This window comes from Capricornis sumatraensis, chromosome 5, assembly GCF_032405125.1.
Source record: "Capricornis sumatraensis isolate serow.1 chromosome 5, serow.2, whole genome shotgun sequence".
Classification (NCBI taxonomy): Eukaryota; Metazoa; Chordata; class Mammalia; order Artiodactyla; family Bovidae; genus Capricornis; species Capricornis sumatraensis.
This window is the reverse complement of record NC_091073.1, coordinates 116,685,301-116,792,454: the sequence shown is the minus strand read 5'-3', so window position 1 is coordinate 116,792,454 and position 107,154 is coordinate 116,685,301. Positions and strand designations below refer to the sequence as shown.

Here is a 107,154-nt window from a genome sequence, read left to right as displayed (position 1 = left end):
AAACAATATGAACAAATTAGAGAAGTCGAAATCCAAACGGTCAACACACAGATGAAGAGAGTCAGGCTCATCAGGCATTATTAGTGAAATGTAAGTTAAAACAAGATACCATTTTACACACATTATCTGGTTGAAAAAATAAAAAAGGCTGACTAACACATGAAGCCCAGGAGTTCCTGTAAGTGTTGTCAGAGCGTAAATAATTGCTTTGGAGGACAATTTGGTAATATCTTGTAACACTGAAAGTAAACAGCACCCACAGCTCTGCTCTTTACATGGAGACATACATCCTAGCGAAGTCCCAGCACATGTGCACAAAGACCTATGAAGGGATGCTCACTGTAACAGGAGAACCTGGAGTAATGCAAGTATCATCAACAAGGGAGTAGAAACAACAGGTATGTCACCCTGCGCTAGACCTGTCATTACGCTGCGTCAGTCAGCTGTGCCACCATGATGCTGCATATCAACACCTGAAAACCCTGACTTAGAACAATAAGCATTTCCATTTCACTCACGTGACTGCTTCTGCTGAGGTTTGGCAACACTTGGCTCCAGGTCATCTTGTGGTTGGTCTGTTTGCCATGTTTCTTCTATGGCGTTGGTAGGCGGCCCAGGGAACACACCTCTTAATGAAAACAAAAGCACAAACCACCCGCTCAGGGGGCCACCAGAGCTGGGGAAACCCCAGGAGCATGTACATGCAAGCCCTAGCAACCACTGGTAGAAGAGTACGCCGATGGCAATAACTTCCTGACAGCACTTCCAGCCTGCAGCACAGGGCAGGAAGACAGCGCTGACAGCCTGAAGTCAGCCAGTGTGCGTGAAGTATTCAGGCAAGGGGAGCTGCGGGCGACACTGACTGTGACTATTAGGAGACATGTCTGTTATAGTTTGTCAGCAGTTTTGACCTCTGTTAACAGAGCAGGTAATGATGGGGCTACATGGTTGTTTCCATCTCCTTTCCTTGCTTATAAATGATGGGAAGCGTCTTTTCATGCTGAAAAGTCACTTCTACCACTTCTTTTGTGAATTGCCGGCTTGTCTCCTTTCCCATTAACCTGCTGTGCCTTATTGATGACCTCTGTATATGTGTTTGTTGTTCACTCACTGGTGTCTGACTCTTTGCAACTTCATGGACTGCAGCATAGCAGGCTTCCCTGTCCATCACCAAGTCCTGGAGCTTGCTCAAATTCATGTCCATCGAGTCAGTGATGCCATCCAACCATCCCATCCCTCTGCTGGCCCCTTCTCCTTCTGCCTTCAATCTTTCCCAGCATCACGGTCTTTTCCAAACAGCCAGCTCTTCCCATCAGGTGGCCAAAGTACTGGAGCTTCAGCTTCAGCATCAGTCCTTCCAATGAATATTCAGGGTTGATTTCCTTTAGGATTGACTCATTTGAGTTCAAGGGACTCTCAAGAATCTTCTCCAACACCACAGTTCAAAAGTATCAATTCTTTGGCACTCAGCCTTCTTTATGGTCCAACTATCACATCTGTACATGACTACTGGAAAAACCATAGCTTTAACTATATGGATCTTTGTTGGCAAAGTAATTTCAATACACTTTTCAGTACACTGTCAGAGCTTTTCTTCCAAGGAGCAAGTGTCTTTTAATTTCATGGCTGCAGTCACCATCTGCAGTGATTCTGGAACCCAGGAAAATAGTCTGTCACTGTTTCCAGTGTTTCCCCATCCATTTGCCATGAAGTGATAATCTTCGTTTTTTGAATGTTGAGTTTTAAGCCAGCTTTTTCACTCTCCTCTTTCACCTTCTTCAAGAGGCTCTTTAGTTCCTCTTCACTTTCTGCAAGTGGTGTCATCTTCACATTTGAGGTTATAGCTATTTCTCCCAGCAACCTTGATTCCAGCTTGTGCTTCATCCAGCCTGGCATTTCACATGATGTACTCTGCATAGAAGTTAAAGGGTGACAATATACAGCCTTGACATACTCCTTTCCCAATTTGGAACCAGTTCATTTTTCCCTTGTCGGTTCTAACTGTTGCTTCTTGATCTGCATACAGGTTTCACAGGAGGCAAGTAAGGTGATCTGGTATTCCCATCTCTTTAAGAGTTTTCCACAGTTTGTTGTGATCCGCACAGTCAAAGGCTTTAGCATAGTCAGTGAAGCAGAAGTAGATGTTTTTCTGGAATTCCCTTGCTTTTCCTATGATCCAATGCATGTTGGCAATTTGATCTCTGGTTCCTCTGCCTTTTCTAAATCCAGCTTCAACATCTGGAAGTTATTAGTTCACATACTGTTGAAGCCTAGCTTGAAGGATTTTGAGTATTGCTTTGCTAGCGTGTGAAATGAGTGCAATTATGTGGTAGTTTGAACTGTCTTTGACATTGCCCTTCTTTGGGTTTGGAGTGAAAACTGACCTTTCCATTCCTATGGCCACTGCTGAGGTTTCCAAATTTGCTGGCATATTGAGTGCAGCACTTTTAACAGCATCAACTTCTAGGATTTGAAATAGCTCAGCTGGAATCCCATCTCCTCCCCTGGCTTTGTTCGTAGGGATGCTTCCTGAGGCCCCCTTGACTTCACACTCCAGGATGTCTGGCTCTAGGTGAGTGATCACACCATCGAGGTTGTCCAGGTCATTATGACCTTTTTCTGCAGTTGTTCTGTGTGTGTCATGGGTTGCAAACCATTTCCTTGTCTGTCATTCACATTTTTTGCTTTGCAGAAAATCTAAATTTTAATTAAAGTTTATCCACTTTATCTTCATCACTGCTGGATTTCTTTGTTTCCCCTCTTACTTAGACCTTTCCCATCATTAGGTAGTTTTTTAAAATTCCCCTATGTTTTCTTCTGGTACATTTATAGTTTCATTTACATTTGTTAAATCTCTGATCCAGCCGGTAGTAATTTTGTCACCAGGAGGGAGAGAGTCCCCACACTCCTCATTGCCTTTACTCATCTTCCCCGACAGATTTGCTTTGCATGTTTATCAGTTTGAGTTTATTTTTAGACTTTTCTTCTATTGACTTGTCTTTTCATGTGCTAACACCATTGTTTTCATTTCTGTAGCCTCTCATGTTGTGACTTCACAATACTTTTAAATATCTGGGAGGGCTAGTGTTCTTGTCAATATTCTGCTTTTTATGAAATCTCCTGGTTGTTTCTTAAACATTTATTTTCCCCAAGAACTTTAGATTCAGCAGATCTAGTCTAGTACCCATTCCCTCTTCATCCCCACACCCCCAAAGCATGAGTGTTTTATCAAGAGGACAGTACATTTATAGACTACGTTAAGGACATTTAACACAAAGCACAGAAATACAGCTGCATAAACAAGCTCTGGGTACTTTTTGTGGCACGTATTTCCCAGGTTCTATCTCACACATCAAAGCACTCAGGGTGCTTGCCACTTTCTGCTCCACAAGGTGGATCGGTGTAGAGTCCGTGATGGGAATAAGAAAAGGTGAAGGAAGCTGAGATCCTGGCAGAATGAAGGGAACTATGAAGGTAGAGTTACTATGTAAAAGTCACGTGATTTGTTGATGGCATTTATTGAGGAGGCAGGCACTATTAACCCATTTATCACACAGTCACAACCTCTACAGGTCTTCCCTGGTGGCTCAGACGTGAAAGCGTCTGACTGCAATGCAGGAGACCCAGGTTCGATCCCTGGGTAGAGAAGATCCCCTGGAGAAGGAAATGGCAGCCCACTCCAGTATTCTTGCCTGGAAAATCCCATGGACGGCGGAGCCTGGTAGTCTGCTGTCCGTGGGGTCGCAAAGAGTCAGACACAAGTGAGCGACTTCACTCTTCACTCAGAACCTCTACAAGGCAGGCACTAGTAGTATCATACCAACTGGGTGATAAAACCGAAGCTCAGAAAGATTAAATAACTTTCACTCAACTAATTACTGGAGAAGCTGGACTTTGAACTCAGGCAGCCCAGTTCCTGCGGCTCAGTCTAAGTGAAAGGCCTCTGGGAGGCTGATCAGACAGAAAAAAAGAGAAAAATTTGTTTGCTGAATCAATTGCTGCAGACCAAGAGCACAGCTGTTGCCCCTGGTATCAGCACGGGTGAAGGCTGCAGGCTATGCCATGATCCTGTTGCAGCAAAACCAGAAATGAGTGAACAGCCTTTGGCACACACCGGCCAAACAGGCCTCCAAAAGGTAAACAACCTTGGGTATGCTTTAGCTGTTACCACTAACAGACACTTGTAGCTGGACTTGTTCTTCACCAAGCTAATTACTCTCTGACTCCATATAGATTACACCCTGCACCTGGCATTCTTCTTCCCCCATATATTCTCTTGTGGCATCCTGCATTTCAGAAAGGTCACAGGCCAATAACTTCAGGGACACCAGACCCAGCTATTGAGTTGCCTGATGCCAGCTGTAGTCACTCTGAAACTTTGCAAGAGGAAAAAAAAAAAAAAGCAAGACCTTCAAGAGTATATAAATCCTCTCCCTACTCCCAAGAGAAGGGGACACAGCTCTTCAGGCTCTAGCCTGCTATGCATCCCTTTTGCCTGACAAAAAATAATAAAGCTACTCTTTTCAATTTCCTCCAAACTCTGTCTCCATGTTTCTATTAGGCATTGGGGGACAGGGAGCCCAGACTTTGGCAATGGTCCTTGTGGCCCCATGCTCCCATTGTACAAGATGGGGAGTGGTCAGGCACAGAGGATCACTCATTGATGTCTCCTGGGTCTTTGTCAGGGGAGGAAAGGCTGACCTTTACTGCAGAGGGAAAGCCTTGGTGCCATCATAGCCCTTAATACCCAGATCAGGGAGCTGAGGTGGGAGCTGTACGGGTTTCTGAGAATATCCACCCCAACCCTTTTCGGAGCAGATGCCTGCAGGGTGAGCCAAAGTTCAGCTGGGGTTGTGTGACACCCTGTCCCTCACCTGGCCTCTGCTGGGCCACGTGGTACTGGGATTAGAGTCCACTCAGACACCCCGTAATCCCTGAAGACTTTGGTGCTCCCGAAACTGCTAGATGACATTTCCAGAGGCTCCACGGAGCTCTGGCTCTTTATGTCTCAGCACAGAAATACCACTGCATGATTCCAAAATTCGGGTCCTAAGACCTGTGTGGGCCTGCCTAAGAATGACCCAGAGCACTGGGATTAAAAGTCTGGGATCCTCGCTCCAGCCCTGGAGATCCTTTCCTGATGGGCCTGGCTTTAGTCCCAGCATTCTATGGGTCTGTTTGTTCTGGGTGATTCTCACCCAGGTTCATTACATGGAGCGTGCGCTGAGCTAGTGCAGACTTTGGTCACCGGCCCTCACCCTTCTGGCTCCAAGTCAAGCAAAACTGCAGTGGCTGGCAACTGACTCCATTTCTGGAAACCCCAAGGCTTATAAACAAAGATCATGTCCCGCATGCGACCCTGGAGATTCTCAGGAGCGGACAGCAACCACCCCCACTTGATTTCTCTGCTGTTCGCATTCCCAGTGTTATTTACACACTGATTTTTTGTTCAAAGCAACCCAAAGGCCCTCATCACAGGCCTTGGTCTAGGTGTTTCATCAGGGAGGCTGGCCTTGCAGCCTGCAGTAACAGACACCTTCATCCTCTCCACTGGGCCGATGGGTGTCCCTACCGTAGACTGGAACGTGCCAGGTCTCAGGATGTTGAGGTGGGGATAAGTCACGGAAGATCATTGGGAAGCCTGGCCTCACAGGAGCATCCAGTTGCCAAGGTTCCTTAGTTCTCCGCCCTTTGGATTTCCCCAGAAATACCTGGCTGTTGCAGTTACATATCGTTCAGTGACATTTCACCCAGGCTCCAGTACCATCTGGAAAATCTTCCCCATTCCCTATAACTGCCACACCCTCTAACATCAGTGCAGAGCAGTTGCACTCCCAATGACGGCATAATCTGCCCTCTGCTGGCCAGCCTCTGTGAGTGCAGCTGAGCTAAGCTTTCCACTCTGCCACTAGGGGTGGGCAGGGGTGTCCCACCCTTGACCACTGCCCATCTTCAGGGATCGTTTGCTTCATGTAGTGAGTGTCTGTGTCAGAGACAGTCATTTACTGATTTCCATCCCACTTGGCAAGGGAAAGGGGGTGGTAGGGTACTTCCTGCTTGAAACAAACAAGCCCGTCCACACCCAGCACTAGGAGATTCAACCAGCCTGGCTTGGCTTCTGGCTGCCTAAGCCACATCCCTGGCCACGCCGGGTTCCTGTCTGACCAAGCTCTGGGCTGTCAGAAGGACGTACTGTTAGAATATACTGTCTGTTCTAGCCAGTGCCCGACCACGGGCCTCTGACCCCCACCCCTCCGCCCTTTCTCAACCGTGCATTCACGGTTGTGGATCCTCCTCGGTCCCTCTGGGAGAGAGATGTATCTCCTGCAGCCCAGGGGTGGCTCTTAAGAACCCTCCTTCTGAGATGAACTCAGGAAAGCTTGGGCCCGTGTCCCGTTCTCAGTGGCCTAGCCGCACTTGTGCCTACCAACCCTTTGTGACTTTTCACTCCTGGCTCTGCTTGGGCCCTGTCCACACCACCACCACCCCACCCCCACTCCCGGCTTTCACCTTCCTGCCAAAATGCCCAGATCCCGCAGCGTTCTCATTTCCCTGTCAGTTGTTACAGAATAAAACGTGCTTTCACGGCTTTAACTGATGTCTGATTGTGTTTATTTCTGACAAAACCTGCTCGCCTTGTGGTCCCCCCTCCTCCCTGCACTGAGGTGGGCTGAGAGCTTTGAGAGCCGCAGCATCCACACAGAGTGAGCACAGACCCCGGGAGGACGTCCCAAGCTCTCTCTCCTTGAATGGCTGCAAAGGCAGAAAGGGAGGGAGGGGAGGGGAGGCAGCCTGCTGGGAGGGTTCTGCCTGCCCTGGGCTGCAGAGACTCCCCAGAGAGTGGGGGGTGGGGGGTGGGGGCTCCTCGGGACAGAGGCTGCCACCCAGTTGTTCAGTGAGAACTCGGGGACAGACACACACACATCTCAGGTCTTCAGGCCACAGCTTCATCCTGATCTCCAAACCCAAGCATCCAACCACTTGCTGGGCATCTCCACAGGGAGACCGGGCTCACCAGGACACACAGGATGCCCCAGATCATCACTTCTCCTCTGCGGCCTGTTGCTGACAGGTTCCAGCCACCAGGTCCTGGGCACCCCTTTGTCCACAGCTCCCTGCAGGGTGCATCTCCCTCATCCCTCCTCCCACAGCCCTCGCTGGGCCCCCTGATCTCCTAACTAGCCCTTCACCCATTCATGGGGCCCCATCCTCCCCACCACTCTCATCTGGGGCCCATTACGCCCAGAGCAGAGATCATCCTAGAAGCCTAGTGGGGTCACATCTCATGCCCCCCATCCCTTTCATGGCTTCACATTCACTTTGGATGAATCCAGGCTCCTCACTTCTCCCAGTCCCTTCTCCACTCACCCCACCCCTAGCTTCCCAGCTGCTCCTCCCGGAGCTCCTCTCTCTGCTCACTCCATCACCCTCCCCTGTGCAGGGAACCATGGATATTTAGGAACACTTAGGAAGGAGGCAGGCCACGCACCACAAGCTGGGAACAGGCTTTATTGCAGACCCCAGAGGCCGTGTACTCCCTGTAATCACAGCTGGGAGGTGGGCAAAGTTCCACTTGAAAGAGTCCTCCGTCTTCCTCCTCCTGCCAGGCCTGGTTCTGGGCAGAATCCGGGAAGTTGTACTCGCTGTCAGGTCTCAGGAAAACGTAGTCCTTGATGTCCATACTCCAGGGCTGCAGGGCCAAGCAGCTGCCAGGCCCCTCTCCTGCCCCTCAAATCCTCCCACCGAGGAAACGGGAGCTGGGCGGGCAGGGGTGCGACAGGCAGCAAACGGCCTCAGCCAGGACTCGGCTCCCAGACAGGAGTCTCCCCCCCTTTCATTCATGAGTCACTAGACATGGCCACGAGGCTCAGCGCCCCACTCCAAGGGGGCCGCAGAGCTCAGCACAGCAAGGGGGCCAGAAAGGGGGTGGAGGAATGCCAAAGAGAGGCCCCCATCTGAGCAAGAGGCCAAGCCCAGAGGCAAGAAATCCAGGGAAGATGTACCACATTCCACCACTGTGCCAAAAAAGATGCCCGCTGAACAGAATGCCAATCGAACAAAGTCAATAAAGACAAGAGACTGGCGTCCCCCTCCCCAGGGAGGCAGCGTGGCAGAATGGAGTCGGGGACTCGAGTCAGCTCTGGGACTGTCAGGTGTCTGCCCCAACTCTGCTGGGGGAAGTGAGCGCACGGGCTGGAGCCCCAGGCTCCCTCTGGTCCATGCCCGCAAGCTCTGCCTGCGGTCCTCACCAGGCCAGGGGTTCCCAGCCTGCACTGGGGACAGTCCTCAGGGCCCACGGCGCTGCCCACACATCACTCACACCTGTCTGTCTTCGCCCTCCCTCCATCCAGGCGACCTCGAGGGGCTCAGAAATCCTCCTCCCATGGGGAGTCTAGGCCTGAGGTGCAGGGGGAGCTGCTTCAGGCTGAGCCCCCGGGAAGGGAGGTAGCCCGATCCCCAGACAGGGAGGCCCAGGTCAGGGAGGAGGCGGGGAGAGAATATGCAGAGGAGATGCCACTTCCTGGGCAAGCCCCTTTGAGTTACTCGGAGGATAAAGGATGCCGAACATACAGCTTTTCAATCTTGATCCAAATTACTGTGGCGCTTTTTGTGTGTGAGTGTTTGACCTTTATGTCAACGTTTCCAGAAATTTCACATCAAAGCATGTCAGAAAATCAAAGGAGAACTCCCAAGACGGGCCTTCGCCACGGCCCATCTCACGGGTAAGGACCTCATGCGGGCAGATGCTCCGGGATCACAGAGCTGGGCATTGCAGGACCCAGCCTCCTCCCTAGGGCTTCCTCTCCAGCCTCTGAGCATCTTGGCTCCAAGCCCTCCTCCCCAGGATGCCGATGCCCCGGCCGACCTTGGGCTCCCCCTTGTAGTACAAGGCAGCCCCCACCCTAGTCAGCTTCCAGCCAGAACCTACTTGGGGAGGAGCGGGCAGAGGGAACTTGAGGGCTGGCTCTGAGTTCGGCCTTCCTGAGCTGGGGAAGGCGGGACTTTCCAGAACCCGGCAGGCCTTAGGTGGGGGGCGCAGAGGGACCGGACACAGCTAGGGGGACGGAGGTGGGGGGACGGTGACAAAAGGGTCATCAGGGACAGTGGAGCCACGGTCATCTGGACAGCGGGGGCACCTGAAATCACATCACGTGACAGGGTCATGGCCTCGCGGTGGAGACCCTGCCCCCCAGCCCCGCCTTGGGGAGCCGCGGCTCATCACCACCCCTGAACCCACCCTCCCAACAGATTCCGCTGCCTCCTCGGGGGTCTGGGAACCCACGAGTGAGGCTGGGCCCACGTGCTCCCCCCAGGACCCTGATCTTCTGTCTGTGCTGCCCAGCACAGCGTGGGGGTGGGGGGGGGGCCCGGAGCAGGTGCTCAGGGGTTTGTTCTTCATAATAAATGACCACCTGTGTCCACATGCAAAGTCCTGCAACCCTGCCTGACCTCGTCCTCCCCACCCCTGCCTGCCCGCCCGCCCGGCAGTACCTGGGGCCGCAGAGGCGACGGTCACTCCCACAGGAAGCGAACGTACCAGATGGTCTCATTCTTCAGCTGGGGCCCGAACAGGGGGTTCAGCTGAGCCAAGATGGCAATGAGCCAGCTGCCAGGGACAGCACAGTGCAGGTGAGCCCGGGGCACCAGGAACTCCGCCATGCACCACGCCAGTGGTCACAGGATCCACCCAGCACATGGACGGTCTGGGTTTCAGAGGGAAGGGTCCCTCGGAGACATCCGCACTGCAGCCAGCTCGGGGGCTCAGTCTGGGCACGTGGGTTTGGGTTTAGGTTTGGTTTGACTTGTTTTGTAGATTTATAAGATCCCTGTGTTGGGGCTGGACTCAGGGCGTTAGAGAAGAGGTAAGACGGCCCCCAGGGGCACACAGGGAAGCCATTCCGACTTAAGATGGCTTAACTGTCTGGAGAATCCCATGGACAGAGGAGCCTGGTGGGCTAAGTCCATGGGGTCACAAGAGTCGGACACGACTAAGTGACTAAACTGCCACCACCAACTGCTCATGAGAGAGGCCTCCCTCAAAACCAGAGCTTGGACTTATTCCTCAATTTGGCAGCCAGGGAGATTTAAACATGGAGCAGGCTGACATAGAAGAACTGGGGAGCAATGGCGGAGTGTCTCTTTTGCAAAAGGGGAGGGGCTACCATGAAAGGCACTTATAGAAAGAGAACACCTAGACCCTACTGACATGGAAATTGACCCCCTCACATGGTCCAGGCACTCGCATCTCTTGGTATGTGTCCTGTATCCCAGGACTTGGAATATAGGACAGTATTCTATATGTACTTATTTTTCCAAGTTTGAAGACCACTGTTCACCCAGTGGTTCTAAATGGTCTGCATCACAAGCACTAAGGGACATGCATTAAAAATACAGATTCCTGGAGGGACTTCCCCGGTGGTCCAGTGGTTAAGAATCTGCCTTCCAGTGCTAGGGATGTGAGTTCAATCCCTGGTTGGGGAACTAAGATCCCACATGTGGGGCAACTAAGCCCCTCACGCCACAACACAAGACTCTGTGTGCTGCAACTAAGACTTGATGCAGACAAATAAATAAATTTTAAATAAAAACACAGATTCCCACGTGCAGACTGTGAGAACTGTGATGTAGTGAGTCCAAGGTGGAACTCTGAAACCTGTGTTTTACAATCTCTCCAGGGGATTCTGATGCCCATCGGGGACAACAGGCACCGAGCAGGCCCCACTCACTCATGTCACAGATGAGACAACCGCAGCCCGTGGACATGGCAGAGCTTGTCCAGATGATACACTCAGAACCAGAACCCTGAGTTCATAACTCCCAGCCTGTCGCTCTCTTTGCTACTCCAAACCCCTCCTCTTCTATGGTTTACAGACTCAGCCTTTCAAGAGCTGAATACGTTGGTACCAGGACAGAGGTGAGAGCAGGGCTGGGAGAGGAGGAAAGAAGGGAGGAGAAGGGCCCCTGCGGACTAGGAGCTGGGAGAGCAGTACTTACAAGAGGTAACAGCAAACGGCGGTGGCCACCAGCATGGTGATGATCACTCTGCAATGGAAGAGGATGTCAGGTCAGGATGGATTGAAGCAGCGCCCTCAGGAGGCCTCGCCAAGGCCAGAGAAAGAGCTCCTGGTGCCAACCCCTTTCCCTCTGGCCTTCTTGATGCCACCTGAACACAAGGAGGCTGAGATCTTCTTAGGTAAGAATTGCTAGATGGAAAAGAAAAACTCCAAGTGTCACCTCTTGGGCAAGCCAACCTCGACCACATCCAACTTACATTATGAATCTTTCCCTTCACCTATGTCCCTTCTCCATCACCCACTGTTTCTCCGTCGTAGAGGAGTCATGTTGGAGAACGACACTGCACACAGCTGCATTTGCAGCCACCCACCGTGGAGTGGTCTCTGGGATCCAAAATTCACTGGGCAAAGGGAAGGAAGACAGAAGACAGAGCAAGAAGCAAGGAGACCGAGGGTCATCTCTGAGGCAAAGTAAGCAGTTACACTGAGAATAGGGGCTGGTTGCCTTGAGTCCCACTCCAAGACTGGAAGCAGAGGCTTTAAATGCAACAGGAAAGACTTCAGTTACAAGGAAAAAACTCACCAAAGTGTGTAGGAGAGCTGATGCACTAAAACGGTTCACAAGGCGAGGCCATGGGACCCCAGCCCCAAGAATCTTGAAAAACAGAGGAAACACCCATATGCAGCCTCCAGCTGAAGCTAACCCTAACCCAAACCAGGCCCTATGACCTCTGCTTGAGGTTGGCGCCAGAGACATCAGCATCTGATCCATTCTCTCAGCACTACCAAGCACCATAGGCCGGTCCCGAGCTGGGCACTGGGGTCTACAGTGGTGAAAAGACAGTCTTCCACCTTGAGGAACTTGTCATCAAAGGGTGAGGGCCCATCACTGCTGAAGAGACTATGAAGCAGAAACCGGTGAGTGGTGCCACAGGTATAGAAACCTGCTGGGGGCCCCCAAGAAACACTGACACTGGCAAAAAATTATTCCATACAGTATGTGCCATGCACAACTAACACTTTTATATATTTTGTGTAATCCTCAGAGCAGCCTTAAAAGGCAGGAGTCATCATCACCCCCAGTGACCCAAGAAGAAAGTGAGGCTTGAAGAGGTGAGGGACGCTCAAGGTCACAGCTGGGCAGGAGTGGACAAGCTGCATAAGTGGCTCGCCACAGACTACCTTCCCAGGCGCGTGGGCAGGGGGCGGCGCGGGCGTAGCTGTCTCCTCCTTTCGACAGCACGACCTTCTCTGCCCTTTGGCCCCGACAGCCCGCCTGTACCCGGTTGTTCGCGACCCAGCGCGGACCCGGGAGGAGGGCTGGAGCACCGTGCGCCCGGACCAGTGCCCGCTGCACCGCTGCCGCCTCGCGCCGGAGGAGGGGTGGGCCCAGGAGCAGAGAGGTCCCCAGGGAGGCTGGGCCGCGCGCGATCCTTACCCGCGGTTCGGTCCTTTGGGCACGAACCAGGGCCCGGCGATGCCGATGAGGCCCCAGAACGTGGTGAAGATGACGACCGGGAGGGCGAAGGAATGCGCCGTCATGGCCAGGCGCGGGATGCGGGTCAGAGCTGCGGACGCTCCGCTGAGTACTTGTCGCGGCCGGGCAGGGGACGCCGAGCATGCGCAGCAGGACCCCGCCGCCCCGAGAGCGCGAGTTCGGCCGCCCCGAGAGCGCGAGTTCGGCCGCCCCGCTCGCGCATGCGCGGCAGCTCGACACTCGGGGTCGGAGGCGGACTTTGATCCGCCCCAACGGTTTCCTATAGGAGCTACGTACGGGATAGAGGCATATATGGGGAAAAGCTCTGCTTTATTCGGATAGCACACAAGTTGAAAATCGAACATGGTTTTCTTAAACTGTGTTTTGCACATCTTTGAAACCAGAGAAGTGGACCTCGGCAGATGGACCCCTGGATGGAGGGAACAGGCCTATCATCACCTGGTCCTTAGGTACTTAGCACCCTAGGAACTGAACCTGGGTTTGAGGGAAGCAAAAGGTCTGGAGGAGCTGACCTCCTCTGCGTCTGGCTAGGGCGGGGGCCGGCCCCACCTCCTGCCTGGTCTCTATGGCTCTTGAACTCACGTTGTCTGTTATACCGCTGGTCACTGAGCTTGTCGGCCCTCTCGGCATCGCTATGGAGACTACAGGTGGGGAACAAGGGTGGAGGCAGGGCTAGGGCTCTGGCCAAAGGCAGAGAGCTCGCTCCTTCCATACCCAGCGCCCTTGAGCTTGTTTTCTCCAGGCAAAAGTAGGCAGGCTCTCCAACAGTGGGGTCTCCAGGCCCTGGGGTCTGAAAGGCTGCCAGACTCTTGAAACAAAACACAGGGGCCAGCCTGGGCAAGAGGCGAGGGGGCGAGGTCTCTCCATGCTTCGGCCCTGGGATCCTCCGCAAAATGGCCAGCGTCCTCTCTTCCATGAGCTAACAGAGGGGAGCCAGAGCACGGCTGTGCTCCTTGAGGAACTGGGCGGTGTAACCTCCCATGATAAACATTTTCAGTAGTCCCCCCGCCCAAGGGGCCCAAGTTCCTCACAGCTGGCACTGGAGGCTTCCTCAGGGCACAGGTGTGGAGGGGCAGGAGCAGCTCTGGCGGGCCTCCGCCGCACGCGGGGTTTGTGCAGTGGCGCTCACGCACAGTGGTGCTCGCAGGACTAATCTCTTGCTCTGAGAAGTCTTAAAGGACGGCAGCTGCCACGGGGAGGATGCTGCAGGAACTTCCGCAATGGGAATCCCGACAGGTCAGGTGGGAGCTATAAAAGCCCCACTTGAAAGGGCCCTTCTCTCTTCCACCCGGCCATGTCATACCCTAGGCAACTGGCCAAGGACGGATTCCTCAACTCCCTGTAGAGCCCCATGTGAATGGGTCGGGAGGCCTGGGCTCCATCTTGGCTGTGGAGACAGTGGCACAGCCAGAGCTCCAAGGGCCCACGGTACAGCTCAGCCCCCAGGACACAGCGTCACAGGTTAAAAGGCAGGAAGCGAGAACAAAACTCCTGGCTCAAAGCTGAAGAAAACAGGAAAGTGATGGTGTAAGGCAGTCAGGAACACTGGGAACCATGGGTTCTGCCCATGAGGCACTCGGTACCAACATCTCAGGGGCTCTCAGCACCTTTCCAGGGTCTGCTCGAGGTCAGACTGCTTGGGCCTGAAGCACAGAGCAGGGACCCCACTTGGGGCCCGGCAGCAAGTCAGGATGGAGAACTGCTTCTTGCCTGTCTAAAGCCAGAGAAAGGCCGAAGCCTTCCCTCCAAGCTCCCCTGGTTTCCCACCTGTGGAAAGGAAGGCGGGAGGCAGATACCATATCGTCCTCGGGCAGATAAGCAGCCTAGGCCTCCCCAGGGCAGCTGCCCTGGAAGGAAACATGCCTTACTTCCAGGTGGAAAGGGAGACGGGGAGAGGCAAGGGGAACCGAATCGTGTGGGACACCCTCTGTGCCGCCAGGGTGGTCTCCTCAGGCTTCAGTGAGCCCATGAAGTTCCTGGTGGGCCTGTGGGAAACAGGCCCAGGGAGCTGATCAGGTGGGTCTGTGTTGAAACATTTACACCAACACCCCTATTGATTCCCAGGCTGGTCCCCAGAGCACCTCTGGGAAGAATGGACTAGACCATTATGCTGAGGGCACCTCCTCCCACAATAAGGACATCGGTGGCAAGGGACAGGGACAAGAGCTGATGACAGCCAAGTCCACTCTGCCTCCTGAGGCCCGTCTTTGCCCGCAGAGGAGCTGTCAGCCAGCAGTCCCACAAAGGCGGGGCACTGACAGGCACTTGGCTTCTCTGCTGCTGTTTCACAGAGAGGGACGCGAAGGCACAGGAGACAGGGAGGGGGCCATCACAGTTGACCCACTGCCTGAAGCAGAGCTGGGGCTGGATCCCAAGCCCCCCAAGTGCAAACTCGTCCTTACGCTCTGCTCCGCAGAAATCCAGGGCTCAGCATGACACAGGGGCTGGACTGGTGGGAAGCGCTGGGTCCCTCCAGGGAGACACTCCTCCCGTCCAGGAGCTGTCGGCTGCTCAGGGTGCAGGGGTTCTGCCTGCTGCATCGCAGAGGCAGGCCCCGCGACGAGGCAGAGACAGCCTCTGAGGCAGGTCTCCCATGTGAGGTTGAGGCTTCCCTGCTTCTGTGGAGCCAGGGGGACAGCCCGGAGCCAGGCCGGCCCCAGTCCTGCTCACCCTCTGCCCTCACCTCGTGCCTCAGGCTGTGGGCTGCCCCCTGGATGCTCCCCAACTACCCAGGGGCCGGAGTGCTCCTTCAAGCCCCTTCCCCCAGCTGTCATTCCCACTTCGGAAAAGTCTCCTTGCCACCAGAAGCTGGGGATTTCATGATGGGATTACGTGCTGAAGCACCTTGAAAGTGAGCTTGAGATAGAACCTCTGTGCATATATAAGTGCTGTGAGGTCCCCCTGGGCCTGGAGAAGGGCCCCGGGAAACAGGCCGTGCACCTCCTAACCCCCTGCCTCCCAGGGTGTGGCTTTAACTGCCTTGTCACTGCCCACTTCCCGGTGCTTAGAGTCCCACCCAGTGAAGACTCGGGCGGCCTTGAATCCCAGAGCCTGTCACCACGATCACGGGGCCAGGGCAGCAGGGGGCTCCAAGGAGTGAACCCCTCAGATTCCTGTTCCTACTACAGGAGCGCTTTGGCAGGACAGCCTGGGGCCTCCTGGCCAAGGAGGGGACACAGGAGCCTCTCAGGAGGTTCCGGGACGCACGCCGTCAGGACCTCCATCGGTTCCCTGCAGGACAGGCCAGGAGGCTTCTGGGCGGTGGGCTCCTCCCTGCAGAACGCGCCAGTCTTCTTCCTGAGCCCCGCCCCTCGTGTGGGAGGAAAGAGAAGGTACAGTGAGCAGGAGAGAACAGTTCAGGTGATAATCCATCCCCCCCACATCCAGCTGCACCCGAGGGAGGCTGGGGGAGTAGCCCCTGGCAAAACAGACTGGAGGCGGATGAGGACTGCTCTCTGGGGCTCAAGGGAGTCCCACTCTGTGGACTCTTCCACCCAAGGGCAGCGGAGCTCATGGGGCGATTCTGCCCCCAGGGGACCCTAGGCAGAGTCTGGAGGGAGACGTTTCTGATTCCTACAACCGGGAAGGTGCTGCTGGTAACCAGTGGGTGTGTAATGGGCAAGCCAGGGTTGGCCGAGCACAGGACGGGCCCCCACAACGAAGAACTATCTGGCCCCGAATGTCCACAGTGCCGAGGCTGAGAAACTGCCTGGGGAGGAAGGTTTCATTATATAAAAATCTGGCTGGGTTCTCTGTTTGCTTCAGAGGTACAGTCCCATCGCCCTGTGGTTACAACCTGCAGAAGGGCACGGATGAGGGCACCTCCTCCATCCCCGGGGGCCAAGCTCAAAGAGTAACTCGTTCAACAGATGCTGGGTGAAGGACACTATCTCAGAAGCACCCTCTCCTTCTCCCCACTTCCACCTCCCACCTCCCTGCACCCACCGCCTAGCTGCAGGCCCAGGGCCACCCTGCTTCCCACAGAGCCTCTGTCAACCCTGAGGCCAGTCCACTGCTGATGACCACAGACCCCGAGACAGAATGAGAGTGGAAGCAACAGAACAGAGCCCCGTGCACAGCCTGGAGAAGCTCTGGTTTTCTTTGTTCAGTGACTACTTGAAAAGGGAAATTTCTTGCTTAAGACTTTCAGTAACTGGGCCTCTGGGATAATATCACTTCCCCTCTAACCTAGTCCCTGCCCAGCCCTCCAGGCGAGTTGAGAGGCTCTTCTAATGGACCCCTCCCCTGCCTGAAACCCCTAACCTTCTCCTCCACGCAACACGGTCCTCACGGCCCCTCTGACCTGCACTGACCTTTTCCTGCTGCAAACAGGGTCCCCACAGACCATGGCAAGGTGGTGTCCCTGCCAGCACTTGTCCAGTCCTCAAGTTAGTCCTGGTCATAGCTGAACCTTTAACGACCACCATGGGTGTTACCCGCCAGACGCTGTTCTAAGCACCACTGTTGTTGCTGTTCAGTCACCAAGTTGTATACGACTCTTCACAACCCCATGGACTGCAGCACCCTAGGCTTCCCTGTCCCTTCCCATCTCCCAGAGTTATTAATTCACTTTACAGATGAAAAACCAAAGTACAGAGAGATTAAGTTGCCCGAGGTCACGTGCTAGTTAGCGGCATGACTAGAACTTGAACCTGGGCAGCCTGGCTCTGGAACTTCCTGCTCTTAGTGCTGCACCCTGTGGCCTGCAGTGTGGGCGTCCAGCCTGTCTAGCTGAATTATTAAGGTGACCTGTCCTGAGCACCCACTGGTCTAGCAAACAGTTGAGCACGTGACCCCTTAGAGCAAGTCTGTGGTGACGGCTGACTTGAGCGGAATCTACCAGGCTGTCAGCTCAGGGTGGGGCTGGGAAGCTGAGGTTCTCCTCTTTGGCATCCCCGCGTCTAGGAGCTCTGCCATGCATACTTACTTGCGTGAGAGCGGGGCGGCACCGGGGCACAGGTGCAGACGTGGCTGAACCGCCGGCCTGAGGAGGTCAGGTACCAGTGCTGGATGGCCGGCCGGGGGTCATACTCTGTGACCGCCACACCGTTCACGGCCGTCATCATGAGCATGTTGATCACCTCGTTGGAGAGCTTGGTCCTCTCGTCGGTCCTGATCCGGTTCATGGCACTGAATCCGCGCTCACAGCAGGCAGTGGAGATGGGCACACAGACCACCAGGGCCAGGAGCCGGCTGAGCAGGGGGAAGCGGCGGTGCCGGGCCAGTGCGTGCTCGCACAGCATGGAGAACGGCAGGTTCTGGGCCGCAGCCTTCAGGCCCAGCCACTCCTCCAGCAGCGCCTGCTTGCTGTATCCTGGGGGCAGCGAGAGCTCAAAATACCTGGCCAGGGTCAGGATGTCATCATTCCCAAAACTGGCCAGGGCCATCCCGCTTGGCCAGGCCTTGGTGTCAAACACCTCCATGTTCCTGAGCTGCGGGGGACGGTCAGCATCGAACCTCCGCTGGAGGTATTCGATCCCCATCAGGACAACTCTCTCCCTGTCTGCCTGGAACCGCTGTTCTGCCATCTCAGTCCTCTCCAGCACGATGCCGTGGAGCCGCCCGTCCCTGAAGCTGGCATTGAACTCTTCCTCTTTGGGGCCTGCCCGGTGACGGAGGGTCTCTAGTGCCACGTAGGCCTGCCCCAGCATGGCATTCACCTCGGTGATCAGCACGATCTCCTTCTGGCACACCTCGGACAGAGGCCGGTAGAGGCTCAGGAAGTCCAAGAGGAAGTGGCAGAACTTGAGGAAATGGAAGCCCTTCATCAGCTTCAGCATGCCTTGGGCCCTGTGCCCAACCTGCCCACCCGCGTCCGCCACGCTCTGGAGGTGCCTGGCCAGGGCGGGCCAGCTCAGGGTGAGCGCGTTCAGCGTGCGCCTCTCGCTGGCCACCCACCTGACCGCATTCAGGTCCTTCAGGCGGACCATTTCCTGCTCCAGGGGAGCCGCGCTTTCCTGCAGTTCATTCAGCCTCTTGTTGGAGGACTGGTAGAACTTGAAGACGGTTCGGATGTGCCGGTCACACTTCTTGACCAGGCCGATGCCCCCGCAGGCATCGACCACGGCCAGGGGGAGCCGGTGGGCCACACAGTGCACCGGCAGCAGCCGGGGCAGGATCTCCTGCAGCTTCTCCACCAGGCCTCCCCTGCAGCGCAGCGGGGCAGAGCCGTCGGTTCCCAGGCCCACCACCCAGCCCGGCTTCCGGAAGGGGATGTCCAGCTCGTCTAGGGCCGAGATGATGGTCTCGAAGTATCCATCGGCCGTCTCACTGTGGAGGGGGGCCAGCGTGAGGTAAGACTCCTTCACCTCCATCCCCTTCAAGTAGCGCAGGTAGATGCCCACGCAGGACTGGTCGGAGGCGTCCGTGGCGCTGTCCAGCAGCACGCTCAGGCACGGGGAGTTGCGCACGTCCTCCAGGATCTCCTTCTTCAGAGTCTCGGAGATGCACTTGATGAACTGCGTGCAGGCGGTACGGTTTCGGTACTTGCCCAAAATCATGGTCCCCGTGCTCTGGAGGAGCTGCAGGATCTTCTCGAAGTCGTTCAGGGGCCTCGAGTGGTACGCGATCGAGTAGGCAGCGTGGAAAAAGTGCTCCATGTTGGCCATCAGGTCACTGGAGATCTTGGGGACTGCGGCGGTCTGCAGGGCATCCTCCCTGATTTCCACGGTGTTTACACAGAGCTTGTGTGCTTTGCTGACTTCGTGGTACTTTAAAGTCTCCACTTTGAAAGGGCCCGTGTAGCCGCGGACCAGCCGGGATGAACTGTCGTGGAGACTAGGCCTTTCTTTGCAAGCTGAGCAGAAGAGCTTGGTCTCTTTGGGGTCCATCACTAACCATGGGAACTGCCCAAACCATGACCTCTGAATTGATCGGGGTCTGTAAGTCCTCTTGATTTTGGCCTGTCTGTCTGCCTCACAAAGGCGGGGCCTGCAGTAGGAAGTACACATCTCCACAGAAGGAACTGGAAGCCACGTGGACTCTACAGCCGAGGCCTGTGTGTGCACCTCTCTAACGGCCACCATCTTCTTTTTCCCTTTGGGGCAAATCAGACTGTGCTTGATTTTGCTGCCGAGGACTCTGCAGCCTCCTATAAGCTAAGACACCCCAATTCAGTAAGTACCCCTTATGCAAAGCAGAGAAGATGGATGGGCTCCACCTTTCTAGAAATCAGAAAGTGAAAAGTGAAAGTCGCTCAGTCGTGTTGGACTCTTTGTGACCCCATGGACTATACAGTCCATGGAATTCTCCAGGCCAGAATAATGGAGTGGGTAGCTATCCCCTTCTCCAGGGGATCTTCCCAGGAGTGGCTTCTCTTGAAACCCTTTCCCATTATTTTCTCTGAAAGTCAGTCTGGCTCCCCACGGGTTATGTGCTAATCCTCATGGTTGCTTCAGCCAGCCACCCCTTCTCTACCCACAAAGCTACCCTGGGATCACGTGACATCAGACGCTCATAAGCTTAATTAACCACCTTGGCCATAGATGCTGTTGGATGGTCTTAATCCTCTTTTGAGGCACCATAAAGAAATGAGGGTAAACATCCATAAGTCTTCTCATTAGCCTGAGAAACAAAGGGGGCATAGAGGTATACACAGTAGCTAAGGGCCAATAAGTTACTGATGGACATATGCAAAACTGCTGACTCCCACAGACCAGCAGTGTTGTCACTAAACACCAGAGGAGCTGGGGGAGGCTCACAGCCTGTGGGTCACATGGCTCCTCGTGACCAGTGTCCACCACGTATCTCCCCCATCAGCTCTACCACACCATCCTGGTTTCACCTCCACTCATCAAAGCTCCTTCCTTTTCCCAAACAGTCCCAGTTTCTCAGACTATTCTATGCTGTGAAGGCAGGGTTAGTTTCATATTCATGTTTTTCTACCCAGGGCCTAACACAGGGCCCCATGTACAATAGATTCACGCGAGTGTGGCTGAACTAATACTGTGTGGCATGCTGTAGCTGCCTGGCCCCCCGACAGACCCTTCAAGCACTCGGCAGGTCAAGACCCACCTGAAGGAGGATGGCCTTTCCCCCACTTTGGCCTGTGTGGGTCCCTGATCCAGGGTGCAGCTCTCCGCTCCAGTTTTGAGATCAGGTCTGGTTTGGCAGCAGCAGGCCCTGTTGCAGGGACAAAGAGTCATAGTGACATCACGGCCCTGGACTATCAAGTCAAGCAACCCACCCGAAAGACCTGGGAAGGCCTCGGGTGTATTTCCTGATAAAATCTATTCAACTAGGGGTGCGATGAAAGCATACCGGTCTGGGGTTCCAATTGATTCTTAAAACCCAAAAAAGGCAGCCAGATTAGGGGTATCCCTTAGCTCCATGGGCCAGACATGGAAGCCATGAGTCAGCTACATACATCTAGAGGGGAAAGGGTGAAAACAGGAAGAAATACAGAGGCCAAAAGTGAAGACAGGGATGATAAAGTCACACAAGAAGTGGGAGAGGGTCACCAACAACTGTCCCATGTACGTGCTTCTCAGAGACACCCATGGCTGGCCTTGGTGCAGGTGGCTACTACACGGGGCACTTGAAAGGCCCCTAATGCTGTGTCTATACCGGCAGTGGGCCCTGAAATCCACCTCAAAGAGATTCATGTCTTTGGGTTAAGCACTGCCCTTTACCGAAAACATAAATAGTCTTCAGGGGTATGTGAAAATTTTTCTTTCTTGATTTAAAATAAAATCCATCATCTCTACTTACATGCTTTTTATGTATCAATGTGAATGGGTGTATAAACTTCTGGAAAGACATATGCAAGCAACTGGTAACTGTGGGCATTTCTGCTGAGGGACTGAAGAACAAGGTAAAGAGAGATTATTTTCACTATTCATCTTTGGATCATTGGGATATATTTATATGTTCGTGTGTGTGTGTGTGTGTGTGTACCCACATAATTACTACTAATGAAAATATAATAGATTATTAATCTGTGGTAGACTGAACACATATCCTTCTTCAAATTTCTCTTAAATGAGGGCAAAGGAATAATAACAGTAAAAAGAAGCATAAGCCCAAGAGAGACACTGCACTAGAAATGTTTATGCATCTTTAGAAGGAAAGGAGATAAAAGAGAAGAACTAACAGAGCTGAACACCAAACGCCAGCAGAGCGGGTAACAAGGAGAAAGAAGTGAGGCTGACCTCAGAATCCCCATAAGAGCCAGGACCTGGAGGCACCAGGCGCGGCAGAAGGTGGTGGGCAAGAAGAGACCTGTTTAAGTCCAGCTCCTCTCACCTATTCCAGGAAACCGGAAAATACCACCACCCTCCCTCGAGGAGGAGAAGAGAGATTATTCTCCTAAAAAAACTTAACCAGAAAGGTTCTAGGCCCTGGGATGGTGGGCTGAGTGAAAGATGAAGGAGAAGCACTGCAATGCAAATCGATGAAGACAGCCTGCAGACCAGAAGTTGTATTCCTGGGCTCCAGGAACACTAGCTTGGCATACAGCCAAGCGGGAGAGTACACATTTTCTTTAGAGAAACAGAACTGGCCCTCCCCAGCCCCCCTCACCAAAATACCTATGGATCCAGACTTTGGAAGGTGTTTCAGTGAAACATCCACGTTCACAGATGGTCACCCGACAGTGAATGTAACTGAGAGGGTAACAGGCAGGAAGGCCAGGGGTCTCCAAATCGAGGAAATAGGCTGCAAGTGTCAGACATTTCTTGTCTCTCCCTTAGGCGTCAGGAAGAAACAAGCTACAAGGATCAGATTTGTTTCCTTCTCTATACAAAATTAAAAGGAGGTCTCTCTTAAAATTCTGTGTTGCCATGACGACACCTGGTTCCACCTGAACTTAACTTTTCTCAAACCTAGAGCTAACCAATGCATTTTTCTTATGCAAATATTTTTCTTAAGCTATGTTAATGAAACTATGTATTTGCTTTGGAATTTGCCTTTCTTCAAAACAGTTCCAGCTAAGACTAACTTTTTTTCTTTTCTCAAACCTTGGGCTGATGTCATATCAATTGTTTTATGTCTGGGAGCCATCCTATCTCAAAAATGCATATTGTGGGAGAGGCACCTGGTAAAACTCCCTCAGCCTTGGGTGTCTCTCTTATCTCATTAATAGCTTTGTAACAGACATAAAACAACTTGCAAAAGACTAGCAGGTGGGCACTCTTTCTGCTCCCTTCTGATGTCCATGTCAGAAGCTTTCTCTATCTCTTTTATACTTTAATAAAACTTTATTACACAAAAGCTTATCACTGGCCGTGGATTGAATTCCTCTCCTCTGGAGGCCAAGAATCCAGCGTCTTTCGTGGCTTAGCAACAACCTTTCATAACCTACCCCTTGAGTCCCAGCCATGCACACAGAGATTCCAGTCAGTTTTTAAGGCTTTATTCTTAAATATGAATGAACCTAAAGATATTTATCCAAGACAAACTGTGAACATGAAACAAGAAGGAAAAAGAATGGAAGGTACTAGAGATGGAAGCAAAACAAAATTTCAACCCCTCCCCTAAAAAGGAGAATATTCCCACCAAGAAAAGTCATGATAGTTATCCATGAAAAGAGCAATAAAGACTCTGAGATTAAAAATATGATAGAATAAATTTTTAAAAATTAAATAGAATTGTTAGAAAATAAAATGGAGGAAATCTCTAGGAAAGTAGAAGAAAAAATATAGAAGCAGAAAACAGGAGAAAAAGTAAAAAATAAAACAAAACCAGGGACTCGATTTAGAAAGTCTAATATCTAACTAATAGGACTTGGAAGAAAGAAAAAATAGGAAGGAAGAAATAATACAAAAATGTTTGCTCAAACTGGAAAGTGTTTCCACATGGAAGGGAAGCACCAGATACCTAGAACAAAAGATGATGAAAAAACATTTATATCATTAAGCACTAAGTACTTCAAAACACTGGGATAGACCTTAAAACCTTTAAGAGTGGAAAAACAGGCTGTGTTCAAAGATTTAGGAATAAAAATGTAATTAGACTTCTCAACAGGACCTGTAAAACTTAAAAGCAGTGCTTTCAAAATTTTGAAGATAATCATCTCCAACCTGGAACTCTATACCCAAACCAAGTTAGCAATTGTGAGAGCAGAATGAGGGCATTTTTAGGTATACAGACTCTTTTAAAACATTTCCTCCCATGAACCCTTTCTTAGAAAGTTACTGAAGGATGTGCTCCAATAAAATGAAGACGTAAACCTAAAAGAAACAATAGATCTGGGAAATAGGGGAGAGACAAAAGAAAGTCCAAGGCCACGGATATGCAGCAGGCCTAAAGAATAACTAGCTTAGGCAGAGCAGAGGGACGGAAGACTCAGTGATGGAGATCTCCAGAAAAAAAGTGAGATAAGTCACAGGCTGTTCGATCATGTGGAAGAAACTCTTTGAAGAGTTGTCTAATTCCAGGAAGAACTTGAGAAATAGTGGTGATAGCACAGAAAACTCACAAAATAAAAAATAAGAAAAAATTACAGCAGACGAAACATCATCATATGTCACTTTGATTAAAAGTAAATAATACATAATCATTATTAGGCAAATAATTCACATTGAATTAACCAAAAAAGTATGATATACCTGTTCTGAGAGGATGGAAGGAAGACAAGTGGGGGTCTGGGGTGATGTAAGAGGGCCATATCTTCATCCTCCACAGTAGGAATCAATAGATAATATCTAAAATCAATAAATCAGGAATAGCAATAAACATATGCAACAAGATATTAAAGTGTGGTTCTGTCTGCCTGTTTTAAAGTCCCCCTCAAAATAGGAGACAACGCTTTCCCCATTCAAAGCTAGACCACCGAAGCCCTACTTGGAAAGAATGGCTGAAACACTGGGCTGTAACCCAAAGCTTCGCCACCAAGAGGGAGTCAGAACACTGGACCTGAAGAGGTCAGGGAGTTGGATATTGGAGATGTTTCTGGAAAGAGCTGTTAGGTGTACTGAGTCCCCCACACTACCATGGGGAAGGGTAGAGTGGGGTGGGCTTCTTTCCTCTGCCTAATGGGAATGAGGTATGACCTGCATCTCCTGGAGTTGTAGGACTACTCAGGAACCCGGGCCTAGAAAAGACTAAAGACATAAACTGACCCATGGGCCTAGCTGCACCAAGGCAGGTGGAATCTTAAGATCCCTAACCAGAAAAAAAAAAAAAGATCCCTAACCAGGATCCCTGATCAAACCTGCATCACTTCAATTGGAAGGTAGATTCTTAACCATTGGACCACCAGGGAAGTCCCTGTCTCTCTGAATTTGACCATTCTAAGTACTTTTTCAGATTATTTATTGTAAATAGAATAATAGTTTTTATCATTTTGCGACTGGCTTATTTCACCTAGCATAATGTTCTCAAGGTTCATCAATGTTTTGACATGTGTCAGAATTTCCTTCCATTTCAAGGCTGAATAATATTCCATTGTATGTATAGATTACATTTGCTCATCCATTCATCCATCCACGGACATTTGGGTTCCTTCCACATTTTAGCTATTGTGAATAATGCTGCTATTCTGTTTTCAGAATATTCTGAAAATATTCTGAAAATAAACCTTGCTTTCAATTATTTTGGATATATACCCAGAAGTAAAATTGCTGGATCGTAGGAAAATTCTTGGAGAAGGCAATGGCAACCCACTCCAGTACTCTTGCCTGGAGAATCCCTTGGACAGGGGAGCCTGGTGGGCTACAGTCCATGGGGTCGCAGAGTCAGACGCAACTGAGCAACTGACACATACACACATGATAATTCTATCTTTAGCTCTTTGAGGAACTGCCATATTGTTTCCCACAGTGACAGTACCATTTTATATTCCCACCAACAAGGCATAAGGATTCTAATTTCTTCACAACTTCATCAGTGCTTGTTTTCCATTTTTTTGATAGTAGCCATCCTAATGCGTGAGAGGTGGTATCTCATTGTAGCACTGATCTGTTTCCCTAATGATGAGTGGTATTATCTTTTCATGTGTTTACTGGCCATTTGTATCTCTTCTTTGAAGAAATGCCTATTCAAGTCCTATATCCATTTTTAATCAGGTTTATTGCTGTTGAGTTTTAGGAGGTCTCTGTATAGTCTGGTATTAATCCCTTATCTATGGTTTGCTAATATTTTCTCCCATTGTGTGTGCTGACTTTGTATTAGGTTTATGTCTTTTTTTTTTTTTTCTTTTTCTTTTTTCCGGCCATGCCACATGGCTTGTGGGATCTTAGTTCCCCAACTAGGGATTGAACCCAGGCCCTCTAAAGTGAGAGCACAAAGTCTTAACCACTGGACCACTAGACAATCCCCAGGTTATATGTCCTTTGATGCACAAAATTTTACAGTTTTCATAAAGCCCAACTTGTCTATTTTTCTCTCTGTTGCTTGTGCCTTTTAGTCTATGTAGGTAAAGGTTTTTCAATTTTGTTGATCTTTTCAAAGAACCAAGTTTTGTTTCCACTGATTTTTCTCTATTTTTTTTCTATTGTCTATTTCTCTCTGCTCTAACCCTTATCATTTGCTTCCCTCTGTCAGCTTTGGGTCTAGTTTATTCTTCTTTTCCAAGTTCCTTAAGTTGTAAAGTTAGGTTGTTGATTTAAGATCTTTCTTGTTTTTAATGGAAGCATTTATAAATATCCCCCTTAGCACCACTTATTCTGTCCCACATCAAAATGATATGTTGTTTTTGTTTTCACTCATCTTTAAGTATCTTCTAATTTCTCTCATGATTTTCTTCCTTAATCCATTGGTTGTTTAAAATTGCTTAATTTCCACAGTTTTGTGAGTTTTCCAGTTTTCTTTGTTATTGATTTCTAATCTCATCCTATTACATTTGGAGAAGATACTGTTTGCTATCTTTTTTTTTAATCTATTGAGGTTTAATTTGTCACCACACATAATCTAGCCTACAAAATGCCTCGCGTGAACATGAGAATGTGAATACTGCTGCTGTTCGTAGAGTGCTGTATCTAGTAGATATCTATTAGATCTAGTTGGTTTATTGTCTAAGTACTCTATTTCTTTATCTTCTCTCTGGTTTTTCTACTCATTATTGTGACTGGGATATTGAAGTCTATAACTATTACTGTAGAACTGTTTACTTCCTTCAACTCTAGTAATTTTTGCTTCACAAATTTTGAGAGTCTGTCATTAGGTTTATATATATAATTTTATATCTTCTTTCTATACTGATATAAACATATAATGTCTGTGTCTCTTATATGTTTTTTTTTATTTAAAGTCTATTTTTCTGATACTTGTATAGCCAACTCTTGCTCTCTTTTGATTACTATTTGCATGGAATATTGTTTTCCATGCTTTCATTTTTAATCTATTTGTGTCTTTGGGTACAAAATTAGTTTCCTATGGACAGCAAATAGTTGGATCATGTGTTTTTATCTGTTCTGACAATGTTTTTTGATTGCAGTGTTTAACCTATTTACATTTAAAGTAATTACTGATAAGAAGGGACTGTCATCTTGCTATTTGTTTTCCATATGCCTTAAGCTTTTGTCCTTCATTTCCATCATCACTGTCTTCTTTTGTGTTTAGTTTATTTTTGTAATGAAAATGTTTAAATTCCTTTCTAATTCCCTTTTGTGTATATTCTATAGCTATTTTCTTTCTGGTTACATGGGAATTACATTTAGGGATTCCCAGGTGGCTCAGTGGTAAAGAATCAGCCTGCCAATGCAAAAGAAATGGATTCAATTCCTGGGTAGGGACGATCCTCTGGAAGAGAAGATGGTAACCTACTCCAGCAATTCTTGCCGGGAAAATCCCACAGGCAGAGGAGCCTAGCAGGCCACAGTCCATGGGATCACAAAGAGTCGGACATGACTTAGTGACTAAACAACAACAACAAACATGGGGATTACATTTAACATCCTAAAGTACCAACACTCTTAATTTCAATTTAGCTTAACTTCAATAGTACACAAAAACTGCTCCTTTACAACTTTCCCATCTGTCTCTTTCTATCATTGATGTCACAAAATTACATCTTTATATATGTGTCCCAAAACATAAACTAGTAATTCTTTTAAATGTATTAAATTATGTAGAAAATAAGATATGGAGTTTAAAAAGTTAGAAAATACTAGCTTATAGATTAATAATTGTTTTTTTTTTCCTTTAAATGTACCAGTCTCTCAAATCATGCAGGAAACAAAAGGTACAGTTACAAACCATTGTTATGATAACACCAGCTTTTATAACTGCCCATTTATTTACCTTGATTGAGATCTTTATTTCTCCATAAGCCTTCAAGTTACTGTCTAGTGTCCTTTCATTTCACCTTGCAGACCTCCCTTGAGTGTTATTTGCAAGGAACATCTCGTGGTAAGGAGCTCCCTCAATTTTTGTTTAGCTTGGCATCTCTAAATTCCACCCTCACTTCTGAAGGACAGTTTTGCCAGATATAGGACTCAGCTGACTTTTTTTTTTCATTTAGCACTTTGAATATATCTGCCCACTGCCTCTGGCCTCTGGAAGTTAAATCTGTTTATAATCTTATTGAGGTCCCTTGTATGAGATGATTCACTTCTCTCTTGCTGCTTTCAAGGTTCTCTTTGTTTTTGAAAGTTTGACTATACTGTGTGTCTCAGTGTGGATATGAGTTCATCTTACCTGAAGTCTACTGAGCTTCTTGGATATTTGTATTCATGAAGTGAAAGTGTAGGTCACTCAGTCCTGTACAACTTTTTGCAACCCCACGGACAGTAGCCCACTACGCCTCTGTCCATGGGATTCTCCAGGCAAGGATACTGGAGTGGGTTGCCATTCTCTTCTTCAGGGGATCTTCCTGACCCAAGGATCGAACCCAGTCTCCTGCCCTGCGGGCAGATTCTTTACAGTGTGAGCCACCATGTCTCTGATCAAACTGAGGAGATTTTAGTCATTCTTTCTTTCCTTTTCTCTCTTTTCCTTCTGGGACTCCAGCAATGTCCATGTTGGTCCACTTGGTGGTTTCCCACATGTCCCTTGGGCTCTGTTCATTTTTCTTTGACTTTTTTTCTGTTTCAGGTGCTCCATAATTTCCATTGTCCTATCCTCAAGCTTGCCGATTCTTTATTTTCCTTGGTCAAATCTGTTTTTGTATTCCTCTAGTTAATTTTTCATTTCAGTTGTAGTTTTACGCTCTCAATTTTCTTTCTGGATCCTTCTTTGGTTTTCTCTCTTCATTGATATTTCCATTTTATCCATACATTACTGTCTTGACTTTCTCCATATCTCCCTAAAGTTCTCTGAGCATTTTTAAGACAGTTGTTTTAAAGTATTTATTTAGTATACCTGCCATCAGGTCTTTTTCAGGGACAGTTTTTGTTTAATTTTTTCCTCTGAATGGGTCGTACTATCCTATTTCTTTGTGTGCCTTGTGATTTTTTTGTTGAACACTGGACATTTGAATCTAATAATGTGGTAACTCTGGAAATCAGATTCTCCCCTGTCCCCAAGGTTTGCTGTTTTTATTGTTTTGGGTTACCATTATTGTTTTTTTTTTTTAATTTTTTAATCATTATAGGCTATCTGTGTGCCAACTATTAGCCTGAAGTGTAAACTTAAAGTCTTCTCAGGTCTTTTTGAATCCTTCCCTAGTCACGCAAAATCACTGTCTTAATTTTCCTCCTATATGGTTTTGGTTCCTAGTCTCTAATGTCCGGTTTCCAAAAAAGGAAAAAGAGAAAAATTAAAGAGGAGGGGTAAGAACCTGCAGCAATGGAGGAGGTATACAACCCTGGCTGCTTACTTCTTTGTCTGCACCTCTGTGATAAGAATCAGCAATCAGTGATCAGAGCACTGACCCCTGACTGATATTTAGAGGACAGTGCCCTTTTGGCCCACCCCAATTCCTGCCAATTGTGTGCAACCTGCTCTAGTCATACAGTATAGCTGCTTGCACTGTGGTAGGAGTGAAAGATGGGCAGCTGCTACTGTGCTAAGAGCTAAAATTGACCAAACTTAACCACCTGACCTGCCTCTTGAGAAATCTATATGCAGGTCAGGAAGCAACAGTTAGAACTGGACATGGAACAACAGACTGGTTCTAAATAGGAAAAGGAATACGTCAAGGCTGTATATTGTCACTCTGCTTATTTAACTTATATGCAGAGTACATCATGAGAAATGCTGGGGTGGAAGAAACACAAGCTGGAATCAAGATTGCTGGGAGAAATATCAATAACCTCAGATGTGCAGATGACACCACCCTTATGGCAGAAAGTGAAGAGGAGCTAAAAAGCCTCTTGATGAAAGTGAAAAAGGAGAGTGAAAAAGTTCAGAAAACAAAGATCATGGCATCCGGTCCCATCACTTCGTGGGAAATAGATGGGGAAACAGTGGAAACAGTGTCAGACTTTATTTTTTTGGACTCCAAAATCACTGCAGATGGTGACTGCAGCCATGAAATTAGAAGACGCTTACTCCTTGGAAGGAAAGTTATGACCAACCTCGATCGTATATTGAAGAGCAGAGACATTACTTTGCCAACAAAGGTCCGTCTAGTCAAGGCTATAGTTTTTCCTGTGGTCATGTATGGATGTGAGAGTTGGACTGTGAAGAAGGCTGAGTGCCAAAGAATTGATGAGTTTGAACTGTGGTGCTGGAGAAGACACTTGAGAGTCCCTTGGACTGCAAGGAGATCCAACCAGTCCATTCTGAAGGAGATCAGCCCTGGGATTTCTTTGGAAGGAATGATGCTGAAGCTGAAACTCCAGTACTTTGGCCACCTCATGCGAAGAGCTGACTCATTGGAAAAGACTCTGATGCTGGGAGGGATTGAGGGCAGGAGGAGAAGGGGACGACAGAGGATGAGATGGCTGGATGGCATCACCGACTCAATGGACTTGAGTCTGAGTGAACTCTGGGAGACAGTGATGGACAGGGAGGCCTGGCGTGCTGCGATTCATGGGGTCGCAAAGAGTTGGACACGATTGAGCGACTGAACTGAACTGAACCACAATTTACTTTCCAACTCTTCCCCTGTAAGCTGAAAGCCTCTGACAGATTTCAGAGTTCCAAAATAGCTACACCAGACAGATTCTACCAGTGCAACTGTTGTCCAGGTAAGGAAGCAGATTCTTGGTGCTCTTCCCAGAGTTCTCCTCCTAATCAGGACAGTTTTGAAGAGTACAGTACTAGTCATTTTATTAATTAAAATTAGAACACAAATGTGACTAAAAAGTGATTGGAGGCCTATCTGCTACCTGAGTGTGACAAGTCATGGGCCCCGATCAAGGTTTCACCCTATAAAAAAGCCAAAATGGAGGCCACAACTTGCTTTTATTTTTGGCCTCAGCATGCGGGATCTTAGTTCCCTGACCAGGGATTGAACTCATGTCCCCTGCAGTGGTAGGGCAGAGTCTTAACCACTAGACCACCAGGGAAGTCCCAGAGGCCACCTTTTGAATAAACCCCTGGACCAAACACTCATAATCACAGAACCAAATCTTAAACTGTCCTAATTTGCTCAAAATGCTGACTCTGGTCTTAAATAAGATTTAAGTTTCCTTCATGTCAGAGTGACTATACAGCTTCTGAGACAATTAGCTACACACAAGAAAAGGTAAACAGTGCTACTACCCTAGAGAGAATATAATCACAATTAAAAAAAAAATAGTCCTTAATTCACATTTTATAAACCAACCATTACCTGCTGAGAGCCAAACTTTTAACCACTTTGGGTGTGAAGTCTCCCAGTTCATGAACAGTTTGTTTCTTCCTCAATAAAATATTCCTATCAGGAAAGTTCTCTTAATTTTCTTTTAACAATGAAAAGGGTGAAAAACAAAATCCCTAAAGAGGTGACCCAAGCAAGTGGTGATGGAAAAGAATGAAGCTGTTTTAGAAATGCATCCTGCTGAAGTTGGTCCTTTAAAAACAATATCTATATATGTGTGTTTCTTAGGCATAATGAAACCAGCTACTGGAAAAAACAGCTAAAAATTTTTGGTGAGGAGGACTCAGTGATAGAGAATGGTGGGACAGGAACTGTCATTTTTTTTGTTATATGAGAACTATTTCGATTAAAAATATATATAATTATTGGGCTTCCTTGGTGGTCCTCTGGTTAAGGATCTGCCTTGCAATACAGGGGACCCGGGTTCAATCTCTGGTCTAGGAAGATGCCACATGCTGAGGAGCAACTAAGTCGGTGAGCCACGACTCTGAGCCTAGAAGCTGTGCTCCATAATGAGAAGCCACCACAATGCGCAGCCCGCCCACCACAACAAAGACCCAGCACAGTCAAAAAATCAAATAGATAAATAAACATAATTATGAAGAAATATTTTTAAAGACTAACTGAAATCATACATGAGGCTGAATATCCCAGAAAATGTTTGCCTCAGTCACGCTCCCCTGAGGATCGGTCACCTCTGACTGCCTGCAGCAGTGGCCCCAGAAGTGCTGGAGCCCAGGCCCAGCTCTTTGAAACTATGGCGGAAATGGTGCTAAAAACCTTTTCTTTTTGTTCTCTTCAGAACAAGTGAAACAGAGGGAATTTGCAAACAGATTCTCCATGTCTTAGTAACAGAAAAGTGACTGAAGAGATATAAATATGGCACGTGCACACATGTGCATGTTGATACACACACAGACACACACACACACAAAGTCCAGAAAAATGGCCTGGCTTGCAAAGACAGATTCTGATCCTTTCAGGCTACTCTGACCCCAAGGTTGGCAGGCTGGCTCCCGCACTGGTTTGGAGACGGCCCCTCGGGCTCCTGGCACTGCTTCTCTCTCTCTAGCTCAGCAGGGCCCCACTGGGAGGCCAGATACGGCCCACTGTGCAGCAGCTAGCCTCCTAGATAACACATAAGCCACTCTAACTCCCGCTCATGTCACTGAGGGCTCTCCCACTCAGTTTTCTTTCCACTTGGTGACCTGACTTCTTCTCCCAGCTGTGAGGTCCAGCTATCGCTGATGAGCTCACCTGTAGAAAAGGCACTGCCCACCTGAAGTGAGTGACCTGCTACTCCGCATACGATGATACCTTTACTAGTAAAAACAAGGGTTACCACCTAGTCCCTGTATTGCCTTTCTGTTCCTGTAATGACAGCTATTAATTTCTTAACAGTGAAATGTAACTGAATTTTCTTTTTTGAGGGGTGGGGGGAGCAAGAGATATCACCAAATATGGCCAAAGTTTGAAACCAGAATTTAAAATACTGAAATAAAAGAACAGCTGGAACTCTACATAGTGATAAAGAGTTCTAAATGAGCAAGTCCACAAAAGTAAAGGTTGACAGAGGAAAGCACTAAAATCAAAGCACAAACCTCTTCTTTTCTCCATAATCAAAGTGACTGTCCTCTACAAGTTCAGTCCTATTGATAAGACAACTGGTGGGGCCACGGAGGCTGAACCTAACCTGGAAACTACCAGCTGAAAAGTTTTAGTCGTCAACAGTTTAACTGCTGCACAACTGACAGATTAACATTAAATCTGACTGCATCAAATTGAGACTGTCTTTTTAAAAAACAGGTACCATAATAATAAAATCTAAAAGAACAAATCTACTAGTTGTAAGTCCTAATAACAGAAACTAAAGAACTAGCTGGGTTTCCTCAAATGAAAAGAGCACAAGGAAATCGACAGCGCAAATGTGCTTCGATGCAGCCTGAGGCCCACCAGACCACAAACACCCAGGACCTGAGCTGAGCTGACCTGAGCCAATCCCAACCTCTCACCCCAGGGCAGTAGCCCCTTTCTGTACCTCAGTTCTCCCGGAGGAGAGGCCTACTTACTGAAGATTTCCCCACTTCTGAACATATAGAAGTTAAAAAGAAAAGGATAAAAAACGCTTAGATGACATGGTCCAGCTCAACAATCCAAGTCAGGCCCACGCTGTGGGAAACACACTGCTATACCACCGGTCACCCCCGTCTTCCCCATGACTTTCCGCAGGGGCCCAGAGGGCAGAGTGCAGAGTGCAACCACTACTGCTCACTCCTTCAAAGGAAAAACCAACTTCCTGTGAGATTGGAACCAATCTCACCCTCACTCACTCGCTCTCTCAGACATTGTGGATGGTAGTGATGTTCTTTGAAGCTGTGCTTCAAAGGCTTGGCCCAGGACACAAGTACAATACCTCTGTCCTCATGAAAGAAACAATTTTTCACATCCTTTCTCAATGTTTGAGGAGCCATTTAAAACTCTGTGAACAATTATAAGAAGTTGTATATTGGTCAAGGATGTACAGAAAATACTCAGGTGCCCAGGAAGGGCGCTGTGAGCCAGGAACGTGACACCAAGTAAGCCACAAATACTCGGATTCCTTATTCTGTAGAAGTCATGACCCAGGTCGCCGGTGGAATTCCTAAGTTAGGCACGGCAGCCTGTTCTGCAAGGCTTTTGTTACAATATAGGCTAGTAATAATAATAATAATAATAGCGTGTAAGATGAAGAGTTGTCTCTTTGGTGCCATGTGAAAATCCGGGCTGCCTGATGGATAAAGGAGGCAAAGAGAAGAACAAGGAGCAGATGCAAGAGGAGCCTGCTCCGGGAAGGTGGCAGCAGCATGTGCGGATCAATCTCTGGGGCCTGTAGCCCAGGGACTCCCGGACCGGCCCTGCCCACCCCACTGGCCCCAGCATGAAGCAGTGCTGGCTCAAAGCAGAGGTGGGAATCCAGGAGTCCAGCCGGACGCCCTTTCTCGCCTCCCTGCCTCTGCTCCCACCGTCCCTAGCTCTGTCATGTCTGGAAGCCTGGCCTCCTCCTGCACCTGGTTTTCAGCACAGTTATAGCACTTCATTCTTTGTAAAGCCTGTCCTTACCCCTCCCTCAGATGCCTGGCCACATTAAGCCACTGTCTCCAGCGGCCCCAGGGTGCTTCCTGAACCTCTTTTACAAAGCTTGTGTTATTTTCTAGTTTCTTATTAAAGTGCTTGTCTCTTCCACAAACCTGCTTGTCTCTTGGAAGCCGAGCCCTGACTCGTGCCCGTTCAGCCAGCACACTGTAGGCGCTCAGTAAGTGGTGGAAGATGGATGACGACGGGTGGATGAAGAGGAGATAGAGCACAGCACCCCGAGGCAGGGAAAGTTCTGAGATGCAAAGATCTAATTGCTCTCTGCCTACATGCAGGGAAAGGGCAGGAAAGGGACAACAAGGACAAACGGAGCTGCCCTCGCGGGTCCCCATCTCCAGTGATGGCACAGACAGAGGAGCTTCTAGGATCTTTACCCAGGGACGCCAACAGCTCATAGTTCATCCGCATCACGTCTCTGTACAGCTCCTTCTGCCGCTTGTCTAGCGTGCCCCACTCCTCCCGGGTGAAATACACTGCCACATCCTCAAACACCACCGGGAGCTTCTCCAACAGCCCCTCCTCAGAAGGATCCTGCAACAAAGAGTAGCAGGCACTCAGTACTCCTCTCACGTTGGACACCCAGCATGATGCTCCGGGGATCCTGCTCACAGCCTGTTTCTCCTGGGAAGACTGCTGAGAGGCCCAGACACTCTCTGAGGAATTCAGCTATCCACCTAAAGTCAAAGGAGCAAACGTGTGTGCTCCAGAGTCAGTAGGTAACAACTACACAAACCTCACCGTGATCCTAGAAGGAAGAGAAGACCCTTCCTCTTCTCTCTGGGAAGGAAAGGGCAGGGCACTGAGGAAGAGGGTCTCGCAGAGCCTCGTGGCTGCACCCATCCTCAAGAGCACCTTCTACTTATCCACCGTTGCACAGGTGGCCGCTGCCTCTGAGCCGCTGCTGAGGTTCCCCCTCGGGATGGAAAGAGCAGTAAAACAAGTAAAGATGCTCCTGTTCAGTGACTAGGTTAACACACTCTTTACTGCTAAAGGAACTCAGGCTATAAAAGGTTAGATCTGTTTAGCGTCTTCTAATCCTAAACACTGAAGGAACATGAAGGGAAATGAGCTTTGTCCCTTTTCTGGATTCCATAAAGATCCGAACTTACTAACTTTACCTACGATGTTAGGAATAAGGAACGTCTGAGCTCTTCTCAACAGAATGCTAGAAGGGGCTGCTCAAAATGACTTGTAGTAAAACCCCGCTTATATGGGTTGGGGGGAGTTGAGAAAGGGAGATGGATCTGTTTACTCAGACTTCAATTAACACAGCTTCCTTGCAGGGCAATTTTCCAAAGAATCAGAAAATAAACCCGTTGCATTTGATAAAACAGGCCTGAGGTGAGAAGTGGAGTCTGGAGGTCTCAGGAGTGCAGCAGGTTGGAAGGAGAGCCCTGGGCTGGCGGCCAGGGGCTCGGGGGGAGGGCAGCACCATGAGCGCCCTTGTTCTCTGGCTACATCTTTGCTCTTGCCCAACAAGGTGAGTTTAACTACGCTTGCTCCACCCCCTCAGTGCAGCATTTAAAAAACATTACACAAAGTCTGAAGAAACATGAGTCCAAAGTTAAAGCTGAAACATATCTTTTACATTGATTATTTAAGAGCTCTGTGGCTGTTTCGTGGTTGTGGGTTATTTCCGGAGTTCTGTGTCATTTTAGATTCTGGATAAAGATGGCTTTTCTGAATGTAGCTGTTCTGTTTATGTCAGAAGTTAGAGTATTTGGCCCCATTAATATGTTTTGTTATCTGCCAAAAGGAGATAATAGTAGTAGGGCTGTTGTGGCCAATAAAGGAGCTGATACATGTAGAGCACTTAAAATAAGACCTGGCACAGCTGAAGCATGGCAGCTTACGGTAACATGATAATGTTAGCAGCAGCTATGGCTAATGGAATTGTTCCACCATCATCGTGCAATATACATTGTTGTCAGCATGGAATCCTCCCCCTTGACCCATCATTATAAACATATTACCTGGCCACAGGGTTCAGCAGAGTCATTACATAAAATGTTATCATCTGAGGAACTGTGGATGTCATCAATGATTTCTGTTTGCCTGAAATCAGGGATGCGGTCCAGGTATAATGCAGGAATTGCTCCAGTCCCTCCAGGGTCCCCCAGGGCAGCTCTTGAGCTGGGCAGGAGTTGGGCCACATTATCACAGGCTCCCAGAGGCCCTGGGGAGTAAAATATGGGATAATCTGCAAGGAAGAAGGGCCCCTGGCTGGCCAGTATATCACCAGACACCTCCTGGGTGCTCTGGAAACGGGCTGCCCAGAGGGGGTCCCGTGCCACCAAGGCCTTGACACAGAACACGTGGGCCTTGCTCTTGGCGTGGTATTTGAGAGTCTCCACCTTGAATGGTCCGGTATAACCTTCTATTAATCTTGACCGCTTGTCCCTGACAGATGGGTATTCCCGGCAAGCAGAGCAAAACAGAGCTGTCTGCTCCTCATTCATGACCAACCACGGGAACTGCGCAAACCACGACTTCTGGATGGATCGGGGTTTGGAGGGTTTGCTGCCTCTTCCTGCATAGACTCCCTGGAGGCTGCCTCTCTCTGAGCTGAAGTAGGACAGACAGGCTTCCTTCTGAGGAGGCAGGTAGAGTCCAGCTTCTCTGGATGGGCGCTGCATGTCCATTTCCTCCATGAAGCCCATCTTGGTTTTTCCTTTAGAGAAAAGAGACAGATGGAATTTTCTCTGAAATCCTATAGGTTGAGTCACTGCAACTCAGAGGTGCTCAGATCTACCTTCTGTGAAAGCTGGAACCACAGGCACAAAGTGACCCACTGTGTCCGTGTTCTCTTCTCTCCAGCCCTCAGCCCCCAGGCCCACTTTGCCTAACCCCAAAGAAACAAATGGACTTTAAGAAAAAGTTCCTTTTTTTCCTAATGTAAAGGACAGATACACTTGGCCAGAAAGAGAGCTCTACAATTTGACCTGTGCAGCCTAAGACAGTGGCACAGCCTTCAGGAGAGCAGACTTATTTACTAGAGACTGAACACTGAACTCAGAGAATGTAGGGTTAAAGAGGTAACTGAAGCAAACACCACTACTCCACACTTAGCAGGAATCCCCCTCTTTGGTACCCCTGCCAGACAGGCATCTGCACTTGGCTCACATATCTTCAGAGTGAGAGAACGCACCCCCGCCCCACTACTGGGCAGACAATTTTGGCCCCCAGAGAGTTCTCCTTGAGCTGCATCCATCTTGGAGCACCTTCCCCCTGGGAGGGCTACTTCAGCCCTCTCTCACACCACATTCCTTCTGAGAGGTGAACACTCCCAGGACCTCACTAAGAATTTTCTTCTCTAAGCTAAACTAGAGTTTCTTTATTCACGCCTTAGTTGAAATGCAGCTTAGACACCTCTAACTGCTTTCATGCACCAAGTTCAGATGCCCAGCAGTCAAGGACTTGACAGTATTTGCTCCAGGCCACTGGACCACGAAATGGTCCGTTATGAACCTCAGAAGCACAAATCTACTAATAGACTCAATAGGTCCAAAGTTAAGAGCCAAACACAGCAAACACAAACCAAAACAAGTCAGTGTCTGTGAAGTCTAGGGCTCTGTATGGTCCATCTGAGACAGGCCACAAGGGGAGAGCAATCTTCCCTGATTCCATTCCTGGAGGAAGTAGCTCCACCTCCCCTTTCTCCAGCAGGAGGGGCTGGGTTAACGCTGTCTCTTACACGGTGACAGATGCCATCTGGCCTGGCTCTGGCCAAGCCAGTCCCTGAAGAGGACAGGCTTATCCAAGGAGGAAAGCAAACATCAATCCCCAGGAGTTAGCAGCTCCGTTCCTTCACCCGTTCACTCCACATTCAAGTACTGAGCAACTGCTTGCCAGGCATCTTTCCTGGCATCGGGACTATGGTGGTAAATGAGACTGAGGCATGTCTTCACGGAACTTAGACTATATCGTTACACAGAAACATCTACCCTCAGGTAGAAATGCACTACAGGGAGATGAGAGTGCGGAGAACGAGGTGTGCATGCCTTAGATCAAGTGACTGCTGGGGGAGGAGCAGCGTTCGGGTGTAACTGGTGCACAAGGAGAAGCAGGGGACGAGGCCAGAGGCCTGGAGCCCAGCTTCCTGCTCCCTCCCTCCAGCGAAGCACCCCTCCTCTCGGGACAGGGCTACTCTCACCTGGGTTGGGGCTCAAGTGACTCCTCTGACCTTGGACACTGGTGAGCCATGGCTCTGGCTCTCGCTCAAATTTATAGAACAGCTCCGGGCTGGCAATAGTTGGTCCTGAGTCAGGAACAGAGAAAAGCACTATGAGGTCGAATCCAGGTCACATAGGTTAAAAAGGTTATGAAAACTATTGGTTCAGAACAGAAGCTCAAACTCAAATGCTGAGCGGACCAGACAATAATCTGAGGAAACCAAGTGCGGGGTGGGGAGGAGGGGGAAGTAGGGGAGGCTGCGGATCTGAGCCCAGGTGTGGGCAGCTGCTCAGATTCAGGAGAGGCCATCAGTTAAATGCAGGGTCAGCACAGCCAGACCATCCCAGTTTTCAAGAGAAGCCAGAAATCATATTTCTATGTGTTCCTCTCCATGGCTAAACACTGACAACTAATTGAAGTATTTTTTTTTAATATATAATTTTGTTGATTTATTTTTGGCTGTGGTAGGTTTTCTTTGCTGCATGGGCTTTCTTTTTAGTTGCAGAGAGCAGGGGCTACTGTTGAGTTAATGGTGTGTAGGCTTCTCATGGCAGGGGCCTCTCTTGCAGCGGAGCACAGGCTCTAGGGTGGGTGGGCTTTGGTAGTTGCTGTTTCTGGGCTCTAGAGCGCAGACTGAACGCTTGTGGTGCATGGGCTTAGTTGCTCTGAGGTATGTGGAATCTTCCTGGATCAGTGATCAAATCTGTGCCTGCTGCATTGGCAGGCAGTTTCTTTACCAATGAGCCACCAGGAAAGCCCCTTATTTAAGCATTTTAAAGAAGTCAAACCAAAAAAAAAAATAAAGAGAAAAAAGGTGTAGGCCAAATCTGGCCCAGCGCTATTTTGCAACTTCTCATTTAAAAGAATCATCAGTTTCCAAACTTTTTAGTAGACACTAAGAACACAACCCCTCCATCCAAAGAGAGCTGACACTGTTGCCCCCATAAGCCTTAGACAAGGGCCAAGATGAAAAGAAGTAAAGAAAGGCATGGTGATGGTCATCAAATTGAAATCAGAAGAATATATATGCACATGCTGCTACTGCTACTGCTAAGTCGCTTCAGTCGTGTCCAACTCTGTGCGACCCCACAGACTCCGCCGTCCCTGGGATTCTCCAGGCAGGAACACTGGAGTGGGTATATATGCACACAGACACAACCAACTACAATCACCTCTGTCCATGGTACCGGAAGTCTATCCACAGAGGCCGAGAAAGGACATTCCGAAAATAAAAAAGATGAAAACTATCTACTTGGGCACAAACTTTTAAGTTGTTTCATTTCATTAAACCACTACAACAAGCCTGTGAAAAAGGAAAGCTTGTGAAGAAAGACACCAAGTCTCGACAAGGCTAATGGCCAGGCCTTGTGGCAGAACCGGCACTGAGACCAGATTTCCACACTGCAGATCTGAGGCTTCTTCCACCACTGCCCACCGCCTCCAGTGTCCTCTGGGCACTGAAACAAAACCCACCTTCCAGCAGCAAGGTCCACAGGTGGGGCTTCCCCTGCCCCCAGCGCCCTGGGATATGCTGAGGCATCCAGGTCTAGCCCACCCAATTCCCCCACTTCTCTTGGCCAGTTTAAGTGGAGAAGAGAAAGCGTGATGTGTGAACCCACAGGCAGTTAAGCCAGATAGAGGACTGAGTGGATAAACAGTGTCAAGATGCTGGGGGATACATGATCGGATTCCAGACAATTCTCAAGCACGTCACAGTCAGACATGGTTGGGAATGCTGTGGGGAAGTGAACAGGAGCCATACCCAGGGGTGCCACCAGCTTGTCAGAACCACAGATGTCCTTCTGTTGCTGACTCAGCAGCACCCACTCCTCCTCAAGCAAGTACACCGTGATGTCGTCAAATGTCACAGGAGCCTGGAAGGAAAAATGACACCAGGTAAGCACCAACTTCCTCCTTAGTCTTCCACGGCTGTGTTCACGATCGCCTGAGGGCACCCTGGGAACAGAGGTGGGACCTACTGGGATTTACTCTGGCAACAGATCAGACTGGAGGAGGGGACACCGTCAGTCTACACACAGGAGTGCACCTCATCACTCTCTCCCACTGAGCGCAAGTCACAGAGGGAAAGAGACCCCCTTCTTCTAGGGAGGGCCACACCCTGCAACCAAAGTGCTGTAACGAAGGCTGACTCTGGACTCTCACAATCCTCTCCCTGCATGCTCCGCACCAGCTGTCCCACAGGACCCATTACTTCTCAGCCAGTGCGTCAGAAACAACCAACAGTGCTTCTTTTTGCAAAATCTTGAACGTGGTAAATATCCACTTAGGAAGATGTATCTGATTTCTGAAAATAGTCAAATGTCACTGAGAACTATGCCTGTGAATGTGTCAATGATCAAGATGGGCAAGGCTTTAAAAATGAGAACTACATGCCGTGGGGCTTGTAACGGAGCTCGGTTCCACCAGAAAGGGGCAAGGAAATTCAGAAAATGTTTCAAGGAGTTTTGGGTTAAGATAGCAAGTTCAACAAGTACACTGAATTTTGCTTCCTCCTGTGAATTTAAAAGACACCCTCTTCCCATGAAAAAAAACTCCAAACGATACACCCACTAGGATGGACAACACAACAAGGGGACAATAGCAATATCATTTTGCTAACTGAAAAGCAGATGAAAAAGTAATATCTGAGCAGATCCAAGAAAACTGAATTCTCACCCAACAGTAGACAAACGGAGGAACAACCCAAGTTACACCAATAAATCAGAGGATTTATTGAGTCTCTCTAGAGAGACTCAGGCCCTGGCCGCGCCAGGAACCACTGGCCTGGGAGTGAAGGCAGTGAGGCGAAAATAACAAGAGCTGGGGGAAAACTGTTTGCCAACAAATGCCAGACCCCTTACACAGGCTCCAAGATGGCAAGATCCTCCTTCCCACATGGTCAGAGCTTCCAGTTAGAATTCTGGGTTCCCATTGTTTAGAGTCAGCAAACAACTGGACTATCAAGACATAGCAAAAGGCTCTTTCACGCCTGACAGAGTCCAAAACAGATGGGGGTTGGGGGCAGGGGGAGGAGGAACTGAGGAAATGGATGTGAGGCAGGGAGAAAACAATCTGTAAAAAACAAAAGTGTCATCAATAGCCCCAGAGAAGTAAGACACTGCAGCCATGAACCAAGCGGTTACGAGAGAGATAATCAGAAGACACTCAGAATCTGTTGCTGGTTATCCTTTTAAAGTTTGTACCACCGATATTTATCAGCTAGTCAAAGAAATAATAAATAAAATTCTCAACAACAAAAAAACCGCCCCCAAAGAAAAACATTTTGGGAAATCACATCCTTGGGGTATTGGCCATTCCAAAGTGACAACACTGAGGGGACTATTTGGTAAGTCCAAATAGTCCAATGGCTATTTCCATTTATAGCAAGTTATAGTACATTTTTTAAAATTTGCCTGTAACTTTATATTCTAATTTTAAGTACATGAAATATCTAATTTCAGCCAAGAAGCTTCTTGAAAAAAACAGTATACATAATTCTTATCAGTCACTATTGATTTGTATATTTAAAAATAATTTGAGCATTTTTCTTGTAAATCAATATTTACTGCAGAAAATTTAGACAGAAAGCCAAAAAACAAAAACAAAAAATGCTTTAAGATCATCCACAATCTCCCTAGTGAAAAAGAATGTGTTGACATTTGATATGCAACTTTCCAGTCTTTTGTCTATGAATATGTATGAATGAACAGTTTTAAAAGCAACAATAGAATTGTACTGCCAATGTGTATGCTTTAAATAACTATTTGCTCTCAGATTGTCTTCCAAAGCAAAATATGATTATAATTCCAAAAAACTGCTGCAAGCACGCTGCAGGATGGGCTCCACTAAAAGCAGGCAATCAGACAGGAAACAGGTACACACAGGTTATGGCCTAAGGAGAGCCAATGCAGGGCAGGGGGTAGAAAACCCTCAAGACTATAACGAAGGAAGATCCCAGGAGGACTACTGCACACCAGGGCAACAGGGCAAGCTGTTCCGATCAGGACAGGTCAGAGCATGTGACCAAGGGCAAGCAGGGCTCGCTGTTCATTCCCACCCACCCTGCCTTCCTGAGGGAACAGGTGGCATAATGAAAGCCAACGGACCCATCACTCTATGAGTGCCACAAGGACGAAGGGCACGGCCAGGGCTGAATGTTTAGATACTAAAGAAGTATCTTCCCAACAAGAATGATGATTACCCTGGCTCTAGTACCTCTCTTTTAACCAATATTATAGCAAGAGCCTTGTGATGACTGCAATGTAAAACACACACCTACACAAGACACACAAATCTGCTTAAACAGGAGGAATTTCTTACCTACACAGACAGCAAGGAGTATCCCTGGATGTTTTATTTTAGTGATTCCTACTGTCTATAAGGTAGAGCTCTGAGTTCTGAGCCCAGCACCAAGTGCCCTGGATCTGAGCCTGACTCCCCTTCCTCAGCTCTAGACATTGCCCCACCTGGAACCTCTACTACAGTCAGGTCAGGTGAATATAATTGTAATCACAACCCTGTATTATACCTTTCTTCCCTCCACACACCCAGTCTTCAGATTCCCCGATTCTGCCCACTTCCACCAACTCACTTAAGTTCCTTCTCACAGTCCATCTCTTTCTCAAGGGATTTCCTGTCCACCAAGCAAAGCACTTCTGCTTCCCCTGAGCAGGAAGACCTTATGATGCCTGGTGCTCGGAAGCCTATGCTGATTATCTTATTTTATAACCACCTTCACCATCACCACCCTTCCTCCCATCACCACCACAGGATTTCATAGGCATTTAATTCATTTCTTCACTGAACACACATTTTATTTGTTTCTGTGTGTGCTTGGAGATCCTAAGATATAAAAGACACCATACTCGTCAAGGAGAATAAAACCCCTTGGGAGGTGACTGACAACTGTGATATAAGTGCAATAACAAAACTGGGTCCAGAGAGCAAATGAGAAGGGAATAATCACTTCTAGGGAAAGGGGAGGAGGTTTGCTAGAGGTCAGTGACTAGGAACCAGAGATGTTGAGGCAATAAACAAACACACAATAAATACCCCTATCTGGCAGCACCAACATATCTCCCAGTGGACACAGAACACCGTGTTCATCACAGCACCCACACCTACAGAAGAAAGACCACTGGAGAGATGCTATTTTGAGTCATTCATTCAAAAAATACTGAGAACCTATTCAGTTCAATTCAGTTGAGTCACTCAGTCGTGTCCGACTCTGCAACACCATGAATCGCAGCACGCCAGGCCTCCCGGTCCATCACCATCTCCTGGAGTTCACTCAGACTCACGTCCATTGAGTCGGTGATGCCATCCAGCCATCTCATCCTCTGTCGTCCATTTCTCTTCCTGCCCCCAATCCCTCCCAGCATCAGAGTCTTTTCCAATGAGTCAACTCTTCGCATGAGGTGGCCAAAGTACTGGAGCTTCAGCTTTAGCATCATTCCTTCCAAAGAAATCCCGGGCTGATCTCCTTGCAGTCCAAGGGACTCTCAAGAGTCTTCTCCAACACCACAGTTCAAAAGCATCAATTCTTTGGCACTCAGCCTTCTTCACAGTCCAACTCTCACATCCATACATGACCACAGGAAAAACCATAGCTTGACTAGACGGACCTTCGTCAGCAAAGTAATGTCTCTGTTTTTGAATACACTATCTAGGTTGGTCATAACTTTTCTTCCAAGGAGTAAGCGTCTTTTAATTTCATGGCTGCAATCACCATCTGCAGTGATTTTGGAGCCCCCCAAAATAAAGTCTGACACTGTTTCCACTGTTTCCCCATCTATTTCCCATGGAGTGATGGGACCGGATGCCATGATCTTCGTTTTCTGAATGTTGAGCTTTAAGCCAACTTTTTCGCTCTCCTCTTTCACTTCCATCAAGACGCTTTTTAGCTCCTCTTCACTTTCTGCCATAAGGGTGGTGTCATCTGCACATCTGAGGTTATTGATATTTCTCCCAGCAATCTTGATTCCAGCTTGTGTTTCTTCCAGTCCAGCATTTCTCATGATGTACTCTGCATAGAAGTTAAATAAGCAGGGTGACAATATACAGCCTTGACGTATTCCTTTTCCTATTTGGAACCAGTCTGTTGTTCCATGCCCAGTTCTAACTGTTGCTTCCTGACCTGCATACAGATTTCTCAAGAGGCAGGTTAGGTGTCCAAAATGCAGTACTTGGATGCAATCTCAAAAATGACACAATGATCTCTGTTTGTCTCCAAGGCAAACCATTCAATATCACAGTTATCCAAGTCTATGCCCCAACCAGTAACGCTGAAGAAGCTGAAGTTGAACGGTTCTATGAAGACCTACAAGACCTTTTAGAACTAACACCAAAAAAGATGTCCTTTTCATTATAGGGGACTGGAATGCAAAAGTAGGAAGTCAAGAAATACCTGGAGGAACAGGCAAATTTGGCCTTGGAATGAGGAATGAAGCAGGGCAAAGACTAGTAGAGTTTTGCCAAGAAAATGCACTGGTCATAGCAAACACCCTCTTCCAACAACACAAGAGAAGACTCTACACATGGACATCATCAGATGGTCAACAGCAAAATCAGATCGATTATATTCTCTGCAGCCAAAGATGGAGAAGCTCTATACAGTCAACAAGAACAAGACCAGGAGCTGACTGTGGCTCAGATCATGAATTCCTTATTACCAAATTCAGACTCAAATTGAAGAAAGTAGGGAAAACCGCTAGACCATTCAGGTATGACCTAAATCAAATCCCTTATGATTATACAGTGGAAGTGAGAAATAGATATAAGGGACTAGATCTGATAGATAGAGTGCCTGATGAACTATGGAATGAGGTTTGTGACATTGTACAGGAGACAGCGATCAAGACCATCCCCATGGAAAAGAAATGCAAAAAAGCAAAATGGCTGTCTGAGGAGGCCTTACAAATAGCTGTGAAAAGAAGAGAAGAGAAAAGCAAAGAAGAAAAGGAAAGATAGAAGCATCTGAATGCAGAGTTTCAAAGAATAGCAAGAAGAGATAAGAAAGCCTTCTTAAGTGATCAATGCAAAGAAATAGAGGAAAACAACAGGATGGGAAAGACTAGAGATTTCAAGAAAATTAGAGACACCAAGGGAACATTTCATGCAAAGATGGGCTTGATAAAGGACAGAAATGGTATGGACCTAACAGAAGCAGAGAACCTATTACATGCCATATACTGCTCCACTATTCTAGCTGGGGATATAGCAGACAGTGAATCAGCAAACATGTGAGTAAATAAATGTGAGAATTTTACATACAGTGATAAGGACTGGGAAGAAGATGAAATAGGATAATGGTATAGAGTGACGGGGGAGTCTTTGACCTCTATCCATTCTTCTGCCAATGACAAGCAAGACACCCCACACCCAATCCTATAGGCCAAGACTGCCTTTACTTAATAAATATCACAAAATAGCATCAAAGGAAGATTCTAGTAACAGACCAATAATACCTCACATGTACCCCCCATTCTTCCCGCTTTGAGCCAAAAGAGTGATATAAAGAATGGAACTTTCCCTGGCGGCTCAGACAGTAAAGAATCTGCCTGCCGCGCAGGAGAACTCAGTTCATTCCCTGGATTGGGAAGATCCCCTGAAGAAGGGAATGGCTATCCATTCCCGTATTCTTTCCTGGAGAATGCCATGGACAAAGGAGACTAGTAGGCTTCAGTCCATGGGGCTGCAAAGAGTTGGATACAACTGAGTGACTAACACTTTCACTTTTAGAATAGCACAGTTATTCTACCCAGGCCTTAGTTATCATCAATCATTTGCAATGCATCTTACATGTCTAGTTTGTTCTGTAATCACTTTATCTTTGAATAACATTCTCATTCCCCAAGCTAAAAAAACTGATACATCTGTAAAGGGTGTCCTTTTGATATCCTGCAATGAAGATTGGAATCAAGAATGAAATTTCCAGTCCCCAAGGGTTTCAAGTAGTGATTGGGCCTGAAAAGGATTTCCCTCATAGCTCAGTTGGTAAAGAATCTGCCTACAATGCAGGAGACCCCAGTTCGATTCCTTGGTCAGGAAGATCCCCTGGAGAAGGGATAGGCTACCCACTTGAGTATTCTTGGGCTTCCCTTGTGGTTCAGCTGGTAAAGAAGCTGCCTGCAATGCAGGAGACCTGGGTTCAATCCCTGGGTGGAGAAGATCCCCTGGAGAAGGGAAAGGCTACCCAGTATTCTGGCCTGGAGAATTCCATGGAAGTCCATAGGGGTGCAAAGAGTTGGACATGACTAAGTGACTTTCACTTTCCTGAAAAGGACATATTTGTCTTCCACTTCCCAAAACATTTGTAGTTCTCTCTTCTCATACTAAAGACTAAGAAAGTCTACAAATGGACAGAATCACTTGAAATCAACCTCAAATCACTAATTCCAATTTGCAATGCCAATTGTTTATAGCCCTTCTTTCCCACTACATTTTGCTTCCCCTGTCCAAAATCAGGTTCAGTTTAAACTAAACCTCGGATATTACCTGAGGGCAAGGGCCATTTCCTTTACTTTTTTGGTATCCCCTAAAGCAGGACTTGGGGCTTCCCAGGTGGTGAAGTGAAGTCACTCAGTCGTGTCCGACTCTTTGTGACCCTATGGACTGTAGCCTGCCAGGTTCCTCCATCCACGGGGTTTTTCCAGGCAAGAATACTGGAGTGGGTTGCCATTTCCTTCTCCAGGATATCTTCCCAACCCAGGCTGCAGGCATACTCTGTACCATCTGAGCCACCAGGAAAGACCTCCCAGTTGGTGCTAGTGGTAAAGAATCCACCTGCCAATGCAGGAGCCGTAACAGACAATGGTCATATCCCTGGGTTGGGAAGATCCCCTGGAGGAAGGCATGGCAACCCACTCCAGTGTTGTTGCCTGGAGAATCCCATGGACAGAGGAGCCTGGCGGGCTACAGTCCTTAGGGTTGCAAAAAGTCGGACACGACTAAAGTGACTTAGCATGGCACAGCACAGCAAAGCAGGGGTCCCCCAACCTCCAGGATCTAATGTTGAATGATCTGAGGTGGAGCTGATGTAATAATAATAAAAAGTACACAATAAATACAGTGTGCTTGAATAATCCTGAAACCATCTCCCACATCTGTCACCACCCTCCCCCCAACATTATTCTCCTCTGGTCCGTGGAAAAATTGTCCTTCAGATAACCAGTCCCTGGCACCAAAAACGCTGGGGACTGCTGCCCTAAAGTGCTTAGTATGAGGCTGGCAGGCAGGTCATCTTCAATCTTTCTTTGGTTACATTGTTGGGCTTTATTGTCCTGGACTGTTTAGAGGTTGTTATATCTGGAAAATGCATTGTGGAGAGGACTGAGTAAGGAAAAGATGCTTAAGCAAGGAGTAACTTCTTTTGTAATTCAAAGTCTTTCCCAGTCTTCCCAGGAAAAAGTACAGCATCAAAATACCCTCCTGATTCTTTCTCTCTTTTGTCTGTGGGGCCACCTTGGCACGCTTGTCCATGTTACCGAGGTGAAAAATGCAGGAGTTCCTGGAGGAAAGTGGTCATTTCATATTTATCCTGTACTTCCAGAATCTCCGTCAACTTAAATCGCTAACCACAAAGGCTTATTAAATGAGCAATTTTTTAAAAAGAAGAGACTCAATCCGCATTCGAAAATGTTTGCTGAAGACATTCCTCTTTGGGCAGAGAAGAAACTCTCAAGAACTAGCATCAAACAATATCCAGAAAGATCTTAGTCCCCAAAGTCTGCCATGGTCTCCAAGTCAAGAGCATGCGACCTCGCTGGTCTTTGCTGACAGACTCTGAACTCTTAGCAATCCTGCCAAACACTTAACTCTATCTTCAAGCATTCTTCCCCATCTTTTCTTACAACTCAGCTTCTTGTCCAAAGCCTGAAGAAAAGTTTATGAGATATGCTTCTCAGAAATACTCAGATACTCCACGACGTAGAAATTGGCAAGAAATACGCCAGATGCCAAGTCTTTTGCTTCTCAGCCCTTTCTTGGGAAGAGGCATCTAGGCAGGGCCAAGCCGTCACCCTGCCCTCCCCTGGCTCCCAGCAGTGGTGTCTTATCCAGCCTCAAAGCCTTAAAACACCACAGGCCTCTAAATGCTAACGTTGGGAAAAACGGGAAGCCCTTTCGCATTACTCCACTAAGCGGGTCACCCACCCAGCACCAAAGGGGGCGACCACTCGGCAGAGCGCGGCTGAGCCAGCCGCGGAGGGAGGGAGCGGAAAGCTGCGCGGGACTCGCCCGGAGAGCGAACGAAGAGGCGGGCGAGCGGGCGAGTCCTTCCCTGCAAGGCTGGCTCATCTGCGCGGACTCCGCCTGTAGCGCCTGCCTCACCGGAGCCCAGACTTGGGACCGACGGGAGGGGAGTGGCGGCCCCCGGGCCCTTCCAGGCCTACCTTCCCCGACTCCCTGGGCTCCATGGCCCCGCTTTCGGTGGCCCGTGCCGCCCCCGCCACTGCCGCCAGGCCGCCTCCTCCCCCCGCGGCCTGGCATGAGGAGGCCGCCGCCGCCGCCGCCGCCGCGACCACCTGAGGGAACCCGGATTCCCGGAAGGGAGGGCGCCGGAGAGGGTGGGAGCGCGGCCCGGGACCGGCAGTGCCTCCTCACAGGGGGCGGTGGCGCTCGCGGCTCCCGGAGAGGCGCGCGGCCGGTACTCGCGTCGCACCCGGCGAACCGCTTTACGGCAGCCGTCCAGCCCGGGGCATCATGGGACGCGCAGTTCAGGCTCAGTAAGCGGCTCTGAGAGCCGCTTGTTGGCTTCGGGAATACGGGGTCTCGATCGGACAGAGCGGTTCGCTCTCTACCCTCCCCACTCTCCAAGGCCGGATAGTAAGGGCAGAGTGCTCTGACTGGGCTAGTTCCCTCCCATTTTTGCCAGTAACTGCAGTTGCATAGGACTCTCCTGTCGGGGTGGTCTGAGGAATATGAAGGGACAGACGGTAAATACAGAATCACTGGGCATTGGAGCAGAAGCGTCCAGCCTGGCTTCCTCCCTATCCACCCCGGCTTCCTCCATATCCACCCCATTCTGGAAGCAGAGCTGGAGACCAGGGTTTGGTCCTGGAAAGTGACCCCAGAGAGCAGACCTTGGGACTTGAGAGGATTAAGCAGGGAAGAGGAAAAATTGATGGATGGATGCGTTTTCGAGGTCACTGCTGTGGGTGTTGGGGGCTTCATTCCACTTCTAAGAATTAGACAGAATGCCCCTCCCCATGATAGTCCATTGAACAATGGGGGGAGGGGAGCTCAGCATTCACCCATTGCTCCCATCCCCGGAAGTTGAGAGTTGCCTCAAGAGAAGGTAACTGCACTCCGTCCTCACAATTGTACTTCTAGCTGCGCTTGTATGGAGGCCAGGTGGACACTCTGTGGTCAGAAAGCCCTGGGGCAGAAAGCAAAAGAAGCTGCTGCTGCTGCTGCTGCTAAGTCGCTTCAGCCCTGTCTGACTCTGTACGACCCCATAGACGGCAGCCCACCAGGCTCCCCCGTCCCTGGGATTCTCCAGGCAAGAACACGAGTGGGTTGCCATTTCCTTCTCCAATGCATGAGAGTGAAAAGTGAAAGTGAAGTTGCTCAGTCGAGTCCGACTCTTGGAGACCCCATGGACTGCAGCCTACCAGGCTCCTCTATCCATGGGATTTTCCAGGCAAGAGTGCTGGAGTCGGGTGCCATTGCCTTCTCCGAAAAGAAGCTATATAATGGCAAATCAGCACATGAACAAGAATGCTCAGCATCACTGGTCATTTGTTGTTGACTCACTAAGTTGTGTCCAGCTCTTTGCGATCCCATGGACTGCAGCACACCAGGCTTCCCTGTCCTTAACTATCTCCCAGAGTTTGCTCAGATTAATGGACATTGAGTCAGTGATGTTATCTAACCATTTCATTAGTCATTAAGGAAATACAAATTAAAATTGCAATGCGACTTCATATCCACTGAATGGGTAATTTTTAAAAAATGAGAAAGACCAATAACAACAAGTGTTGGAGAGGATGTAGAGAAATGAGCCCTGGTACATTTTGGGGCCGAAGTGGGGATGGCATAGGGACAGGGGAGGGAGATGTAAAATGGTGCAACCACTTTGGGAAACAGTTTGAAAGTTTCTTAAGAGGTTAAACTTACCATATGACCTAGCAATTTCCACTGCTAGGTATATACCCAAGAGAAATGAAAACATGACCACACAAAGACTTGTATAGGAATGTTTATAGCAGCTTTAACTATTTATAGCATGAGTTTGAGCAAGCTCCAGGAGTTGGTGATGGACAGGGAAGCCTGGTATGCTATATTCCATGGAGTCACAAAGAGTCGGACACAACTGAATGACTAAATTGAACTGATTTGATAGCAGCTTTATTCATAGTAGACCAAAAATAAGGAAGTACTCAACTGTCCATCAACTGATGAATGTGTTGATAAAATATGGCATATCCACACAATGGATTACTATTCAGCAACAAAAGGGAGCAAGCTGCTGGCACATGCTGTAATATGAAAGTGTGAAAGGAAAGGAAAATAAAAATGGAGTTGGTATTGCTAAGAGAGCTAAGGACATGTGACTTATTCATTTCTCAGCCTGGGTGGAATCTGATCTTTTGACTTGTTGGCTTGGGGAATACAGGGTCCAGAATACCTGCCAGAAACTCAAGATACACCAGACCCCTACCCTAAAATAGGATCATCTCTTTGCTTCTTGGATCCACGGACAAAGCAATGTTGCATGCTATTTTAGTTAACAATAATTGTTGCTGCCATCAAGCCATCAACAACTGTAGCCACAGCTCCATGTGTACCCTGAGGGGATTCAGGATGGAGGAAAACAGGGTACTGAGCCAAATAGTTAAGATGCATAGTTAAGGGATAATTTCAGTGAACCCAGACTCTTGCATCTTCCCATACATAGAAAAGCACTATAATCATTAACTGGAGATATCAGTATTTTGTGATTAGCAATAAGCAGTTGACATTCAACTACATTTTTAATCCTCAGAAAAATCTTCTATATATTCCTCCACTGTCTCAGAGTTCCTCAGAGCTGTCTGAGAGGCTGTCTCCCAAAACATAGTCCTCAGTAAGGGGTCCAAATAAAACAGGCAATTTTTAGGTGGCGTGTTTTTCTTCCATTGACAGGCCTTCTTTAAAACGACTCCTGATTCTTAGTATTAGTAGTGTACTCAGTTGTGTCTGACTCTTTTTCAACCCCATGTGTAGCCCACCAGGCTCCTCTGTCCATGGAATTTTCCAGCTAAGAATACTGGAGTGGGTTGCCACTTCTTACTGCAGGGAATCTTCCTGACCCAGGGATTGAACCCTTGTCTCTTTCGTCCTCCTGAATTTCCAGGTGGATTCTTCACCATTAGTGCCACCTGATTGCTTATCAACTATTTTCTGACTCACATCAGACTCAATCAACTCTCTCCAGGCAACTTTAAACAACCTCATGGCTCTTTGTTTTTATTAGCCCCTAAGTCTTTCTCTTCCTCAGAACACTCCTTCAGGATTACCCATATCCATGTCTCCTGAATTGTAATTCTTAAGATTCCCAATAAATTTATTTGCAACCTCCTGCATTATTTATTTTGCTTGACAGATTAATCTCAAAATCATCATGCTAATACAAAGGAGCCAGACATTTATATGAAGTCTCCAGAACAGACACATCTCAGTTCAGTTCAGTCACTCAGTCATGTCCGACTATTTGCGACCCCATGGACTGCAGCAGGCCAGGCTTCCCTGTCCATCACCAACTCCCAGAGCCTGCTCAAACTCATGTCCATAGAGTCGCTGGTGCCATTCAACCATCTCATCCTGTCAGCCCCTTCTCCTCCCACCCTCAATCTTTCCCAGTATCAGGGTCTTTTCCAATGAGTCGGTTCTTCGCATCAGGTGGCCAAAGTTTTGGAGCTTCAGCTTCAGCATCAGTCCTTCCAAAGAATATTCAGGACTGATTTCCTTTAGGATGGACTGATTTGATCTTATTGCAGTCCAAGGAACTCTCAAGAGTCTTCTCCAACACCACAGTTCAAAAGCATCAATTCTTCAGCGCTTAGCTTTCTTTATAGTCCAACTCTCACATCCATACACGACCACTGGAAAAACCACAGCTTTGACTAGATGGACCCAAAGGCACATCTACTAAGGTATAAAACAATTTAGTGATTGATTACCTGGGCCTGGAGGTGGGAAGAATGTATCGTAAATTGGCTTGAAATGATGCAAATGTTCTAAAACTAGCCTGTGGTGATGTTTGTGTGTGTTTTCTATAAAAGTCAACTTTTATAAAACTTCGTGTGTTTTCCATACGTCATCGAAGTGTAAACTCAAAATGGGTGATAGGATCTAAATTATATCTCAATAAAACTTTTCAGAAGGAGGAAGAGAAGCAGACCTCAGCATGAGATGAATGTACCTTGCATGGGAATGCTTGCCAGAGCTGCAGCTGCTATCAGATGGGGTGACCTGGGGCCCTAGAGATGTCTTGTACCAGAAATCTTAAGACTTTACATCCCAACTGCTAAAGATGAGGAATCTGAGGGTCTGATATGGGAATTGACTTGCCCAAGTTCACTAGCATAAGCGATTCACAGAGGCTTCCCAGGTGACAGTCTTTGTGCAGGTCCAGGCCAGGACTCAGAACCCACCCTCCTACCCCCGCACTCCCCAGCCCACCTCCCCTCCCCTCTGAATCCTGGGATGCAGACTCTGTACACGAGCTTGCTGCCAATGTCACTTTATTTGAACTAGAGCAGGGATGGGGGGGGGGCATGGGAGGAGGGGTCATGACGGCCAGTGCAGGCCTCATCCAGAGAAGCTGTCAGCGCTCTGAGAAATCACCTCCTGGAGGACAAATAAAAGGGAGACGCGCTGTCAAAAAAGGCAGGGTAATCGGGCTGGGAAGGGATGGGGCTGGAGAGAGGGTGCTGAGCAAACTGGCAGGAGAGGAAGGGAGAACCGCCAGAAGGAAGACCTCGGTCACGGTGAGCTTCTGCCCCAGGCGTTGTCAGCGCCCTTCCATCTCTTTCTCACCCGCCACACTGTGTGGTGGCCTCGGGTTAACGTGTACCAGGTGTTTATAGAGAACCTGGCACTTCGCGTACAGCCTCTCACCAACTCCTCCCAACAAGCCTGTGAGGATCGTGACCCGGGTGTAAAGATGAGGTCACGGAGGCTCAGCAAGGAAGGAAATGGATGAGCTGGGATTCGAACCTGATATGCCTGACCCCGAACACCTGGGCTTAAGTGTGATTGGAGAACAAACCAACAAGAATGCTAAGAAGGGGAATGGAGCAGAGCAGAAGGACTCGGAGGAGGAAATTCCCGCGAGGAGCGGTAGGGTAACTGGCCCGGCCTGGCCCGCTCCTGGCCTCAGGTAACCCCCGACCCTGGCCTCAGCCCCGGCCCCGCCCCTCAAAGACCCCGCCCACCAAGAACCCCGCCCCTCCGGGAGCCCCGCCGAAACCCACCCTGGCAGGCGCTGCACTGGCAGCTGTGAATGACCGGCAGCACCACCAGCTCTGTGCGGCCGCCGGGGCAGCGCAGGTTCAGGATGCGCACTGGGTTCTCAGGGTCTAAGCGGTAGCTACAGCAGTCACACTGACTCTGCAGGTACGGCTCCTGGGCGAGAGGGAGGGGGTGGCTGAGCTCGAGAGGGGCAAAGAGGAGTTTGCCCAAGCCACCTGCCTTCCCTGGCCTTTCCTATCCAAGAAGAGCGGGGTGCAGGAAGAACCAGATCCCAAGCTCTCAGCTCTCAGACCTCCTCGCCAAGTAGGGAAGCCAGGTGGGGGCGTGTCACCACCAAGCCCCCAGTTCTCCAAGAAGCCCACCTCCTCCATTCCAGGCCCCACCCATCTGAGCATCCAACAACGAGTGCTTTTTAACGCGTTCATCACTGCATTCTGGTAGCACGGGGGAAAAGACACGGGTCTACTTCTAAGTCTAGTTGAAGAGGCAGAGTAGTAATTTCTGAACCTACAAATAATGAAGTCCTCAACTGCACAGTCCAATCCTAAGTGCAAAGTGAGTTCTCACTCCAAAGCAGGCACTCTTGCTTTATGATTATACAGTAACTCTGTGAGTCCTACTGAACGTTTGATTTAATTTTATGTGTAATCCTAACTTTATTTTTAGGTAGGTCATACATTCACACAATACCAAGTTAAAGATCTACAAAAGAAAAAAATTCTTCCTCTGATTCTATCCCACTGTCACTTACTTTTTCCTCCCCGGGGGAAAAAAAAAAGTATTAACTGTCCTCTCCTCACTCTGGTGTTTTTTTTTTTTTTTTTAAAGTGATTTGAGAGGCATTTCCAGAAGGTTTCAGGAGTGCTCCAGGGAGCAGGAGAGTGATCACAGGTTGAGGACCAGGTGGGAAAGCACCTTTGTCTTCCAGGCATAGGTGACTTTGGCCAGGTAGGCTGAAGCAGGGCCAGGAGCCGAGTGAGCTCCACTCTGGCTGGATGCTGGCCAGGTTGGAGCCACAGCTCTCCAGGCTCAGGGCTGGGGAAGTCAGGGTGACACAGGGCTCCTGAGGAGGTCAGCACCAGGACGGTGAGCGCAGCGCAGAGCTCTGTCTCAGTCTTCTGGGCAATGTCCAGGACAAGACTACCATGGATAAAATCTGCCCTTCAGCCTTCGCTCACTGTATCAGGGGTTAACTCAGCGCCTCCCTGCCCTTCTCTGTTGTCCTGGCTGGCCTGTCTTGAGTACAGTGGGCCGAGAAGTAGGTGCCAGGGGCTGTGCGGGGCCACAGTAGGGAGGAGCAAGACAAAAGCCCCAGGAGGGGCAGGAGGCAGGCAGCAGGCTCCAAAGCCCAAGCCCCACTGAGGTCACCGGGCCACCTGGCTCTGATCAGCTGTAGGCCTGGGAGATGACTGTCGCTCGTGTCCCCTGGGCTCTGCCTAGGTTCTAGGCTTGCAGCCGCAGGCCCTGGGGGTCTGCCAGTTGAGCTGCCTCCCTGAGCCAGCAGGCCCCCCACCCTGTGCTCACCTCAGGCAGGACGTTGGTGCTGGACGGGCAGTGCCCGCTGCAGTAGTTCACTTCCACCTGCTCTAGGTAGCAGGCGCCCTTGGTGAGGTTGCGAAGCTCCGTGAGGTGCCGGCAGGAGACGGGCTGCTCTTCTGTAGGGGAGGGGCAGGGCAGGGAGCGGACCGTCATGAGGGGACTTCATGAGGCAACAGAGCATGGACCCAAGCAGGGCAGGCTGTGTAGAGGTGGCCTGGTATTGTGACGCAGTGCCGGGGGGTCTTCACTCTGCTAATCTGCATGGTGGGCAGGACGGGGGAAGGCAGCCTCCCCAGGGCAGGGGGTGGGGGTGGGAGAAGGGCCCAGAGCAGGCAGGAGGTGACCCCCATCCCAGCGTACCCGGAGCCTCCTGGCGGCAAGTGGGACAGCAGCTTCCAGGCTCCTGCACGGCCACCTCGCCCTGCAGACAGAGGGGGCACTCCAGTCTGCTCAGGAGGAAGGCCCAGCGCCCCACACTGCCTGCTTGAGGCCCTGAGACCACCCTTCAGGGAGGGTCCCAAGAAGGAGCCCGGGGCCGTGGGGCTCAGGTGGGTACCTGGGCACAGGTGAGCGGGGGGCAGTGCTGGGTGCAGACACTCTCCCCGCTGATGCAGCGGCAGCTCTCACAGGCCTCCTGCCACTCGGATCCCGGCTGGGGAGGGGAGGGAGAACTTGCTCTCCACACTCCCCTCCCCACCACAGACTTTTCTGTTACCCGGCCCCCCACCCCGAGCCCCCCCCCAAGGGCCTGGCTAGGGCAGTGGCCTGAGACCAGCATCAGCAGCAAGGGTTTCGGGAGGGAGGTGGGCCCCTGGGGGCCAGAGATGGTCCAAGTGTGCCAGCCGCTGGCCAAGCTGCCTGCTGCTGCAGGTCCGGGTACAGGGGTAGGAGCCAGGGACAAACCAGTGGCCCAGAGCCCTGGGTCAGGAAGGGCCAGGGGGCACCGAGGGCCGCGGTGGCTCACCGGGTGGGGGCGCCCATGGTGCCAGCACTCGCAGAGGTCCATGGGCACGCAGGGGCCCTCCTGGCTGCGGAAGTGCCCGCGCTGGCACACACAGCCTGGGGCCTGCCTCCCACTGCAGTTGCCCTGGGTCTCTGTGGCGTTGGGTTCCCGGCACGTCTGCTCACAGGGCCCCAGCTCCCCGGGGTCCGCCTGCTGCCACGTTTCTCCAGGGGGGCACTCTGCCAGAGAAGACCACCCATCCCACCCCTCAGGTCAGCCCTGAGTCCAGCCTCCACCCTACCCTCCCACACTGGACATCCTGGGTCCCTCCCCGCACTGCCCACTCGGCTCCAGCAGCCTCTCGGTCTCCAAACCCACCTCTCTGCTCCTATCCACTCTCCCATATAGTAGTGGGGCCCAGCTTGGTGGCTGGGGGTAGCACAGGCCCCTCTCCCCTCATCAGGGGAGCCTGGCCTTGGCTTTGGAGGGACCAGCAGGAACCTGGGCAGCCCGCATCTCACCCTGACAGTCAGTGAGGGAGCAGCTGAAGGCTCCACCTTGGCAGACGCTGGGAAGACAAATGCTCTCTTCAGATGCCCGCCATGCCCTCCTCCCCACCCCCATTCTCAGCACCCCACCCCCACGTTCTCCCCACCCACACTCCCGGCCCTCACCAGTGGGTGCAGTTCTGGGTGAGCAGAGTCCCTGGGGGCAGCTCTCGGTGCTGCTCTTCAAGAGTCAAGGTGAGGCCCCAGGGCAGAGAGAGCTGGGTGCAGGGGCACTCGGCAAGGGGCACACACGTGCCGTTGTGCAGCAGCTGAGGCGGGGCAGGTTCAAGTTACATGTGACCACCACTCCTGCGCCCCCCACCAGCCTGGTCCCCCACTCGAGAGTCAGGGCACAGCGCCCGAACCCACCTGCCCTCTGGGACAGTCACAGCCAAGCTGGCAGGGTTCCTGCACGCAGAGGGTGCCAGGCTGCAGATGCGAACAGAGGCGTGGGCATGAGACAGTGCAGGCACTGAGCACCTGGCCGGGTGGGCACTCTGGGGGTGGACGGGAAGCAAAGAGTGAGGTGGAGTCCAAGGGGGGTCCTCAGGATGGGCCCCAGGCTGGGCAGGCACCCACCACCCTGAGCACTCACCAGGGCAGGGCTGCAGGTTACAGTCCTGCCGTTGCTCTGTGTCCTGGGCCTGGCACAGTGCCCGCCCGGGGCCCTCCTTGCAGCTCCGATGTCGTTCGGTGGTGCCCCCACCACAGGGAGCAGAGCAGTTGCTCCAGGCTGACCAAGGCCCAAGGGTTGGACACTCGTGGGAGGAGCACACCAGGGACCCGCTGACACAGGTGCTGGGGGCAGGGGTGTGCAGAAAGGGCTCAGAGCCCTGAGAGTCAGGGTGAACAGCCTTTGCTCCCCAACAATGCCCCATAACCTTGAGCTGGCCCTAGCCTCCCACCCAAAGCTCCCCGTCCCCATGCGGCCATTGGAGGGCAGTCGTACCAGTTTCTGCAGTCCAGCCACACCACCTCGGCCGGGGCCAGCGCCCAGGAAGCGTTGGGGCTGGGGAGGCCACAGCGGCAAGAAGACACAGGCACACAGCGCCCATCCTGTACCAGTTGGCCAGGGGGACAGCGGCAGCCTGGGAGAGGGGGTGGGGGGACAAGCAGGATGTGGCAGGCGCACACAGGGAGCCCTCTCTCAGCAAGAGGGATTCCAGGGCCTGGGGCAGCCCTGGTGTGCCCTCCCTCCCGCCCCTCCTGCAGGACCAGGCCTCTCTAGGCTGCCCCAGAGCACCCCTAGGACACGGCCCGTCTTGACCAAGGCTCACTCAGGCAGGACCCCCAGCTGGTCACCAAAAGTGACCCAGGGATCCACTCTGCTGCCCTGTAACTCATGACCCAGCCGTCCGCCCGCCCCAGGTCACAAGCTCTTGACTCTCAGGAGGCAGTGGGGTTCCCCACAGTCCCTGGGCCGGGCGGTGGGCATGGCCTGACCACCTGGGCGACATGGTCCCTGCAAACACTCCACACGGTCCCAGAGGTCGATACAGCTTCTTGGGCACTGGTTGGCACAGTCAGGGGTGGGCACAGTGTCCTGGGCCTCGCAGCTCTCTCCTGCAGACCAGAAGGTCAGAGTCTGACCTGGGGTGTTCTCGAGTCCCCAGCCTTCCATGGGCACCTCCAGGGGCTGAGGCAGCAGCCCCCACCCCACCCCAGAGGCCACATCCCTGGCCCCTCCTTCAATGCTGGAGCCATTACCTGGGCAAGGCCCCATGTTACAGCTCTCAGTCTGAGCCCATGGCCCCCGGCAGCCTCCTCCAGGGGGGCTCCCGTCCTCTCTCCAGCGCAGCCGGAATCCCCCACTGCAGGGCACCTGGCAGGGGCTCCAGGCCCTCCAGGGACCCCACTGACATAAGTCTGGGGAGAGAAAACAGGAGTCAGTGCCCAGGCCCACCCCCTGCCCCCTGGTTCCCTCTGCAGCCCTGAGCCCCCTTCCTCCTCTTCCAGCTGCTGCTGCCCCCTCCCAACCTCAAATCCAGCAGACCCTGGAGTCTAGCAGGAGGATGAGCCAACCAGCTAAGGGCCCTGGAACAGACATGAAGAGCGGAGCCCAGCCCTACCCAGCCAGACCCCGCCCCTTTACAGGCCCCGCCCACTCCCAGCCCCACCGGCCAGGCCCCGCCCCACGTGGCCCCCGCCCCCATCACCTTGGCAGGCTCCAGGGTCTGGACAGAGGCGTTGTTGGCTGAGTGGCACAGTGCAGAGGTCTGGGTCCCCGGCCCACGGCCTCCCCGTCTCAGGGTCCAAACAGAGGCGGTGGCGGTGCTGCTCTGAAGCCAGCATGGGGGCTGAGGTGGGGGACAGGCCAGCTGTGTCCTGGGGCCAGCGCTCTTCTAGGGCAGTCCTGGAGGCAGGGGCCAGCAGGCCGAGGGGCAGGCAGGGCCCACAGGGTGACCACTCAGACCAGCCACTCAGAGGCAGAAGACCTAGGAAGGGCGGCATGTGAGCGTCCTTCCCAGGGACTCCCCCCACCAGACCCTGAGACCACAGTGGATGGGGAACAAGAGGCTCGTGTTGTGACCAGAAAGTTCCGGAAACAGGAGAGCCTGAGTAGGGGGACCAACCATCCTGGTTTGTCTGGGACTGTCCCAGTCCTGGAAATGAAAGTCCCAAGTCCCACTCCCACCCAGTCCTGAGCAAAAAACCACCCCCACCCAAGTCTTGGGCATAAATCCAGCCCCCTACCCGAGTCCTGGAAAAAGAGGGACAGCTGGTCTCCTCGGTCCAGTTACCTTGACAGCCTTGGCTGGTGCACTGCAGCTCCCCGCGCTGGCATTCACTGTGGGAGGGGCTGGTCAGGGTGGGCTCCGGGAGGCAGGACCCAGCCCAGAATGGTGGGTTGGTGGGTGTGGGGCTCATGTAGGGGTAACCTGGGCTCTGGGCTCATTTGGAGCAGGGGGAGGCTGGGACCTTGGGGCTTTGCTTGGCCTTCTCTGCAGGGGTCAGGCCGCCCTGCGGAACCCCTCCTCCTCCCTGGTCCAGTCCTTGGTCCTAGGCCTCTGGTGCCACCTCCCTCACCCTCAACACTCACCACTCTTTGCAGCCCAGCTGCAGGCGGTCCCCGGGGGCCAAGGTCACCCCAGCTCCTTCGCCTGAGACGTGCTGGCAGTTACACTGTTCTGGGGGTACGCAGCCTCCAGCCTGCTCCAGTAGCCCCTGTGCAGAAGGGAACAGGGGACAGGGCCCTGTGGCAGTCATCTCATCGTCACCCTAATGCCCACCCATGCCTGGTCCCCAGCAGGTGCCGTGCGTGCTGCCAAATCAGTGGTGTGGGCAAACGGCCGCCTGGCAGAACATGCAGTGCTATCCGGATGAGAGGTTCGGAGGGGAGGGGAGGAAGTGCGGGGGAATGGACAGGAGACCCCTCCTCCTGGGGCATCTCCCCTGGCTCCACACCTCACCTCGGGGCAGTAACAGCCAGGCTGGCAGGGCGGCAGGTCTTGGCAGAGCCGAGGGCTCAGGTATGTGGCACAGAGTCCGGTGCAGGGGGAGCCGCAGGCCTGGAACTCGAAGGGAGGCGCGCAGCTGTCCTCTGCAGGGGGAGGCAGGCAGGCAGGCAGGCTGGTGCGGGGTGCAGCCCAGAGACACCGTCTGCCCCCCGAACCCAGAGGGCACAGTGTGTGGTCCCATCACCTCCCCCTGAAGTCACCTGGTAAGAGTGCAAGATACTGCCCCCCTACGGTAGTTAAGGACAGACCAGTGTTGCCCCATCCATGCCCACTCAGTTCCTGTAGGCACCTCCAACTGTTTAGACCCAGGAGAGCCAGCGAGCTGCAGGAGGTTCAGGCCCTGGCAGGTAGCTCCCAGGATTGGCAGGTGGGAGGCAGAGGGGTGGAGACGGAGGGCAGCTGGAATAAGAAGTGGGCAAAGACCCACCATGCCTGGGGCAGTTACCAGTGGACACAAGGCCACAGCTGGGGGGCTTCCCTGGTGGCTCAGTGGTAGAGAATCCACCCACCAATGCAGGAGACACGGGTTCAATCCCTGGTCTGGGAAGCTCCCATGTGCCAAGGAACAACTAAGCCTGTACGCTACAACTACTGAGCCTGTGTGCTAGAGACCAAGAGCTACAACTACAGAGCTCATGTGCTGCAACTGCTGAAGCCCACATGCCCTAGAGCATGTGCTCTGCAACGAGAAGACACCGCAATGAGAAGACCAAGCACCGCAACTAGAAAGTAGCCCCCACTCACTGCAACTACAGAAAAGACACACACACAGCCACAGCTGGGCCTGTGGCTGCAAAGTGGGAAAACCGCGGTGAAGGCTTGTGGGGTGGGGTGGGGGCGAGCGCCCGAGGGTGAGGCAGGGAGCAGCTGGAGCAGGGTCCCAGCCAAGGGCAGGGTCTGTGCAGCCACGGGCAACCCCTCTGAGGACCTGGGCACCCTGAGTATCACTCTAAGAGGAGCTGGCGGTGCCCCCTGGGGACCCCGGGAGGCCCCTGCCAGGGTTCGTCTCCCCGGCTCCTGGCTCCCGGGGCCTCACCAGAGCAGTTTCCGATGAGGCAAGGCCGGAAGTGGCCGTCCAGTCGAGTGCAGGGGGGGCCCGCCTCAGCCCCGGCACCCCCGGGCGCAGGTCGCTGGTGTCGGTAGCGCTGCTGGACCAGCACCTCGCATGAGCACCGCGTCCAGCCACTCCAGCTGCTCCACACACACTCCTCTAGGGACCAAGCAGGGCCAGGGCTCAGCCAGGGGCCTCTCTGAGCTCCCCAGCCTCTCTCCCACCTGCCCTCCCCTCTCATCCGAGCCCCAGCCAACACCCTGAACAGGCAAAGGGCCAAAGGAAGCCAAGAATTCCGAAAGGTCTAGCTGGCGGGCTTCCCTGCCACCCAGCAGTGAGGGTCACATGCCACAGGGCTCTAAAGGACTGATGGTGGGAAGAGGGAAAAAACTGAAAAAAGTCTTGAGAAGAGGTGCGTGCATGCTCGGTCACTCAGTCGTGTCTGATTCTTTGTGACCCCACGGACTGCAGCCTGCCAGGCTCCTCTGTCCATGGGATTCTCCAGGCAAGAATCCTGGAGTAGGTTGCCATGCCCTCCTCCAGGGGATCTTCCCAATCCAGGGATCAAACCCAGGTCCCCTGTGGCTCCTGAACTGGCAGGCAGATTCTTTACCACTGAGCCACCTGGGAATCCCTTGGAAGGAAATAGACGTATGTTTTGGGGAAATAATCTGGAAGTTGGTTATAATAATAAACATTCTCTGGATCTTGCGCAGGTAGGAGACAGAGAAGGGGGCTTCGCTTCTGACGCACACTCACCCAGGCAGGGCCCTGTGTAGCAGGCCTGGGTGTCCAGGCGCAGGGAGGTACTGTTGCAGGCAGGGTCAGCCTCGGCCAGCGGGCAGGGGCAGGACGCATTGCGGGAGGCCAGGCCCAGGCCGCAGCTGCGGGAGCAGGGCCCCCAGGGACCCCAGGAGCAGGCGTCTGGCAGTGCCGGGCAAGGCCACAGCCCGCAGCGCTGGCTCTGGGCATCGGGGCCCAGGCAGGGGGAGCCCCCTCGGGGAGGGGCCGAAGCCACGCAGACCCGGGTGCGGACTTGGTTTCCGCCTCCACAGGAGACAGGGCAGTCAGCCCAGGGGGACCATGGCGTCCAGGCCCCCAGCCCTGCAGGAGGCAGCAGGGAAGTTAGTGAAATCAGAGAAGCAAAGAGGCAGAGGGTTGGACGGGACCCTCAACACACAGGGGCCGGCAGTGGGCAGGAGAGAAACACAAACAGAGCTGATAGACGGAGGGCGAGGTGGAAGGCTAGTAGGGCAGCGGGGTTTGGGAATGACCCCCCCAGACCTGCACACTCAGCGTCTTCGCATATGATGCCCTCCGGGGTGCAGGAGCTGAAGGAGGAGCCCAGACTCAGGGACACTGCTGCCCAGCAGGATGGCACCCTCCCCTGTCTGCCCCCCCACCCCTGCCCCAGAGCTTACCACTGCTGGCATCCATCCTGCAGCCAGCTGTCCCCCAGGGAGTGGGGGCGGGTGCCCTGCAGGCACAGGGGCGGACACGGGGGCTGAGGGCAGGGCTGGCTCTGGGACTGCTCCTCTCGACACTCCGGGGCCCACGAGCCCGATGTGGAAGACCTGGGTGGAGCCCCGCGGCAGAGAAGGTGAGAGATGGTCCTGGGCCCTTCGTCACGCTTCCCACCGCCCCTGGGGAAGCCCAGGGTGGGTGTGGAGGTGGCTAAGGAAAGGCAAGGATGACCAGGGACCAAAGCCAAGGCCAGGTCATGGGGTGGGCACAAAGTCACCGGCAGGGACAGGATCCAGGAACCCCAGCAGTCCAGGAGGCCGTGTCCAGGCTGCAGGAGGCCCCGGTGGAGCGAGGTGACACAGGCCTGGCACTGCCCCATACCGGAAGCGGCTCTGCTGCCCTGCAGGCCCACACGAGCGGCTGCAGGGACTCCAGGCTGACCAGCGGCTCCAGGCGCAGTGGGCAGGAGGCGGGCAGGGCTGGGCCGTGCAGGAGAGCTGCCCCGCCCGGCACGTGCAGTTGTTGCAGGCCTCCTGGTGCTGGCTCCCCGGGGCCCAGCTGTGGCCCTGGGCATCCGTGCACTCGCAGTGCCCGAGGGGCACACACCCACCATCCTGCTCCAGGGACCCTGCAGGGAGATGGCCCTCCAGAGCTGATGCCCACGCCCCAGGGCTCCCCTCTGCCTTCCCGCTGAGCCACCCTGCCGTGCCCTAAGGGAGCACCTACCCTCGGGACAGCGGCAGCCCTGCTGGCAGACCTGGTCCTCCTGACACATGATCCCCTCCTGGAGGTCTGAGCAGCGGCGGGGGCAGCGGTTGGCACAGCTGACCACCTCCATGCCTGCAGGGCAGCCCTCCTCTGGGCAGATGGGAAGACCAGAGTCAGGAGGCCCTGAGCCCTACCCCATGGGGGCCACCCTGACCTCCGCGAAGCCGTTATGACCCGTCCCTCCCCCAGGCTCCCCAGGAAACCTGGGGTCCTGGGGAGACCCTGGGGGTCCTGGGGACACTCTGAGTGGCAGTCAGTTCCTCTCACTGTGAGTGCCCAGCACCTAGCCTGCTCCTGAAAGTGTTTGCTGAGATGGACTGAATGGGTGCGTCTAAAAGCCAGCGTTCTCACCTATGTGGCTCCTTTGTGTTCATCCAGAGAAGGATGGAAGGGATGGGGGTGGTCATCAGTGTGGGGGGTCATCCTAACAGAGGTGGTGGGCCTTAGAGTGCAGGGTCCATAGGGTCAGTGAGCTTGGAAGAACCAACTTCAGAAGGAGCTGGAGCTCGGAGTGGGTGGCGGGGGTGACAACCTGGCTGGCTCAGTGGACCTCCCAGGCACCAGGTATCTCAAGACTGTTATCCTCAAACCCCCTGAAACTCTTGACCAGGTGGTTCCAGGAACTGAAGCAGGGGGGGTCACAGCTGAGAGGATGAGTTCTAGTCCTGCCACCATGGGGCAGGTGGGGGTGGGCAGTGGGGGCGGACTGGGCAGCTCAGCCCTGGCCACTGGGAGTCCTTGCCCAAAGCCCAGGCCCCACCACCATCTGCCCTTGCAGGGCTTGGTTTCCTTCACTGGCCGATGAGGTAGCAGCCTGCCCCCCATCCACACTGCACAGTGACGTGGGGGGTGAAATTAGAGGAGGGGGTGGGGAGAGCTTCGCAGGGAGCAAGGGCAGGAGGGCTATCACCGCTGCCGTACCACAGGGCGCGGGATTGCAGAGCCGTGCGTGGTGGCTCTCCCCAACACAGGGAGCGCCGCCGTTCTTGGGTGGGGGGCTCGAGCAGCTGCGGCTCCTCAGGGACCGGCCTCCTCCACAGCTCCGGTCACACCAGGACCAGGGGCTCCAGCGTGACCAGCCTCCGGGCACTGAATGGGTCAGAGAAGGGCCGCACAAGGGTCTGGCTCAGGCAGGGACCCCCACGTGTTCCCCGAGCCTGGGGCGAGGTCCCATGCTGGAGATGGAAGGGACTGGGGTGGGGTGGGGCCCTGATGCTAAGGAAGGGCAGACCTGCCAGGCGCTCACCGCCCACCGCACCTGGGCAAGCTCGCAGGTTGCAGAAGCGGCGTTCCTGGTAGGCTGTAAGCACGTCGGGGCACCAGTGTCCACCGGGCCCTGGGGGGCGGTAGGCCCGCAGGCGGCGCTGCTGGCCCACCCCACAGCTGCGGGAGCACGGCTCCCACGGGGCCCAGGCGGTCCAGGAACAGTTCCCAGCCACACAGCCGGGGCCCGGGCACAGGGGCAGCTCTGCGGGGGGCACAGGACGCTGCTGAGCTGCAGCCAGCCCCCTGGCCCCCACCCTCCCCGCCCCAGCTCAAGTGCCAACCTCCTCAGCCAGGGCTGGCTATGCCCCATCCTTCCCCTCTTTCAGATCTGACTCTGACTGTCGTGTGGCTTTGGCAACTGGGCCTCAGTTCCCCACTCTCGGGGCAACAGTGGCGCAGGGCGGGGAGACAGTAGTCCCAGACTCCCAGGGTGGCTGAGGGATTTGGATGGGACCTTTGTTGGGGGGAGTGTTTGGTACCCACATAAGTGAGGATGGGGGGAAGGTGGCAGGGCTCCCCAACAGCTGTTGGGGTTCACAAAGAAGGCCCAGGGTCAGGTTGAGAACTCCATATTTGCACAAGGAGTACTAGACGTGGGGCTTGGGGCTGGATGTTGGCTGCAGTTAGAATGACACGTTAGAGGGGAGGCTCAGGGTCCAAATCCAGGGCAGGGTCAGAGGTCAGGACCGGAAGGCGCACCTGTGCAGGAAGGCAGGTTGCAGGGGCGCTCCTGGGAAGCGGCACCCCCGGTGCAGTTCGCCAGGCAGAGGCGGCTGCGGCTGCGCCAAGCGGGGTGAGCCGGATCTGTGCAGGTGCCGGAGCAAGGGGACCACGGGGACCACAGGCCCCAGCCGCCTTGGGTGGGGAGAGGAGACCCCCGGGAAGTCAGCCCTGGGCTCCTGGGCTCGAAGCAGGGCTGGGGAGGGAGGAGGCCTGGGGCTTGCTCTTCCCAGAGGGAGGGGTGCAGGGAATCGGGGTGGGAACCTGGGGAGTCTGATACCTGGAAGGCCTGTCGCTGGCTCCACTGTGGACCCTGCAGCCCCTGTGCCAAAGGAAACCTGCTCAGAAGTGTTTCCCAGACAGAAGTGCACGAGGCCCAAGCCCCAGGGCCGGTGGTCAAACCTGTCGCTCTCTGGTTCAGCCCAGACACCCCAGGCCCCAAGCACAGCACCTGCTCACGGTAGCAAGGCCTTTGCTCAGGCTACGCCTGATTCCTGGCATCCCTTCCTCCAACACTCGTCTGAGTCCTCTCCATCCCTCAGACCCCCTCAGATGCCACCTCCTCCAGAAAGCCCTCCTAGACCATACCCCTAGGAGAATTCTCAACCTCCTCCATTTTCCCGAGCACACGCACTCTCCTACAGGGCACACCCCCCATGCCAAAATGGGTTATCTGAGCTCCTGGACTCCAAGGTCAGGGTCCTCACTCCCCCACCCAACCCCCAACACACATTCGGCAAGAGTTCCAGAAATTTGGTTGAATGTGTCTGAATAGAAGAGAAGCGCTGAGCTAGACCCAGAGTGGGGATGGACAGACAGGAAAGGACAAAGTGCCAGCCAGTCGCCTCCCACCCCGCCCCGCTTCCCTTACCTGGGCACTCTGGGCTGGGGCAGTGCTCGAGGTCCCAGCGGGGCCCGCGGCAGCCCTGGCCACCAGGAGCGGGCGTGGGGAGCACACACTGGCGGCTGCGGGCGCGGGTGCCCAGCCCACCACAGGAGCGGGAGCAGGGGCCCCACGGACCCCAGGAGCCGAAGCCCCCAGCAGCAGCCTTGGAGCAGGTCCCCACGGAGCAGGATAGCTTCCCGTGTGCACAGGAGCTGGGGAGAGGGTGTGAGGATGAGGGGCCAGCAGCTCGGACCCCAGGAGAAAGGGGTCCTGGCAGACACATCAGCCCCCAAGGGCAAGGAGACAGAGCTAGGGTGAGCCCAGGGTCAAGTGGCCAGGGCTGGGGGGTGCAGGGCCACCCAGGGCCCCTCGACACATCCTCTCACCCCTAACCCTCAAATCCCCCTCAAATCCTCTACACGCTCATCATCCCCCTCAAATTCTCCCCACCTCAAATCTCTCACACCCTCACCAGTTGTGACAGCCTGTACGGAGGCTCTGACCCGAGCCCAACTCATCGCCAGGCCCAAGAAGCTGACTGTTCTCTCCCAGAACAGACAGGTGAGCCCCCGGGTCAGCGGCGGCAACTCGTAACCCCTGCAGCCACGAGGCGGTGAGCACACAGGGGCACTCCTAGGACGGGGGAGAAAGTGCAGGGACACGGGCTGGAGCCACCTGCCAGGGGCCAGTCCTGCCCCACCCCCACCCCCACGGACATCCTCAGAAGTGGGGTGGGAAGGATGCTCTGGACAGCTCTGGGCCCTAAGACTGCACTTCCAGTAGCAAGTGGGACTGTGTATCTGCGTCAGGGAGCTGACCATGAGCAATGTAAGGCTATGGCTTGACCGGAGCTGGACAGGCACCTTCCCGATCAGAGCACTTAGCCAGGACGCGGCAGGGTCAACAGAGGCCATTTACAGGATGGGACCCACGAGAGGGGAGCGAGGGAGGCGGAAAGGGCCTTAGCCAGGAACGGGGACACCTGCGTTTGAGTCTAGCTCTGCTGGGAACTGTCCCCTGACTCGGTGTGTCCCTTCCCCTGCCCGGGGGCTCAGGGTCACCAGCTCTAAGTCAGGACACTTAGAGGCTGTCCAGAGGCCATGGGGTCTTCAGAGGTGAGAGCTGTCGGGGGAGGGGAGGGCCCTGGGCTTCTGGCAGGGGGAGTCCTAACCTGGACACAGGCTGAGCGGTGCAGGAAGGTGCCCTCGGGGCAGTGACAGCCCTCCTCGCAGCCAGCAGAGAAGCAGCCCACCTGCCCAGTGACGTGGGCGCAGGAGAAGGGGCACCCTTCGCTGGGCTGGCACTCGCGGTACAGACGCCCGGCCGGGCAGCCTGCCTCTGAAGGGGACCCCGAGTGAGCACCTGTGCCATGCCGCTCTCACAGCCTCCTGTGCCCCCTCCGCTCACCCCAGTGCCCATCCCCTCCAGTGTCCCCCCAGAGTCATGCAGACCACACCCTCCCTGAGCCGGGCCCTGGGTCACGCCCGCTCCTACAGTCTCCCCTGCCCCCCACATCCGCCTGCTTCCTCCTCTATTTGCCCACCACTGGCCTGGGTGAGGGGTGGCATGTGGCGATGGGGTGGGAGAGGTCAAAAGGCAACCTGTGAGTCAGGGTCAAAGGCCAGGATGAGGATCAGGAGTGACAGAGCCTGGGCCGGGGCTCACCTCTGCAGACCTGGGTGCGGCAGGTGCGGCTCTGGCGGGCAGGCCCCGGGCAGGGGGGCCGCGGGCAGCGGCGGGAGCGCAGCTGCTCCCCTCCACCACAGGAGACGCTGCAGTCCTCCCAGGGGCCCCAGGAGCCCCACAGCCCCGGCCCTGAGCAGGCGGGCACCTCCTGGCACTGAAGGATGCCTGCCACGCAGGTGCTGGGGACAAGGGTGGGCAGTTAGAAGACAGGGCCCTCCTGCCCGGCTGGCAGCCCAAGCCTCCCTGGCGCTCTTGGCTCACCAGTTGTCACACGGCCCCGTCACCACCTCGCCGGGCTCCAGGCTCTCCCAGGAGCTGAGCCCAGACCCCGCGGAGCGGCTCTGATTCTCAGGGATCCCTGAGGGCACAGGAGGGGGGGGCAGGCGCTTCAGATGGCTCAGCCAATCACCAACCCTGCTCAGGGCTCTACCCCGCTGTCTCCACCCACAGGGACCTGGGTCTTGGCAGGCAGAGGACACAGAAGCCCCAACGGGTACTAGCCCTGGAATGTGGGAGTTGCCCATTCCCATCCCGCAGTCCCAGGCTGGCCCCCATGGGCAAAGTGGCAGGGGCCAGGCGGGAGGGCGCTGCTGTGCTCGGGGGCAGGTTGGGGGAGGCACCGACCTATGGCTCCAGGCTGGTACTGGCAGCGGCACTGGGTGGGGGCCACGCAAAGGCCGTCCTGGGACAGCTGGCCATGGGGGCACCCACAGCTGGGCTGCTGGCAGCCCGTTGAGTCTGGCTGGCACTCAACCCCAGGGGACAGGTCCTCACAGGAGCGGGGGCAGGGCTGCCCACAGGGGAGAAGATCCTGGCCACCTGTACAGTCTGCAGCAGGAGGGAAGCAGAGAGGGTGGGTTTGGTGGGGTCCACCCTGGGGGGGGCATCCCAAGAGTTGGGTGACCAGCCTTCCCTCCATGCCCACCACCTGCTAGGACCTTCACTTGCCCAGTTCCATGGGGTGAGTGCCCTAAGGGCTCTCCCTCAAAGAAAGTGGCATGCATGTGTGTATGCGGTGGCTGGGGGCGGGGGGCGTCAGATGCAGGGGGTCAAAGGTCAGAGGTAGCATCTCCCTAGCCTTACAAGCCACCACCACCACCCGCCATCTCCACAGAAGTCCTCACCTGTGCACTGAGTGGAATTGCCCTGACAGGGGCGACTCTGCCTGTGGCCCCCAGGGCAGGGCCGGCCTCCCTCAGAGGTGGGGGGCCAGCTACACGCTCGGCTGCGATGGGACTGCCCCAGGCACATGTCACAGGGAGACCATGGTCCCCACGGGCTCCAGGCTCCATCCACTGCAGCAGAAATACAAAAGCATCCCTTTGCCTTGGGAGGCCCGAGAGGTCCCAGCCCACTGGGATTGGAGCCGCCTGGTGGGGCGTCTCACCTGGGCACTCGAGGGGGCTGGTGCAGGTCTCCCTCTGATGCTGGGCCCCCGCCTCCCCTGCCTCCCCGGGGCACGGGGCCCCGCCATGCTGTGGAGCCGGGCAGCTGCAGGCCCTGGAGCGGGTCCTCATCTGGCCCCGGCAGGGCTGGGAGCACGCCGTCCACTCTGACCACGGGCACCAGGCACCAGGCACTGTGGGGGTAAATGGTGAGCCCTGGGGTGCAGCCATCCCTCCCCCGGTCCCAGCCCTCCCTACGCCCCAGGACACTGCTTTTCCTCACCTCGCTCTGAGCAGGGTACATACCTGGGCAAGGCAGGTCTGTGCAGGTAAGCCGGCCCTCGGAGCAGGTGCTGGGCGGGGCATGCAGGCACAGAGAAAGAGGGCAGCTCACTCGCATCGTGCCCTCCACACACGCCCCTCCCCCGTCTGCCTCCCCTTCCCCTCTCCCCCACCTCCAGCCTCTGAGGTCTCAGTCCCCCTCCCTACTCTCAGCACCTCTAGCCCCTGCTCCCTGACCCACTCCAGGCACACTCAGGTGTCCCGCGGACTCGGCCCTATGGGGAAGTGACCGCAGGTCATCTGCAGCTGAAGGAGGTCAGACAGCAGGAGGAAACACCACACCGCCACCCCCTGCCCCCTCAAAGCACAAGCCCAGCTCTTCAAAATCTCCCAGGTCCCCGGAGCTGGCTGCCTCAGTTTCCTCACCTGTCGGACCAGGGATTAGGGTACCTGCTGCATCTTCTCAGGGCTTGTGGGAGCCTAGCTTGCATCAGTTGAGACTGGGAGAGCTCAGGTGTGTGAGACACGGAGTGGACTAGCCCTGCCCTCACGCGTGGCATCCTGCCCGCACGCCACCCCCGCCCCCACCGGCCCTCACCAGTAGTTGCAGCCGTCAGGCTTGGCCAGCTGGGCGCCTGGACGGTGCCGCTCCCCAGTCAGCAGGTCCAGGCAGCTGCAGTGACCGGGCTGCACGCAGACGGTGCCGTCGGCACTCAGCACCTGGCCTGGGGGGCAGTAACAGCCGGGCTGGCAGCTCCAAACGCAGTGCTGGGGGACAAGGAAGGGAGGGTCCGGGTCAGTGGAAAGCCGGAGGCCCAAGGGGACTGCTGCGGGACGGAAGGGCTGCCTGGGAGCCACGATAAAGTGAAGGAGGAGGCTGGGGGCAGGGAGGGGCGCAGAGGGGAGGAAGTGCGATGCTCCTGGTCATAGCTGTCTTTTCTAGACACAGTTTATGCTGAGTTTCCACTGGTGTTTCTCCTCCAGGGAAGGAGTGTGGGGAAGGGACAGCCTGCGAAGAGCTTCCCTGAATGGAGTATCCTCCAGACGTTGGACCCGTGGAGGGTTGAGTGGGGACCAAGGCAGATCTCCTAGGACGGAGGGAGCCAGGGACCGGAAAGCTGGAGGAAGCGGCAGGCATTTGGGAAGGCGCCCGGAACTCCTGGGAGAGGTCTGGACCAAGCACCGTGTCCTGGTCCTCCCGCCTATGTGTGGAGCCTCCCGTCCCCCTTGGACAGGCCCAAGCAAGGCTTCTCAAAGCGCCGTCCCTTTGCCCTAGCTGTTTGCTCCAGCATCTTTTGACTCAAGGCCGCTTCCTCACCACTGTGCAGGCGCCACTGGACCGCGCCCACCCCTGGCGGCAGCTGGCCTGGGTCCCTCTCCATGGTCCTGTACTGGCCCCGCGTCCCGGCAGGCGCTTGCGCACTCACGCACGCACAGGGTCAAGGTCTGGGCACCAACGCGCCGGGGCGGGGGGCTTCGGATGGATGATCCATCAAAAGGACTGCCCTTTTCCTGTGTGTTCCTGCTGTTTCTATCATAAAATGTGTCAACCGAGAAACGTATATGCTGTGTAAGGACAAGGGATGCTGGATGAGGCTCACTCCTGCTGCTCTCTAGAATCAGGAGCCAGGCCAGCTGGGCGCTGACCCCTTTCCTTCCCTCCAACCGCAGACGGCCCCAGATCAGAGCGGCCACACCCTGACATGCCGTCTGGCAACGTGACCATCAGGAGCCCAGACTCACCACGAGGTCATCGCAGGAGCGAGGGCAGGGAGGGCCACAGGCGCTGTATTCCGCCCCTTCGATGGCGGTACAGTTGGTCACTGCGGGGGGTGTGGGGGGGTGGGGGGAGGGCACCAGGTGGGTTGACAGCTGTGCGGGTCACTCTCCCGGCCCCTCCCACCTCCCTGTTCGCCTCCCCAGAATGCCCCCTGCAGCTTTCCCATCTCTCCTCCTTGACCCCCACTGCCATCCCTGGCAGGTACCTGGGCATGGCAGAGCCTGGCAGGCCGCCCCCTGGGCCCGAGGCCCCTCACAGTAATCCCCCAAGCCCTGGGGTGGGGGCTGATCACAGGCTCGGCTCCGGCTCCGGAGACCCCCTCCACAGCTCCGGCTACAGCTGGACCAGGGTCCCCAAGGGCCCCAGCCTCCAGCTCCTGGGGAACAGAAGAGGGAGCAGTGGCGAGGGGCTGGGCTTGACTGGGGCAAGGCAGTGGGTACATCTGGGCTCCACAGGACTCACGGTCACACTCTGGCAGGAGGCAGGGCTCCTCCTCTGCCTCAAGGCCTGGGCAAAGAGGGGGCACCGAGGCCAGCAGGGGTGGCGGGGCCATGCTGGATGGCGCCACACTGGGGGGCCCGGTGCAGAAGCGGTGTCTATGGCGCCGGGCTGGGCCACAAGAGGCCGAGCACTCGCTCCACGGGGTCCAGGGTGACCACGTGGGCTGACCTGGGGTGCACAGCAGGGAGAGGCAGAGAGGACAGAGTGATGGAAGGCTGAAGGGGCCCAAAGGGCGGGGAGCAGAGTTCGGTGCACAGGACAGGCCGCCCCCTCCCTGTCCCCCTCTCCCAAGGGCTTTCCTCCCCAGTGCTACCCCCGTCCCACCCCTGCACAGACCCACTCTGGCGGGGCAGGGGAAGTGAAGTCAGGAGAGGCCCCCTTCTCACCCTCCTCACAGGGCCAGGAGGTGCAGTTAGTGATGAGCCCAGAGACACAGGAGCTGGTGGAGAAGCAGCAGACGGTGGGGGAGCTCTTACAGGCTGAATGTGTCCCCTCAGATTCATGTGTTGGAGCCCTAACGTGTGAGCGTGACTGCAGAATTATGACCTTGTTTGTAGGGGGGGGGGGTCTTTGCAGAAGTGATCAAGTTAGAATGCAGCCGTTAGGGTGACCCTTCTACAAAGGTACAGACAGAGGGGATGTGAAGACCCAGGGAGGAGACGGCCATGTGAGGCAGGTGAGAGGGATGCAGCCACAGGCCAGGGGAGGCCAGAAATTGCCCACAAACTCCACGAGACGAGCGAGACTGGGAACGCCCCAGCAGACGGAGATGCGTGGGAAGAGGGAGACTGGGAGGAGGGGGCAGGCGAGGGGCACACGCAGGCTTGCTGAACACTGTGCCTGTGGGAGGGGGGCGTCTCTGTTTCCCATGGAGGCCAAGACTCCCCCACCCCCTAATGCAGAGGAGAGACAGAGGGTCCTTGGGGTCACAGGGCCATTGCAGGGGGCGGCAGCCTCACCAATTCTCACATGGACGAAGCACAGCACTGCCTGGGGGGTGGAGGCGTCCCCCGTAGGTGCAGGGGCAGTCCCGGGTGGGCACGCACACGTTGTTCTGGAATTAAAAACCCCCCACTGCCTTCTGGTTTCCAGTGCAGTCTGCCCACGCTCCCCAAAGCAGAGCTCAGCACCCACCTGGCAGGCGCCCACCCTCAAATGTCATGGATGCTCCTTCCAAACACCCATTTCTTCCCAATTTCCAGTATTGGGGAAATGCACACCAGCAGGTGCAAGGGCCAGGGGGAGGGGCATGGACCCCCGATTTCTGGGAGAAAAGACCTGATGGCCACTCGCCCAGGGTCACGTGCTGGTCATGGGGCTGACGGAGCAGAACCACGTGCCCCGAGTTCAGCGCTCTGTCCTCAACCCTGCAGGCTCTCCCTGCCTCCTGCCCCACACTCTTGGCTTTGCCCCTGCCCAGGCCCTGAGGAGGCCAGGCAGGGGACACTCACCAGCAGGAGCATCCCGGAAGGGCAGTAGCAGCCAGGGTGGCAGGGCTGGTCAGCCCCTCTCGGGGCGCCGAGCTCTGCACAGGACGCAGGCCCCTGGGCACAGTCCAGCCACCGCTTGCCTGGGGGGCACACACCGGGCACTGGCCCTGGGGGACACAAGTTGACAGCTCAGCCAGGCACATTCAATTCCCCCCCAGGGGCTCCCCCCCGGGGGGGACACATCAGCTGTAGCTGCGGTCGGGAAGGTCATGGGGCTGCCCGGAAGCTCCGGGAGAGGAGTTCCTAGGGGGACAGGGAGGAGTTGATGGAGCTCTGGGAGGGGTAGGGAGGAGAAGGTGGGTGCCCTCACCCGCACAGGGCTGCAGACCGCAGGTGGAGAAGTCCATGGGACTGGGCCGGCCACTCCCTCGGGTGCGATTCCGGTAGCCGCCCCCACAGGGCACGGAGCACGGAGACCAGGGGCCCCATTCCCCACCAGGACCTGGGGTGACACCCAGGTCACTGTAGGCCCTGCCTGTCACACCCAGGCCCCCGGTCACTCCGCACCCCGGATCCCAGGCCCCAGCAGCTTCACATTCACCTCTGGACACCTCACCCCTCCTCAGGAGGCCTCAAGACTCCATCTGGAACAGGGCCTCCAGCGAGGACCCCTCTTAGAGCTCCTGGGGAACCACACCCTCGTGCCATCTCCTTGGACAGGCCCTTGCACCTGTCCCGGGGTCCAGGGCAGGGAGTCCCCAGGTTTGAGGACCCCAGTCGTGGCTCTCACCTCCGCATGGCTGCAGGCTGCAGAATTCAGCCTCCATGTTGGGGCCCTGGCATGCAGCCCCCCCAAAGGCAGCTGGGGGAGCCGTGCCTGCCCGGAAGCGCCACCGAACACCCACGTTACAGCTGCGGCTGCAGAGACTCCATGGGGTCCAGGGGCTCCAGCCACAGGCCACTGCCAGGGTGGGTGCAGGGGAGAGACACAGGATGTTTGAGACAGGTCAAGTCCTCCCTGGACCCCAGCTTCCTGAGGGCACCCCCAACACCACCAGGTTGATTACTGAAGGGACCAGCATCCCTGAGACCCAACCACTGCCAATTCCTTGGCCCCGAGCATGGGGGTACCTGGGCAGGGCTCCGAGGCACACACCATCTCACCAGAGATACAGGTGCTGCAGAGAGAGGACCCAGGGAGGCCACAGTCAGCCTTCCCCTTGCAGCCCTGTGTACCTGCCCCCAGGGAGAAGAGGCCGGGACGTGGTGTCCACCACACAGAAGAGGAACCCAAGGGTCTGGGAAGTAAAGCAAGTTGCCCTACGTCCCACATGGAGTTCATGAGTGACCAAGGATTCTGACCCAGCCTCCCCGCCAATTCCACCCTCCGTGAGCTCCCTGACACCTCTAGGCACCGTGCTGCCCTCTGTCCCATGGTTTTATTGCCTTGATAAAAAGAATTTGCCTTTTTGTAATTTTATTCCATTTATGTTTATTAAACACTGTAGAGATGATTTTGAGTGACTCTTCCAGGCCAGTTAGGAGCTGCTCAGAAGGAGTAGATACTAGTTTGAGTCTCCTGGATTTCTCTTTTGAAGTTTTCCTCCTTTTTGTTTTTCTCCAGTAAATGTTTCAAAACCCACTCATCAAAAATGTTGACATATCAGAAAAAAAAATCTAAGAGAGAAAAGGAAAACGAGAAAGGGGCAGGGTAGAGAGGAAGAATGAAGGAGGGGGTTGGGGGAGGACCAGAGCATAGAAAGTAAAAAGGAAGATAAAAATGAACTGAATAAAGAAAAATAATAACAAAAAAAGGAATGGGGCTAGTGCCCCCTCTGCTGGCGGAGTCCTGGTATCAGCTTTGTGAGGGGCGCTTCAAGGTTTCGGAGCAGATATCAAGTGGGTCCCAGGAAGTCAATTATACTCAGGAAAGAGAAACGGAGGCAACTGGAAGGAGAACGTAGACCTGCTCCCCTAACTCTAGGCTCTCAGTTCAGTGGCTCAGTCGTGTCCGATTCTTTGCCACCCCATGGACTGCAGCACGCCAGGCCTCCCTGTCCAGCACCAACTCCCAGAACAACTCTAGGCTCTAGTTCCATCATAAATCGCCTCCCACAACTGAGCCTCGGTTTCCCCGTAAGTAAACGAGCTGGACAGTTACTACAGACGCCCGCTGCTCCGGGCTTCACATCAGGATGGAAGCATGCTGAGCACCCCCGCCACTGGTGGGAGTCCATGCCCACCCACCCCGTGGCTACGAGCCTCCCCGCTCCACGCTCCTCGACCCTGGTGCCCACCAGTTGCCGCACGAGTCCAGCCGGGCCACTGCTCCAGGGGCATAGAGCTGCCCGCGCAGCTGGCAGGGGCACTGACTCGGAGGCAGGCAGCTGCTGTTGTGCAGGAAGAGGCCCTCGGGACAGGCGCAGCCCGCGGTGCAGACGCCGGTGCACTCCACCCCAGGGCCCCGCGCCAGGCACAGCCGGAGGCACGGGCCCCCCTCCCGGCGGCACTGCTCTGCTGAGCGGAACACCATGTCGCCCGGGCACTGGGCTACACGGGGAAGACAGAGCGGGTCTCAGCAGGGGACACGCCAGAGGGCCCGGGAGATGGGAGGGTGTGTCGGGGGCGGGGCAAGGGAGCTGGGGGCTGGAGGAGACGGGAAATCGGGCCAAGTCAGCTCAAGGCACAGCCTGTCCTGGAGGCAGAGGTTGGTACCAAGCGAAGGTGGGTGGGGAGAAGGTCAGCACCCCCCGAGGCCGGCTGGTTGACGCGGGCAGAACGGGAAGGGGACATTCACCTGTGCAGGGTTGCGTGTTGCAGTCCCTGGTCTGGCTGTGGGGTCCCTGGCACCCGGGGTCCCCAGGAGCCGAGGCAGAGCACCCGCGCCCTCTGGTCTGGACGCCCCCATTACATGGGGCGGAGCAGGCGGACCAGGCGGACCACTGACCCCAGACACCCAGCCCTGGGAGGAAGAGACAGCCAACAACGGTCAGGGACGTGGCAGAGATGCGGGATGGTCAGGGTGGCATGGGGGGTCCGGAGGTCTGCAGGGTCTGAACGGCAGCCTCGGCCCCCACCACACTCACACCTCCAGGGCTGCCCCCAACACGCCTTCAGGCCAGGCCCACCCTGTGCATCCCCCGCTGGGCTTCTGGGGGGCCTATGACTGGGGGCCAGAGAGAAGCTTCTGGGCAACAGCCAGGTTTGCCCCCACCCTTCCCGAAACGTTCTTCTCTTCATCTGTGCCTCACCCCACTCGAGGGCCCCCCCTCAGAAGGTGCCATACCTAGGCACACAGGGGGGCTGCAGGGCTCCTCCTGGGTGGCCTCTCCTGGGCAGGACATGTCCCCGGGGCTGGGGCAGAGCCGGGAACGGCTGCGCAGGGCTGGGCCTCCTCCAGGGATGAGGCAGCTCCTAGAGCAGGCGGACCAGGGAGCCCAGCGTGTCCAGCCCGGCACCTCTGCAAGGAAAAGGGTGGGAGATTGCATGGGGCCCTGCAAGCCAGGGGTACCTCAGGACAACCAGGGTGAGGTCCGAGAAGCTACAGGGGCAAGAGAAGGGCTTGTGAGGGTGGGCGTGGTCTCTGCCCCTGCGGGACTCCCACCGTGGACCCAGGTCTCTCAGAGCTTAGCCTCCTGCTGAATCTGGTTTGCGTAAACTCTGGGAGTCGGTGATGGACAAGGAGGCCTGGCGTGCGGCAATCCATGGGGTTGCAAAGAGTCGGACACGATTGAGTGACTGAACTGAACTGAATCTGGTTCACTAGGCCCCCACCTCTATCTGGGGGCCTGGCAGGTACCTCCACAAGCCCACGCCCAACCTCACGTTTTCTTCCAGAGCCTTCTAAACAATGGTCCTTCATTCAGCCTCAGTGAGGAAATCCTAGAGACCCCTCAGCCAGCCAGCTGCCATTCTCCAACAGCCCCTCCTTCCTTCTCCTGCTCAGAACCTGCACCCAGATCCCCTGGGCCCCCAGCTGCACCCCAACTTCCCTGCTCTCACCCTGCCCAGTCGCCTGCTCACAAAAGACCCAGAGACCTCCGCTGGGATGGCTCTGGGGGCCGCCCCGGCCGTGGAAGGAGGGCAACAGTCTTGGGCTCCAGGAGGTCCTGAGTTAGCTCCCTCTTCCTGCACCCAGCCCCCAGGTCGTCTCATGCCCCCATCCTGCTGTCAGACACTTGTGCCCCCCCAGGCCTTTATCTCCTCCCGGGGGCACCTCCTGAATGGGGGGCTTTGCTGACCACCCAGGACTGATCACCCAGCAGAGTGACCAGCAGGCTCAACCCAGCCGCGCTCTCCTGGCAGGAATCTGGAGGAAGGAGGCTGGCAGGGACCCACCTGCCCCACACGCCGAGTAGCAGGCCTGAAGCTCCTGCCTCTGGCCCTCACACGGGGAACCCCCCGAAGCAGCCGGAGGGTTGGAGGGGGACCTGAGGAGAGAGGCAGCTTGGGCACTGCTCCCCGCCCCGCCCCTCGCCCCCCACCCCCACCCCGAGGCCCTCCGCTCACCCGCCCCATCCCTTCCAGTTCCATGGCCCCTCTGCCCGCACACCTGAACCGGGCCCTCACGCCAGAGCCACAGGAGCGGTCACAGGGACCCCAGGACGACCAGGCTGACCAGCCGCAGGGCACGGGGCAGCCCCCTGGTTCACACAGCAGGGCCCCCTTCTCACACACGCTGGGGGGGTGGCGGGGGTCGAGGGTGGAGGTCAGGACCGGAAGGCAGGGAGTGGCCCCTGACCCCGCCCCGGCCCCCCCACCTCCAAGGCAGGTAGGCGCCCTGACCATCGGCTGCAGTTGTCCAGGAGGAAGGGCACCCCTGGCTGCTGTAGCTCTTCGCCCACAAGGCAGGGGCACTCGGAGAGGGGCAGGCAGCCCGCGTCCTGGAGAAGGAGCCCGGGGGGGCAGCGACACCCTGGGTGGGGGAGGGGGCAGCAGGGAGGAGTGGAGACGGAGGGCTGGTGGGCCTGCTGGACGCCCACACTCCCCCCACCACCCCCGAGGGCCTTGCCCGCAGCACCCCTGCTTGCTGAGTGCGCCTCACCCTCCAGACAGAGTCCGCTGCAGCTCCTGTTGGCCTCAGGATCCAGGCAGGAGGGTGGGCACAGTGGCACCAGCCCCTTCCGGCAGAGTTCAGCACTCACATGCACGCGGCCCTGCCCGCAGCCTGGGGGATGGGAGGGGAGGATGGACACCAGGCAGGAGGCACTGAGAGGCCCAGCGACGGGTCCCACAGCCCCACCCCCACCCCGGGGCTCCCAGCCCAGCTCCTCTCACCTGTGCCACCTGCACAGGGCTGCAGGCCACAGGGTGTCCTCTCTTGCGGGGCCCCGGGGCAGGGGTCACCACCATTCTTGGGCGGGGGGTCCACACAGCTTCTCCGACGACTCCGATGGCCGCCCCCACACGAGACGCTGCAGGGCCCCCAGGCCTCCCACTCAGCCCACGCCCCAGCCACTGCAAGGGAACGGGAGGAAGAACGGGGGTGAACCAGGCAGTGAACCCCAAGAGCTGCCACCCCGCTAGAGAGCAGGGCCAAGGGGCCGAGGAGTCTGGGCAGTGGCCAGCGGGGTGGCTTAAGGCAGCACCCCGAGGACTCCGCAGCTTCCTCTCGTGTCCCAGGAAAGCCCCCTTAGGTGGGTAGGGCGGGTGATGTGTGGAAAGGCCTCTGGGGATCAAGGCTCTGGTCCCCGAAAAGGAATCCCGGGGTGGCGCGCCCCCTGGAGGCAGCGGTGAGAAGCAGGGTTACAAGGGCTGCCTGCTGGCCGAGGAAGCCCCGCGTGGGAAACCCTGGATGCAAGGATGCGGCGGGCTGGGGCCCCTCCCTCGGATCTGCTGAACAAAAGCGCCGCGGGGCCTCGGGCGCAGAGCCCGGGACCAGCGGGGCCGCCTGTTCACAGCCTTCCTCTGGGGCCGCGGCTCCGGTTCCCACACTCTGGCAGGAAGGGGGCCGGGCGGGGAGCCGCCTTTGGACAAGCCCTCAGGGGGGAGGCGAGGCTGGGATGTCAGAGGGGGCTGTCCTCCTACAGTCCTGGAGCCGGACACACGGGTCCCAAGGGGGAGCAGGAGCATCTCCTCGTGAGGGTGTCCCACCTTCGGGGGGGGTGTTGCGGGGAGGCCTGGGAGGGGAGGCCGGTTACCTGGGCAGGCCTGCACGAAGCAGGGCTGGCTGCGGAGCCGGTCCGATGGGCAGCTGCCCCCGGGCAGGGGCGGCCGCAGCAGCTCCCGGCGCTGGAAGGCGAGGCCCAGGCCACAGCTACGGCTGCAGCTGCTCCAGCCAGACCAGGACGACAGGCCACAGTCCACTGCAGGGACAGACAGGTGGGCCTGGTTCAGAGAGGGGCTCACGCGGGAGCAGGCCCTCCCCAGGGAGCACCCTGACCTGACCCGGACCAGCCTCGCCCCTACCACAGCCATTCTCATCCGAGCCGTCCTGGCAGTCCAGCTGCAGGTCGCAGCGCCGCTCGGAGGGCAGACACTCCCCACTGCCACAGGTCAGCTGGCTCGGCGAGCAGAGGCCCCTGGAGGCCGGCAACTCTGGCAGGGCGGTGGTGGGCACGGTGAAGGGCATGGTGCCCGCTGCCTGTGCTGGAGTTGGGGAAGGGCAAGGACACAGGTGATTCTGGCCAGTGATAAACCAACCCCTTCAACCCCAGGCCCAGCGCAGAACTGAACCTGCTGACCCTAGCCTGGCCTTCCCTTCCTCCTGATTCTTCCCACACCCACCCAGCCCAGCACCCGGGCTTCTCTCTGCTATGAGTGGGGTGGTCTTCCGTCCACACACCATCTCACAGTCTGTTTGTCGACAGCTCTTGGAGTGTCCCAAGAGAAGCCAGTTCACTCCCCAGGTATCCCTTCCTGATGGATTCCCCCTGGAGTAACTGGCTAACACTCCATCCTTCCCGTTATTGGCTAATACTTGATCGCTCTTCTCTTGATTGAAAGCTAGGCTTTGAGCATAGTGGTCTACTCTGATGGATGCATAGATGGATAGATGAACAACCTTCAAGGTCAGAGAGGTTTTATAAAACCCCTATCCCAAGCCCCCCCTTCACCAACCCCCAAAACACACACTGCTGGTTGTTTTAACCCATTCAGTTTCCTTCCACTCCCCGTGGCCACTAGACTTTCCCAGGACCTTCTCATATATGCCAGAAACGGAGGCAGGCACCTCCCCAAACCTACAGCCATCTTGCCATTACGACCCACATGGCATCAGACTCTCCAGGGTGCTCACCGCACGGCCTCTCATCAGAGCCATCCAGGCAGTCGTCTCTCCCATCACACAGCTGCTCCAGCTCCACGCAGCCCAGGACCTCGCAGGGCACCTGGCCTGGGCTGCACCGCACGGGCGGGAAGGGCCCTGGGGTGGTGCTCCGTCCTGCGGGCGCCACCGCAGGCAGCTGACCAGCCATCGCCCCCTCCCCAGCCCTGTCCTCTCTCCTCTGTCACCTCCTACCACCCCCTAGCCTCCCTCCTGACATCCGCTGTGCCCTCCCTTCCTGCCCTTCGTGGGATTACAGAAAAGCAGGGAGCGGTCTCAGGAGACTTGGGTCCTAGGCTTGATCCTCCCAAGCCCCTGAGCTCAAGCCGTGTGACCTGCAGCAAAGCAGCCAAGCTCTCAGGGGCTCAGTTCTTCCACAGGGAAGCTGTCTCTACAGGGCAGGAGGCATCTCACCAGCAGGGACCTCGGGTGTCATCATGGGGTGCAGGGGCAGCATCGTCACAGCTGCCATTTCTGGTCTCAAGGCCTGCACTTCCGGTTGGGAGGTGGGGCTTGGGGTCGCAGTCTGCACAGATCCCCCAGGACTTGGGTGAGGTTCGGACCCAAGACTCGCTGGCCCCTTGCCTAGGGGAGCAGGAGGGAGGGGGAGCCCGTCAGTTCCGTCCCTGAGATGAGGCTGACGTGGGCCCTCCAGAGGGTTTTCCAGGTCTCGGGGTGGTGACAGGTGACACCCCACCTTCCGAGGGGCTTCAGATCAAAATGGAAAGGGGACTCGGTCGTCCCAGGGGCACAAGAAGGGTTTTAACTGAACGCAGAAGAAAAGCTGAGTTTTGAGTGAGATGTGTACTCTCCACTCACAAAGACACACACAGCAGCCTCCAAGTGAAACTCACTATAAAGTCAACGTTTATGGAGAAATGCAAACGGCAGCAGGAGGAGCCGCCCGGCCAGAGACTCAGCACCAGCCCTTCGCTGCAGGTACAGAGAAATCGGCCGGGAGCCTCCTGGCAGCTACAGGGAAGAGAGGGATGAACCTATTTTGTACAAGAGATTCATGCTTAAGAAGACAGCCTTTTTTCTAGAACCAGACTTGGGATGAGAGGAGACTTCGTCATGGGAGTCTGCATTCCGTGGACCCGAGCAATGGTTCAAGTGGCTTCATCTGCTTCTCACAAGAGACACAGAAGCACCGCTAGCCAGGCTTCCGAATAGCTATCCTCAGAACTTTCTGGAAGGGACCATAAGTGCTCCTGGGCTCACAGAGGGGGAAACTGAGGCTCTGGGCAGATGGTGAGATGGGCCCAACACGCCCCAAGAGAGAAGGTCACTCCCAGCTGCCCTGATAGCCCTCACCGACTGCCTCCCCAGAAGACGGCTCTCCTGGGCCCTCGTGCAGGTGAAGGGCCAGGCGGCCATGGTTAGGGGGGAGGGCTGGCACACAACGGGAGCCCCTTCCTTGTCCTATTTAGGACCCTGCTAACTGGGTGACCCTGGCTTCCCTGTGCCCACTGACAGACATCTGCTGCCTGCAAACGCTTCTGAAATGGGTGCCTGGCTGGGTGAGTAGAGGGGTGGGGGGGTGGAGGGAGTGCTGGGCGGCAGCCCACAGACAGGCCAGGGGCCTGGGGAAGGCAGCCCCCCGCCTGCAGGGCACATGCTCAGCCCCGGGGACCAGCCAGAAGCCTCACACCCTGGAGTCCAGGACGATGGGCAGAGGCTGGACCTGGCCAAGGAGTCCACAGGGACCATGCCTGCCTCCCTGAGCCCTCCTTGCTCAGTCAGAGGACAAGAAGGGTCAAAAAACTGAACTCCAGAAGGGTAATTGCCCCCTGCCCTGAGAGAACAGGCAGGCGGCAGGGGTCGGGGGTGGGGGGTGGTGAGGCCAGGAAGGTGGCCTGGAGTTTGGGCACGTACCTGTGGGGGGCACGGGTGACCCCCGCCCGGGATGCCAGTGGTCAGCCTCTGCTTCTGCCAGACCCTGCGAAGAGAGGAGATGGTCAGCTGCCGGTGAGGCCCCAGCCCGGCAGTTCAGCCTGGTGTCCAGCTTCTCATCCCCTCCGGGGGTGCACTCGGACCCCCAGCTCCAACCCCCTCCACGGCTCAGGGCGAGGCTGGGGTGTGCAGTCTTGATGTCGTCTCCACACCCCCCAGGTGCCAGGAGTTCAGGAGCTGTTCTTCCTGCCCGCCCAGGGGGGCCACTCCAGCCCTTCTCTCCAAACCTGCATCGCACCCCCAGCACCCATGCGTGTGCCCGAGTGCTGAGGTCACTCTCCCTTCTGGGGTCCCCACCAGGCTGTTCTCCTGTGGGACAAGTGCCCGGCCCCCATCTCTACGTTACCCCCCACCTCCCATCCTTCAAGCCTTGTCCAGGAAGCCTCTGGGGCCTCTGGGCTCGGGTTGGCTCCGAGCACCTGATGCCCTGGTACCGACCTGTGGGTATCGCCATGCTACAGGCACATGGGCCTCTATGCCTCTCCCATCTCCTTGACTCCTCCTGGCCCGGCGTCCACCCAGTGCTCCCTACACCCTCTGGTCCCCAGCCCAGCACCAACCTGGCCCCAGGAGGCTCAAGGCTGAAGCCCCGATGGAGAAAGGAATACCAGGGCTGCACAGGGAGGCCACGCTGGCTGACAGCGTGAAGGGAGCGAGGATCAGGGCTGCTGAGATGCTGGGGTGTCCCGGGCCCTGCGCCCCACCCGCTGGGCCCACGTCTCCCCACACACCTCGCTGGGCTGAGGGGGCAGCTGTCCAGGCTGGGTGGAGGAGGGCGTGGAGCTCCAGGCTGTGGACTCGATTCTGAGAGAAAAATAACCACGGGGGCTCCAGGGGCCCTCCCAGCTTCGGAAGCCCCATCCCGGCAGGGAGTCATCCCTAGGCGGGCCTGGGGAGGGCACTGCCCACTGAGACTAGACATGGGGATGCCCTCCACCGTGGTCCCAAAGGTCAGAGTCCCCTGCAGGGGTTGTTAAGCGGAGGGCTGGGTGCCTCCCGCCCCCCAGTGTCTGCCTCAGCAGGTCCGGGCTGCAGCCTGAGAGTCTGCATTTCTACCAACTTCCAGGCGATGCTGATGGCTCTGGTCCAGGGACCACCCTCGGAGAACCACTGATCTCCAGCTCCAGGACAATGGCACAGAGTCCCACGTGGGAAGAGGCCTCCAAAGGCACCCAGCTGAAGCAACTCAGCACATCCAGGTCCACGGGCACTTTGGGTTGAAGGTGGCACAGGCTCCTCCCACAAGGCTGGGCCCCCCCACCAAGGCTAGGCTGAGCGGCAGGGCGCCCCATACCTGCCAGTGCCTGCGGGCGGGGGCACGCAGCCCTCCTCATCGGAGCCGTCCTCGCAGTCCTCCACACCATCACACGGGGACCCCCTGGGGGTACACTCGCCACTGGCACAGCGGTGCCCAACCCCTGGGCACAGGGGCGCTGCCCGATGGGGACATGACGGGGTGGAGGGGATGGCTGAGGGCTCCTGCCCATCCCTCCTGCCCACTGCCATCTCTCCCTCCCCCAGCCCAGCCTGTACCTGGTTCACAGCCCAGCAGCTCCACCCGCAGGGGGCTACCCAGGTTGGCATCACTGCGGGGGGCAGCCTGGCGGTGCCCATCAGAAGGCCACACCCGGACGTGCCGCGCCTGCACCATCCGGGCAAACATCCACACTGTGGAGGCGCCATCCCAGTTCTCGGGGAAAAGCTACGAGCACAGGGGTGTCTGCTCAGGCTGCCACCGTGACCCTGCCCAGTGTGCCCCCCACCGCCCGTCCCCCCAACCTCCATGGCATGGCATGGACCAGGCCATCCCAGCGCCCATGGTCTCCCAGCATGAGTCATCTGGGCCCCTCAAGGCTGAGGGGCTCCGGTCCTAGTTTCCTGAGGGCAGGGTGCCCACTGCGGTGTCCCCAGGGCCAGGCCAGTGCCCACACGTGGCAAAGAAGGTGAAAATGAAGTCGCCCAGTCATGTCCAACTCTTCGTGACCCCATGGACTGTAGCCTACCAGGCTCCTCTGTCCATGGGATTCTCCAGAGGATCCTCCAGACCCAGGGATCGAACCCACATTGTAGGCAGACGCTTTACCGTGAGCCACCAGGGATGTCAAATACTTAAGAGCAAACATACAGTCTCCCTGAACATAAAGATGTCAGTCGCTCAGTCGTGTACGACTCTTTGCGAACCCATGGACTGTAGCCCACCAGGCTCCTCCATCCATGGGATTTCCCAGGCAACAGTACTGGAGGGGGTAGCCGTTTCCTTCTCTAGGGCATCTTCCCCACCCAGGGATTGAACCCAGGTGTCCGGCATTGCAGGCAGATTCTTTACCATCTGAGGCTCCCTGGGGAGGATGCTAGCCCCAGGAGGGCAGAGCTGTGCCCAGCTGCTCTCCGCACGCCCCGAGGCCCTCACTGAACTTGCTGTCACCCCAACTCCCTCCTTCCGCAGTAGGGCTTCCCACAGCCGCCCCCAATCTGGGCCACTTCGATCGTGCCCTTTCAACTGCAGCCTTTCTGCCCCACAGATCACTGTCCCTGCTACTAACAGGTGCTGAACAAGCCTCTAAAGTAGGAAATGTCCCTCCAGAAACAAGAAACCCCTTGGGAACATAGACTGTGGGCCCCACACAAAAGGGCATGGTGGGTCACTGGTCCAGGGGGCCCGAGTGGGCAGTACCTGGGGTGCGGGCTGAATGCCCGGCCGGATGTCACGATAGCTGTGCCAGTGTAGACCATCACTGCTGACCTGCAGCCAGTCTGAGGACCCAGCCCCCTGTACCATGATGCCTGGGGGAGGTGCAGGGGGCAAAGCTAAAGCAGCGAGCGCCACCCCCAGCCTGCCATCCTCCACCCCTTCCTCCTCCAGCCCCGGCCTCTACTGTCTCCCCACTGACCAGTGAGGTTCCTGGGCTGGAGCAGGTCGAGCTGCAGGTAGTGAGGCGGGGTGTGCCCCTGAGTATCAGCGTGCTCCATGGGGCTCCAGCCTGGCACCCCCGGGGCAGGCCTCAGGATGGCAGCCCAGGCGGGGTGCTCCAGATGCTGGGAGGAAGCAGGCAGGCTCCCTTCTGGGAGCTGGGCCAGGCCCAGGGGTGAATAGCAGGGATCTGGGTGCACAAGAGAGGGGCTGGAGCCTGCTGGGGCCATAGTTAGGAAGGCACAAGGGGTGCTGTGGAGGGTTGGAAGCCTACCCAGTTGACCTTGTAGGGTCACTGGAGGCTGGTCCAGGGAGGGCAGGGGTAGGGAGGAAACAGGTTGGGCTGACGTTCTAGATCCTTAGGATAACCGTCCTCCCCATGGGAGGCAAGAGGTGTAGTCCAGTGATCCGGTCTCCCCTCCCAGGCTGGACAACCCCTCAGCAACACCCGCCTTAGGCCTAACAACAGCCCGTGGCCTTTACCTCCGGGGGGAGGCAGAAGGTAGGTGATCAGAGGGGCTCCGATCTGAGGGCTGGGGGTCGGAGCGGGCATGGGAGTGCCCATGGGGTGGACCGTCTGGTTCTCTCCTGGAGGCGGGGGAGGAGAGACACAGGCTCACACCAGGCCCCGGCCCTCACCTCTCTCCACTTGGTGGAGCACTTTATCTCCCAAGACTTCCCTGGGAGCTTTGGCAACAGCGCCCCCCTCCCACAGCTGGGAAAGGTCCATCCCTGAGTGAGTCAGGGGTTTTCGCTTCCACCGAAGATATTTAGAGAACACAAACTAAAACCACCTGCCCAAAGCCACTTCAGGGGCCAGGACCGAGCGGCTGCAGTTCAGTTCCTCATCAGGGCTGCTGTCGCTAATAGGGGACCTTTGTGGGCACCAGAATAGGGCATCTCTGGATGGAAGAGGTCTTTCAGGCTCAAGTCTGGTCCCCACTCGCCATGTAACTTGTGCAGTCAACCACCTGTGCCACTGTGCAGGCGGGCGCTCTCCTACCCTCAGCAGCCTGTAGGTGCACTTTTAAGATATGGAATCTGGGCCCCAAAGTGCATCCGTTTTTGAGCCTTTGGGTTCTGTTTTATTTATGACTCAGTTTCCAAGTAAAGACGATCTTGAAAAGTCCAACTTGGTCACGGTTGCTCTTAGAGGGAACAGGAAAGGAGCCAGATCCAGCCCATCGGAATCAGAGAAAGGAAAGTATCTCAAGGGTGACCTCGTGGGGGAGGTCAGAGGAGGCGGGCAGAGACTGAGGCCCAGCCTTAGGGGCCCCCACCCTCACCCAGAGGGCCCCCTCCTTGCCCAGCGTCCACCACCCAGGCTCCCCTCACCCTGAGGCTGGGGTAGCCAGTGCCGCCCCCGCCCCTGCCCCCCGGGACTCCGTGCAGCCACCTCTGACTCCCTGCCATCCTCCTCCCCCTGGAGCTCCTCTGCCCCCCCCAGACCCACTCACCAGGCGGCACGCAGCGGCAACAGGACTCCCCCACTCCCTCCACCAGAACCCAGTCCTGCGGATGCAAGAGCCGGGCTGGACGTGCGGAATTGGCCACCTGCCCATCCCCGGCCCGCTCCATCAGCCGCCGCCCACAATTCTGGCCTCTACACACCGCTCCCTGTCCCAGCCCTGCTGCCCACCCGGGCGCCCCCTGGCCCGCCTCACCTGGGGGCAGCTGCCCAGTGGGCAGTAGGGGGAGCAGCGTGCCGAGCCGTCGTGCAGACACTGGCAGACCCTGCAGGGGGCTGCTCGCCAGCGCTCACCCACGCGGTGGACCCGGCCGTCCTGCTCACAGCCTTCACAGGGCTCTGTCTGGCACCTGGGAAGCAGGGGGCCGCCCCTCAACTGGTGACCAGCCCACCCTGGCCTGCCTGGGGGAGGCGTTTCCCAGGACTTGGGACTTTCGGTGATAACAAGTCCTGGAGAGTCCTGGGCCACAGGGGACACTTGATCATCCCATCACCCTGACCCCACCCCTGAACCAGACCGACTGCAGCTGACCCAAGAGAGGGCTGTGGAAGCAATCTGTGCCAAGGCCCTTGGCTAGTAGAGCCAGTCTCGGAGGGGGCTGGGCAGGCAGATATGGCTACTCGCCCCACACGCCTCCCCCTAGGTACCTCCAGAGGCACAGAGTGCAGACCAGAGGGTCCGTACCCACCCCCGGACCTGTGGGCTCCCTACATCCCCCTTTTGGACCTACTGGACATAAAACTGATGCAGAAGGCCAGGGGTCCCCAAAGATGTGCTGGGAGTCCTGGTGTTTAGACTAACAGGGGCACACAATGGGGGTGGTCCTCATCTGGGCTCCGGCCCGTGGAAGCACCTCGAGTGAGGAAGGGCGCACACGGCAGCTTCCCAGATGGGAGCTGGAGGTGCAGTTCCTGGGGCGCAGTACCTGCGGGCCTTGCGGTGGAGGCCCCGGCACTGGTGCCCTCGACCGGCCGGGCGGGGGTTGTTGGGGCTCTGGAAGGACCACTGGATGCTCCGGCTCCCACAGGGGCCCAGGCACTCAGCCCAGGGGGACCACGCTGACCAGCCGCAGTTCACTGAGGAGGGGGGCCACGAGTCAGGGCTGGGGGAGGCAGGGCAGTCTGGGGGAGACCAGAGTCCCTCGGGAAGGCTCGGGGTCAGGCTCACCCGTGCAGTCTGGGCTGGGCTGGCAGCGCCGGGGCCGCCCATCCTGGCAGACACAGAGCTGGCAATCTGTCTTGACGCGCTGCCCGGGCCAGTAGCGTCCGCCGTCCACCAGGCAGGGGCACTGCCGTGGCCACACGCACCGCCCCCGGGCACCCAGCACCTGCCCCGCAGGGCACCAGCAGCCTGAGGGAGGCCCGGCGTGAGGCCTCCCTGCAGAGAGCTCAGCTGGGTGGACAGGCCCTCTGCACCCCAGGTCCAGAGCCCCCTTACCTGGGCCGCCACAGGGCCGGTTGGTGGGGCATGCAGCCTGACCAGAGATGTCATCACAGGTCAAAGGGCAAGGGGCGCAGGCATGGAACACCAGCTCCCCAGAGCAGGTGACGCTGGGGCAGCCGTCCTGAGGGCAGGGGCCTGGAAAGAGGTCATTGCGGGTGGGTCCCCATCGGGGACAAGCTACCCCCACCACCGCCCCTCCACCCTCCCTCTGCCGTGCCCGCCTCCCGTCCACTCACGGGTCTCCCGGGTGCTGGGAGGGCCCCCGGGTAGCATGGCACAGGTCCGGCCGCCATTCTGGGGTGGGTGGCACTCCCGGTGGCGAGCCGTGACGCCCCCGCACGGCTCAGAGCACGGGGACCAGCCCGACCAGGAGGTCCATGCACCGTCCTCTGTGGGGGGCGAGGGCCAGCCGGCGGGGGGGGGGGGAGCGGCTGTGAGGCTGGGGGGCCCAGCGCCCTCCTCCTCCTCCCCGCTGCTCTCCGCAAGCCCTGCCCACCACGCTGGGCTCCTGGCCTCACCTGGGCAGGCAGCTGCGAAGCAGGCCCGAGTCTGGCGCTCCGGGCCAGGGCAGTGCCGCAGCACCGGGAGGCTTGGGGGCGAGCAGCGGCGACTCCGGCCCTGTGTCCCGGGCCCACATGTCTGGCTGCACGGCTCCCAGGGACTCCAGGGCCCCCAGGCCCCACAGCCCTGCTCCTCTGGGGAGGGCCCTGCCGTCCCCGCCAGCTCACAGTCGGGCTGCCCGTCGCACACCTGGGGTCAGAACAGTGGGGTCGGAGTGATTCGTGCTTTGAGGGCACCGGGGGCTCTGGCCTCCCGCACCACCCGCTCCTCAGCCTCACCTGCTGGAAACGGATGCAGAGGCCATCCGGGCAGGAGTATTCTGGGCAGGGAAGCCCTGTCTGGTTGGGGCCTCCTGCGGCCCACAGCCCCTCTGAGGGAAGAGAAGAGAAAACACTTAGGTGGAAGAGGGAGCCACGTCCCTGGCCCGCATCAGACTTGGCCTCCACCAGGGGAGGCCCACACGGTCCTCACCCCGGGGACAGGTGGGGAGCCCATCCCAGAGCCGCTGGGGGTTCGGGCACAACTGGGGGGTCAAATCACACGGGAGAGACTCCTGCAAGGGGACAGCTGGGTGGAGCCCGCAAGGGGTAGGGCTCCAAAGGCATGGAGAAGTTGTATGCATACTAAGTCACTTCAGTCTTCCGACTCTGCGACCCCATGGACTGTAGCCCACCAGGCTCCTCTGGCCATGGGGTTCTCCAGGCAAGATTACTGGAGTGGGTTGCCATCCCCTCCTCCAGGGGATCTTCCTGACCCAGGGATCGAACCCTAGTCTCCAGAGTCTCCTGCACTGGCAGCAGGGTTCTTTACCACTAGCGCCACCTAGAAACCCCAAAATGTTAATCTCAGTCATGTCTGACTCTTTGTGACCACATAGACTAGAGCCCAGCAGGCTCCTCTGTCCATGGGCTTCTCCAGGCAAGAACACTAGAGTCAGTTGCCATTTCCTTCTCCAGGGGATCTTCCCAACCCAGGGATCGAACCCAAATCTCCTGCCTTGCAGGCGGATTCTTTTACCCCTGAGTCACCAGGGAACCCTGGAGGAGGCCAACTATGAGACAAAAATCACAGGGGACCCAGCCTGGCTCAGAGACACCTTTGGGAGGGTGCAGGAAGGCAGGCCACAGGGAGGGGAGGAAACCGGGCCTATGGACAGCTCCTCCCCGCCTCCCCGGTGGTCAGGACAGTGAAGGTCTGACTTGCAGGGACACAAAAGGACCCCCTAGTTTTGGTGGGGAGAGGCTGAGGGGAGCCCCCCAAACAGGTCCACCCCCTGCGGCAAAGCCACTCAGGCCCGCCCTTTTATCAAAGACAGAAAGCCCTTTCTACTCTTCCTCCGCGCCCTCCCCGGGCTGCGTGGGCGGGAAGTTTTCAGAGTTTCTCAGAAGATGCTCAAGGAGTATAAAACTCGCTCCAGGCTCGGATGCCTTAGACCTAAGTCACTCTCTCCAGCGGGGGCGCCCGGGTTGGGGTGGGAAGAGAGGGCGACCCGCCCGCCAGTGAGTGTCGCGGCCAGGCTCTCACCGCAGGCTCCCGGGCCCTCGTCCGAGCCGTCGGGGCAATGCGGGACGCCATCACACAGCTGCTCCGCGGCCACGCAGTGCGGGCCGCGCGCGCAGGGCGCGTGGTGCGGCGCGCAGGCCCGGTCGCAGCCGCTCTCGTCGCTGCCGTCGGCGCAGTCCCCCTCGCCGTCACAGCGCCAGCCCCGGGGCGCGCACTCGCCACTGCTGCACGCGAAGTCCAAGGGGCCACAGGACAGCGCTGCGGGGACGTCCTTGCTAGACCCCGGCGGGGCGGACCAACTCCCCGCAGGCCGGCGGGCCCTTCCACCGCCGCCGCCCTCTCCAAGCCCCTTCGGGCCCCCTCCCTGCGCGCGGCCCTCCCCCTACCTTCGGCCTCTCCCCAAGTCCCGTCCCTCCCGCATTTTGATAACCGATTGGTTTTCCTAAAGCTCTCCCCTCATCCAAGAATTCCCAACAGACGCCACGCCGTTTAGAGAGGCGGCTTTGAACTCCTGGGAAGAAGGTTTGGACTCATTTCAGTCCTCTCTCCCTTCCCCTCCTTCATTCCGTTGTCTCCAGGAAGCTGGTCTGTGCCTTACTCCTACCCCGCCCCCAACATGTGCCCCTAGGTCTCCCCCTGAGACCCTGTCCCCTCCCTCCCAGGCCTCAAGATGCCAGTTTTCTAATGCCCTTTCCTCCAGGAGGCTCACCAGGGCTGACGCTGGCCAGGGGGGTAGGTGCAGTCTCCCAGGAGACAGCAGAGGGGCCAGGCAAGGTACCAGCGGGGGGAGTGGGCAGAGAGGGGAGGGGGCAGTGCCCAGGCCCCTCGTCAGCTCCGTCCAGACAGTCCCAGACTCCGTCACACAGCCGGATGGCCCCCAGGCAGGTACCATCGATGCAGGACACCTCTCCAGGGGCGCAGTCCAGTTGCCCTGTAGCCAGAGAGAGGGGCTGGTCCCAGGGTACTGCTCGTCAGGATGCCCTCTCTCACATGCCTGCAGGTGCCCACTTTTCAGCCAGAACCTGCACTGGTGAAGGAGGAGAGGCAGGCAGGTGGGGGCTCACAAGACGGATGCCTGGTAGGCTGGAGCCGGGATAGGGACCACTAACCCAGGCAGGACTCCTCGTCAGCAGCGTCCAGACAGTCGGGGTGCCCGTCACAGAGCCGGGCCGGGGGCACGCAGTGCCCATCGGCACAGGCCAGCGAGTCCTGGGGGCACGGGCAGCCCTGCTCATCCGTCCCGTCTCCACAGTCATCCTGCCCATCGCAGAGCAGGACCAGGGGCAGGCAGCGGCCGGAGCTGCAAGACATCTGCCCCTCGCCACAGCCCAGGGTGGCACAGCCTGGGGCAGAGAGGGCCGGCAGGCTCAGGACACCCACAGAGGCTCCCAGAGAAGCCCCAACACCAGAAACCGGGGTGGAACCCTGCCCACAAGTGGCTGGCAACTGGACCCGCAGCTTAGGAAGCGGCCCTAGGACACGTGCTTTCATCGGAGGCCTGACCGACCACTTGTCACTGCCGCACGCCACCCAGGACACTCACCCTCTTCGTCTGAGCCATCGCCACAGTCATCCTGGTTGTCACAAAGCCACCCGTGGGGCACACAGTGCCCGCTTTCCTGGCATGGGGTCTCTCCCTCCGCACAGCCAGGCTCGGGCTCCACACAGCGGCCGCCGTCGTCCCCACAAAGCCACTGACTTTCCCGACACGTGCTGAGGACAAGGCATCCGGGTATCAGCGGCAGCGCTGGGCTTGGCCAGCCCAGGGCACGGGGGCACACCCCACGCCCCGCTCACCAGTTGCCACAGTCCTTCTGCAGCACCGTGCCCGGCGGGAAGAAGCTGCCCCCCCACTCGCACGGGCAGGCAGCCAGCTCCAAGCAGATGCCTCCTGAGGGCACAGACGGCAGGGCTCCAGCCAAAGAGGCACGCCGTCACCACGGCCTTGTGGCCCCTCCGCACCCCCCTACCCAGAGCCCCCTCCCCTCTGCCCACTCTGACCCTACACACCATGTAGCAGAGTCCCCTCGGGGCAGAAACAGCCCTCCACACAGGTGACGGCCCGGCAGGGCCACCCAGGCTCGGGACGGTGGTCTTGGCACGTGGCAGGGCACGTGGGGCCACAGGCCTCATACACCTGGCCCCCCTCACACTGCAGAGCTGGGTGGGGAGGAGAGAGGCCTGGGTCACCGCGGGGCAAGGGCCCCAAGACGCAACAGCAGTGGGCGAGCCAGCCCAAAGCGAGGCGTGGAGGGCCCCGGGGTGTATGGATGGGGTGGATGTCTTGCTGGGCACCTGCCAAGGCTATCTGCGACAGAACAGCGATCTCAGCATGTTTGGTTCACCTAGGACAGCGTCTGGCTCATAGTCAGCACTCCAGGAATGACTGAATGGCTCCCAGGCCAGAAATATCCCCAAAGGAGCTGAGCAGGTGGCGAGACGGGGTATCGCAAACCAAGGGCTGGGCACACTCACGGCAGAGCTCCTGGCTGCGCCAGCGCACATGGATCCCGTGCCGGGCACACTCGTCTGCGTAGGTGGCAATGGCCGAGCAGAGACATTCACAGTCGCCCCCCGAATCGCAGCTGTGGGAGGGAGCGGTCAACCCCACCACCACTCCCCCGCCAACACACCCACACCCACCCCGGGTCCCCAGGCCTGCCCCTCTCACCCGCAGGCATCATACACACACCGCTCGTAGTGCGGCTGTGGGGGCACCTCCACGTGGCACCGGGCAAAGGGTGGCTGCAGCACTACCCCGCAGCGGGCGCGGGCCCAGCCGGCCCGGTGTGCATTCACCTGCAGGGATGCCCCCGTGGACCAGCCAGACCCCTGTACAGCACCCCACCTCTGGAACCACCCCCCACCCCGGCTTCCGGCAGCTGCCCCCTTCCACCTTCCCCCCCTCTCCGACCCATCCTCACGGCACAGGGGTGCACCAGGTCCCCTGGCTCCGGGCAGAGAGGACTGAGGCGCCAGGAGTGGGCAGCCAGTTCAGCGGTGGGCTCCAGGACCCCCTGGCGGCTCCGGAGGTCGTTACTGGCGTCTCCATCGAAGTCTCCACACAGGCCAGCCACCCTGCCGCGGAGCTGGGGGGACAGCTGCACCAGGACCCGGGTACCTGGACAGAGAGTGTGGCAGGGGGGCTCTGGAGACGGATCTGGGGGCCTTCTTCAGGGCCGGGAGTGGGGAGAAGACCTGCTGGAGGTGGTGCTTTAGTCGCTCAGCCGTGTCCGACTCTTGCAGCCCTCACGGACTGCAGCCCGCCGGCTCCTCTGTCCATGGGATGCTCCAGGCAAGAATCCTGGAGTGGGTTGCCATGCCCTTCTCCAGAGGATCTTCCTGACCCAGGAATCAAACCCGGATCTCCCGCATTGCAGGCGGATTCTTTACTAACTGAGCTAAGGGAGTGGGGAGAAGGCCTAGGCACCTATATCATGTGGGCCGGTTTGACCATCTGACAAGGGTACCAACCCCTCAGTGGGGGAGCTGGCTCCCTCGTGTTTGGGGCGGATGCTTGGCAGTGACAGACGTGAGACCTACCTATGCGGGGCTCAGGGCAGGAAGTAAGAGCCTCCTTTCTTAACTAAACTCAGGTTGGAGGTGGGGTACGGAAAATCTCCAGAGGGCAGATTCCCAAGTCCAGGACCGACTGTGACACCCTCCAGCCCCAGAGGCATCACTGCAGATGACTTTGCCCACACTGGGGGCCGTTTGGATTTCCTTTGATTTCTCAGTAACAAGTTATTTCTAAATCACCCGCTGCTTGGGGTTGGGGGGTGGGCTGTTAGGAGATTTCTTTTTATTTCTTCTCTCTAAAACTTGCTGTTTTTTTTAAACTGTTTCTTTTGGTGAGGAGGTATTGCTTTCATAAGGCAGAAAGATGTAATGACGAAAGCGTAATTTGGAGATTCCGATCAGATGTGTGCAAGAGGAAGACTTTGCGGGGGGCGGGGGGCTGCAGGGCGTGGGTCAGATGACTGGGGGGTGGGGTGCTCACCTCCATCCCAGAGCAGGGTGAGGCCCAGGCGGGTGCTGAGGAGCAGGAAGAGGCCAGCGGGGCGCAGGCTCAGCCCGGGGCCCGAGTAGACCTTGGGAGGCGTCACACTCACCCCATTCACTGTCACTGCCCTGCCTGTGGGGGAGCAGAGGCATTCAGGCCCGGCCTCGGGGTCCAGGGGCTCCGAGATCCCCATGAGGCCCTCCCAGCCTCCCTCCCCTCCAGCCTTTCCTTTGCTTCTCCAGCTGTGTGACTTGGAGCAAGTCGTTAGACCTCTCTGGGCTTTAATTTCCTGGAGCCTTCCAGAATCAGGATTCCCAACCAAGAGAAGAGTCAGCAGCTCCCCACCCTGGGACTGATGGCTAGCAGTGGGGAGATGTGGGAAACCCCAGGCCTCAGCTGTCCCCGCAGAGCTGTGACGCCACCCGGGTTGGGGCCCTCCTCCCTGGCCCACGTCACCCTTCAATGTCACAGCCACCTCTGAGCATGTGCACGACGGTGCCCTGCAGCCGCACGGTCAGCGCCTTGGTGCAGGTGAGGCCGCTGGCCCCGCAGGGTAGGTTTTGGGCGGAGACCGTGAACTGGCCGCTGGCCTCTCGCACCAGCAGGTACTCGCAGGCCCCGGGGAAGGTGAGGGCCAGCCCATCAAACGTCACATAGTGAGGGGCACCTGACGCCCAGCACCGTCCATCGCACCGCTGGCCCGTGCAGTGCCACTGGCGACCCTGGCACACGCTGTGGGCAATGGGGGAGAGGAAACCATCAGGAAGACCAGGACCTGGGGCAGGGGGTGGGGCGGGCTAAATGCCGGGGAGGCAGCAGTCCAGATTCCAGGCAACGCCAGACAGACGCTCAGGTCAGAGAGATGCTGGGAGCTTCCACTGTCCAGGCCTGTCTGGATATCCCACCCCACCCATCATCCCAACCCCCAGCCAGGGGTCACTAGTCGCAGGGTCACAGGTCACAGGGCAGGGCCTACATACCACAGGTTGCAGTCCTCCTGGATTGTAGCGTTGGGCAGGTACCACTGGCCACCGTGACGGCACGGACAGAGCTCGGGAGGCACACAGCGCTCCTCCTAGCAGAGGCCAGGGACAAGGGGCTCCATGGAGGACTGCCTGGTGTCCCCTCCCTGCCAGCTACACCCAACCAGGGGCCAGGGCAGGGCGCTGGCTAGCGGAGCCCCTCACAGACATACCAGCAGCACGGTGCCTGGGGGGCAGACACAGCCCCTCGGGCTGCCTGGTGGGCAGGGGCGGTCTGCGTCAGGGCTGTCACAGGTGAGGAGGCAGGCTCCAGGGACATAGACGAGCTCACCGGGGCAGAAGGCCTGGGGCGGAGCGCAGCGGTGAGCAGTGCAGTTCCAGAGGCCCCTCTCCTGGCAGACGCTGCCGGAGGTTGGGAGGCAGGGGAAAGACCTCACTTCCAGGCCCCTGACCTGCCCTGGGACAGCCTCAGGATCCCAGGGGGTCCAGAGCCCCTAACCTTGTGGGAAGGTCCAGCTCCGATGCTAGAGACCTGAGTGTCTCACCCCCAACCCCAGTTGCCCCAAGCACAAGAAGTGTGACAAGCACCTGGCCACACCTGGGATTACACACTGCCAGCCTGCCCCAACACCAATAGGGGCCATTCTCTGGGCTCTGGGGAGGGGCCAAGATACTGAACAACCCTACTCCCAGTACCAGTGGGAAAAGGCTTTCACTGAAGTCTCACCCACCAAACCCTGGACCCTGGCACAGTGTCTGTAGGTCTGCAACTTCTCTGTATGTCCTAACTCTTAGAGGAGCCTCTGGACCACACTCAACTGGAATTCAGAGACTTGTGTTCTGTCCTTTGTCATTAACAAGCTCTGTGACTCTGCAAGCTGTTTAGCCTCTCTGCACCTCAGTTTCCTCATCGGCAAAATGGCAACAATTCTTCTACTTCCTACTTTATTAGGGTATTGGGCTTCCCTGGTGGCTCAGCAGGCAAGAAACTGCAGGAGACCACAGGTTCGATCTCTGGGTGGGGGAAGACCCTCTGGAGGAGGGCATGGCAACCCACTGCAGCACTCTTGCCTGGAGAATCCCATGGACAGAAGAGCCTGGAGGGCCACAGTCCATAGAATCCCACAACTGAAGCAACTTAGCACGCACACAAGAAGTAAATAAGATTAAATAAGGTAATGTACATAAAGGTGCTTTATAAGCCCTAAAGTGCTCCACAACTGAGAGATGTGATCAGCGCTCTGATGGGCATGCCATCCTCCCCCCATCTGTCACCCTGTTTCTCTGAGCTCCACCTTATCACCCCCAAGCTCTTTGCCTCCCCCCACAGGTCTCCGCTCTCACCAGTGGTTGCAGTCCTTCATAGCAGCACTGCCAGGGGCATAGCGACGGGCCCCAAGCTGGCAGGGGCACAAGTTGGGGGGCACACACTGGCTCTCGGTGTCCCACAGCAGTCCCAGGGGGCAATTACAGCCGGCCACACAGCTGTCCAGCTCCCCACAGTCTTCAGGCTCCCCGCAGTTGTGACCGCACGCTGGGGCACACTCCTGGTATTCCTGGCCACCGGGACACAGGACAGCTGGGCACAGAGACACACGCAGGTCAGGGGCTGCTCTGCCCCCCTGCCTCCGAAAGAAAGCAAAGCCAGCAATCTGCGGAGGTCAGAGATCCTTCTGGGACCCTTCCCTGCTGCAAAGCCCTTGGATCCCCTGAGCTGGAAGGAGTGTAAGGGTGCAGCTGGGTGGCTAAGCAGACTCACGGCAGAAGGTTCGGTTTCTCCAGGAAGGCAGGGCACCCTCCTGGGCACAGCGCCGAGCATAGGCCGCGAGCACGGGACACAGACAGTCCCGGCCAGGGGTGCAGCCACACACAGCTGCCAAGCAGCGCAGGTGGAACGGCTCCCTGTCCACCAGCCCGTGGCACTCCTTGGAGGGAGACGAGGAAATGGGTCAGCTCCTCCCCATGGATTCCCCACTGCCACCTCCCGGTGCTGAACAGCCCTGGCATGGCTCGGAGCAATCCCTCCTAGGAGCCCAGAAGGATGGCAGGGCAGGTATTGATCCCATCTTACAGGGGCAAACAGGACAAGGGCCCCCAAGCTGGCTACCTGGAAGGTTGGGCCATGCAGGATGGCACAGGCTACTTCCGCGAAAACCTGGCGCTCAGTGTGGGTGCTACAGGGGGAAAGCGGGGTGCTGGCCTCCAAGGAGCACGTTCCCTTGCCTGCCACCTGGAACTTGCTAGCAAAGGCGGTGATACTGGTCTCCACATCACCGGCAGGGGTCAGGAAGTCATCCTGCTGATTTCGGGTGAAGGTGCCGCACAGACCCTGCACCTGGGCCACAGGAGTGGGCACAGGACAGTCAAATCCAGGCCCACAGCGGCCAGGCCCAGCCACTCACCTGCCCTCTGGGCGTACCTGGTGGGCGTGGTGGGGGTCCAGGGTGATGTAGGCTGCAGAGTCAGACATTCCCCAGAGGATGCGGGCACCAGGCCAGCGCAGCAGCAGGAAAGAGGAAGAGGCCCGGGAGACACTGAGGCCCCCAGCTGTACTCCAGGGCAAGGCCACATCCTGACCATCGACCAGCACAGCTCCTGGAATAGGAGGTCTGTGAGGGGGCCACCCCCAAAGGGCTGGGCTAGGCCGATGAGGTGGAGGGAAGGCACATTTCGGGATGGGGCTGTTAAGAAAGGGAAGGACCCAGGGTAGGAGGTGGGGAGCTCCGTCTCAGTGGGCTACTCACCCTGAGCAAGGGGAACCGAAGTGACCCCTGGGAGGTCACCCATCCCACCCGAGCAACCCCCATGGGACCCTTAGCACCCACTTGGCTTTTGCCCTTGGAGTCAGTGTGCAGGAGGAGCTGGGAAGGGCCTGCCTGGACTAGGTATACCGTGAAGCCTTTCAGCTCCTTCAGAACTCTTTAACTGTATTTTCCCCTGAGATGGGCCGGGCAGAAGATGCCTGGGAAAATTGCCACAGGCCTTTCTGCATCTTCCAGAGATGGCAGAGTGAGGGGGAACCTGAGGCAATGACCTCGGTTGTGGGAGTCTAGCTGGAGAATTTGGGTTCAGGAACCACAGGGCGGTGTGGACAGAAAGTGCTGGAGAGAGGCAGAGTCCATGGGAAGAGGGGAGATGGAAGGAGGCCACTCCGGAGGGCTGTTGGGTGCAGAAGGCCTGGAAGGCGGGGACCCTGAGAGCTGGGGCTACCTGAGTCCCTGAGCTGGACGAGGATGTCCCCCAGGGAGACAGAGATGGCCTGGAGGCAGCTCCCAGCGTCACAGTCCCCGTGCTCCAGTACAATCAGCAGCTGCCGCTTGGGAAAGTCCTGGGCAGATGGTGAGGAACGCGGTGGGGGTGGGGTGGGAGGGTCCCTCCTGGGCCTTCTCCTGTTTTACTGGATGCCCATAGCCCACACTCAGGACAGCTCCCACAGAACTGTGCTGACCACTTGCCAGCAAGCCACACTCTGTGAGGTGAGGGGCTTAACCCGCACCAAGGGCTAGCATGTGTGACTGTGTGTGTGTACGCATGTGCACATGTGGAAGTGTGTGTGACTGTGTGTACACACATGCACATGTGGAAGTGTGTATGCACGTGCACATGTGGAAGTGTGTGTGTGACTGTGTGTATGCACGCGCACATGTGGAAGTGTGTGTTTGTGCGTGCGCGCGCATGCACAGGTTCGGGCAACATGCCTCCTCCCCCTCCTCCCTGTGGGGACATATGCTCACGTCTCTTGAGTCCCCTTAAGGGTGCACACGTATGAGAGCGTCGCAGGAGCCCCTGTTTGTGTCTACGTGTGTAAGAAGGTGCCGGGCCGGAACCTGGGAAGTCACCTCACTTTACCGGGGGAGGAGGGCTGGGGACGAAGGCGGACCCTTCTTTACTTGCTACCCCCCGCCGGCCCCGGGGTCGTTTTGCAGGAAGGAGCGTGTGTAACAAGCCCAGCCGTCCCATCTGTGAGAAGGGGCTGTGCGGGTGGGTTCTGCGTGGCGCCCCCGACGCGGGGCGGCGCCGACAGCGAGACTCCCACGGGAACCTGAGGCGGCGGCGAGAACCCGGCAGGCTCCGGGGTGTGCGGCTGCCATCTTCCCTGGACGGCTGTCTCGTTTATTCAGCGGTTTCCTTACAGTCACTGCTCTCCCTCACCCCCATCAGCACCCCTACGAGGGCCCCCAGGGCTCTGTCACGACCCCCGGCTTCCGCTCCCGCCGTCTGCCCGCGCTGCACACCTGCACCAGGCTGAAGCGGCAACCGGCGGGGCCGCGGAAGGAGAAGCTCCGCCCATCGAAGGTGACGTAATGCCCGTCCCCGCCCACCGCGCACTCGGCGGCGCACGGCGCCTGCGCGCAGAGCCAGCGGCCGTCCCTGCACACGCTGTGGGCACAGGGGCGGAGAGACAGCGCTCGGGGTCCGCGCCGCCGGGGGTCGGGGTTGGGGACGGTACCGAGCTGAAGACTCCCACCCCCACACCCCCAACACTTTGATCCCCCGGCACTCCCTCCCCCCCCCTTCTAGTTAGGACTAGAGGTCCGCTGATGGAGGTCGCCCGCTAGGTTTTTAAGCAGGACGGTCAATTATAACTTGAGAGGTCACAGGTCACTTGCGAAGGAGGCTCTCCCAAAGCGGAGGCAGGTTGCAGAGCAAATGGCATAAGAGAGGGGTCAGAAGGGACCTACAGGTAGCCCTTCAGCCCCCGCGAAAGGGCGCGCCAGGCCCGCGCACCCACCACGGGTTGCAGAGCTGGCGCACGACATCCCCGGGCTCGTAGCGCCGGCGTCGGCGGTAGCAGGGACAGCGGGCGGCAGGCACGCACAGGGCGCCGTCCCAGAAGAGACCCGGCGGGCACTCGCAGCCGCTCACGCACTCTTCCCCGCAGCTCCGCTCGCTTCCCTCGCCTACTGCCGAGCAGCTGGGCGGGCAGGCCGAGGCGCAGTCGGAGTACAGCTGGCCCCCCGGACACAGGCGCTCTGCGGGGTACAGGGCTGGGCTGTAAGACCCAAGGAGTTCCCCGCCTCCGGCCAGAGCCCACTGGTGGAACCCCACCTCAGGGAAACAGGAGCCATTCGAGGGCCCTCGGTCAATCCCCCGATTCCACAGAGAGGGGAGGCCAGAGGCTTGGCAGAGACGGGCAGGCAGCCGCCCTACCGCAGAAGCCGGGCTTCCTCCACCGCACTGCGATGCGCCGCGCCGCACAGTCCTGGGCGTAGCTGGCCAGGGTGGCGCACACGGACTCCAGCCGCTCTGCCCGCCCACTGCCCGCTGGGGCCCCAGCACAGTAGGCGAAGAGGCAGGCCTCGTGGTACTCTGCAGGGGGGACCTGCCAAGACAAGACAGCCCTTCAGCAACCAGCATCCAGCGCCTCCCTCCTTTTGCTTCTCAAACGCCCTTGTTTTAGGATCAAACGGTGAACACTGCAAAGGACCTTAGAGACAACATATTGGGGCCGTCTCATCTCCCAGAGATCAAATCAGGCAAGTGGGGCGGGTGCCCTGACCCATGCCCCAAAGCAATTTGGTGGCAGGACCAGGGGCCCCGTTTGACATGGCCTTAGCACTCCTCACCTCTCTAATGCCTGATGCCACCTACACCCCCATCCATACCTGGGTGTGGCATTCTCTGAATGGGCCTTCCAGCAGCTGGTGGCACACATCCTGGGCTTCAGCCCGAAGCCGGCCAGCCTCCGTGTCCGTCTCTGTGTCCCTCAGGGGGTCCTCACAGCCTTGAGCTGCCTCCACTGCATCCAGACACCCAAGCTGGGGACAATCAGAGTCAGGCCAAGAAGCCAGGATGAGGGATATTAACCAGGACATCAGGAAAATGGCCCTTGCCCTGGCAGCTGGTTCAAGACCCCACCCTCATGGCCACCAGCCCAGACATCCTGGGACTGTGGAGGGCAGCAGAGTGGCAAGCCTAAGTGGATGTGGGGGACCAGGATCACTGTGAATCCACAGGCAGGAGGTTAGATAACTAGCTAGTGAACCAAAGCTTGCTGATGACCAGGTGGGTGAGCAGGCAGAAAGTGAGGGAACCCAGCACTGCAGTCTCACCTCTGAGTCTGGGAGTCTCCAGGAATTCCCAAAGGTGGCAGCTAACGCAGCCAGTCCCCTGCCAGGCTCTAGGAAGTCATCTGGGGGAGGTTGAGGCAGAACCTCTATGTCTGGGAACTCCTGTCTCCCCTTCCTCCCCACAGCAGCAACCAAACCTCACCCCCACTCACCCTCAGGCCGGCCATTGTAGACCCCACAGAGGCCTTGCGTCTGTCCCTGGAGCTCTCGGTCCACAGAAATGGAGACAGAACTGGACCGGTCCAGCCGCACAACAACCCCCAGGCCCCCTGACAGCACCAGCCAGTCCCCTTGCCACTGCAGGCTGAGCCCTGGGCAGGAGAAGCAGGGAGTCACAGTCCCACCCCTCCCACCATCACACCGGGGCTCAGACTGCCCTGGGAAGGAGAAAAGGGCTTCTCACTCTTCTAGAGAGTTCTGCACCCTATACCTTTTAAAGCAGAAGCCACTGGTTTCCCATCACAGACCTCTTTTGAGAAGTTCATGAACACTATGGATGCGCTCTTGAAAATAAACTACAGGTAAACTACAACACACACAAATACACACACACACACCCCTACCTCACTCCCCAGACCCCAAGCAAGACAGAATTCTGGGAGGAGCCTGACCCATCTAGCAGCACAAAAGCCCTGCCTCTGAGGCCTGGGTGCAGGGGTGAGTAGAGGGACTTTCCCCAGGTCACCCTGTGAGGAGGCGGGTTGCAGGGGTAGGGGATGAGGACCATGACCTCCTGGCATCTCAGCGGGCTCCCTCATCTCCAAATGCTGACTCCCAACAGCTGTGGGGGTGTCGGGAGGCTGTGGGCGCCCACCCAGTTGCCCAACTTCAGCTGCCCTCTGACCCGCGCCCTGCAGATGGACAGACTGTCCCAGAGAAGCAAATGGGGCCCTGGGCCACCTCCTGGTGCCCACCCGCCTTACCAGGGAGAAGCTGAGACGCCCCCTCGGGTACCAGCCGCCCGTTCACAGAGACGTTTTCACCCTGGATCAGCACCTCCTCTGGTCCCATCATTACCCGGGCCTGTGGGGGCGAGGGGGGTGGTGACACGTCGAGAAAGTGTCAAAGTCAGTGGCCCTCCTCCTCCTGTGTCCAGCTTCCTCTCTGTGTCTGGATCCATCTCCCTCCTCACCAGCTGACAGTGCCCAGGCTGGGGACAATGCCCCCTGGGCTGGAGGTGGACAGCCCAGGTGGCATCAGCCGTGCCCGCCAGCAGGTAGGTGCAGCGGCCCAGGAAGTGGAAGTGGCGTCCGTCGAAGGTGCGATAGTGGAAGCCGGACCAGGTGGCGCAGGTGGCCGAGGGACGCTGGCGCTGGCTCCAGAGCTGGGCCACGGCCCCCGCCAGGGGCTGCAGGATGGCTGGGGAGGGCGTGCTGCCTGGGGACGATACACTAACAGTGACCTCTGAGCATGGGAAGGGGGGCAGAGGTGGTCAGTGCACTGTTACCAATGATGACCAAAGGTGGCAGGAGGCTTGTCTGAGCAAAGAGGGCAGTGGGCTCCACAGAGGGACCCAGAGCTCAAGAATTCTAAGTGGGGTGCCTGTCGGGGAGGGGGTGCTGGCCGGGGCTGTGCCTTTCGTGCAGGCTGGAACTCTGGGGACCTACCCAGTCGTCTGTGGTTGGAGCAGCGGTGGCAGGTCTGGGAGCGGCCATCTCGCCAGCTGTGTCCCCAAGGTCGGGCACAGCACTCCTCCAGGCTTCCTGCAGAGGCGTTCACTGAGCCTGCCCCCGGGTTGCACAGCCAGGTGGCAAAGCAGTGGCCCTCAGGGCTGACCTCTGCAAGGGCTGCGGTGGACGGAAAGAGAGAATGGGGCAGACCCAGACATTCCACCTGGACCTGGCTTCCCTTCCCAGGCAGCCTGCTGCCTCCAGGAAACCCCGAATCTGAGCTGATCCTGGACACTTACCTAGGGTGCAATGGGTGCCCCCCCAGCCTGGGCAGCAGGCCCTCACTGTCCGGTTCCAGGCAGCAGGCCGAGTCTCTGGGGGTCTGGGTCCATGGAGCAAGGGGAGGGAACAAGATGGCAGCGTTCAGCCCCATCCCTGGGAATGGCCTGGGACATCGCCTCTGGTCATCTGCTCTCTAAGAGGCTTTATTGTGTAATTTTCCATTCTTGGTGTCAATTTCCAAAGTGAGAATGATCTCAGGAAGGCGGACTGAGGGGCAGGCAGAGGCAGCAGGCATCTTGACCCTGCCTGGTGCTGCCCACGGATGTGCCCACTCATCCATCACCCTGTTACCCCACTCGGCCCCCCTTGAGTCCACCCTGGACCTGCTTGCCAAATGCCTGCATCTCCAGGCCACCCCCAAGTCCTCCCCCGCTCTCAGGAGGTCACCCCACTGCTCTTGCCAGCCCAGCGGGCTCCTTGTTGCTCACTTGTAGACGGCACAGAGCCCCGCACGGCCACTCCAGGTCAGGTCCAGCCGCCAGCCCCGGCGCTGGTAATGCTGGAGGCTGGCACAGGGCACCAGGTCCTCCTGACGGGGGGTGACTTCCTCTTCCACCAGGACGGTCTCTGTCCGCTCGCACCATCGCCTGCCCACGGACAGGGACCAACAGCTGCAGCCACCGTTCCCCTCTGCCCGGGAGGCCCTGTTCCGCAACCCCACTCCCCGGGAGAGTTTACCGAAGAGGAGGCTGACTTAAGCTGGCTGAGGGGGACGAGGAGGGAGTCTGGCCACCCCAGAAGGTCCTAATCTCAGGGCAGGAGGAGAAGGCCCCAAGGTGGGCTCCTTACCCATTAGCCAGTGCCCATGCTGCCCCAAAGAGGAGGGCAGGGAGCAGCATGGTGACCCCCGGTCACCTGTCGGGGAGCTTTGAGGCTCTGCAGACGCCGTGCTGTGGCAGGGATGCAGAGAGGCCAGGCCAGGGCTCCCTGGCCCCCACACGGTGGCGGTTGCTGCAGCCTGGCCTCGAGGGTCCAAGGCAGCCTGAGGCAGTGAGGGCGAGGCCTGAGAGGCTGGGCAGGCTTTATCTCAGCCCTGTGCCCCAGAGCACCAGCTGCCCAGAAACAGATTGGACCTGCCTACACATGGCATGGTCCCCTCCAATGCCAACTCTCCTTGGAAACAGTGCCCTTCCTGGGGGGTGTGTGTGTGTGTATGCGTGCATGTGTGTGTGTGTGTGTGTGTGTGTGTGTGTGTGTCTGACACTCTGGGCCTCTGATAACCCACACTCCCTGGAAAGAGTGCCCTTCATGGGGTCTGTGTGTGTGTGTGTGTGTGTGTGTGTGTGTGTGTGACACTCTGGGCCTCTGGTAACCCACACTCCCTGGAAAGAGTGCCCTTCCTGGTATGTGTGTGTGTGTAATGAGGGGCCACAGCCAGATACTCTGGACCTCTGACAGCCCACACTCTCAGGCCCTACCACTAACTACTGTGGACATGGACAAACCACACCCTTTCTGGGCCTCAGTTTCCTTACTAGTAAAAACCTCAGGGCCTCCAGGAAATCATGGGGGGTAGGACAGGGGCTCCATGAATACTTTGAAATTATGTGTGTGCATGCTTTTCTGATGACAGTTCCATAACTTCTATTAGATTCTCAAGGGGAGCCATGACCCCATACCAGGGTTGAGTCATAAGGCCACGGCCTTCCAGCCCTCAAGTCCAGAGTATGTGAGCCTCTCCCCTGTCCCTTTTCTGTATCTTCTGCCCCCCTCAACCCCACAAACCAGGCACTCCAGAAATGAGGGTCGGTGAGCAGAAGGAATGGGGTTTCCAGGGTGGTTGGATTGTTTGGGGCCAGGGTCCCTCTGTGAGGTCTGACTTCTTACTGAGGGTGATGACGTGTGGCCGGCTGGGTCCACCCTGGTCCCCTAGGATTCATGGGATCCAGAACCAGGAAGCTCAGGCAGGGCAGTGACAGCCAGCCTCAAAGAAGAGTGCTTGGGGTAGGAAGGGGGGACGGCAGGAGGCAGAGGGGCCCTGGAGACAGCTCTCCCAGCCCTGGGGGCCAGGCAACCGGATGGAATAATCTGGAATAATCGGAGCATCCGGTTAGAAGCCAGCACCAGCTCTCTCTCCAGGGGAATCCTGGTTACATCCTGGTTACCAGTCCCCAGGGGGATCCTGGTTACATCCTGGTTACCAGTTACCAGCTCCCAGGACACCCAGGCCAGAAAGTGGCTTGGGCTTGGTATTCCATAACCTTCCAGCCCCCAGGCCTGATGTGCCTGACTCTAAACATCCCACACAGTCACTGCACCTGTGGGGATATGTGTGTGTGGTGGTGGGAGGAGGAGGTGGCTGCCAGGAACCAGAGCTGTGCCAGGCATTCTTCTGGGCCAAGAGGGAATGCAGTGAATCTCTTCAGGAGCTCCTGGGTGGGGTCTCTGGAAAGGTCCCAGGTGAGGCCCTGGACACCCAGCTGTCCCCAGCTCTCACACACGCCTACCTGGACACACCCCTCGGCACCTCACGCGCTCACACTCCGCTGCAGGTGTTACAAGGACACTCGCGGGTGCTCTGGCCCCGCACAGGCACACAGCCGTGTGCTCTGTTCCCAGGGCCATCCTGCCGTCTAGAGAGCAGGCCCGGCCCTGCTGGCTGAAGCAGCGCATCCAGAAGGGGAGGTAGAAGGGCCCTTCACAGCTGACCTCGAGGAACCCTGCACTCCTCCAGGTACCCCCTGTCCCTGTCTCCCTCATCCTAGACATCAAGAAACACTGGTGTGGCCCTGCGGCTCACCATGCCTCTCTGTCCCCTAGGATCCCCTCCGGGTGATGGGGTGGGAACAGTCAGGGAAGCCTGCTCTTTGCTCCAAGAGCCAACCTCCCTCCCCATGCCCTGCTTTAGGGAACCTGAGGAGACTGGAGAAGGAGGTTAGGGAGGGAGGCCTGGAAGAACCAGCCCCCAGTTTAGATGGAGAAGGATGGGATATGGGGAGCTTCCAGGGACTGGGGTGTCCCAGTGGCAAGGCTGCAGAGAAACATCACAGCCCAGGGCAGGGACCTCTGAGGGTTGAGGGCATCCCTCCAGCCGGCCAGGAGGCTCCGGCCCATCACGCCCAGGGGACTAACCCCACCCCACCCCCGGGGGAGGCAGGGGCTCCCCTGGATGATGCCCTGGCTTCTTCAGGCCTTCACAACGCACGACTCCGGCCACACCCCTGAACCTCCTCCCCCCGACCAGCCCTGCCTTGTCCCAGGTGACCTAGTTGGAAGCCCTGACCCCCATTTCCACTCTGAAGGTCAAGTTCTTCGCAGGCACCGGGGCCCGCGCCTGGTCTCCTTCGGGCTCGCCTCGCGGCCCCGAAGGACTGTGGGGTGGGGGTGGGGGGAGCGGGTACGAATCGGGGTGGGTCCGAGCGGGCACGGCTGAAGAGCGGGACAGGGCCGGAGCCTCCCAGACTGACCCCACCGACCGACAGTCGGGGGACTCGA

General features: G+C 56.2%; 3 protein-coding genes across 3 annotated transcripts; all 3 read right to left on the bottom strand.

The window, feature by feature from the left end:
* Positions 1-7,510: 7,510 nt before the first annotated feature.
* ATP6V0E2 (ATPase H+ transporting V0 subunit e2) lies at positions 7,511-12,660 on the bottom strand. Its single transcript, XM_068972707.1, has 4 exons — positions 12,454-12,660; positions 10,996-11,043; positions 9,493-9,607; positions 7,511-9,137 (listed from the first exon to the last, which is right to left on the bottom strand). The coding sequence occupies exons 1-3, from the start codon at positions 12,555-12,557 to the stop codon at positions 9,514-9,516; spliced, it is 246 nt and encodes an 81-aa protein (XP_068828808.1). The 5' UTR covers positions 12,558-12,660; the 3' UTR covers positions 7,511-9,137; positions 9,493-9,513.
* Positions 12,661-15,530: 2,870 nt separating this feature from the next.
* Positions 15,531-48,858, bottom strand: ZNF862 (zinc finger protein 862). Its single transcript, XM_068973395.1, has 8 exons — positions 48,835-48,858; positions 40,206-40,317; positions 38,424-38,528; positions 36,244-36,941; positions 34,645-34,801; positions 20,527-20,634; positions 17,441-19,549; positions 15,531-15,823 (listed from the first exon to the last, which is right to left on the bottom strand). Exons 1-8 carry the CDS (start codon positions 48,856-48,858, stop codon positions 15,636-15,638), a joined length of 3,501 nt encoding a protein of 1,166 aa, XP_068829496.1. The 3' UTR covers positions 15,531-15,635.
* Positions 48,859-53,252: 4,394 nt separating this feature from the next.
* On the bottom strand, positions 53,253-104,558 carry LOC138079977 (SCO-spondin-like). Its single transcript, XM_068972801.1, is given in 104 exon segments — positions 53,253-53,275; positions 53,902-54,052; positions 55,424-55,554; positions 55,799-55,859; positions 55,995-56,090; positions 56,403-56,620; positions 56,903-56,949; positions 57,056-57,198; positions 57,299-57,426; positions 57,525-57,727; positions 57,879-58,017; positions 58,376-58,492; positions 58,637-58,795; positions 59,086-59,364; positions 59,671-59,717; positions 59,970-60,094; positions 60,340-60,470; positions 61,424-61,597; positions 62,198-62,542; positions 62,723-62,769; positions 62,860-63,012; positions 63,284-63,530; positions 63,629-63,760; positions 64,592-64,759; positions 64,929-65,138; positions 65,636-65,791; positions 65,937-65,978; positions 66,528-66,754; positions 67,015-67,175; positions 67,714-67,880; positions 68,208-68,407; positions 68,490-68,586; positions 68,853-69,056; positions 69,353-69,523; positions 69,616-69,807; positions 69,920-69,966; positions 70,494-70,663; positions 71,639-71,718; positions 71,881-72,051; positions 72,138-72,344; positions 72,563-72,615; positions 73,136-73,230; positions 73,628-73,773; positions 73,977-74,108; positions 74,397-74,567; positions 74,738-74,784; positions 75,904-76,156; positions 76,404-76,568; positions 76,893-77,066; positions 77,945-78,036; positions 78,159-78,284; positions 78,392-78,521; positions 78,651-78,773; positions 78,884-79,063; positions 79,747-79,911; positions 80,015-80,194; positions 80,844-80,987; positions 81,285-81,455; positions 82,746-82,809; positions 83,555-83,627; positions 84,118-84,256; positions 84,357-84,525; positions 85,498-85,607; positions 85,715-85,924; positions 86,218-86,322; positions 87,192-87,246; positions 87,399-87,552; positions 88,129-88,279; positions 88,371-88,553; positions 88,641-88,781; positions 88,883-89,035; positions 89,165-89,396; positions 89,486-89,577; positions 90,732-90,981; positions 91,420-91,455; positions 91,457-91,641; positions 91,820-92,053; positions 92,254-92,423; positions 92,508-92,601; positions 92,721-92,870; positions 93,186-93,295; positions 93,382-93,509; positions 93,635-93,831; positions 94,711-94,845; positions 95,189-95,445; positions 95,694-95,788; positions 95,909-96,098; positions 97,041-97,275; positions 97,456-97,621; positions 97,804-98,031; positions 98,116-98,291; positions 98,907-99,024; positions 99,932-100,076; positions 100,429-100,669; positions 100,848-101,019; positions 101,303-101,455; positions 101,750-101,829; positions 101,920-102,078; positions 102,691-102,790; positions 102,900-103,144; positions 103,375-103,554; positions 103,677-103,759; positions 104,148-104,306; positions 104,509-104,558. Coding segments are annotated over 104 exon segments (15,465 nt in total).
* Between the last annotated feature and the right edge of the window lie 2,596 nt (positions 104,559-107,154).

Excerpts from the sequence above, each read along its gene's own strand:
- ATP6V0E2 (XM_068972707.1), bottom strand. The coding sequence starts at position 12,557 with ATGACGGCGCATTCCTTCGCCCTCCCGGTCGTCATCTTCACCACGTTC. Across the intron at positions 11,044-12,453 it reads CCCAAAGGACCGAACCGCGG|AGTGATCATCACCATGCTGG; the intron begins GTAAGGATCGCG and ends CTTCCATTGCAG. Across the intron at positions 9,608-10,995 it reads GCCGTTTGCTGTTACCTCTT|CTGGCTCATTGCCATCTTGG; the intron begins GTAAGTACTGCT and ends TGTCCCTGGCAG.
- ZNF862 (XM_068973395.1), bottom strand. The coding sequence starts at position 48,858 with ATGGAGCCCAGGGAGTCGGGGAAG. Across the intron at positions 40,318-48,834 it reads AGCCCAGGGAGTCGGGGAAG|GCTCCTGTGACATTTGACGA; the intron begins GTAGGCCTGGAA and ends TTTTCCTTCCAG. Across the intron at positions 19,550-20,526 it reads GAAAGGCCATCCTCCTTCAG|GGAAAAAGAAGATGGTGGCC; the intron begins GTGGGTCTTGAC and ends TTTGCCCCAAAG.